The following is a 144,179-nucleotide window of genomic DNA, read 5'->3' as shown; positions in this document are numbered from 1 at the left end:
CAAGTGGTACAGAGGAAAGCCAAGTCCTCATCAATAGTGCACATGGTTAATTACATCATGCTATCTTCTCACATGCCTCACTCTTTGTACTTGCTTTCAAAATTATGAAAAGAGATATCTGACTCTGAATTATCTGACTCTGACTCAAAAAGCGAATGCAGTTCAAAGTTAATATTAGCTGTAACATAAAACTATGTAGACTACCTGGGAAAAAGGAAATTATTTTCTCTAGTGACCTGACTTGCTGTATAATAATATCAGGCAACAATTACCAAGCACTGACTCTACAGATAATGAGCAAACACTTTACATACATTACCTTTTTCAATTATAGTCAGAAGCGTCTCCTGACATTTGCATATATTCTTTCACTTGCTTTGCGTCTTCCTTAACATATTATTTGTTACATTAGCCAATGGCTTGTTTGGATACGATGAATATTATGACTTTTTGTCCATTGAATAATTCCTACTATAGAAGTAGAAAATTTACATTGCTATAAAGGCTAAATTATGGAGGAAAATAAGATAAAAATCTTGCTCCTCAAATATGTTAAATGTGATCCTTAATTCTATAAGTTAAATCTAAACAATACTTGATATAGAATTCAACAATTTATTAAACAATAAAACACCCAGTATGGGAGTGCTTCACATTCACTGAGTTGGATACAAGAATGAACTAGACTCTGTCTTTCTTTTCCAAGAGCATATGCTCCCATGGAGAAGAGAAACAAACATCTGAGTGCCAAAATACATCGTGGTAAGTTCTATATTCTAGATGCCAACTGAGTATTTGATAATGGGGGGAGGCTCTTGTTTCTGAATTTGGTAATGAGGAGAGAGCATTTTCAAAGAGAATTTGAAGTGGACTTTGAAGGTCCCTGACCACTGGCCCTTACATTTTGAGGATCCAGGCTAGGCATGTGGCTCTCTGTAACCATCACTCTGGGAGGCCAAGGAAGGTGGATTGCTTGAGCTCATAAGTTTGAGAACAGCCTGATCAAGAGTGAGACTCCATCTCTAAAAATAGCCAGGCATTGTGGCAGGTGCTGCTAGTCCCAGCTACTTAGGAGGCTGAGGCAAGAGGATCACTTGAGCCCAAGAGTTTGAGGTTGCTGTGAGCTATGACACCACAGCACTCTACCAAGGGTGACAAAGGGAGACTCTCAAAAAAAAAAAAAAGAAAAAAGTTTTGAGGATCCCCATTATGGTCCGCCTTGGGCCTTCCTTACAAAAGCTGATCTGAAAGGAAGGTCACCGACAGAAGCAACAGTCTGAGAAAAGGTGACTGCTTGTAGGGTCTCTTTGGGCAACCTGTTATAGACCCAGCTGCAAGAATGGAGTGGGAGGTAAGACCATAAAGATAGATTCCAACTAATTCATGGAGATACAGGACAATGGGTTGGAAATGAAAATCTTGGAGCTGGAAGTGTAACATGCAAAGAAAGCAGTTAATAAGCGAATAGCATAGTTAATTTGCTTTTATTTCACTAATTGGAGGAAAGACAAACTGAAAGCAGAGAAACAATTTAGAAGGCTATTGCAATTGTCTAGGCAAGAGTTAAGGATTTTCTAAAGCAGGGTAGTGAACTGAGGAGACTGATTTGAGAGATATCGGTGGAGGGAGACACCAGTGGATTGATTAGTCAAATCAAAAGCACAGGAGTTGGGCGGCGCCTGTGGCTCAGCGGGTAGGGCGCCGGTCCCATATGCCGGAGGTGGCGGGTTCAAACCCAGCCCCGGCCAAATAAAAAAAAAAAAAAAAAAAAAAAAAAAAAAAAACAAAAGCACAGGAGTTGAAAGTGAGGAGTTGAATTTAGATCAGAGTTTAAAGTATCTGCAATACATCAGCCTGGGATCCACAGCATTTACTTAGGAATAAGGGTCCAATTAGGGGAAGACAGACGAGGGCAGAAGGTACAGAGCCGGGAGTCATTCTCGCTGAGGTGGGAGGTAGATAGATTGAGCCATCAAGATACAAAGAGATTTCCAGAGATTGTTGGGAGTTAAAATGGAGAGGACTGAACACCGAATCTTCAGACAGCTTATAATTAACAGGCTTCTTTTAAAGGGAGGAGGAAGAATCTTACAAAGAGCTTAAACAGAAGCAGTCCACAAGGCAGGAGGAGAGCCAGAAGAATGAAGCATAGACTCAGCGGAGATGAGAATCCACATGAGGAAGGGGTGGTCAATGTCAAATTCTGCTGAAAAAAGAATTTGAGCAGAAGGTCTAAGAAGTTTTTGACCTTAGGATGTTCATGAGTTGATGGTCAAGTGGAAGAAGAAAAAAAGATAGTTTGTGGATAAATACCACAGAAATACCATATATAGAAATCAGAGTCAAGGGAAAGTCTCTTTAGGGCAAGAAAAAATAGGTTTTCAGGTATCAGGGAGGGACTAGAAGAGAAGAAGGCACAGAAAACGTAAGGGAGGAGGTAATTGATGGAGTAAACTCAAGAAGGACACAGGAAGGGAAAAGAGCAAAAGGATAGAGGGAAACACTGGCTTTAGAAGGTAGTTGGCAAAGTTCTTCTTTGGACACTAGATGGAAGATAAAGTGAATGGGTGATAAAAGTTATTCATATCAGATGACCTCCAGTTCCTCATAAAATAGGTGGCAAAAGAAGGTGGCGGTAGATATAGAAATTTAATGAAAGAGCAGAGGATTGAAACATCTGGTATGATTACTTTAAGAGTGAATCTATGACAGGTGAGAAAAGGAATGCCCGGCGCTATGGAATTCCCAAACTGGATAGAAGATATTTTCAGAGCATCCAGTTAGCCTGGTTATGCTACATTCTCCAGAAATGTTCACCGCCAAAAAGGGGAAAAGAAGATACAGATGGCTGTCTTAACTAGGACTGAAAATTGGCAGAAAAGTAATGACAGAACAGAAGAGAGAGAAGAGAGAGAAGAGTCATAGGGATCCAGGTGAGAGCACAAAGGAAAAAATTGTCCCTTGGTTTTATAGGGTGCCTTATACGGACAGCCCCATGAGGCCAGGAAGCCTGGTGTATGGGGAAAGAACAAAGTGGTCTAAACGTGTGAAGAGTGGGTTAGAAGGAGTGAGGTTATGGGAGAGAGAAATGGCAGTGGTCAGAGGGAACTTCTCAAATTCAACGGTCTCTGATATCAAGAAGTTGTGGGTGGTGGTAAAAACTAAGGTGTGGCTGCCTATACTATGGAGGACTGACACAGAAGGAGGTAGAAGTTAAGAAGCTGATAAGTCAGAGTCAGAAAGCTTATCAACATAAATTCTGAATCCCAAAGAATACTCTGGTTCTACCTGAGATTTTTGTAATATGACAAAAGGCACATTAATATGGTATTAAAACATGAGCAGTTAGAAAAATATTTGGAAGGAGGATACTTAGCCTTGTCCATTCAACCAATACACACTGAGTGTTACAATGTACTAAATGTGAAACCACATTCAATAAACATGATATGACGGATACTTCTTTAGATAGTGGTTCAAGTCATATTAAGATTTTAGTTCCCATTGTCAGAGTACAACTTAGCACCTTGTACTAAAAGTAGAAAGTGCAAACCAGTTATTTGAAGAAGAAGAAGAAGAAAAAGATAGGAAAGCTAAACCCAGTAATTATGAAACATCACCATATATTTAAATAAATGGCTGAACCAAGTAAATAATGGTGATTTCCCAGAAATTATTCGCATTCATTGTGAAACTGCTAATCATTCCTTAATGTTTTGTCTTAAGAGTATAAACTTTCACACCCAGAGATTCCATAAACAGTCAATGACCCCAGAAACACAGCCCATCTCACTGAGTCTCCTTCTGGGTTGTCATAAGACTTGCTTGGTGGTGGGACATCTGGAGCCATCAATGCAGGAACCATGACAAACTGGGCTCACTGGTCCTTTGTGCTCCAGATGGGGACACAGCCACAATTTTCTAAAGTTCTGAAAAAAAATAAGCTGTTTTTTTTTTTTTTAGAGACAAGTACACTGACTCTATTATATACACTCATCGGGAGATTGTGCACAGTTTGGGATGTTGTAATCATCTAACTCAAAGAGGAATTGTTAGCCAGATGTTGAAAAATATATGTAAATAGGCTCTGGGAATACATGTTATCTCTAAATCTTCCCAAAGAATGTTGACTTAGTCCTAGAACATTTATTTATACATTCTTTTCAGACACTCTTTAAAGTAAACTGAGAAGCCCTATTTTGCATTTCTTAGGTTAGTCCAATGTAGACAAAACGTTGATAATTACTGAAGCTGTCTGGTAGATATGAGAGTTTCCTACACTTTTCTCTCTTCTTTTGTATAGGTTTGGAATTTTCCATACTAAAAAGTAAAAACAAACAAAAGAAGGAAAGAGTCTCTTTTTTTTTTTTTTTTTTTTTTGTGTGCAATTTTATTTTTTTTTTTTTTTATTGTTGGGGATTCATTGAGGGTACAATAAGCCAGGTTACACTGATTGCAATTGTTAGGTAAAGTCCCTCTTGCAATCATGCCTTGCCCCCATAAAGTGTGACACACACCAAGGCCCCACCCACCTCCCTCCTTCCCTCTTTCTGTTTCCCCACCCATAACCATAATTGTCATTAATTGTCCTCATATCAAAATTGAGTACATAGGATTCATGCTTCTCCATTCTTGTGATGCTTTACTAAGAATAATATCTTCCACGTCCATCCAGGTTAATACGAAGGATGTAAAGTCTCCATTTTTTTTAATGGCTGAATAGTATTCCATGGTATACATATACCACAGCTTGTTAATCCATTCCTGGGTTGGTGGGCATTTAGGCTGTTTCCACATTTTGGCGACTGTAAATTGAGCTGCAATAAACAGTCTAGTACAAGTGTCCTTATGATAAAAGGATTTCTTTCCTTCTGGGTAGATGCCCAGTAATGGGATTGCAGGATCAAATGGGAGGTCTAGCTTGAGTGCTTTGAGGATTCTCCATACTTCCTTCCAGAAAGGTTGTACTAGTTTGCAGTCCCACCAGCAGTGTAAAAGTGTTCCCTTCTCTCCACATCCACGCCAGCATCTGCAGTTTTGAGATTTTGTGATGTGGGCCATTCTCACTGGGGTTAGATGATATCTCAGGGTTGTTTTTATTTGCATTTCTCTAATATATAGAGATGATGAACATTTTTTCATGTGTTTGTTAGCCATTCGTCTGTCGTCTTTAGAGAAAGTTCTATTCATGTCTCTTGCCCATTGATATAAGGGATTGTTGGCTTTTTTCATGTGGATTAATTTGAGTTCTCTATAGATCCTAGTTATCAAGCTTTTGTCTGATTGAAAATATGCAAATATCCTTTCCCATTGTGTAGGTTGTCTCTTTGCTTTGGTTATTGTCTCCTTAGCTGTACAGAAGCTTTTCAGTTTAATGAAGTCCCATTTGTTTATTTTTGTTGTTGTTGCAATTGCCATGGCAGTCTTCTTCATGAAGTCTTTCCCCAGGCCAATATCTTCCAGTGTTTTTCCTATGCTTTCTTGGAGGGTTTTTATTGTTTCATGCCTTAAGTTTAAGTCCTTTATCCATCTTGAATCAATTTTTGTGAGTGGGGAAAGGTGTGGGTCCAGTTTCAGTCTTTTACATGTAGACATCCAGTTCTCCCAACACCATTTATTGAATAGGGAGTCTTTCCCCCAAGGTATGTTCTTGTTTGGTTTATCAAAGATTAGGTGGTTGTAAGATGTTAGTTTCATTTCTTGGTTTTCCATTCGATTCCAAGTGTCTATGTCTCTGTTTTTGTGCCAGTACCATGCTGTCTTGAGCACTATGGCTTTGTAGTACAGACTAAAATCTGGTATGCTGATGCCCCCAGCTTTATTTTTATTACAGAGAACTGCCTTAGCTATACGGGGTTTTTTCCAGTTCCATACAAAACGCAGAATCATTTTTTCCAAATCTTGAAAGTATGATGTTGGTATTTTGATAGGAATGGCATTGAATAGGTAGATTGCTTTGGGAAGTATGGACATTTTAACAATGTTGATTCTTCCCATCCATGAGCATGGTATGTTCTTCCATTTGTTAATATCCTCTGCTATTTCCTTTCTGAGGATTTCATAGTTTTCTTTATACAGGTCCTTCACCTCCTTCGTTAGGTATATTCCTAGGTATTTGATTTTCTTTGAGACTATGGTGAAGGGAGTTGTGTCCTTAATTAGCTTCTCATCTTGACTGTTATTGGTGTACACAAAGGCTACTGACTTGTGGACATTGATTTTATATCCTGAAACATTACTGTATTTTTTGATGACTTCTAGGAGTCTTGTGGTTGAGTCTTTGGGGTTCTCTAAGTATAAGATCATGTCGTCAGCAAAGAGGGAGAGTTTGACCTCCTCTGCTCCCATTTGGATTCCCTTTATTTCCTTGTCTTGCCTAATTGTATTGGCTAGAACTTCCAGCACTATGTTGAATAGTAAAGGTGACAGAGGACAACCTTGTCTGGTTCCAGTTCTAAGAGGAAAAGCTTTGAGTTTTACTCCATTCAGTAAAATATTGGCTGTGGGTTTGTCATAGATAGCTTCAATCAGTTTTAGAAATGTGCCACCTATGCCTATACTCTTCAGAGTTCTAATTAGAAAAGGATGCTGGATTTTATCAAATGCTTTTTCTGCATCTATTGAGAGGATCATGTGATCTTTATTTTTGCCTCTGTTAATATGGTGGATAACGTTTATAGACTTGCGTATGTTAAACCAGCCTTGCATCCCTGGGATGAAGCCTACTTGATCATGATGAGTGACTTTTTTGATGATAAGCTGTAATCTATTGGCTAGGATTTTGTTGAGAATTTTTGCGTCTATGTTCATGAGTGAGATTGGTCTGAAATTCTCCTTTTTGTTTGGGTCTTTTCCTGGTTTTGGTATCAGGGTGATGTTTGCTTCATAGAATGTGTTGGGGAAGATTCCTTCTTCCTCAATTTTTTGGAATAATTTCTGCAGTACAGGAATAAGCTCTTCCTTGAAGGTTTGATAGAATTCTGGAGTGAAGCCATCTGGACCAGGGCATTTTTTGGTTGGAAGCTTTTTTATTGTTTCTTTGATCTCAGTGCTTGAAATTGGTCTGTTCAGGAGCTCTATTTCTTCCTGGCTGAGTCTAGGGAGAGGGTGTGATTCCAAATATTGATCCATTTCTTTCACATTGTCAAATTTCTGGGCATAGAGTTTCTGGTAGTATTCAGAGATGATCTCTTGTATCTCTGTGGGATCAGTTGTTATTTCCCCTTTATCATTTCTGATTGAGGTTACTAGAGATTTTACTTTTCTATTCCTCATTAGTCTGGCCAATGGTTTATCTATTTTATTTATTTTTTCAAAAAACCAACTCCTTGTTTCATTAATTTTCTGAATGATTCTTTTGTTTTCAATTTCATTGATCTCTGATTTGATTTTGGATATTTCTTTTCTTCTACTGAGTTTAGGCTTAGATTGTTCTTCTTTTTCCAATTCCATAAGATCTCTTGTGAGATTATTGATGTGCTCTCTTTCAGTTTTTCGAATGTAGGCATCTAAAGCGATGAATTTTCCTCTCAAAACTGCTTTTGCAGTATCCCACAGGTTTTGGTAGCTTGTGTCTTCATTGTTGTTATGCTCAAGGAAGTTAATGATTTCCTGTTTTATTTCTTCCTGCACCCATCTGTTATTCAACAGAAGATTGTTTAGTTTCCATGCCTTTGGGTGGGGTCGAGCATTTTTGTTAGAGTTGAGTTCCACCTTTAGTGCCTTATGGTCTGAGAAGATACAAGGTAAAATTTCAATTCTTTTGATTCTGTTGATATTTGTTTTGTGTCCCAGGATATGATCAATTTTGGAGAATGTTCCATGGGGTGATGAGAAGAATGTATATTCTTTATCTTTGGGGTGGAGTGTTCTATATGCGTCTATCAAGCACAGTTGTTCTAGAGTCTCATTTAAGTCTCTTATATCCTTGTTTAATTTCTGTTTAGAGGATCTGTCCAGCTCTGTAAGAGGAGTGTTAAAGTCCCCTGTTATGATGGTATTATCAGATATCATATTGCTCAGACTGAGTAAGGTCTGCTTCAAGAATCTGGGAGCATTTAAATTGGGTGCATAAATATTTAGAATTGAAATGTCTTCTTGTTGTATTTTTCCCTTGACCAATATAAAGTGACCATCTTTGTCTTTTTTGACTTTAGTTGCTTTAAATCCACATGTGTCTGAAAATAAGATTGCAACTCCTCTTTTCTTCTGAATTCCATTTGCCTGAAAAATTGTCTTCCAACCCTTGACTTGGAGCTTTAATTTGTCTTTTGAAGCCAGGTGTGTTTCTTGCAGACAGCAAATGGATGGCTTGTGTTTTTTAATCCAGTCAACCAATCTATGTCTCTTCAGTGGAGAATTCAAGCCATTAACATTTATTGAGATAATTGACAAGTGTGGTAGTATTCTATTCGTCTTATTTTGTGAGAGTCCATTGCTTAGTTTTATCTTTTGCATCAGTGTGGAGGTTAGGTTCTGTCCTTTAATTTCTGAGTTCTTACTTTGCTGCTGATCCATTGTGGTGGTCAGTGTGCAGAACAGGTTGAAGTATTTCCTGTAGAGCTGGTCTTGTTGTGGCGAATTTCCTCAATGTTTGTACATCCTTAAATGATTTGATTTCTCCATCAATTTTGAAGCTTAGCTTAGCAGGGTACAAAATTCTGGGCTGAAAATTGTTCTGTTTAAGTAGATTAAAGGTAGATGACCATTGTCTTCTTGCTTGGAAAGTTTCATTAGAGAAGTCTGCGGTCAATCTGATGGATTTGCCCCTGTAGGTCAACTGGCGCTTACTCCTGGCAGCTTGCAGAATCTTTTCTTTGGTCTTGACTTTGGAGAGGTTCATCACAATGTGTCTTGGAGAAGCTCGGTTAGAGTTGAGGCGACCTGGGGTCCGATATCCCTCTGAAAGCAGTGTGTCAGAATCTTTGGTGATGTTTGGGAAATTTTCTTTTATAATATTCTCTAGTATGGCTTCCATTCCTCTGGGGCATTCTTCTTCCCCTTCTGGAATTCCTATAACTCGTATGTTGGAACGCTTCATAAAGTCCCATAATTCTGACAGTGAACGTTCTGCTTTCTCTCTCTTCTTTTCTGCCTCTTTTACTATCTGAGTTATCTCAAAAACTTTGTCTTCTACCTCTGAAATTCTTTCTTCTGCATGGTCTAACCTGTTGCTGATACTTTCCATTGCATCTTTAAGTTCCCTGATTGACTGTTTCATTTCCTTCAGCTCTGCTATATCCTTTTTATATTCTTCATATCGTTCATCTCTTATTTGATTCTGTTTTTGAATTTCCTTTTGGTTATTTTCCACTTTATTAACAGTTTCCTTCATTGTTTCCATCATTTCCTTCATTGTTTTCAACATGTGTATTCTAAATTCCCTTTCTGTCATTCCTAACATTTCTGTATAGGTGGAATCCTCTGCAGTAGCTACCTCATGGTCCCTTGGCGGGGTAGTTCTGGACTGGTTCTTCATGTTGCCTGGAGTTTTCTGCTGATTCTTCCTCATGGGTGATTTCTTTTATCTGTTTACTTGCCCTAATTTTCCTTTCAATTCCTCTTGCTCTTTAAGTTCTTGTGCCTGTGGACTAAGGGTTACAGGACCAGAAGGGTGAGAAGGTTTAAGAGCAAAAAAGCGATGAAAGAAATGAGGACTGAGTGATAAGAAAAAAAAAAATGAAAAAAAAGAAAAATAGAGAAAGGAGAGTGGTTGGGTGAAAGGAATATTGACAAAAAGAAGAGAGGCACAGAAAGAGGGAGACAGAGCAATATAGGTGTACAGTAGGGTACTTTGATACAACCTTAAAAAAAAAAAACACCTTCTGGGGGGTGCCAAGTGGGGTGGTTCCCTTGAGGTCAGCAGCTCTTTGCTAACCTGATCAGACACAGTACCCCACCTCCACCAAGTAGAGAGGAAAGACAAAAATGCTATAAATCAAACCAAAACAAGCAAACAGAAAACTTTACGGGATAAAATTGGCTGGAAAAACCAAATAATAGTGGTAGAAACACTAACAAAAATGAAGTTCAGATTATTGAAATAGGCAGCAATGGGAAATTATAATTAAACTAGAAAAATTGAGAAAGAAAAAGGATCTGTATGGAAAAGGTTGAACTTAAAAAACAAAACAACAATCTAGAACGTCAAAATAAACAAGAAAAACAACCAAACCAAAAAAAAACCAAACAAAGAAACAAAAAAAAAACACACACGCAACCAAAAACAAAGCAGTATGTATATGGAATTGAATATTGTCTGGGCAACACGTGGTCTTCTGGGGTATGAGATGTTAATCACAGTTCTGATACGACTGGAGGCTGCTAGTTTCTCGAACCCCAGCAGGTAGACACCCTAAATCTCTCTTCAGCCCACTTAAAAGGCACTTTGAACTTGTTCACTTACTGAGCAGAAGCTTTCTCAGGGAAGTGCTTGTTGCTGGAATCACTGCTGAAGTGGCTATCCACTTACCCTGTGTGTCAAAACTGGTCTCCCTCTGCCCCCGAGGGTTAGGGCTGCAAGGCCAGGAAAGAGTCTCTTTATTGTACTAGTAACTGAAAGTGATGAGACCTTTGTCTTGCTTTTCTCCTTCCTGTTGACACACACTGTAACCTGTGCGAATTACACACACTGACACTAAGATATGGATGGTATAATATCATTGTTACTCCCCATATCCTTTCACCTTCATAAAAACTTTTCTGTATGCTATCATGTTATTTGCTCCTATGGAACTTCTATATTCACAGACATCCTCCTAAATAGTTGTCTTCCCAAAATCCATCCTGAGGATGCAACAAGTTTTAATTATTTATGAACCACTTCTTATTGAACAACTAGTATGTGCCTTTATTTTAAAATTATTCTATAAATTCTATGGATAAATATCTTCATAAGGAAAAAAACAGCATCCAACAGAAAGCATTTATTTGCACAATAAACATCTAGTAAGTACTTGTTATCTGCAAAGTAGATACCAAAGCTTGGTTACACAGCATGCTAGAAACTTCTGCAAGGGAAGCAAGAATAGTTGAATATTAGACAGGTGGCTCTTTGAATGAGAGTAGGGGAGCTTTTAAAAATGCAGACCCCCAGGCCTTACCCACAGAGGGGTTTAAGTTTTAAATGTTCCCAGGAAGGGCTGAAAACCACTGGTCTAAGCCACTAAGTCTAAGCAGGCCAGCAGACTCTAGTTTGACTGAAGTAAGCACTGCCTTCAACTTGGAGTATAGTTGGCAGGTGAACACAGCAGGATATTTGTGTGAAGCTGCATCCTGATGCCGGATGGAATGAAAACAGGGTCCACGCCTAGAGAAAAGAATCAGCAGAATTTGGGCAAGTGGCTATACTCAGGCTGTAGGGCTTAAGTTTAAGTATGCTTTTGAGTGGGGCCTGGTGGCTCACACCTATAATTTTAGCCCTCTGGGAGGCTGAGGCAGGTGGATTGCTTGAGCTCAGGAAGTTCAAGACCAGCCTGAGTAAGATTGAGACCCCATCTCTACTAAAAATAGAAAAACTAGCCATGTGTGCATAGTGGGGAGTGCCTGTAGTCCCTGATACTTGAGAGGTTGAAGCAAGAGGATCGTTCAATCTCAAGAGTTTGAAGTTTCTGCGAGCTACGATGATGCCATGGCACTCTATCCAGGGTGACAGAGTGAGACTCTGTCTCTAAAGAAAAAAAGAAAAAATAAGAGTGTGCTTTGGTCCTGGTGTAGTACTAAGCAAGGACCCTGAAAAGATCAATTGTAAATTTTGTCCTTGTTGGGTGGCAGGCACTATGCAAATACATAATCTCATTTGCTGTCCTTGATAGCCCTGTGAGACAGGTTGATTTGTCCAATGTCAGATTGTAAGAGGCCAAGTTCTGATTTCTGCTTAACTCCATTCTAACTGCTAAGCCCCTGCTCTTTCTGTGCCTATAAGAACTGGGGCAAAGGCTTGTCAGGCTCAGCCAGGGTGAGAGCAAGGGTGACCATTTAAGTATATGGGGCTCTGCTCACATGAGGTATCAGGCAGCTGCCCATTTCCACACTCCCCTCACTAGTGGGTAAAATAAACTCCGAGTGACTCCTCACTGACAGAATTTCCATTATTTCCAGTCTTACAACCCAGGCAACACAGGGAACTGGCAAGTTTCTTTGTTGCAGCTGCTTAGATTTTACCTATTTCTTCCACAATCCCTGGAGGAGAGGCCTCCTGTCTTCATGCTTTTCACCTGCCTTGCCATCAAAGAATACATGTCTGATGACAGATGAGAGCACTGTTCTGGGGACATACTGCTTGTGAACAAGGATCAGGTGCTTGGAGGAATGAAGGTGTTATCAGGAGCTAGAGATTGGGAGGCTGGACGATATGCTGAATTCTTTGAAATCACACTTGTAGATAGACTATAGCACATTCAAACTGCTCCTACTGCTATCTGAAGTGATAAGATTTCAGGAGATGGGATGATCAAGAGTTCTGCTGCTTCAGAGCTTCTCTTGAAGTACTTTTCATACATTGTACAAGCCTATTTATACAAAGTCTTCATTTTCACAGGGAACAATAAGTATGTGTATGCTGCTCACAAAGACGGTCACCAGTGGTCATAATACATCAAAGCCTCTTTCTTTTGATAACTAAAGTTATAGACCCAGACACTGCTTTATTAGTATTCCAAATACCAGCACTCCCCACCCTCTGATAAACAGAGTACACAACATGGGTCTCCTGGTACCCACCCTGCCACCATGATAGTTCAGTGACAGTTCAAGACCATGGGATTTTCTTCTCCTTATTAACATCACTTGTGAGTTCAAAACTGTTTTGGCAAATACTTCTGACAAGTAGCTACCAAATATATTGCTATTTTTTTTTTTAGATTTAGAGATGACAGTTTATTTGCTGAGGAAATATAGGAATGACATGTATGAATGAATAATATTGAAAGATAATGTCAAGCTGGATGACAATGTTCTGCATTCTACATAAATAACAGAAGAAAGTAGTTTTTTAAGATAGCATGATAAAATGGACCTGGATTTGTTGCTTATTAACTGTGAAACTTTTGCAAATTACTTGACATCTCTGAGCTTTGATTTTTGCTACAATAAAACAAAAATAGTAGTACTTGCTGTGAGAAGTTTTGTGAGGAGAAGGTATAATATATGTGAAGTGTCTAACAATGTCTGGGACATAGGGGCTCAAAAATTCTTGTCAAATAAGTAGTAGATGCTCAATAAAGGTAGCTTTGGTTATTTATTAAAGTGTTTGTCACACTTTGGAGCCTTTAAACCTGTCTAACTAACCCATACACCTGAGGAAATAATTGAACAATTCTTGGTTTCATTCTTAATTATAAAGGCAAATACATCTGTTACAAAAACATATTACATAAGTGGAAAAAGAAAAAGTAAAAGGCCCCATTCCAAAGCTCAAATCTTAGAGGTAACCATCCTTTACCAGTTTGATATACATCCTTTCAGACCTTTATCAAGGCATATTCAAATATATAATTTATAACATAAGTTTAGAATTCAGATAGTATTCTGCAACTTGAGGTTTTGACTTATCATAAAGATCTTTCCAGGCCTACTATTCTGTTTGTATGGCTGGACCATAATTTATGACACAGATCTCCTATTAATGGACGGGTTATTTACAAATTTTTGCTGTTTCAATTAGCGCTATAATGAACATCCTTATGTAAATATCCTTTGATATAGTATAAGTTACTTTTCTGGAATAGATTTTTAGAAGAGGAATTGCCAAGTCAAATGGTATACATATTAGGCAGACTTTGTTAACTCACAGGAGAATGTGATGGAATGAATTGTGTACCTCAAAATTTATATTTTGGCTAGACATGGTAGCTTGTGCCTATGTCTGAGATGGGAGGATTACTTGATCCCAGGAGCTCAAGATGCTACACTGAGCTGTGATTGTGCGGCACGTCAGCCTGCGTGACAGAAACAGACTGTATTTCTTAAAAAAAAATAAAATAATATAATATATATATATATATATATATATATGCCCTAATCCCCAGAACCTCAGACTGTATTTGGAGATAGTGCCTTTTAAAGGATGGTTAAGTTAAAATGAGACCATTAGAATGGGTCCTAATCCATCTGAATGGTGCCCTAATAAGAAGAAATTTAAACACAAAGAGAACTCAAAGATGTACACCCAAAGAGGAAAGATCACATTAGGACACAAGGAGAAAGTAGCTACCCGCAAACCAAGGAGAGAAGCCTTGGGAGAAACTAAATTTGTCATTACCTTAATCTTGGACTCCCAGCCTCTAGAACTGTGAGAAAATCCATTTCTGTTGTTTAAGTCCCCCAGTCTATGGTGTTTCATTACAGCAGCCGAAGCAGACTAATAGAGAAGTCATTCCCAAAGCCTTGTTGGCCATTCTGCTTTGGGCTGAGGCCCCTGTGACCTGAGTGAGCTGTTCTAGTCACTTGCTCCCTCCACCATGACCCCTCTGTCCCTTCCTTCTTTGTCTTTACCCTCCTTGCTTGTTGCAGTTTATTTAATGACATGTTTATTTTTTTGGGGGGAGGGAGGATTTATTTTTAAGGATCTTTGGGAGTTTGTGAACAATTGGTTTTTGATGTACCTCAAATGCCATTTGACATGGCATTAAGATTATAGGAAGAAGTTAATAAAGTATTTTCCCATTGAATTATGCCAACTTTTCATTATGATTTTTCCCGTATTTCTTTCTTCAATTAATGGGAGCATATAGGTCATCTTTGGTGGGTCATTTTTAGCACCTACCTGTAGTCTTTACTACCTACCTATAATCTTTACAAGGCAATTAAATCACTCCCTATCAACCTAGTGGCTAGCTAGGTAAAGCTAATGCACCCTTTAAAAATGAATTTTACAACAAAAAAAGAGCCAATAATCCCATATGTCACGGGGCAAGAGACATAAATAGAACCTTTTCTAAGGAAGACAGATGAATGGCTAACAAACACATGAAAAATGCTCATAGTCCCTAATCATCAGAGAAATGCAAATCAAAACCACCCTGAGAAATCACCTAACCCCAGTAAGAATAGCCCACATCATAAAGTCTTTTTTTTTTTTTTGAGACAGAGCCTCAAGCTATCACTCTGGGTAGAGTGCTATGGCATCACAGCTCACAGCAACCTCAAACTCCTAGGCTTAAGCGATTCTCTTGCCTCAACCTCCAGAGTAGCTGGGACTACAGAGGCCCGCCACAATGCCCAGCTATTTTTTTGGTTGTAGTTGTCATTGTTTGGCAGGCCTGGGCCCAATTCGAACCGGTCAGCTCTGATGAATGTGGCTGGTGCCTTAGCCGCTTGAGCTACAGGTGCCACCTCATCATAAAGTCTTAAAGCTGCAGATGCTGGTGTGGATATTGAGAGAAGGGAACACTTTTACACTGTTGATGGGACTTCAAACTAATACAACTTTTTTGGAAGGAAGTATGGAGAATCCTCAAAGAACTCAAATCACACCTCCCATTTGATCCTGCAACCCCATTACTAGGCATCTACCTAGAAGAAAAAAAATCCTTTTATTGGTGGTGCCTCTGGTTCAAAGGAGTAGGGTTCCAGCCCCATATACCAGAGGTGGTGGGTTCAAACTCAGCCCCTGCCAAACAAACAAACAAAAACCTGCAAAAAAAAAAATTATTTTATCATAAGATGCACTAGATGGGTTGTCGCAGCTCAATTTACAATTGCCAAAATGTGGAAACAGCCTAAATGCCCATAACCCAGGAATGGACTATCAAGCTGTGATATATGTATACCATGGAATACTGTTCAGCCATTAAAAAAAGATGGAGACTTTACATCTTGTATATTAACCTGGATTGAGTTGAAAACATTCTTCTTAGTAAAGCATCACAAGAATGGAGAAGAAAGAATCCAAAGTACTTAATTCTAATATGAAGGTGGTAGATGATCTAATACAAGGTGGGAGGTAGGGGAATGAGAGACTAGGAAGAGGGGAGGCGGGAAGGGGATGGAGGATCATGGTGTATGGTACACCTCTTGGGGATGGAGACACAACTATAAGAGGGACTTTACCTAACACACGAAATCAGTGTAATCTTATTCTTTGTACCTTCAATGAATCCCAAACACTAAGAAAAAAAAGGCCAGGTGTGGTGGCTCACGCCTATAATCCTAACAATCTGGGAGGCCGAGGTGGGCAGATTGCCTGAGCTCGGGAGTTTGAGACCAGCCTGAGCAAGAGCAAGACCCTGTCTCTAAAAATAGTCCAGTGTTGTGGTGGGCTCCTGTAGTCCCAGCTACTTGGGAGGCTGAGGCAAGAGGATCAACTGAGCCCAAGAATTTGAGGTCGCCATGAGGTGGGATGCCACGGCACTCTACTAAGGGTAACAAAGTGAGACTCTGTCTCAAAAAAAAAAAAAAAGAATCCCCCCTTGAGTTTTAACACATTTCCTCTACCTGACCACCCCTTTCTAAATCCTTGTTTCTTCTTTGAGAAAGAAGTAAAAAGGAAATTTGAAATTACTTGAAGATATATATTCTGCTCTACAGCCAAGCTGAGTAACTTTGACAAATTTGACATTCTTTCAATATCCTACAGAAGTGACTCACCTAGAAGGACACAGCCACATAGCTAGACTGAATGGTCTCAAGGTCTACTATTTCTTTCTTGCTTTAGCAATTATTTTACCTGTAAAGCGAAAGAGTGCGTTGCTGGAGATTATTACATATTGGTGACAAAAGGAAAGGAGGAGGGAAAGCATCTGCCAGGGAACCTTGTCATCTTTTCCTTTTCTCTCTTTTCGGAGTTCACCTCAGTTTCCATAGGTCTGGGGAGGCTTGGGCTTACTTTTCCTTAACAGCTTACTATGTATCTTGGGAAACTAAGAATCATGTTTGCCTCTTGTCTGGAACTGAGAAGGAGGGAGAAGGGCTAGAAGCAGCTGGGCTGAAATGAGAGCAGTAAGGGTGGACTTCTCTTCTTTGCTATACTTTGCTAATGGCAGGGTCAACTTAGTCTTCCATTTGACTGTCAGGGAGATGCTAAAAAACCAAGACGTCTCTGCCATTTAAAATCTAGAGGGAGCTTGTATGGGAAATTTGGGGATTCTTTTTTTTTTTTTTTCTGCAGTTTTTGGCCGGGGCTGGGTTTGAACCCGCCACCTCAGGTATATGGGCCGGCACCTTACTCCTTTGAGCCAGAGGCCCTGCCCAATTTGGGGATTCTTTTCTGAATTTTTTCTTAATGTATTTGTATGTGTGTATAACAGAATTTGGGGGATAAATTAAGGAGCAAATATGAATATAATAATCTCTCCCTATTTGTAATACTCAAGTTCTATTTTTCTTCCCTTTTTTGATGTTGTTCTTTTTACTCTATTTAATAGTTTTCTAAGCCACATATGAACCCTTCCCCTGAATATATGCAATTATTTCCAATAAATACTGAGTGCCTACTATGTGGAGGGCCATTTGCTAGGTTCTGCCTGGGATGTGTAAGGCGTTATGCTAGGTCCTTCATTAGATAGCTAAGATTTAGTCTACCTCAGGGTGTGCAGTCTCATGGCAAAAGTAACTCATGGGCATGTTTGCTTCTACATTTTCAAAAACAGCTGGATTTTACAAGAGAAAACACTTTAATTGTCTAGTGCTCATTGAAAGCATCTAAATGTCACTGACATGTAGCTCAAAGCAAAAATGTATTTTAGAACAATGAACAATTAAATGAACATTTTTATTAAAAACAGGATTGCCAAAGAGTTTGTTCACTTGCCCAGGCCATATGTGAACTATAGAACTACAAGGCAATATCATCTGTAATACAGCTGCTTCATTTAAATTCAAATCCTAACATTTACAGTTTCCATAGTTGGTATTGTAGCCCATATATTTGACCAAAAAAATCATAATTGAGTTCTTGAATTTGGTAGGTAGCAGATTAGAATGACAAGGTCTCTTCCAACTCTAAGATATTAAATTCTATTAAGACATAAAAGTAGCCTTTTAAAATAAGAACTTGAGGGGGAATTATCTACTAGTATTTAATGCTGTATTACTGCCATTTTGGATGATAAATATGACCATTATTTTGGTTTCATAAAATCTGTTTTATGTTTATATTGGTTGGCTGGCAAGATGTTATCATTTACTGCCAAATAAAGGAAAAAAGAATAAACCACCAAAAACCATAAATAAATCATAATCATGATTCCATCCACAGAATGGATCACATCACAAACACTATCATTTGTTCTTTTATTTTTTATCAGATGCTTAAGTACCTCCCTAAAATACTCAATATCAAATGATTAGAGATACGGTATAAGAAAGGGTCTCTGAATTGTTGGGAGCCTTGCAAAGGAGGATAGAAATGACATCCTATCCTAAGGATAGGACTATTACTAAGCACTTGTCCTTCTCCAGTCGGTCTCCATGGTAATCCACTGCAATTGCTTCACTTAAAGCAAGCACGTTAGTCTCACAAAGGCATTTACTTACTCTCCAAATTTCCCGTTTCCTGGATATGAGGTCTCTGAGGTGCACCTTCAGGAAATAGTCACTCATAATAGGTGTGCCAAAAAGCACAATTCAGAGAGGGCAGGTTCCTACTACTTGTGAAAATTATATCCTTTTTCTAATTTTACATGTTTTATCTACAGAACTTAAGTTCAATTCAATTCACTTTCAGCAACCTCTTATATCACAGGAGACATTCAATCATTGCCAATGTCAACATATTAAGTTTAGTTGTTGAAGGCAGCTGGTTTCCCTTAGAACTATGTGTCCCTAATTCCTATTTCAGTTACTTTCTGGTTCAGTGGTAGGAAATGCCAAAGGGAGTTGGCAACAATGGCCTTTTCCACTTATAATAGATTTTCTTTAATGTCCTTTGGATTATTTTTCCAGTATTGTGTTCAGGGGTATTTCTACTGTGTAATCAGATTGGATAGGTCTACAACAAGGCACCGATTGGCAAGAGAACTTCAAAGTAAATGGTTTCCTCTCCCTGGTCTCAGAAGCAAAGGTGCTGCCAGTCAATTGGAGTCCTCAGAGGGAAGTGGGGCTCTCCTCTGCATCAGAACCAAGTTTCCAGGACAGCCCTGGAATTTGAAAATTCCTTGAACCTCTAGGAATAAATTGTGATTAATTCATGCTCCAGGGGCAGTCTGGATTCAAACTTCCTATTTCTACATTTCTTCCTCTTCCACACCTGTCTTAGCTGGCAGGAAAAAGCAAAACCCCTGCTGAGGGGAAAATTTTAAGATTTGCTCTCATGGCTCAGGGCCTGTAGCTCAAGCAGCTAAGGCACCAGCCACATACACCTGAGCTGGTGGGTTCGAATCCAGCCCTGCCCGCCAAACAACAATGATGGCTGCAACCCCCCAAAAATAGCCGGGCATTGTGGTGGGCGCCTGTAGTCCCAGCTACTTGGGAGGCAGAGGCAGGAGAATCGCTTGAGCCTAGGAGTTTGAGGTTGCTGTGAGCTGTGATGCCACAGCACTCTACCCAGAGCGACAGCTTGAGGCTCTGTCTCAAAAAAAAAAAAAAGATTTGCTCTCATTTACTCTAATTTTTTTTCCATTTGTTTAAATTTCTGGGCTTCAAGTTGCATGGTTCTCTCATTTTCTTTTCTTTTATTATTATTACTGCGTCTTTTGGCTTTTCTTCCTCTGTGAAGTTTGGTCTTTAAAAAGAAAAAGGAAGCTATGAGGCTTTTTCTAATTTTTGCTCATTAGTTGTACAGCCTTGCAAGAGTGACACAACTTCTTATGCCTTACAGATTCTTATCTATAAAATGGCATGCCAATATCTATTCCCTTTAATTTGAAGAAGATTCTTTGATCTCACGAGAACTTTCCTCTAATTACTATGCTATGTAATCATAAATTTAACATTAGAATGTATTGCTTTTCTTAAGTATTTAAAAGTTAAATATAAAAATATTTAAATCATACTTACCTTGATCCCCTGTGTTTGTATTTTATGAGACTTAAAAAGATTTTGTGGATGGGAGAATATTTCTCTTGTGTAACACAGTTGTCCTTCAGTATCTGAGAGGGATTGGTTCCAGAACCTCCTTTAAATCATGTAAATCATCAATAATCTATATTATCATTGTTTAGAGAATGATAACAAGAAAAAAGTTGTACAAGTTCAGTACAGATTCCCCCCCCTTTTTTTTGAGACAAGGTTTCACTCTGTCACCAGAGTTACATGCAGTGGCTTACTGTAACCTCAAACTCCTGGGCTTAAGTGATCCTCCTGCTTCAGCCTCCCGAGTACCTAGGACTATAGGTGCACACCACATTTCGCTAATTTTTCTACTTTTTGCATAGGAGGGTGTCTCACTCTTGCTCAGGCTGGTCTTGAACTCCTAGCCTCAAGCAATCCTCTCACCTTGGCTTCTCAAAAGTGGTAGGATTACAGGCATGAGCCACCATGCCTGGCTCCAGATGCAATATTTAAAAAAAATATTTTTCCATCTGTGGTTAGTTGAATCCATGGATATGGAACCACAGACATGAATGGTTGACTGCATCTTGAATTATGAGTTTTCATATTTTAAATCTGACTTGAAAAGAAAAAATATCCCATATTAATTCATACGAAACTAAGTTTAGCTTTAATGAATAAGTCATATATTTTTAATTTTCACAAGAAAAAAGTTTGAGTTAGTTAATGGCTTTTTTTTTTTCATATTGTTTCTCAATCCTCTTCCATTTTCTTTCAAAGGAGAAAACAAATACTCAAGGGCTTTTTGGATATTTGGATATTACCGTTAACAGGAAAATACTGTAGATGGCTTAACCCACTTGACATTAGAAACTCAAGCTCCACCCCCACCAATCTGTTTTGCTGATTTTTGACAATGTAGAAAATAGGACAGATGTGTTCTATGAGAGGTGCATCTCACTTTTCCTGTCATGTTCTTAGCTGACTCTAAGGAAAACCTTCATACAGACCTCACAGCATTTGCAGATCCTTCTTCTCCCACTAAAGGTAAAAGTACCTGAAAATTATAACAGTTATTTTACTCTCTTACCAGATTAAATGAGGAATAGGATTCAGGAGAAGAGAGGAAAAATTTTTCTCTTTACTTAAGATCTCATTGTGTATTGCAAAATTACTCCACTTCTTTAAACCTTGGTTTCCTCAGTTAAAAAACGAGAGCGACACCTATCTCACCAAATTGTTGTATGTCTTAAATTAGATCGATGCCAAATGGCTGGCTATAAAAATTCCCATTTTCAGGTTATTACAAGTAGTCCTGGTACTACTACCAGCTAAAACATTAGTCCATACTTGCCAAAATTACCAGAACAAGAATATTTATATAGCATTCCATAGTTTACAAAGCACATTCACCTAAAGAATACTTTACATATGCATATTCAGACATTAAACATGGTTTTTTTTTATTATTATCTATTCAGATATGCATTCTGGGAATTTTGGGGAAAATATTTATTAAGAAACATTAAGCGGGGCGGCACCCGTAGTTCAGTCAGCAGAGTGCTGGCCACATACACGGAGGGTGGTGGGTTCGAATTTTTATAGCCAGCCATTTGACTGGCCTGGGCCAGCTAGAACAACGTTAACTGAAACAAAAAAAATAGCCAGGTATTGTGGTGGGAGCCTGTAGCCCCAGCTACTTGGGAGGCCGAGGCAAGAGAATCATTTAAGCCCAGGGGTTTGAGGCTGCTGTGAGCTGTGATGCCAAGTCACTCTACCGAGGGTGATAGCTTGAGACTCTGTTCCCCAAAAACCAAAAAAACAAAAAACATGAAGCTGGCCAGGAGCGGTAGCTCACGCCTGTAATCCTAGCACTCTGGGAGGCTGAGATGGGTAGACTGCTTGAGCTCACCAGTTTGAGACCAGCCTGAGCAAAACAGCGAGACCCAGTTTCTACTAAAAATAGAAAAACTGAGGCAAGAGGATTGCTTGAGCCAGAGCTGGAGGTTGCCGTGGGACTCTGTCTCAAAAAAAAAAAAATACAACAAAACACAAAAAAATCAAGCAGCTGTACATCAGTTTATCAAAATGACATTCACTAATTATTTAGCATGTCTACATCGAACACACATAATACAGTATGTGCTAATGCAGCAGATTTTAAGTTTTTCGTTTCAGAATCCATTTCTTTTTTTTGAGACAGAGTCTTGGGTAGAGTGCCATGTTCTCCTCACAGCAACTCAAACTCTTGGGCTCAAGACATCCCCTTGACTCAGGTTCTCGAGTAGCTGGGACTATAGGCACCCACCACAATGTGTGGCTAGTTTTTCTATTTTTAATAGAGATGGGGTCTTACTTTTTTGCTCAGGCTAGCCCAGATTATTGAGAACACCAAAGAGTTTTTGTTTACATAAAATATATTGATATTTACTCTATTAAAAATTAAAACAGAAAGTTTAAAATATTATTTACTAATTCATTTTTAAAATAATCATTAAAATTCATTACAACACAATAAACACATTAACATAAAGAATATATTTTTGTGAAAAATTATTCCATTTTCTAACTCAAATAAGAATAGTTTGAAGAGTACCATTTTAATTACATTTTGCAAAGCCTTAAAAATTTTTAATAAAATAGACTTAAGGAGTACAAGTTGAATTCTGATACACTTAAATGCATATACTATATAGTAGTATAGTCTGGGCTTTACTAGTGTACATTGTACCCCATCAGTAATTTTTCATCCCTTCATCCCTCCCATGTAAACCCTTTTAATGTCTACTTTAATAAAAGACAGATGGATTATTTTATGTGTTTTTGCATTCAGTCTGTTGCAGTTATCACACTTCATGTAGTTTCTAGAAAATGATGCTATGTGCTTGTGAGAGGATGGGAATGAAAAAGGTAAAAAAATAAATCTTAGTATTTTAATTAAAATATTGACCTCTTGGATTCCCATGCATTTGAGAGTTCTCCCCTGACACCATTCCCCATTCCATACCTTAACCACTGTGCTAGTGTCTAAGCACCCAGATATCACTCAAGAAGTAACGCCTGTATGAAGTAATGGACACCATAACCTGTCCTAGGTGCTGGGGCTACACAGGTGAACAAGACAAGAGTTTCTGACCTTAAAGGGTTTAGATTCAAGGGAAGAGAGACAAGTTATTTACAAAACTGTGCTATCAGTACCAGTACAGGAGTAAATACAAGATACATGGGAGCTAGAGGGCCCCTAACCCAGCCTTGGGAGATCAAAGAAAGCTTTTAGAAAAAATGACAGTTAAGCTGAAACTTAAAGGAAAATCCAGGTACGGAATGCCGAGTATAAAAAGGAGAGTAAAGTGTTCCAGACAGGGGGAGCAGAAAGGCTTGCTAGAGTTTAGAGAGAGAAAGATAAAGGCCAGGAATGAGGAAATGTATAATGTAAGTTCCTTGAGGAAAAGTTTTAAGACTTTATTTATTTTTTATTTTTTTGAGACAGAGCCTCAAACTGTCACCCTGGGTAGAGTGCTGTGGTATCACAGCTCACAGCAACCTCCAACTCCTGGGCTCATGCGATTCTCCTGCCTCTGCCTCCCAAGTAGCTGGGACTATAGGCACCCACCACAATGCCCCACTATTTTTTGGTTGCAGCCATCATTGTTCTTTGGCAGCCCAGGCTGGATTCGAACCTGCCAGCTCAGGTGTATGTGGCTGGCGCCTTAGCCGCTTGAGCCACAGGCATTGAGCCAAAAGTGTAAATAGGGGTGTATGGGTGCAGTGGGTCATGCCGGTAATCCTAGCACTCTGGGAGGCTGAGATGGGACAATCACTTGAGGTCAGGAGTTTGAGACCAGACTGAGCAAGAGTGAGATACTCATCTTTACTGAAAAAAAAAGGATAAATTAGCCAGGCATGATGTCATGTGCCCATGAGCCTGTAGTCCTATAGTCTCAGCTACTTGGAGCCTGAGGCAGGAGGATCACTTAAGCCCAGGAGTTTGAGGTTGCTGGTGGCTAGGCTGAAGCCATGCCACGCTAGCCCAGGCGACAGAGCAAAATACATACATAAATTAGGCTGGGCACAGTGGCTCAAGCCTATAATCCTTGCATTCTGGGAGGCTGAGACAGGTGGATTGCTTAAGCTCAGAAGTTTGAGACCAGCCTGCGAAACAGTAAAACCTCACCTCTACTAAACGGAAAAATTAGCCAGGCATTATGGTGGGCATCTATAGTCCCAGTTAGTCCATAAACTGAGGCCTGAGGATGACTTGAACCCAGAGTTTGAGGTTGCTGTGAGCTATGAGGACACCATGGCACTCAATTCAAGGCAACAGAGTAAGATTCTGTCTATAAGCAAACAAACAATCAAATAGACTTTACAGTGACATGGTTAAAGTTTAGAAGGGTCACTTTGGGTATAATGTGAAGATTGAGTTGTAGAATAAGGACGCAGACTGAAAGGCTATTGTGAGGAGTTGAGGCAGGAGATAATAATGGTATAACTAGATTAGTAATAGGAGATGCAGAGAAATGGAGAAATTAGAACGCAGAAGAAAAAACTGATAGGGCTTTCTGCTGGCTGTAAGAGATAAGAGGAAGGAGCTAAGTATCATACCCAAATTTCTGCTTTGTTCAGTCAGGTTGATGATGGTACTATTTAGAGACTGGAAACATAGAAGAAAGTAAAATGAGGTTATTTGAGATTTTTGTTTTGCATTATCTTGGAACAACCAGGACAGATATTTTGAAGACAGGTATGAAATTTGCAGTCAGGAGCGAGAACTGGGCTAGAAACATATTTATTTGTATTATATATATATTTTTATATTAGTAGCATATACGTGGTCACTAAAGCCATGGGAGCGAATGAAACCACAAAAGCAGAGTATAAAAAATGAGATAGGAACTAACTAGTACACCACTCTGAGGTACATGGACATTTAAGGAGGTCATAGAAGGTAAAACAGAGATCTAGAAGGAAAACTAGGAAATTTTGGTTTCACAAATCAAGGGATATGAATGCAAGTCAGTATCAAATGCTGCAGAGAGGTCAAATAAAATAAGAAAAAGAGTTTATTGGATTGAACAAAGAGGTTCTTGGTACCTTGATAAGAGTTTTAGTGTAAGAGTGGTAACTGCAGAATCCAGAGGCTTGTTGAATAAATAGCCCACTGAGTAAAGTTCCTGGGAAGACAAGGGGAGACAGGATCCAGAGAACAAAGAGATGGAATACAGGGAATAGGCAGAGATATGTATCTCAGATAGGAGGACACCTAATCCATTGTGACATTTGAAAGGATGGCTGTGGATGTGAGAAGGCCTATGAGTGTGGAAGCATGAAGTTGTTAACGTTCCTCTCTGACAGTTTCTATTTTTGTCTGAGAGTGAATGAGGGAGGTGGTTTAAAAACAATGGAGAGAATCAGAAATGGCTGTTGTGGAAATCCCGTCCAGAATTTCATATCAGTTTCCTTTTTTAAACTTATTTCTGAATCAGAAAGTTAAGAACTAGGCTATGTTTTATAAATAAATGTAATATTGTAGGCAGTGCAGCAGAGATCATAAAACCAATACGATTCTTTCTTCACACCCCACATATAATTTGCATAATGCACACACATATATATATTATATAACACTATTAATGTTAGTGTTTAATGGCTATTAAACCTTCTTATAAAGAAAGTTCCACAGGATATCATCATCAGTTTGCCTGTAATATTCCATGTAATTTCCAAGGAAAAACAATGAAGCTGTTATAGTGGGGGGTGGAGTATGCAAGAACAAACTTCAGGCAAGGAAGTTACTATTATTTATATTAAGAATTTATCTATTTTCAGAGCACAAAATAACACAATTCACCTCTTTCATAGCCATTAAGAGATCCTCCTCAAAGAAATATGTCAACAGAGATGAGAGGCAAAGATTTTCTTCTTTAGACTATTGTATTAATGATAGCATTTGGTTTAATTTTATATTTTAAAATGATCTACATAAAAGGTAATATTTATTAAATATTAAATAAATTTAAGCCTGGGGTACATGTATTATTTCATTTAGTTATCACAAAACCCCTACTGGATAACTATTATCTCCATTTATACGTGAAGAAACTGGATCACAGAAAGTTAACTTGTCCTTGGTCACATACCTAATAATGATGAACTGAGATTTGAACCCAGGCTATCTGAATACAGAGGCCATACATTTATCCTCCTTTCTATGCTGTCTTTTTCAAAAACAGAAACTTAATGAAATTTCCTAAAGCAAAATGCTCATTTGACATTTCAGAAATTTACACAATGACTGGTTGGGCAGATGAGTTATAACACACTTTTATGAGTAATTCAGTAAAAATGTAGACTTATGAAACAGCGAAAGAAACACAAGACACAAAGTAAGTTGTTTTCTTAAATAAAATTTACCCCCTTAAACACTTACTTGGAAATATTTCAAGTATACATAAAAGTACTACAGTCCAATACACATGTACTCTCCAGTACCCTACACTTATCTTTTGCCATATATTCTGAGATTACTTTTGGAAGAAAATAAAACATTACAGATACAAGTGAACCTTTCCTGTTATATTCTCTTCTCTTCCTTTCTGGAAGTAACCATCATTCTGAATTTGGTATGCATCATTTCCTTATATGATTTTTACAGTTTGATCACACATTTTTATTTTTAAACTTTTACTTATGGTATACCATAGACATCTTTCTGCAATGTGCTTTTCATCTATATTATGTTAATGAACTTTATCCATACTAAGAATGGTAGCTTTATTCATTGATTTTCACTGTTCAGTATTCCGTGTGTTTATTTGCTCAACCATGTAACTTATTCATCCATTTTCCTATTAGTAAACATTTATTTCACTAATATAAGCTATACTGCTCTGAACATTTTTTGCACGTGCTCCTAACTTTGCTGTATACTGTAATTCCTCAATATGCAGTTTTAACAGGAAAAACAACACATGTGCACGAAGTATGCAGCAAAGAGAGCCATCAGTTTCAAGAAACGTACAAAAGACTGGGTTATCCGAGTAAAGGCGTTCACTAGAAAGCATCTGGGGAAGGTTCCAACGACAAAGCGACATTCATCGCTATAGTACACGATCGCAGAATCTTAGCCTTTCTTTACTCTTTAATTGCTTTAACTGTTACCCAAGTTTCAAGTGTCCATCCATTCATTTCGTCAACTAGAGAGCACCAAGCGGATAGAACCGGGCATCAATAAGGTGAGCCTACGTGAACGTGACCGTAGAGATGGCAGTGCTGCCTGCAGCAGCCGACCTCTTGGCTGTGCCAGGCCACCAAAGTGACAGCACGAGGAGCGTCGGGGCAACTGAAGTCTAACGTCACTTTTCATCCCGAAGCCGAGGAAACAGGGATGGACCAGGGCGTAGACACCTGCCTCCAAGTACCTCCACACTTTCACTCACAAAGCCTCCAGGTCAGTAGTTATAAGCCCAGGCGGGAACGCGGCCCCCACCCTGAGGCAGTTTCCCAGTCTAGCTTTTCCAGCAGTGCCCCTTCGCCTTACGCCAATTCCGTAAGGAGGCGCTGAGGCCAACCCGGCGGCTCCCGCAGCTCCAAAACCTGACGGGAAACTGCGCGGGGCGGCACTGACGGCGGCCATCTTTAATTCGGGCATGACCGCACCCTGGCAGCCCACCGACCACTCCCTCGGCGTCCTCAGGTTTTCGCCGACAAATGTAATGCGGTTAACCTTACAAGCAGTGTTGACCGAACATGCAAAAAGGCGCGACTATCCATGACCTCAAGGTGCTAAATCCGGTCAATTTTAATATGGCGCTAAACCTGAGTACCAAAATGTTGCTGACGCCCATGAAGTCATGCTCGACACCGAGCGCAGCAGTCGGGCAGAGGAGGGGGTACTCTCGCGAGATCCAAGGCAGCCTCTGCGGGGCCCGGAAGCCTTGTCTGAGGGGCGGGGGCGGAGGAGGGAGCGGGAGTCCGGCGAGAGCCAGTGGAGGAGTTTGCCTGCTGTCGCGTGCGTAAGCAGGTCAGCGACGCCGGGCGGCTGCGTCGCGGAATCGGCGTAGGCGGCTTTGGAGAATCGGCGGGCTGCGCCGCGCCGGGGCTGGTCGCGGGGGGGAGGGGATGTCGGTCAGTGCGAGATCCGCTGCTGCTGAGGAGAGGAGCGTCAACAGCAGCACCATGGGTGAGTCTCAGCTTTGGGCCGTGGCGACTCGGGGTCGGCGGCTCTTACTGCTGGGAGGCTCCGCAGCCGCCGGATCGAGTCGAGGGAACGCCCTGAGTCGAGGCGGGGAGCAGCGGCGAGGGGCGGTCTGGCGGGGGCGACGGCGGGCCCGGGGCGCGGCGGCGGCGGGCCCGGGGGGAGGGGAGGCGGCGGCGGCGGTGACAGTTTGAATTGAACGTGAGGAGAGCCCAGGCGGAGGCATTTCCTGTGCGGCGCGGGGTGGGCCCGGGGATCGGGAGCCGGGAGCCGCGGCCTCCGCGGCTGGAACTGCTCGAGGGGTCGTCTTAGCTCAGCGTTTGCCTCCCTCCATCCTCTCGCCTTCCCTCAGCCTCCTCCCGGGCCCGCCGGCTCCCGCGGCCCTGTCGCCGGCCGCGGCACCCTTGGCGGAGCTCCCCTCGTGAGGGAGTGGGCCTGGGACGAGGGTGGGATGGGTGTGCGAGCGATCGGGCCGGGGTGCCGTGTGGGCCGGCCCCGGGAGGGGGGCGGCGGGAGGGATGAAGAAGGATGCAGTGGGCTGAGCTGCGGTGCAGGCGGCGGCGGCTGTAGCAGCTCCGGCAACCGCCTGGCCTCCTGGCTTCCCCCTCCGCGTCTCTTGGGGTTGCCTTTCCCCAGGCGCAGCCAGGAAGGCCGGTGGATGGCGGGCGAGCCTTGAAACGGGGAGATCGGGAGCTGGGTTTGGGGCTTAGGCTCAATTTTTAGGAATAGGGAGAAGAGAACGTTTGGGAAGGGCGCCCTCCGGAGGAAGTGGGAAGGGTCCCTGTAAAAGGGAGGGAATGGAGATACGGACTGGAGAAGTTTGAGGAAATTAATTTTTGAAAATATGTCAGTATTTTCAGTTATTCTCCTAAGAAACCCTTTCATTTCCTTTCCTCCCCCACATATTGGAAAAAGAACAGGCCATTTCATTCACATTTTCCACTCCTGAGTTCCATTTCAACCGTGTGTATAGTCAGAAATAAGCAACTGAGATTTTTCTAGCACATTTGCATTTGCTACGTTACTTTTTGAGGTACAGGGTTTCATATCTGGGTTTTTATAGTTGTAGGAAAGAATTTGTGACGTCCAGGTGTTTGATTAGTTACTGAAATAATAACATAGTTCTTACATTCTTGCAAGTTTATTGCTAAATAGTCCAACTTTAAGAATTACTTTTGACTTTGTTACTTTGATGAAATGGAAGAGTATCTTCCAGAGTGGCCTTGAGAATGGAAATGAACAGATAATCTAGATTCACAAGGATTTCACTTGTTTTACATATTTATGTACATGCGGGTGATGAGTATAATCAGTTTTTCCTTCTAAAGTTTAAGCACAAGTTGAGGAGGAGCTTCTTTAGTCTGTAAGTGTATAGGCGGGGATGAACTTTATGGAATTCTGATAGACTGAAGGATGGATATAAACAATTACGGAGTAATGTACTGTTGCCAGCATTCCTTATTCCTCCAAACAGCAAGTGAATGAGCAAAGGGTGAGGGTGTGGGGTCATAGAGTAGAAAACAATCTTTCATCCCACTCAGCTGTTCAGTGGGTGAGACTAAAGGAGATAGAGTTGAGTGAAACTATGAAATAAATGTGGAAGCTGCATAGATGGTTTGCATGGTAGCACTGTGTCATTCTGTGATGGAACAGCATGATGGAGCTAGGTCCTCAAAGCACAGTTGTTAAAAATATCACATGCATTCTTAGGGTTAGAGAATTAAATTCCATAGCTGATAATGGAAATTCATGGTATGTTTATGGTTAAGTTGATTTTAATTCACAGAAAAGGGTATCATATTTTTCTAATTTAGTTTAACAATTTTTAGTTGATGGTTTTAGTTTGCAGATAAGGTAATTTGATGCTGTATCAATGGATTATGTTTTAGAAGTTTGTTACAAAATTGATTGTTTGAATTTATGCATTTTCCCATAGAAATAATTTCAGATAAGTCCATTCCAGAATTTCTGAAGTAGTCTGAGACAAGTTAGGACTCCTGACAGACCTTTGGGCAATTTAGAGGGGTATGCTACTACTACAACAACAAAGCTTAGGAAAAAGGAGAGAAGAAGAAGAGTTAGATTTGTGGCTTCTAAGATTTCAGTTTTGGGGTGTGATCAGATGAGGGTACTAGTCAAAAATAATAGTGGTAGATCAGGTTGGTTTCAGATTTACTATAGTTTGATGATATACATATTCACTAAAAACCGTATTCTGGGAATTGCCTGTAGAGTATTGTTACCTGACTAAATTACTAGCTGAGAACCATGTTTTACATTTTAATATGTTATCTTTGATTTTTGATGAGGAGTTCAACATTTTCATTTTAACAATTTATGCATTTTGCTAATTTTTTTTTTTTTGTGGCCGTGGCCAGGTTTGAACCCTACAGCTCCAGTATATGGGGCCAGCACCCTACTCCTGGAGCCACAGGTGCTGCCCCATTTTACTAAGTTTTGAGACAAAACTTTTTGTATATTTTTCTGTACAAAATTGGGAATGTAAATACATCAAATTTATTGTATATTGTAGAAAAATTATGTTTTTAAGGAATAAAATTTTAAGATAGCTTGATAGGGGTTTAATTTGCCAGATGAAAGCATACTATTAAATGTAGACTGTTGAACTTTGCAGCAATGTTTTGCAGACTGCAGATTGCTTATTAATGGGTCTTAAAATCAATTTTGTGAATTTCTACTAATATTTAAAAAGAAAAAATAAAATTAGCAGGGCATTGCACTTACTATGGATTTTTTTGAGGGGCGTTAAATTGTGTTTTTGAAGTACTATGTATTGGGCCAGGATGTAAATTTTTTTTAAATGAAGGATTATGGTTAAAAGTATAGTAATGGATGGGTTAAATTTATCATCTGTAAGCTTTACCTTAAGGGTTGGAAGTCTTGATGTGAAGAAGACTTTTAGGTTTGTGTGGCTTTTTCTTAATTTTGATTCATTTATTCTATACTCTGTGTAGCTAGTGTGGTTATATCTGGGGCTACTCCTGCTTAAGAGGAGGCATCCATCTTCCCTGAGCAGAAACCAGGGGGAGTCCCAAAAGAAAATAGTAGCATTCAGTGACTCTGCTGTAGGCCTTGAGGAGAGATATGATCTTTTCCTTGTTTTTGTCTTGTCCTTTTGCATCCTCAGAAAGCTAGAGACTGAATTTTGAGTATGGGCTGGGGAATGAGAGGCCAAAGAGGCAGCTTGACTTGCTTTCAGTGTTGAAGGCCATGGGCCAGACACACACAATGTCCTTGTCACTCATAGCTGGTATAGTCCAGTTTTTGAGAGGTAGGAATTACACATAGGGGTTTGAGTTCAAAATCTTAATGTTGATGGAAGCATATAGTATAATAATTAAGAACATGTTTTGTTGTCAAATGTGGATTCAAATCCTGGCCTTGCCAGTCAATAGATGTGTCAGTCAGCATAGGTTAGGTTAGTGCTTCTCAAACTGATGAAGGACTTAAAAAATTTTTTTTAATCCACTGTGGATTGATGTCATTGTAAAATATAATAAAAAAAATGGTCACGTATTGTTTGCTTAATGATGGGGGTACATTCTGAGAAATGTGTTATTAGGCAATTTCATTATTGTATGAAAATCATACAGTATACTTTAAAAAAAAAACAGACGGTAATCTAGTACACACTTAGGCTATATTTATAGCTTTTTGCTCCTAGGCTACAAACTTGTACCTAGTTCAGTATTGTACTGAATACTGTAGGCAGTTGTAACACAGTGGTATTTGTGCTTCTAAACATATTTAAACATAGAAAAGATAACATGCTATGCTATAAACTTACGAATACTAGCACATCACTCAGTGATAAGAATTTTTCAGTTCTATTACAATCTTATGGGATCACTGTCATATAGGTGGTCCATCATTAATTAAAATGTCCTGCAGTGTTTGAATTTATTGTAAATTAAAGAAAATGAAGATGGAGTAAGACAAAGTATAAGCCTAAATTTTTATGAACTGCAATAAACGTAAAATTATTCTGCTATAAAAAATCCACTTTTGTAGTCTCCATTTCTATACTTCTTTGACGTAAACTTGTAAACAATTCACAGACTGGCTCACTGGTCCACAGATCTCATTTCAAATATCATTAGGTTACCTGATGCTACAGTAACAGTCATGCTAATGTTTATATACAGTACTTAGTTCAATGTTTTATAACTTCAAAAGTACTATACTTTGAAGGCTGAGGAGAGTAAATAAGTTTTCCCTATGATGGGAGTGGGGTTAGCCTGAAGCTTTTTAAAACTTTCTGAAGCTTTTTAAGTCTTATGTAGTTACTTGACATTTACATTTTCTTCTATATTTGTTTGCTTTACTTTTGTGAAGATGAGACTTTCTTCTTTCCCTACCAATCTGGAAGTAAAAATCAACTTCCCTGAAGGAATTAATGCTGTTGTTTTTTGTTTAACTCTGAGGCTACAACTGAGTACTTTTGGTAGCTTCATTTGAGGTGAGGCTCCTGTACAGTTTCTCATTTTAGAATTATTTATGGTGGGGGTGGGGATCCTGTGCATTGTAGCATATTAGCTAGCATCCCTGGCTTCAGTGTATTAAAGTGGCAATAGCACATGCCTTCTACAGTTGTGAAAATGAAAAAAAAAAAAAAATGTTTGCAGACATTGCCAAATATCAGCTGAAGGTCAGAATCATCCCTAATTAAGATCCACTGCATTAGATGATGGAGAGCTGGTGAAGGATTGTAGGAGAGAAGAAAGAAGTCTTCTTTAACCTTCTTGCTTCTTAGTTCTTCTTCCTGGAACTCCTATTATTTAATATTCTTAGTATTTCCCAAACTTGGGAATCAGAATCACTTAGGTGGCCCTGTTTTTTTTGTTTTTGGTATAAATTTATCATTAATTATTTTTGCAAAGTGTAATCAGTAATTACTGGACTTAGAACATTATGCTAGGTCAGTATTTTCCAAAGTATAATTGATGACCCTTATGCACAAAGGTTCAACCATGGCCTGGAATTAAAAGTGCGGATTAACTGGTGTTTACTATAGGCCCACTGATTCACAGTGTTCCGGAGAGGAGCCCAGGAATCCGCATCTCCAAATGCTTCCCAAATTATTAAGTAATTTTATTGAGTTATGGCTTTCATACAATTAAATATTTAAGCATTTAGTTTAATGAATTTTGACATATGCATGCCCACATACTTTTTGTAGCCTTTATTTCAATCAAGATACAGACCATTTCCACCATCCCAGAATTTCTTCTTCTCCATTGCAGTTATACTGCTAGTGCTTCAGGTAACCCGTGATCTGATTTCTAATAGCCATAGATGTGTATTTTGTTTTGACAGCTTATTGAGATACAATGCATATATACTTGACTCATTTAAAGTCATTTCTGGGTAGCTTTTTATTTTTATTTCAGATTAATATGAAAGTGCAGATGGTTAGGTGTCTGCATTAGTGTCTGCATTTGTTAGATGAAAGTGCAAGTTGTCATTGATCCCTTCACCCAGGAGGTATGCCTTATACCCTTACTTTGTGCCATTAGGCAAGAGCACACCCATACCCCTTCCTCTCCCTCTCCTTTCTCTCTCCCCCTGACACTTGAATTCATTTGTGTTTTTCTCTCCTGTGGTTGCCTAGTTGTTCCTCTGCTGGTTTCCTATTGGTAATGAATTGAGTACATTGGACACTCTTCCATTCTTGTGATACTTCACTAAGGAGAATGTTCTTCAACTCCATCCAGGTTGATACAAAAGATACAAAGTTTCCATCTTTCTTATAGCTGAATAGTGTTCCATGGTATACATTTACCACAGTTTATTAATCCATTCATGGGTTGATGGGCATTTGGGTTGATTCCACTACTTGGCGACTATTAATTAAACTGCAATAAATATTCTAGTGCAAATGTCCTATGGTAAAATGATTTTTTTCTTCTGAGTTGATAACCTAGCAATCTGGGTAGCTTTTTAAAGGTCCTTCTACAACTTCTTTATTGTGTAATATGTCAAATGTGGAGAAAACTTAAAGTAGTTGAAATAATCACTTTGGTACTTTTAAGCATGTAGATTCTAGTAGTGTTACAGAGTTTGATAAATGATAGTAGGCTTGGCATGGGACCCTCAGAATCTTTAACTCTGTTTTTCGGGAAAATCAAAACTGTTTTTACTGTGCTTTGTAAAATATATTTGAAATACTCCTGCAGTGGCAATTTGACGTTTTTGCAAACTTCGTTTATTGATTTAACAAATATTTGACACAAAAAAGTATCAGACATTGTGATACAGTAGCATTCAAGAAAGCTATGGCTCATGCCCTCAAGTTTGTTATATGTAATATTTGTGTTTTCATTTCTGAAATTGCTTTTCATTTATTTTATTGGGAATTTATTTCTTGGATAGGGAATATAATCACTTGGTTCAAAATTCAAAAGATTAAAAAGAGATATGTAGTGAATTCTTCTTCGTATTCCTCCTCCTACCTCTGAGTCACCCAATTTTCTACTCTTCAGACAATCTGTGTTAACAGTTTCTTGTATGTTCTTCTAAAGGTGTCTTTCGTATATGGAAATTAAAAATACATATCCTTCCTGCCCCTGCCTTTGGTAGCACAAGACATACGTTCTTTCTCACCTTGTTTTTTATTTGTTTTTTTCCCCTATGGATTAGCATTCTTTATACAACTGTGTGAATCCACCAAATGATGTCTACATCCATATGTGCTGCTGTAACAAAATAACTGAGACTGAGTATCAAGATCAGAAGTTTATTACTGTTCTGGGGGTTGGGAAGTCCAGGATCTAGGTGCTGGCTGGTTTGATGTCTGGTAAGGGCCAAGTCTCTGCTTCCAAGATGGTACCTTAAACGTTGCTTTATTTAGAGGGGTCCTCACATGGCAGAAGGGGCAAGGGGGTGAATAGCTCCCTTGAAGCTCTTTTGTAATATATGATCATTAATACCAGTAATATCATCTGATTGGTGGTTAAGTTTCAATAGGAATTTTGGGGGGATACACTCAGACCGTAGCTTGTAGACTGTAATTTAACACGCCCACATTGATAGACATTAATTTACAGTATTTTGCTATTACAGACCATGACATGATGAGTAACCGAGGAAAGTGATCATTTCATATTTGTTAGTATCTCAGTTGTTAAATTGGTGTTAAGTATTGTTAGTATTGATATTAATTAAGTCATTAATTTAGAACTTCAGCACTCAGTTTCATTCATTAAATAAATACATGTCTTGTACCTACTGTATGCTGGGCACTGGAGAAATTGCATTAAATGTTGTAACCGTAGATGTGAGGGCATGGTGATTAAGAGCTTAGGTTCTGGAGTCAGACCTGGATTCAGATCCCAACTCTAAAATAAAGCCTTGGGAAAATCATAGAAATTTTATGTTTCCTTCTCTGGATAGTGGGAATCACAGGATTACTGGAGAATTAAATGAGATAATACATAGGAAATCATTAGCATGTTATCTAGCATATAATAAGCATTCAGACGTTAGTTTAAAAGGAAGTTATCAGACAATTGCATATTAAATTGGCTATTTGCTTTTTCGCCTCCATTGTGACCGAAAGTCAAAGACTGTAGTGCTTTTTTTTCCTAATTATTTTTATTGGAAATCTTCTGAATGTCAGATATACCTGGTGTTGGTGAGCAAGGACCGTTTGTACATGTGATATTGATGGTGCCAAACCAAAACAGTGACTGGATATGATGAGAAAAGATGTTAAGAACAAAAGCCTGATTTTGAAGAGGAAAAGAAAAGCCAGTCAGATTCAATGAAGATGCAAAATCTGCTGCAACAAAATTCTTTTACAAAATATAAATTTATTACGAAAACCTAAAAGGATCATCTGAGAAAGGTAAAGAAAGAGAAAAGGAGGCCATCAGGAGGAGGCTTTTTTACCCAGATCTGGCACATACGTAGTAAATAATTTGTGGTATGACTTAAAGGTACATAGAATATTAAAGTGGTAATACAGGGCAGGATATTTTTTCCAAACTGGAAACTCCACCCACCTTTAAAGGTAAGAAGAGGAGGAGCAAGAATATTTACTCTAGGCTGAGAAATCCTGTTAGTCCCAAGGTTATGACACCACAAAGGTAAGCAGACACATCGTATGCTGTGCTGAGGATTTTTTTTTTTTTTTAATCTTTATTGAAGGATTTTTTAGGAGTGGCAACTGTACCATTCGTCATGATAATTCTTACTGAAGGTTCAGATAGAATTTGGCTAGTGAATCAAGGGAAGTTAATGTAGCAGTCCTAGTATATAAAAGATGGACAAAAGGTAGTGGCAAAAGATATGAAGATGTTGGTAATGAGTAATGAATCCAGAATATCTGATCTTTTTGGCCTGAGTAAATGGGTAAACGAGTAGGTGCTATTTCTTGAAATAGGTAATTTAAACATGAAATTTAGAAGCCTAGGAGATGTCCAAGTGGACATGTCTTGTAGGTTCTCAATACTAGGAGAGACATTTAGGATAGAAAACAAATGTTTTAAGTTTATTGTAAATGTATTCATTTGTGCTTTGAATTTTTATGTTATGTTTAGTGAGTGAATTTGCGAGTAGAGTTGAAGAAAATTGCAGTAAAGTGGGCGGCGCCTGTGGCTCAGTGAGTAGGGCGCCGACCCCATATGCCGAGGGTGGTGGGTTCAAGCCCAGCCCCGGCCAAACTGCAACAAAAAAATAGCCGGGCGTTGTGGCGGGCACCTGTAGTCCCAGCTGCTCGGGAGGCTGAGGCAAGAGAATCGCGTAAGCCCAAGAGCTGGAGGTTGCTGTGAGCCGTGTGACGTCATGGCACTCTACCATGGTATGGTGAGACTCTGTCTCTACAAAAAAAAGAAAATTGCAGTAAAGTGATTTGTGTGGAACTTCCATGTCCTTCAAAGTTAAACAGACTGAGGTCACTGTTTCTTGGATAGTACTGAAATGTTACTTATTTAAAATTTCTACTGGTACATTTCACAGTAGCAGTTGGCAGACTAGGGGTTAAGCTAATGTTTATTTGCACAAATGATACTTTGTATCTTTATATATTTAAATTGTCCATTCAGATTGTAATCAGAATTTTTTTTTTTTTGAGGAAGATTTTTGTAAGTATTGTTCTTCATTTTTAGAGAATACTGTTAAATATTTTGAGTAAGATTATTATTTGTATAAGAGGAGGCAAATTTTTTATTAGTAATTGTATCTTAGTGCTTTCTGTTTATATTGTTATTAAAAAAGATAATTAGGGTATCATATTATTTGTTACAAGTAACATTTTGGGGTGTGAGATGATCTGTACAAGGAAAAATTTTTCAGTAATGTATTTGCAAATATCAACATTTTATATCATTTTTAATAAAAGTTTAATGTATAAAGTTAATACTTTTCTAATTAATTTAAACACATTAACCAAGAGGTGAGAAACATTAAGTTATTTTAATTATTGTAGGTTAATTTGTATTCTTTCTTAATTATATATTTTTATGGTTCTAATTTGGAGTATATTAGTAGTTCTAAATCATGAATGGGTATTGAAAACATTTCCAATGGTTCCCACACTTGGAGGCTCTTTAATTTATCAGGTGAAGCCCCAAACTTTGCATTTTAAGTATTCTATGTAATTCTGATGAACAAGCCAAGATTGAGAACCTCTGGTACGTATTATATTGTGAGGTAATGCATACCAGAGTAAAAGTACTCCATAAGCTCTTAATTTTTACACAAACTAAGATATTGTTCACTTAATACCAATTTTGGTGTATTCGTCTATATGCAAGTTGTTTTAAATATTGTGTGGTATTCCAGTGTCATAATTTGCCTAGCCTGTTTATTATTTTGACACATTTTGTATTTTGGATATTTTAGAATTATAAATATTATTTTTAAAAGTATCTTTAAGCAAACCTTTTCCCTCTTTCCCCGTTATTTCCCTAGGGAGTTGGTTAGTTTAACTTAAATTTCTTTTAATTTACATTTCTTATATTACTAGAGAGAGATTTGTTATGTGTAAACTGATTAGCTTCCCTACTTTCAAAAAAATATAATGAACTTCTTAAAATCACCATCTGGGATATTTGGTTTGTGCTATGACTTATAATATGGGATTATTAGGTAATACTATATGAGGGTTGTTGTTTTTTTTAAACTCTACATAGCTTTTAATGTTTTTTCTGCCCTCATGGCTGTATCTACCTTGTGTTCTCAAAGTTAATTACTGTTACAAGTCTGTGTTTTAGTTACTCAGTTTTTAATTTCTTGGGTTATTTCTTTATTGAGGGTCTGTTATCTTTAAGCATTGAGCTAGACTTCCGTTTCTAGTTCGTGTATATAGTCTATATAATTGTTATGCTAGATGAAAGGGAAATACATTTAAGTAAGAATGGTTCCTATTCTATGGATGTATAAAATTGTGCAAATAAAGAAGACTATTAAAATGTGTAGATCATTGTATGATTTGCAAGACTGTGGATTATCAGAGGACAGTTTGTAGTCTTGTAGCTTTCTTGTTGCTGGGAAGGGCAAACTGAGTGGATAAATTTCTCTAGTATAAGTTGGGGGAAATGAGAATTTGATATGAGTGGAGAAATTAGTGATACTACATACAGCTAGTCAGTCCTGTCTTGGGTTTTGTATTAGAATGTAAAAGTTGGTCTAATACAGAACATTTAGGAATTACTTTAAGGAGATGATTAATTAAATTGTGAGCCAAAAAGATAACTAAAATGACTTAGCTTGCAAGTAGACCTACCAAACGTGCTTAAATTTGTTTAGAGTATGGTGCCATGCTGTTAGATAATTACATAGATGTGGCCCTTTCTTCTTCTTCTCCTCTTCCTCCTCCTCTTCCTCTTTTTGGAAAATTTTGGATAATTTTAGATTCACTAAAAAGTTATAGCCCCTCTTTTGGAAATATTTGCTCAGCATGAAGGAAGACCAGACAGAATAAAGACCACAAGCATGCACATATAGCACAGTATATGAGATAAATGCACTATCAACATTGTATTGTCCAGGATTAAGGAAAATGTCAAGGAAGTAGGGAGTTTTATGTTTGCTGAAAACATCTTTTATTTTAATCTGTGTTAAAAGTTTTTGGGTAGGACTGGGAAATTCCATTGCTTATCAATTGAAAGATGGGTATTCTCAGTTTAGTTGATTGCTAGTGGATTTCATTTAACAAATTATAATTTAGCTAAGGTGAACAAAGGACCTTCTCCCTTACAGTTTCCTTAATGCTTATGGTCTCTTCCCACTTCATTTAAATCTTTGTAAGATTATTATACCTAAATCTTTGTAAGATTATTATGAAATAATTTACCTGTCACAGAACTTTATTTATTTATTTATTTTCTTTGAGACGAAGTCTCAAGCTGTCACCCTGGGTAGAGTGCCAGGGTGTCACAGATCACAGCAACCTCAAACTCTCGGGCTTAAGCGATTCTCTTGCCTCAGCCTCCCAAGTATCTGGGACTACAGGCGCCTGCCACAATGCCCGGCTATTTTTTATTCGTAGTTGTCATTGTTGTTTGGCAGGCCCGGGCTGGATTCCAACCCGCCAGCTCTGGTATATGTGGCTGGTGTCCTGGCCACTTGAGCTACAGGCACCAAGCCTGTCACGGAACTTTAAATGTTGATTATTTATAATATTGGCTTCTATGATTCTTGTTAAAAATACTATATCTTGGGCCCTATCAGCAATATTCTCTACTTATAAGTTGGGACTCAAGTTACCTGTTGTTCTCAAAAGCTCCCTAGGTACTTCTGAATATGGCCAGGTTTGGGAATCACTTATCTTTAAAAGTTTAGAGGCCTTAGCTGTCATTTATTGCACAAACACTATAACAACTATGCAGGCATCCTCAAACTTTTTAAACAGGGGGCCAGTTCCCTGTCCCTCAGACCGTTGGAGGGCTGGACTATAGTTTTCAAAAAAAAAAAAACTATGAGCAAATTCCTATGCACACTGCACATATCTTATTTTGAAGTAAAAAAACAAAGCGGGAACAAATACAATCACACCGCCTCATGTGGCCCGCAGACCGCAGTTTGAGGACCCCTGAACTGTATGTGAAGTACCTAGCCTTTTATAGTAATTATTCTTTAAACACTTTACAAATAACTTCATCAAGACATTATCCCCAATCTAAGGCTCAGAAAGACTGTATAACTTACCAATAAGAGCACAGTTCTAAGTTACAGCAGATACTGTAATTCAAATTTCTGGCCAGCTATATGTACTGCCTTATGATTATCTTACATTAAGTATTTTGTTTGTTTGTTTTTGAGACAGAGTCTCACTTTGTTGCCCTCAGTGGAGTGCCATGGCGACCTAGCTGATAGCAACCTCAAAGTCTTGGGCTCAAGCGATCTCTTGTGCCTGCCACAATGTGTGGCTATTTTTAGAGACACGGGGTCTTGCTCTGGCTCATGCTTGTCTCAAACTCTTGAGTTTAGGCAGTTCACCCGCTTTGGCACTCTCAGAGTGCTAGGATTAGTGGTGTAAGGCACCAGGTCCAGCCTTAAGTTGTTTTTTTTTTTTTTTGAGACAGAGTCTCACTTTGTTGTCCTTGGTAGAGTGCATGTTGTCACAGCTCCCAGCAACCTCAGACTCTTGGGCTTAAACAATTCTCTTGCCTCAGCCTCCCAAGTTGCTGGGTCTACAGGAGCCTGCCACAATGCCTGGCTATTTTTTTTTGTAGTTGTCATTGTTGTTTAGCAGGCCTGGGCCAGTTTTAGCCCGCCAGCCCAGGTGTATGTGGCTGACGCCTTAACCACTGAGCCATGTGCTCCCAGCCTATTTTTTTTTTCTTATTAATAAAAACTTTTATGTAGTCATTTTAGGACCTTCCTGATTTGGCTTTTTCTTCCTACTCAGGTTGGGTAAGTAGTATTCTTACTTTGATTTATGATGTTCTCTTTTTTTTTTTTTTTTTGGCCGGGGCTGGGTTTGAACCCGCCACCTCCTGCATATGGGACCGGCACCCTACTCCTTGAGCCACAGGCACCGCCCTTATGATGTTCTCTTAACTGCCTTAAAGTTCTCTCATTTCTTATGGAAGGTTCAGCTCAAAACTACCTATTCTGGGAAATTTTTCTCACTATTTGAGCCCTTGGTGATTCTTTCTTTACCTTGCACTATATACAAGACTACTCTTTTAGATGATAACAGCATAGAATCATTGTTAACTTTTTGTTTTGTCATTTATTTTTATGCTTAGTATTTAAAAATATTAACAGTGGGATAGAATTACACAATTGTGATGGGTGGTGTGCTTTTTTGAGCCTCCACTAATCTCTAGTTTCACTGTATAGGTACTGATCTTGATAGAGTTGGGGCTTTTTTGGACAGTCTTACTCTCTTACCCCAGGGTAGAGTGCCATGGCGTCAGCCTCGCTCACAGCAACCTCAAACTCCTGGGCTCAAGCAATCCTCCTGCCTCAGCCTTCCAAGTAGCTGGGACTACAGGTGCCTGCCACAATGCCCAGCTAATTTTTCTATTTAGAAGAGAAAGACTCTCATTTTTGCTTAGGCTAGTCTTGAACTCTGAGCTCAAGGGATCCTCCTACCTCAGCCTTCCAGAGTGCTAAGATTATATGCATGAGCTACCACCCCTGCCCTGGTCTATACTTTTTATATATGTATATAAAATGAAATATAATTTAATCTAAGTTTAAGACTTTGGCTATGGGTGTGGTGGTTCATGCCTGTAATCTTAGCACTCAGGGAGGCCAACTTGGGTGGATAGCCTGAGCTCAGGAATTTGAGACCAGCCTGAGCCAGACCGAGACCCCATCTCTAAAAAATAGCCAAGCATTGTGGCAGGCACCTATAGACCCAGCCACCAGGGAGGCTGAGGCAAGAGAGTTGCTTTCAGCCCAAGAGTTTGAGGTTGCTGTGAACTATGACGCCATGGTATTCTGTCTGCCGAGGGTGACAAAATAAGACTTCTCAACAACAACAAAAAAAAGACCTTGGCTACAGATAAAATTAGAATTTAAGTTTTTGAGATATCAAATTATTTTGATTGGTTTAGTAGTTCAGGGCAAGGTTTTCAGATCTTTGTAAATTTACAGATATGCAGAAACATTTATCATAGTTTATGAGAAATTTCAATAGTAATATAATTTGGCTTCTTACACTATTAAAATAAAAATTTTTAAAGAAATTGTTAGTCTCCTAGGATGGCTGTAACAAACAGAGTGCCTCGTATTGGGTGGTTTAAGCAAGATATTTATTTTCTGGAGACTGGAAATGTAAGATTAAGGTGTTGACAGGCTTGGTTTTCATTCTTTGGTGTCTCTTTCTCTTCCAAAATTCCTATAGGATCAGGGCCCAACTCTTACCACCTCATTAACCTTAATTATCTCTGGAAAGGCCCTGTCTCTATATATAATTTTATTGAAGGTTAAGGCTTCTTAGCATATGAATTTTGGGGGAGACATGATCAGAAATAGAATTTCTGTTTTCATGGGGTAGGGAAACTATAGAAAATTTTGAAAGAACAGCTAACAATTAATACTTTATTTATATTAGGAAGTGCCGATGATTATTAGCTAAACATTTTACAAGACATGGGATTTGATATTCTCACAAGAAATAGTTTTGATGTCTTTAGTTTGGGAGATATATTAGGTATTAGAAATAACTTGAATTCTTTTGCAATATTGGGTTCAGAATGCTATAGTAAAATACAGAGTGCATATGCCATCAAGTGAGGGCACAGGATACATAAGTGACTGATTAAAATGAAATAAAGTTAATCCCTTAAAAATTGTGGTATGTTTTTGATATTTTTCTTGGTCTTATATTTTCATGAGATCTCAAGATTGGAAGATGTATTAAGTCATTTAGTCTAATCATGCAAACAGTGCTCTAATTCCTTCTGCAGCATACCTGTGGCTGTCTAACCCTGAACTGTTCAGTATGGTAGTTACGAGCATATATGGCAGGTGAGCACTTCACTGTGGCTAGTCTGAATTGAGATGTGGTATAGAGGTAACATATAGAAGATTTAAACTTAGTATGAAAAAACAATATATCTTCTTAATTTTATATAATATACATGCTAAAATGTATTTTGGATATATTGAGTTAAAGAAAACATCATTACAATCGATTTTACCTGTTTTCTTGTGCTTTTTTAATGTGGTATAGAAGACTAAAAATTACAAGTGTGCCTTGCATTATTGTATTTCTAATGTCCAGAACTAGTCTAGCTGTAGTAGAAACTGACTAGCTTCTGAGGAAGCACGTTTCATCTTTGAATAATTCTCACTGTTATTTTTTCCTCTGAGTTTGTATGGAGGTGAATGGTTATATTCAGATGTTTCCATTTATCTCTGCAAACCAAAAAGGTAAGTCCAGTCTTTTCAATATTCTTTAATAGCTTGAAGACGACTCTCAGGTGTCTCTGAGTCTTCAGTGATTAACTTTTCCATTTCCTTTAATGATGTTTATATGGCAGGAGGTTATATCCCTTGTACCATTGATTTTACTTCTCTTCAAACTTTATTCATTGTGTATGTATCCCTGTTGACATCAAAAACTGAATTATCCTGTGATGTTAAAATTACAGATCAGACTAGGTCTATCTTCTGTCTCATTCTACATGTCTGTTTTCTTACTGACTTAGGGAGCGTACTATTAATTCAGATGGTTCCCTCCATTTTTTCCTCTTCTGCTTCTGTTTTATCTTGCTAATTCAAAACTTTTTTAAAATTAGAGGAACTTATTGATTGAGTAGATGAAATGTGTTTTACCACCCCTCCTCTAATTCCTGAGCCCCATTGGTATAGTTCTGACTTTCACTGAGACTGTGTCTTTCAGATTCCAGGTTTTTTGGGTGGGGGAGTAAAAAAGCACATCCACATATTTCCACATTAAATTTCATTTGGATCCTACGTATGTCATATAAAGTATATTTTTTTACCTTAGAATTTACTGTTTGCAGGTTTGTCAAGTGTACCTTCTGTGTTTTTGTCAAATTATTGTATAGTGTTATCTAGGCATGATGAAGGAGATAAGATCCTTGGATCCTTATAGTGTGTAATTTTGAAGTGATGTATAACTAACCAGCTCTTCATCAGTCTTATTTTACTCATGTTCCTTTATTTCTTTACCTTGCTCATATCCACATCATGATTGAGATCTTGTCAGAATTATCTCCTACAGTTTTTTTCCTTTGCGGTCTAATAAACTTGTCAGAAATGAAAAAGAAAGAATATCTAACTTCTCTTTTAAAAAGTAAAGCCATAGGCTGGGCTTGGTGGCTTATGCCTGTAATCCTAGCACTCTGGGAGGCCGAGGTGTGTAGATTAACTGAAGTCACGAATTCAAGGTCTGAGCCAAGCACAAGACCCTGTCTTTACTAAAAATGAAAAACTAAGGCAAGAGAATTGCTTGAGCCCAACAGTTTGAGGTTGCTGTGAGCTATGATGTTACAGCACTCTACCAAGGGAGATAAAGTGAGACTCTGTCTTTAAAAAAAAATCCATACTGACTTTTGGTGCCTATAACTTCATTTTCTCTCTCTCTTTCTTTCTGTTAAATCATAGCTGTGTATATTAGTGCAATCAAGGGGTACAATGTGCTGGTTTCATATACAATCTGAAATATTCTCATCAAACTGTTCAATGTAGCCTTCATGGCATTTTCTTAGTTATTGTATGTAGACATTTGTATTCTGCCTTTAGTAAGTTTTGCCTGTACTTCATTTTCTTTCTATGTAATTTTTCTTATTTTTGAGACAGAGTCTCAAGCTGTTGTCCTGGGTAGAGTACCATGGCGTCGCAGCTCACAGCAACCTCAAACTCCTGGGCTTAAGTGATTCTCTTGCCTCAGTCTTCCAAGTAGCTGGGACTACAGGCACTCTACACAACACCTGGCTATTTTTTTTGTCACAGTTGTCATTGTTGTTTAGCAGGTGTGGGCCAGGTTCAAACCAGCCAGCCTGGGTGTATGTGGCCGGCACCCTACCCACTGAGCTACGGGCACTGCCGTGATTCTTTTGTTTAATGGAACTGCTTCAGGTTCCTCAATAATAACTTGGGACATAATGGAAAACTGAATTACCTCCAAGCGATTTAGCAAACTATAATCAGTGCTAAATTTGGGGAATGTTTTCTTTCTTTCTTTCTTTCTTTTTTTTTTTTTTGTAGAGACAAAGTCTCACTTTATCGCCCTCAGTAGAGTGCTGTGGCATTGCAGCTCACAGCAACCTCCAATTCCTGGGCTTAGGTGATTCTCTTGCCTTAGCCTCTGAGTAGCTGGGACTACAGGCGCCTGGCCGCAATGCCCAGCTATTTTTTTGTTGCAGTTTGGTCAGGGCTGGGTCCGAACCCAGTATCCTCAGTATATGGTGCCGGTGCCCTACCCACTGAGCCACAGGCACCTGTAGGCGCCCTGGGGAATGTTTTCTTTCAGCTTTTTTTTTTGTAAACCTTTAAAAAAGCTGTCATAATGGTGGCACATGATTTCATTTCTCTTGGGTTAATACTTGGGCTAGGTCATATGATGGGTATATGTTTAACTTTATAAGAAATTGTAAAACTGTTTTCCAACTTAGTAACATTTTATGTTGCCATCAGAAGTGAATAAGAATTCTAGTTGTTCCACATACTCACCAACACTTGGAATGGTCACTCTTAACTGATTTTAGTCATTCTTACAGATTTGTAAAGATAGCTCATTGTAATTTTAATTTGATGATGTGAATCTTTTGTGCTTATTTGCCATCTCTATGTTGTCTTTGTTGGTCTCTGGAACTCTTGTCCATTTTTAAATTAGATTGTCTTACTGAATTGTAAGAATTCTTTATATATTTTTAAATTACTTGTTCTTTGCTGGACTGTGCAAATACCTTCTTATATACTTTTAACCTCTAATTTTAGCATCTGTTATTAATTCTTGCCTGTGCAATTATTACTCCACTGTTTTTGTCTTAATAGTGATTTTCTGTTTACCTCATGCTACATTTTAAAGTTGGAATTCTGTTGTAAAGAAGAGCTCTTTTCCTTTATTCATTAATTCGTTCAATTATTTATTAATATTAGTATGACTACATGAATATTAATTTCTTTGTTGTTTTGTTGCTCAAATTATCCTTTGGGAACTCTTTCAAGTTGGCTCCTATTCCTTTTAACATGCCCCTATCATTTGTTTTTTAGTATTTCTTTACTTTCTGGTTCATCTTCTATTTTTTTTTGCCTAATCCCCAAAATCAACCATTGTCCAAGAATCTAGGTTCCTTTTATTTGAGAATAGTATTTAGAAACCACGATCTGGCTGCTGGAAGTGCTCATCACTCTTGGGTGTCATTGCTTCTAGGTGTATTGAACAGACAGGAAATATATGGATTTATATGCATACACACATCTATATTTATTTCTTTGCATATATGAATTTATACTGGTACACTGATTCTAGTCTATTAATGCAGGGTTCATTTTACTCTTTCTCTTTTCCTTATTTGTAATTCTTTTTTCCATCATTGAGAAACCTAGCTCTCCTCCACAATTTATTTATGTATTTTTTAACTAATAGTAACTAATATTGTTTGTTAATACACCATAAAATGCATTATATTTCATTCAGTATATCATTCTGTCCACGTATATTTTTGTAAAACTTTACTTTTAATGGCTGTGGTATTTTAATATATAGAAATACCATAATAGAACTTTTCTGTTTCACTTGTCTTTGGAATTTCTTCCAATTTTATATTAATAGTGCTTTTTTGAATATTGTTTTATCTACATCTTTTTCTTTTTTTTTTTTTGCAGTTTTTGGCCCGGGCTGGGTTTGAAGCCGCCACCTCTGGCATATGGGGCCGGTGCCCTACTCCTTTGAGCCACAGGCGCCACCCTATCTACATCTTATATAGTCTCAAGATTATACATTTGTGGGCAGGCATGGTGGCTGAGGCTTTTAATCCTAGCACTCCAGGAGGCCAAAGTGGTAGGATCCCTTGAGCTCAGTAGTTCAAGATCAATCTGAGCAAGAGGGAGATCCTGTCTCTACTACAAATAGAAAAATTAGCCAGGCATGGTGCCAGGCACCTGTAGTCTCAGCTACTCAGGAGGCTGACGCAGGAGGATTGCTTGAGCCCGGGAGATTGAAGTGGCTTTGAGCTAGACTGAGGCCATGGTACTCTAGCTCAGGTGAACAGAGCAAGACTTTGTCTCCAAGAAAAAAAAAATTATAAATTTATGGAAGTAGAATTTGTTGAATCTTAAAAAAATGAAAACTTAAGCTTTCATAAGTGGCCAAATTGCTCTTCAGGTAAGTGGCTGAAGTTTCTTTTCTACCATTCACATAGGAGAGTGACTGTTTCCCACACCTTTACCTACCCTGTTTCCCGAAAATAAGACAGTGTCTGGTTTTAAGGTGTGCTCCCAAAGATGCGCTAGGTCTTATTTTCAGGGGACGTCTTATCTTTCCTGTAAGTAGGTCTTATTTTCGAGGAAATAGGGTAGTACTAGGTACTACTGTTCATTTCAATTTACGTATTTAATTTTGGAAAGAGACAGGGTCTTGTTATGTGGGGTCTTGCCCAAACTGGAGTGCTATGGCTATATACATCTTTATAGGTGTGATCATAGCACTCTCCAGCCTTGAACTAACCTCAAGGCTGATCCCCCTGCCTAAGCCTCCTCAGTATGTAAGACTACAGGCATATACTATTCCTCCAACCTCAGTTTGTGTTCTTTAGTAGATCTTTTGGCAATCATGAAAATAGTCTATACTTGTACATTTGGTATGTTAGCCACTAACTACACGGGGTCATGGAGCATTTGAAATATAAATATAGTCCTAAGTGAGATATGCTATAAGTGTTAAAGCACACATCAAATTTCAAAGGTTTGTTACGAATGCAGAATAATAAAAAATGTGAAATGAATCATAATTTTTATATTGATTGCATGTTAACTTGATATGGCTTAAATACAATTTATTAAAGGTTTTATTAAGTAAATTTTATTTTTATACTGTTTGTGGATCTACTAGAATATTTATAATTACAGATGCGATTCAGCTAATATTTCTCTGAGACAGGGCTGATTGGTCTAGACTTTGATCATTCTCCCTTAAAAAGAAACTTGCTGTTTTAAAACATACTGTTTAGCAGCAGTATTTTCATCCCTTTCTTGTATTTATCAGTTACCACACCTTCCTTAAAGATGGCACCTAACACTCAGTTTTCCATTTTACTCTAAACTGCATCTTCTGAGGCATTCTTGGGACCCATCTGTAAAACTTTTAAGTTAGCCTCAGTTCCTTGATTGTGCTTGAGCCATTATTTTAATGGCCCCTATGAGAGTCACTTCCTGCAACTTCTGTTCCACCATTAACATTTATTTATTTATTTATTTATTTTTGTTGCAGTTGTCATTGTTGGTTAGCTGGCCCAGGCCAGGTTCAAACTCCCCAGCCTCAGTGTATGTGGCTGGCACCCTACCTACTGAGATACAGGCACCACCCACCATTAACATTTTTATTTTATTTTATTGTTAAATCATAGCTGTGTACATTAATGCGATCATGGGGCACTATACACTTTATAGACCATTTGAGGTATTTTCATCACATTGGTTAACATAGTCTTCCTGGCATTTTCTTAGTTATTGTGTTAAGACATTTATATTCTACATTTACTAAGTTTCACATGTACCCATGTAAGATGCAACGTAGGTGTTAATCCCACCAATCACCCTCCCTCTGCCCATCCTCCCCCCATTATCATTTTAATTATGCATCTCATTTTAATCACAATTTCACCTTTTTTACTGTCTCATTTCCTTACTTTTACTTTTCATTCTTGATCTTCTCCATTTTCATTCCCTGAATTGCTTCAACTATACTTGTCAACTTGCTTTACCACTTGTACTTTATCTTGTTTTCTTTTCTTTTTTTTTTTTTTTTTTGAGACAAAGAGTCTTACTTTGTCACCCTCCATAGAATGCCATGGCATCGTAATTCACAGCACCTTCAAACTCTTGGGCTTAAGTTATCCTCTTGCCTCAGCCTCCTGAGTAGCTGGGACTATAGGCACCCGCCACAATGCCTGGCTGTTTTTTAGAGATGGGGTCTTGCTCTGGCTCAGGCTGGTTTCAAACTTGTGAGCTCAAGCAAACCATCTGCCTTGGCCTCCAAGAGTGTTAGGATTACAGGAGTGAACCACTGTGCCCAGCCTCTTCTACCCCTTGTACTTTTATGTGCCTTCCTGCAAAGTAAGTTTCAAATGAACAGGTTATAGATAGCTACTGGCAGAAAAGATCACATGGTTTCAGACATACAAAGATCTGTGGTCTTCAGCCTTACCTAGGTGAACAGAATTGCTTGGCTGCCTGCCCTGTTCTTAAGGTTGCCATTTCTCATCTTTTACCTCTTAAAATACTCTAGTCTTCCCCTCCTTTTTTTTTTTTTTGAGACAGAGTCTCACTTTGTCACCCTCGATAGAGTGCCATGGTGTCATAGCTTACAGCAACCTCTGACTCTTGGGCAATTTCTCTTGTCTCAGCTTCCCAAGTAGCTGGGACTACAGGTACCCACCACAACACCCAGCTGTTTTTTTGTTGCACTTGTCATTGAAAGTCCGGGCCAGGTTCGAACCTGCCTGTCTCCGTGTATGTGTCTGGTGCTCTAACCACTGAGGGATGGGCCCCGAGCATTTCCCCTCCTTTTTTGAGATTAGCAGGTGATCTTATCAATGGTGCTTAGGGAATATCCTGTCCTTCAGTCCATAAACATTACCTGTGCCCTTACTTACTTTCCTCACCTAAGTCATTTGTCTACTTGGTCTTTTCTGTCAGCTTTAAACAAGTAACAGCCATCTGCTTTTGTTCTTTTTTTAAATGCTTAAAATCTTTCCTTGACCTTATGTTAGCCTTTAGCCTCTATCTTACTGCTCTTCTCTTCAGAGGCAAACATTCAAAGAGAATTATTTGCCCTTGGGGCCGCACCTGTGGCTCAGTGAGTAGGGTTCCAGCCCTATATGCCGAGGGTGGCAGGTTCAAGCCTAGCTCTGGTCAATCCACAACAAAAAATAGCTGGGTGTGTGGTGGGCACCTGTAGTCCCAGCCACTTGGGAGGCTGAGGCAGGAGAATCACCTAAGTCCAAGAGTTGGAGGTTGCTGTGAGCTGTGATACCACAGCACTCTACCCAGGGTGATAAAAATGAGACTGTCTCTAAAAGAAAAAGAGAGAGAATTATTTACCCTCACTGCCTGCAATTCTTTGCTTATTTACTCCCAATCTGCCGCCTTCTATTTTTCCACTGATACAGCTTTGACTGTGGTTCTTGGTAACAGTAGGTACATTTTTCTTGTCTTTATTTTGACTATTCTGAGCATGTGGTATAGGTTCTCGCTTTGTTGCCTAGCAGGCTGGAGTGCAGTGACATCATCATAGCTCACTACAACCTCACCCTCCTGGGCTAAAGTAATTCTCCTGCCTTAGCCTTCTGTACTAGGAAGAACTATAGGTGTACACCACCGTGCCTAGCTAATTTTTTATTTTTGTACAGATGTGGTCTTGTTTTTGCTCAGGCTGGTCTTGAACTCCTGAGCTGAAGGGATCCTCCTGCCTTGGCCTCCCAGAGTGCTAGGATTATAGGTGTGAGAGAGTGCATGAGCCACATGCAGGCCTCACTTCTTAAAGGAAGCCACCACAATTGACTTGCTTTGAAATGCTTCAGTGAATTACTTTCCTGAGCATTCTTTTTTCTCACCTTTTCCTAGATTTATTTAGGTGGTTTTAGTGGAATGTTAGTGTTCTTAGTCTGAATCCTACTCCATTATTTGGATTCAGACTCAAGGCCTTGGTACCATTTAAATATTGATGATTTAAAATATAATGCCTTTCTAACCTAGATATTTATAAAATTTCTAACCTTCACATATACAGCTGTCTCCTAGGCATATGTCTCTCCTAAGTCCAGTTAGCACCTTACACTCAGATGATTCCTGCTTTTAGCAATTGGTACTACCATTCATTTAGTTTCTGAAATCAAAATTTAGAAATCTGAATCTTTCTGCCTTCTAGAAATTAGTTACAGAGACCTATCATTTCATCTCTTTAATACCAAAACCAGCATCATCCAATAGAAATTTGACGTAAGCTACATATGTAATTTGAGCTTTTCTTTTCTTTCTCTTTCTGTTTTTTTTTTTTTTTTTTGAGACAGTGTTTCACTTAGTTGTCTCAGTAGAGTGCTGTAGCATCATAGCTCACAGCAACCTCAAACTCTTGGGCTCAAGAAATCCTTTGCCTCAGTCTCCCAAGTAGCTAGGACACAGGTGCCCCCCACAATGCCTGTCTTATTTTTTAGAGACGGGGTCTTGCTATCATTCAGGCTAATCTTGAACTCCTGAGCTCAGGCATTCCACCTGCTTCAGCTGCCCAGAGTGCTAGGATAACAGGCGTGAGCCACTGCTCCTAGCCTTAATTTGAGCTTTTCTAATAGCCACGTTTAAAAAGTAAAAATAAACCTGTGAAATTAATTTTAGTATTTTATATAAGCAGTATATCTAAAATATTTCAACATTCAATAATTATAAAATTTTTTAATATATTTTCCATTTTTATTCTCATATTAAATTTTCAAAATCTGGTGAGTAGTTTACACTTACAGTACGTCTTAATTCACAGTGGCTACATTTCAAGTAGTCAGTAATCACACGTAACTAATAGTTACCTTAAAAGACAGTAGAGATCTAACGTACATTTCTCTTCATTATCACTCCTTTTGTCTTTATTCAAGTCCTTATTTTTTCCCAGAGCTACCATTGTAGCTTTTGGGATTCCTGCCATTTTTTTTCTAGTTCATTATCAATGTTCTTTTCAGTAGTAATTTTCTTTTTTTTTTTTTTTTTGTAGAGACAGAGTCTCACTTTACCGCCCTCAGTAGAGTGCTGTGGCATCATACGGCTCACAGCAACCTCCAGTTCTTGTGCTTACGCAATTCTCTTGCCTCAGCCTCCGGAGCAGCTGGGACTACAGGCGTCCGCCACAATGCCCGGCTATTTTTTTTGTTGTTGCAGTTTGGCCAGGGCTGGGTTTGAACCCGCCACCCTCGGTATATGGGGCCGGTTCCCCACTCACTGAGCCACAGGTGCCACCCTTCAGTGGTAATTTTCTAAAATGTGAATGTGACTCTGCATGTGGATTCATGTGAGTGTACTTTCTTTTGCTTCAAATCCTTTATTGTGCCCACTTCATCAGCTTTCAAGATGAAGTGTAATCTAAGTTCTTTATGGTCAAAAAAAAGTCCTTCATCATCTGGCTTTTTGCTTTACTCCCCTAAGCGTAACTCCTAGATTCTGAATATGAGTTGTGTTGAACTTTTTGTGGTAACCTGTAAGGAACCATGCTTTCTCGTTTGGGGCTTTTGCAATGAATAAGTCACCTACTTGAGACTCATTCTCTTGCATCCACCTTCATCTCTCATCATACTAAGGTCTACTAGGTCCTTTAGGATCTGAAGAATGTGACCCCAGTATAGGGCAAACCACCTTTCCTTTTTATTTTCTTACATGTTTCTGTGAGTCCTATATCATAGCATTTATGACTATGTTATTATAAGTACCCTCTACCTTACCTTATCCTCATTAGATTTTTGGCTTCTTGAGTAGGGACCTTGTTTTTATTAGCTTTTATATCCCTAATTGCAGGTATATATACATGCCTGGCATTGTTGTAAGAAACCAGTAACTGAAGGTTGAATGAATGAGAGAGTAAGATTGGTAAGTCTAGGAGTTTAAATCTGAGTCCTGAGTTCACAACAAAGAAAAAATATTATTTAAATTTATTATTATTATTATTATTTTATTGTTATTTGAGACAGATTCTCACTCCCTTGCCCTGGGTAGAGTGCTGCGGCATCATCATATCTCATAGCAACCTCAAACTTTTGGGTTCAAGCAGTCCTCTTGCCTTAGCCTCCTGAATAGCTGGGACTACAGGTGTGTGCCACCATACTTGTCTAGTTTTTCTATTTTTATAGTAGAGATGGGGTCTTACTCTTGCTCAGGCTGCTCCTGAACTCCTGAGCTTAAGCAGTCCACCTGGCTTGGCCTCCCAGAGTGCTAGGATTACAGGCATGAGCCACTGCACCCACCCTATTTGAATTTTAAATTATCTCATTCTTACATGTATCGAAATATTTAAACTCATCAAATAATGAAGAAGCCAGAGTAGGATTGAGAAAATAATACTTGGTTCTATTAGTACTCAGTTACTCATATCAGTAAAAAGAGGGGAGCTGGAGGCTGTTACATTGAATCTAGAATCTAGGTATTTTTAGACCAGTTATATTTGAAATATCTAAAACATTTAAATGATGAATGAAATTTCTTAACTTTTCCCTTAGGTTAAATGAGAGATGGTAGAAATTTTACTAAGCATGTACCAGACAGTTATATCTAAGTGTATGTGATAAGGCTTTTGTTAGGAATATTAAGAAGTAGACAAGTAAATTTCTCCACCGGCATCTTTTCTTTTTATAGTCTGTAGTTTTTCATATTTAGAATTACTTAAACTTTAAAAAAGAGAAACAAAATAGTTGTTTTCATGAGCATATAAAACAATATGCAATATAGATATATTTAAAAATCTAAAGAAAAAAATAAAAATCTAAAGGTAGACAGGTTGAACTTAAAGTTATTTAGGAAAGATCAATGTTAATCTTTGAAATTAAAAGTTATTAATGTAAACTTTGGATCTTTATAGCCTGATTTACTTTTTAACTGTAGCCTCGTTTAATTTTTAATTGCAATTACTAAGGGGAGAAATGGAATTCTGTGCATGTTAAAGTAATTTGAAGTGTGCATTATTCCTAATCATTTTAATCATTTTATATTTTTACTGAACGTCTCATTTGGTGAAGATAAGGGGGAATTGAAGGTCTGTACTTCTAGGATTATGTTTGATTTTTCTCAAATTCTGATTTTTATCAGGCTTTCCTTCTGATGAATTTTGTTTTTATTGTTACCAACATGTATCATTCTTCAAATGTATTTTATATAGAGAAATGCGTTAAATATAACTCGATTCTGAAGTTATTGGATATTGTATTTAAGTTGATTTTTTCGTAAAACAATGGAGCTATTGTATTATAGTTTGATTTTTTTTAATATAAATTTTGACATAGAGATTTAACATCTTAACCAAAAGATTTTGTAAATATGCATATATGCTTTTAGAAACAGTTATTTGCTAAGTGTTTCATCTTATATAACTGGCATTTGAAATCAAAGAATACTTTTAAGATCTAAGGGTATTTTGTTAGCAGTTTCGGTGAATATACTGTTACTTATGGTTCACATACTTATAAATGCCACAGTTATATCATTCACATCTATAAATAATGTTTCTTTATCCAGAGAACATTTTTTTTTTCCACAGGAAAAGAATCAGTGGGTGGTTAAGTTTCTGACCATGGCTGATTTTAGAATTTGGGTAAGGAAAGACATATGAAAAATCTGTATGTCTTTTTTTTTTTTTTTTTTTTTTTGAGACAGAGTCTCACTATGTTGTTCTTGTAGAGTGCAGTGGCGTCACAGCTCACAGCAACCTCAAACTCTTGGGCTTAAGCGATATTCTTGCCACAGCCTTCTAAGTAGCTGGGACTACAGGTGCTTGCCACACGCTTGGCTATTTTTTTGTTGCAGTTGTCATTGTCGTTTAGCTGGCCTGGGCCAGGTTCAAACCCGCCAGCCTGGGTATATGTGGCTGGCACCATAACCTTTGTGTTACGGGTGCCGAGCCAAGTCTATATATCTTAATCAAAAATGTGTGTGTGTACTTTTTTTTTTTTTTTTTGAGACAGTGTCTTGCTTAGCCTCCCAGGCTAGTGCAGTAGTGTCGTCATAACTTACTGCAACCTCAGACTCCTGGCTTCAAGTGATCTTCCTGCTTCGATCTCCCATATAACTGGGACAATAGACTCATGCCACTACATCCAGCTAATTTTTTTTTTTTTTTAGTAGAAATGTGGTCTTGCTCTTACTCAGGCCAGCCTTGAACTCCTGACCTCAAGGGATCCTCCTGCCTTGGCTTCCCAGAGTGCTAGGATTGCAGGTGTGAACCATAATGCCCAGTCAACCAAACTTATATTATTAGTATATTTTCCAAATAGTATTTTGGTTTCAGACTTATATTTTTGTATTGGATTGGACACTTTTAAAAGTATGAATTCTTGGGCAGCGCCTGTGGCTCAAAGTGGTAGGGTGCTGGTCCCATATGCCAGAGGTGGCAGCTTCAAACCCAGCCCCGGCCAAAACCCACAAAAAAAAAAAAAAGTATGAATTCTGGGATAATTTGTTCTTCTACAGTAGCCAAACCAATCTTTTGTCTTTGCACAAAGTTTCTTTCTCAGAAGAAATTTTTGTGAAAGTGTAGTCATTCAGCTGTTTTGAGTATCTACTGTGTATAGGCACTTTGCTAAGAATATAGAGAATATGTCATGGTTCTCTCCCTCTGAGAAATCAGTGATATAGGAGAACTGACAAAATGTTTAAAATAATTTTTATTCTGTTGTAATACTTATGTGTAAAGAATTGTCTACTCTAAATCATTCTTCTTCATCATTGTGTTACTAAGACTGCTCTTTTTAAGTTACTACTATCCAGGCATGGTAGCTCATGTTTGTAATCCCAGCACTTTGGGAGGCTGAGATGAGGGGATCTCTTGAGACCAGAATGGGCGACATCTACAAAATTAAAAATTATAAAAATTAGCTAGGCATAGCAAGATGGGAACATGCCTGTAGTCCTGAGCTACTCGGTAGGATTGTGTGAGCCCAGGAGTTTGAGATTATAGTCAGGTATGATCAGGCCGCTGCACTCTAGCCTGGGCTACAGAGCAAGAGACTCTGTTTCTAAAAAATATGAAAATGAAAACAAATTATCAGTAACATTATTTCCAAATTTTATTGCAATGTCTCTGCTCTTTCTTTTTCTTTTTCTTTCTTTCTTTTTTTTTTTTTTGAGACAGTCTTATTTTCACCTTTGGTAGAGTGCTGTGACATCATAGCTCACAGCAACCTCAAACTCTTGGGCTTAAGCAGTTCTCTTGCCTCAACCTTCTGAGTAGCAGGGACTACAGCCACAATGCCCAGCTATTTTTAGAGACAGGGTCTTGCTCTTGCTTAGGCTAGTCTTGAACCCATAAGCTCAAGCAGTCTACCCACTTCGGCCTCCCAGCGTGCAAAGATTACAGGTGTAAGCCACCACCCAACTGTCTCTGCTATTTTATCCAACTTGTAATATTCAACAGTTCAGTAACTACTCTATCCCTGAGATGGTCGTGGTTTTCCTCCCACCTCTTTGGCTTATCTTTCTCTGCCTAACCTCTCAATGTCAAAGTGCACCAGTGTTTTGTCTGAACCCCCTCCTTTTTGGGAATCTCTCTTTAGGAATCTAATCCCATTTCAATAAGATCTATATGCTGATGATTCCTAAGTCTGTGTTTTGATCACCATCCAACCCCAAAATGTCTGGGTTCACATATTTAACTGCCTACTCGACATGTCTTCTTAACTGTATAACAGGGACCTCAAACTTACTATATTCAGAGCTATTTTTGGTTCTGGCCCTCACCACCCAATCTTTTCCTCCCCTCGTTGCTCCCTATTTCCCTATTTCCGTAAGAGATCTCTCTAGCCATTGAATTGTTTAAGCCAACCATCTAGGAGTTACTTGCCTTTTTCTTTTCTGATCGTCCATCCATCCATCAGCAATATCCTGTCAGCTCTACCTTCAAAATGTATTCTGAATCCTTATGATCTCTCATTGCTTCAATACTGTCTTAGTATAATACACCCTTCTTTTCTTGGACTACTGCAGTATTCACCTTACTAGTTTTCTTATTTCCACTTATCCTTCACTTAGCAGTGAGAGCTATCTTTAAAATGCTAATCAGGTCACTTGCCTTGAAAAACCCTCTAGTGGCTTTCCACCATGCCTAAAATAACATCTAAACTTCCTACATTGGCTGAATCCCACATGATACGGCCCCTGCCTGCCTCCCTGACCTCGATTTCTGTCACTCATCCCCTTGTCTACTACTTTGCTGCATTATAGTTCACACACCGTTTTCCTGGAAATACCAAGTTCCTTCCCATTTTAGGTCATACCACTTTGCCTGGAATGCTTTCTCCCTTTTTTTCTTAATTCAAAAAGAGGACAATGTGTCAAAGAATGTTCTGGTTACTGAGGATAAAGCAATGAAAGAAACACAGGGGCAGACTCTGAGACATTTTTATTATGCTTAGTGGGTTCCTTGAAGCTGCAACCTAACATACCATATTCTCTGAAAATTCAACTTTCCCAGATGGCTTCTTCTTTTTTGATGTATGATTTATATAATTCATTCAGTCTCTGCCTTGATAGAGCTTACCTTCCAGTTGGAGGCAGGCTTAGGGTGGGGTGGAGATTACAATGAACAAGATGATTAAAGTGTATGCTAGGTGGTGGTAAGTGCTAGCATAAAATAAAACAAGCAGCAAAGTGCTGGGGTGAGGAGTCCGGTTGGTAATTGTAAATAAGGTGATCATGGCAGACCTCTGAAGGTGACATTTGAGTAATAAAAATAACGTTTCAGGTAGGGAAAGCAACAAACGCAAAAGCTCTTGAGTGAAAGCATGCCTGGTGTGTTAAGAGGTCCAGTGTGCCTACAAGAGAAGTGAGCAAGAGCTGAGGCCAGAATTATTAGTAGAGCCAGATCTTGCAGAGCCTTGTCACCTAGTGGTTCTTACTGCAACCATCTGAAGAGCTAGGTGGCTCATGCTGTAATCTTAACATTTTGGGAGGCTGAGGTAGGAGGATTGCTTGAGGGTTGGAGTTGATGACCAGTCTGAGCAAGAGTGAGACCTTAGTCTCTCTACAAAAAAATAGAAAATTTAGCTGGGCCTAGTGATATGTGCCTATAGTCCAGCTACTTGGGAGGCTGGCTAAGGCAAGAGATGACCTGAGCCCAGGAGTTTGAGTGCATTGAGCTTTGATGACACTGCTACCCTTTAGCCCCTTTAGCTCCTTTAGCCCTATTTCAAACAAACAAAAATCACCGATAAATGGGTTGCATTCCCAGACATTGATTCACTTGATCTGTGTGCAGCCCCAGGGCATTGGGGTTTTGTAAACCTCAGGTGATTCTAAGATGCAGCTAAGGTTGAGAGTCACTATAGGCCACAATTTGGACTTTGGCTTTAACTTTTGAGGGAAATAGGAAGTTATTGGAGGGTTTTGTCATGGTAAAAACAATTTTGTAATTAATTGGTTTTAAAAATGGATTTTTATTAATTAAACTATAAATCTGTGTTAATGCCTTATCTGCCTCAAATTGTTTGAAATAGGTTGTGATATAACTCAGAATTTTATCAGTTTAAAAATGTACACTTTTCACAGGCAATTTGTCCAAGGATTGTCTATTTTCTACTTTCTAGTTGCCTTTCAGTTTTCACAATTCATATTTACCTCATCTTTTCATCTGTTCTGCCTACCATCTTTAGCTTCCTTCCCTTTATGTATGTACAGGTCTACATTTCTTCTAATTCTGGACTTGGTTTAATTATTGGAATACAGTATTGCATAAAAAGATTTTAGCTAAAATGTTTGCATTTGTTTAATTGGGGCTGTCTTTATCATGACTGACAAAGCAAAATTGAATGAAATTATGTATTTTTTTCCTTAGAATTTAAAACTTGGTTCCTGTATACCTTCCTGAAACTTAATACTTTTATGTCTTTTCCACCATTTCCTGTCAGACTTCAAGTTCAGGATATAATTGGCCTTTTTTGGCCTTTTGTTCTATTTTTCACTAGGAGAGTGTTGAAAATATTTAAAATTCATAGGGCTTTATATCCAATAAAAAGTATTAATTTGACATGTGTAGATAAAAGTCTGCTCTCAGTTTATTTGTAATATAAATTACCTTTGTTGAGTTACATGTAAGTAACTTTCATTTTTCCCTCTATCTTTTGCTGTGTTTCGATGGATTTGCCTCCTGTTTGGACTGACTGTGTCATTACAATTCTTGGAATTCTTCATTTACTGTTCCTCTGTGGATTTGTTCTGTTGGAATCTGGAACATTGGAATGATGGAAATGTGTTCTTCACAAAGTAGCTGTGAGTATACTACAGAAATTATACAAAGATACTTTCTTAATCTTAGTTTACTTAAGTCTAATTTACAGTTAGATGAAATCTGGGCCAAGGAAACCTTAAATTTAATACATATTTTTAGCTGTACTCATAACAGGATTTCAAATATTTGACTTTAAAATACTATATTCTGATCAGTCTCTTAGTTATGTTTGTAATCAAATTTTCAATTTCATTGGCTAACTTAGGGTTTTGACATTTGACTTAAAAATTAGTTTATATGAATGCAAAAAGGGTAAAAGATTATGGGTGAAATATTTAGCTACATATGTGATACTAGTAAAGAGTGTAGACTTCTGTTCTTTGTTAAATCCAAATGTGTTGAATTGATGCTTTGATCTCATGAAATTTTTTTTAAATGAGAATTTAAATGTAGCAAAAACTTTTAAGAAAAACGTATGCCTCTTAGGAATATTTTGCCATTATATTTTGATGATGAGTAAAAACTGCCTCTAACGTAAAAGTAACCAGCAAGACTCTACTCATTTATATGGTTTGACTTATGGACAGTATTTCTCACCAATGGATAAGTTAAAAATCAGAATTATACCAATTCAGAGGTAGAATTTCTATTTTTTTTGAGACAGAGTCTCACTATGTGGCCCTGGGTAGAGTGCTGTAGCGTCACAGCTCACAGCAACCTGAAACTCTTGGGCTTAAGTGATTCTCTTGCCTCAGCCTCCCAAGTAGCTGAGACTACAGGTGCCCATCTGGCTATTTTTTGGTTGTAGTTGTTATTGTTGTTTGGCAGCTCTGGGATGGATTTGAACTTGCCAGCTCCAAAGTATGTGGCCAGTGCCCTAGCCACTGAGCTACAGGCACCAAGCTTAGAAGTAGAATTTCTTGAATTACTTATGAAACTTTTGTTTAGGCCATCAAAGAATCAAAAACCATATAGAAAATAAAATTATAATCTACTTTAAGACCTGGATAAATCTGATTTCCCTGAAGATGGAGGTAGCAAAATCATGTGAAGCTTTGATGTGATATTGTAACTGGACCTTGCACAACAGCTTGAGAAATATTATTTGATGATTAACATTGATCGTGCAAGTCTTTAAGAATATATGAAAAAATGGTTTAATTTAACATTCAGACTTCATTTCATGAATTAGAAGACAAGTATCAAGAATCGTATGCCTGTGGTAGTGAGAGCAAGGGGGATAATTAAAAAGGGTTCTTACCATAATTTTAAGGAGATTTGAATTTGTTAATTGTGAAAATGCTTTGTTACTTTTTGTTTTAGTTGGTTGGTCAGAATCTTTTTGATACTATCCGTTGAAAACTTTGCTCTGAAGCACGTTTCCTTAATTTTTATTTTACTGTCTTGGGTTTTTATGATTAACCATTATGTTGTCAGTCAACTCATGCTCAATTCATTTTATCCATTTAGCAGTTAACTAATACCTTTATCAGTAATACCATAAAAGTAGTTTGATTTGCTATGAATAATAATTTGTATAATTAAAAAGATTGACCAATGAAGGAATTTGAAATATGTGACAGAATAGTATTGTTGACATGTGAGTAACTTGGCCCTGTTTTCTTTTCTCAGCAACAGAAGAACCTTGAAGGCTATGTGGGATTTGCCAATCTCCCAAATCAAGTATACAGAAAATCAGTGAAGAGGGGGTTTGAATTCACACTTATGGTAGTAGGTAAGATGTGATTTATCATTCAGATGGAATTTTGGCCTAAGTTTTAAGCTGTTAATCAACTTTGAATAAATTTAAGAAAATAATAGCCCAAATAACTGCAGGGAATATGTATTATATTTTTTCTTACTATGTGAATACATTTTCAAATTTAAATTGGTGGCATAATGAGATTTATATATCTTCTTTACTCAGATTTTAAGGTAGTGACTAGGTAAAAGTTGAGAAGCGGTGGGCAATAGTGATGGAGTAGAAAAATTCTCTTCAATTGATGACGCTACAAAAGGAAATAGCATCTTGTGGTTCCTTGTTACTCCAGGATAATTTTGTTCTCTGGTTCATATACTACAGTGAAGTATCACATGAGCGTTTAACTTAATGTGCTCTGAATTTTAAAGAGAAAGGTAGGGTGGAGGATCATAATAATGCAGTTGATTACTCTTGGAATTCCATTCATTACATGTAAGCACTGGAATGAGTTGGTATGCGACACTTGTTTTCTGAGTGTCTCATTTGTCATTTGTGTGTTGTCCTATGAATATCATACCCTGCTTACAGTCCAGTTGAAGATAGTGTTAAGGATTATTTTGACTGTAGGTTGACATCATCATTATGTACAAAGAAACTCTCTATACCTTTACCAGTTATAAGATTAGTAATCTTCAATGACAGTCTTATTCTTAAATGAATGTACAATATTTTCACCTCATATAGCTAACTTAGAACCTAAGTCGTCAGTACTGCATGATGCAACTTTATGTTTCTCTTATTTGTTTTAAGAAGGTAAAATGCAAAATAGTGGATTAATTATCTCTGACAAAGAAAATTGAGTTGATATTGGGTAGTATTTAATTTTTGGTAAATATATTCCATCATCTGGTATTTTTATTTTGGTGTTGAATTAGGTAAATTGAATTAGGTATGAAATACACATTCTTTGAGAGGTAGACTATTTTATCTATTGACCAAAATATTTTACTTGTTGGTTGGTTTTTAGCTATTTGGAAGTTAAATGTATTGTAATAGTTCACATAGTTAAAACCTGGTACAGAGTTCACAAATTTGATACATGATAAAGTTGATTTCTTTGCCTGTCTCTGGTTGAACAGAAGTATAGTATATCTAGCTTGCAAGTTGCTGCTGTGGAGCAGAGTTGGGCCTGGATAGAAGAAAATAATGCAGAGCACGCTTTTTCTTCTCTAGGTTGGTAACATCATCATTATATGAAGAATCACTATATCTTTCATTTATATAATATTAGTAATCTTAAATGACAAACTATAGACAAATATAAGGTAATTTTGTCTCAAAAAAAAGTGAAACCAACCTTGTTTTAATATTCTTGACTTAAAAAAACCATTCCTTATGAGCTAAATCTTCATTTTTTGAGATCTAAATTCAGAATAATGCAATTTTTGGTTTAGGACTTATACTTTGATACTGAGACTCTACACCAGTGATTTTATAAATGAAACTCTTTGTACTTTATTGGGAAACTTTTATATAGTATCCTTGCCTCATAAGCAATATAGTAGAGTATTAATTCTATTAATACTTTTTGTGACTTTTTTATATCGAAGAGGCATTATATGTATTTCCATATTTTCTTTCTTAAAGGAGCTTATAATTTATATGACAAGATAAGCTACCCATAAAAAGATAGTGACATTTCCAGGAAATAGATATGAGTCGGTAGAATTATACAAAAATTCACAGCCATTGAAATTTAAGGGTATAGAATAGCTTGTCATGGGAGGTAATTCGTGCCTCGTGTTGAGGAGGAGGTATTAGGGTAGATTTCTGAAGAATAGAATTGGGGCACAGATGACACATAACTTTTTATATGCCAGGCAATGTTTTAAATACTTTATGGCCATTAATAATAAAATTCTTACAATAACCTTATAAAGCAAGTATTGTTATCCCATTTTAGAGATGAAGAAACTGAAGCACAGAGAGTTTTGGTTATGTTGCTAGCAGGTACTGGAACCAAACCCAGTCTGTTTCTTAGTTAGTCTGATATTTTCTTAATGACCGTGCAGAGGCTCATTTGGGGATAGTGAATGTAGTGCACAGTTTAATGGAGTATATCTAATATACTTTGAACTTATATGAGTTGAGCTAGGTGTTCTTTTTATTCCCTAAAAAAAAAATAATAATAATGAGAGAGTGAATGAGAACTGGAGAAATTAGATAGTGCTTTTAAGATTATAAGCACCCCCCAAACCATGTTTTCCTCTAAACTCCACAGGAATCAGTAGGACTTCTATAGCCATATGTGGCATTTTTCCTACGTACACCAAGCAGTAGACACCAGCAGAGTGTCCTCTAATTCAGTTCTGACCCTATCTACTTGGAGATAGTGTCAGATCCCACAGGGTAAGGGCTCTGAACCCAAAGACTCCCTTGCTACCCAACACACATGCCATTTGCAAGTCCAGGCCTCTGAAGCTTCTGACCCTCTGGCTTCAAGTTGGGGCTCCCATGATCCTCTCCCTCATTGGGTTTAGTTAATTTGCTGGAATGGTACATGGAACTCAGGGAAACACTTTTCTTGGTTTATTATAAGGAATATAACAAAGGATGCAGATAAACAGATACATAAGATGAGGGATAGGGCGGCACCCGTGGCTCAAGATGAGGGATAGAGGAAGGGACACAGAGCTTCCACGCCCTCCCTGGACACCCCATTCTCCAGGAATATCCTTACATCCTACTATTTGGAATTTCCCAGAACCCAGTCCCCTTGAGTTTTTAGGGAGGCTTCATTACATAGGCATGAGTGGCAGCCAGGTAGAAATGTGATTGGACAAAAAGCACATGGTCTAAACCCAGCAGGGCCTTTTTTTGTTTAGATTCTTCCTGACCTCTCTATATAGCACTCCTTCCTTCAAGGGATGGGGCAGAACTCTCTTTGGAACGAGGGTCTTTTGACCCTCAGTCACATTAGAGGCTTGCCTTGGACAAGTGAAAGGAGATCTGGAGAAGGTCAGACAGAGTGGGAGAGAGAGATTCCATCTCTTGAGTCCTGCTTCTGAGACCTAAAGTGCTCCAACATCATACAAGGATTGTGGGAATTATAAGCCTGGAACCATGGATGAAAACCAATACGTAGTATATCAAAATGCCACAGATAGTATGAACAATCTTATTTCTGCCATTCCACTGAAATGAGTGGCTGGCTCTAGAAGTGTGAAGAGGGAGAGGTGAATTTGCTGTTTCCCTAGTCATTTTCAGCTTCCACATACTTTGATAATGTGAGCATCTCACTTTGTTGAATGTTTGGTGACGATATAGCACCTAAATTAAATGAGTGACTTTTTAAAAGTTCTTAAAGAGACAGTACTCTTTTAGTGCAGGAAGAAAACAGGTTGTTAGCTTATATGTAATTTGTGCTTTATGTGTGATTTGTGCATATAAAGGATTTTCAAGATTAATTTTCATTGCTTGTTGACTTTAGGTGCTGACCCCAAAGATGTGATTTTACAATTAGAAATAAGGCTGGAAAGCACACCTCCTAGGTGAAGGGTTCAACTACAACTTGGCACACACAATGAAACCTAATCATTTGAGCCCTTACATTAATCTGAAATTAAAAAAAAAAATAAATAAGGGTCTCCTGAAGTTTGGGGACCCTGATTGTCGCCATGATTTTACTGAAATTCTTTAGGTGGATAGAACTCAGAAGATTATAGATTCCTTAATCTACCTGAAATATCTTTTTTTTTTTTTTTTTGAGACAAAGTCTCACTTTGTCGCCCTCAGTAGAGTGCTTGGCATCAGAGCTCACAGCAGTCTCAAACTCTTGGACTTAAGTGATTCTCTTGCCTCAGCCTCCCAAGTAGCTGGGACTACAGGCACCCACCACAATGCCCGGCTATTTTTTGGTTGCAGTTGTTTAGCTGTCCCGGGCCGGGTTCGAACCCGCCACCCTCGGTGTATGTGGCTGGCCCATAACCACTGTTCTAACAGGCACTGAACCAACCTGAAATATCCTTTCAAAATCGGTGGTGTTAAACCTATTTGAGTTCTTTAAAAGTATGTCCAAAATTTGACCGTATCTGTAATCTTGAGCTTTGTAAAATTTTTGTGGTAGAGGTTATTTTATTCTTTAGTTACACGCTGGCATTTGTATTTTTTTCCAGCGGGAAAGAGCTTAGAGCATGTTGATTTAACTATTTTGAGGATTCAGAGTTTATCATGTATTTTTTGTATATGCCTTCTTAGAGGAAGTTTAGGAGGTATTTAGTCAACGATATGACATACCATGACTGTCATAGTTTTCATTTTCATTCACCACCTGTTGGTGTTTGAATTGATACAATAACATCCAGAATTAATTGAAAAGGAAGGTAATATTGGTTCACTTTGTTATCTAGGCTATTGGGCATTTAGTAGTATTTTTAAGATATGTTGGCTACTTCAATTGCTGTGAGTAATGCTTTTAAAATTTATTTCTTGAGCTCCATGTTTTTATTTTACTTTTAATAACAGAAGTAATTTGACCAGTAAAGATTGTGTAGCATTATAAGTACACTAAAAATCACTGAATTGTTATACTTTAAGATGATGGATTTTATCTTTAAAAAAAAGTAATTTAACCAAGAAGAGAAACTCAGAAGGAAAATAAATCACATAATTCCACATATACACTATTTTAATTTTGTGTATTCCAGGTATTTCATCTGCATATTTTAAAAAAATGCTTTTATAAAAAAGTTTAATGTGTTTCATTGTGGCAATTAGGAAATGCAGAAAAGTGAAATGAAAATAAATACTACCACCTGTTACCCAATGATAGCTCAAGTATTAAAAATGTAGTATTCTTGTTTATTTGTTTTGCTTTATTTTTGTTTTGTTCTTGTTTTGGAGACAGAGTCTTGCTCTCTTTCCTGGGCTAGAGTACAGTAGCGTTGTCATAGATCACTGCAAACTCAAATTGCTGGCTCACACCACCATGCCCAACTAATTTTTCTATTTTTCTATAGAGATGAGGTCTCTCTCATGTTCAGGCTGTTCTCAGATTCCTGGTTTCAAGTGACTACGCCTTTGGCCTCCGAAAGTGGTAGCCTTACAGGCATGAGCCAATATGCCCAGCCAAGTATTCTTTTTTTATAGTTATCTATAATGTTCCATGATTGCCTTTTTAAATTCAACAGTAAATTGTGATTATCTTGTGATGTCAAATATTTTTTGATAACCTAGCTATTTGTTGTCTTGTAGATTTTAATGGCTTGTGTAGGTTGCATATACCTTAATTTACCATATTGTCAGGATAGTTACAATTGTTAGCTTATATTAATACCATAATAACATAGTATAGTTATATCTTTTTTTTTTTTCAGTTTTTGGCTGGGGCTGGGCCCGAACCCGCCACCTCTGGCATATGGGGAGTCACAGGCGCCGCCCATAGTTACATCTTTGCATTTTTAATTACCTAGGGTGATAAAACTTAACAAGTTTGAATTGCCGTGTTCTTTTAGTCTTTTGCCAATTTTGATAAAACCAATTGCCCTAACCATTTTAGGTTTTGTACCATTTTGCACATTACATCACCTCTTTCTCTACATGTAGCTAATATTGGATGTTACAATCTTCTTCTGCTAATTTAATGCTGAAAATGTGGTATCTTATTTTCATCTTTGTTTTGTTGTTGGTTAAATTATTTTTTTCACATTTGTTTATTTTTGGTTATTATTTCTTTTGTAAATGGTTTATTCAGTTTATTTTTCAAAACAGCGTATTTTTTTCTTAATGATATTTAGGTACTCTAAGGGCATCATTATTATTGTCAGGTATTGATATTTTTTCCCAGAATGTTTTTTGTGTTATGTTTTGTGTTAGCTTGATTTTTATATCTGTTTGATCTTTTTCTCTTGATGCTTTTATCTTTGATGCCCTCCTGCTTAATTCAAGGTTATTGGGGAGTCCAGTATATTTACCTATGTAGATTAAGTTTAAATTTTAATTTTAAAATATTCAATCTACACAGATTATTTTGATATAAGTTGTGAGGCAGAAATCTGATGTTTATTTTTAAAAACATTGTTAAGTAGTCCTCTGAAAATTATTTATTATAAGCTTTATTTTTAAAACCACATGCTTGGGTGGCTCCTGTGGCTCAGTGAGTAGGGCGCTGGCCCCATATACCGAGGGTGACATGTTCGAACCTGGCCCCAGCCAAACGGCAACAAAATAAATTAAAAAAAAATAAAACCATGTGCTTGGTTTTGTTTTCTTTCTTACCCTTTGGTTTTAGTTCACTGATCTTGCTATATAAATATTACATTATTACAATTATAAATTATAATAATTGTATTGTTTATGTAGGAAAATTATTGGACTTTATGTTAATCTGGAGATTAACATAAAAGCATGCCAAAAAGCATAGGCAAAACAAACAGATTACAGAGTGTGATATTTTCTAGAAAATAAACATGATAGGATCTATATAGAATCCTCAGGGAAGACCTACCTCTCTGAGGAGACTTTTTTTTATAATTTTTGAATTACTTGTAAATTAGGAAATGCTAAAAACTATAAAGAAACATAAAAATGACTTACCAGCAAGAGATAAGAATTAACATTTTGCTATATTTATCCTCCATATTTTACTTGGAGAGCTGTATAATATTTCCAACCATTGCTGTGTGGTTTTTTATTTATTTATTTATTTTTTGAGACAGAGCCTCAAGCTGTTGCCCTGGGTAGAGTGCTGTGGTGCCACAGCTCACAGCAACCTCCAACTCCTAGGCTTAAGCGATTCTCTTGCCTCAGCCTCCCAAATAGCGGAGACTACAGGGCACCTGCCACAATGCCTGGCTATTTTTTGGTTGCAGTTATTGTTGTTTGGCAGTCCTGGGCTAGATTCGAACCCGCCAGCTCTGGTGTATGTGGCTCGTGCCTTAGCTGTATTTTGCCATTGCTTTGTCGTTTGACTGATTTATTGGAGCTCATAGTAACACTATAGTAAAAATTGTATAGGATGGAAAGTGTGGTCAACATTTTAACTCTAATGTTTAATGGCTGTATAGAATTCCAATCTGTGACTGGTGTACCATAATTATTGTAATTTATTTCTCCACTAATGGATGTGAGAGGTTTTTTTTTTTTATCCCAGCCCTTTTTACACATAACATGGCAATGAAGAGATTTAAACTCAGGCTTTAAATCTTGCTATATAATCTCTTTTTATATAGCAAGATCATTGAACTAACCCTGTTGGTACATGTGTGTTGGGGGACAGAGGGCAGATCATTATTATGTATTCGTTTATAGGGTATGAAGTAGGATTACTGTATCAAAGTGTTTGAACATTTTGTAACTCTTGCTTGATACATACTTGCAAATTGTTTCTTAAGTTTGTATACATAAAGAAATAAGGACAATATTTGTTTTTTGCCTGAATTTGAAGAGATTTATGGTATATATGAAGATGAGGCTGTTCATCCCCTGGGTATCTGAGGGAAAAATATAAAGGTACTTGAGGATACTGTAAGGGAATATAGAGAAAGAAAAAGGTGTACAAGCAATTACACTATGCATCATAATGATTCAGTGCTATGAGAAATCTATGAAACAACTGCCTGGGAATTAGAGAATGGAGACTTTATAGCTAAAAAGCATGCCACTTTATTAATTATTTACTAATTCATGACAAAAATGGGACTTTTTAGTAATTAGTATATTCATGTTTCACTCACTTATGTTTTTTGTTTTGTTTTGTTTTTTGATTTGAAGAGATAGGGTCTCACTGTGTTGCCCAGACTAGAGTGCAGTGACCCAGTTATAGCTTGTTGTAACCTTAAACTCTTGGGCTCATATAATCCTCCCACCTTAGCCTCCAAGTAGCTAGGACTACAGGTGTAGTAGCTTGGCTAATTTTTCAAAAAAAATTTTTTGTAGGTCAGGCTCTCACTATGTTGCCCAAGCTGGTCTCAAAATCCTGGGTTCAAGCAGTCCACCCAGCTTGGCCTCCCAAAGCACAGAGATAACAGACCTGAGCCACCACATCCAGTCTTGTTCACTTAATTCTTACATGTGGTTCACTTAATTCTTATATGTGATTGAATTTCAGTATTTTAATCATAGAACGAAAGACTTATTTACTAAATATCCTTTCCTTTTAGAATAGGAGGGTGCCCTTGTAGCTCAAAGGAGTAGGGCACCGGCCCCATATGCTGGAGGTGGTAGGTTCAAACCCAGCCCCAGACAAAAACTGGAAAAAATAAAAAAACCAACAAAAAAACAGGAGCAGTATCTACTTTGTTGCCCTTGGTAGAGTGCTGTGGCATCACTGCTCACAGCAACCTCAAACTCTTGGGCTTAAGCCATTCTTTTGCCTCAGCCTCCCAAGTAGCTGGGACTACAGGCCAGAAGTATAATCTTGATAAGTATTCTTAGTGTCACTTAGTAGGCTTTAAAAAGTCATTTAGTATGATTTTTAAAATCTATATTAGTAAATCCTTGAATTATAATTCTTAATCTCTTTTTTGCGTTTAATACATGTTCTGTCTTAATAGTAATCCTTGAAAATACTATGAGGTGCTCTAATGTTGGAAAACATAATCATCCTCTAATAGACCTTCTGACAGCCCTAAGATAAAATTCATAGTACCTGGGGTAAATTCAAATGAGGAGAGGTGAGAATGCTCATGTTTTTCAGACCTAGGGGAATTGTTTCCTTTGTATTTAATATACTCAAGGTTATTTAGATCGGTGGACTGAAATAAAAATTATGTAACATTTGTTGATTTTAGACTTCAGGAGAGAAATGAGAAGGCCACATATCAACATTAAATTTAAAAAGAACAGGATACTGAATGGAAAGAAAGACAAGGTCATTAAAGGAGCACATATTAATAGAATTTTTTTTATAGATGGAAGTAGAATTCTCACATGGAAATTCATTTGGTATGTAGTTTTCCTCTTGGCAAGGAAAACTTATCTTTACTGATGCTTAATAGGCAATTTCTAAATACTCCCTATTGTAGGGCATATTAATAGTTTTAAATATAAGATAGTAACATTACCTCTTCCTAGCTAAGATACCCGACAGTCCTTCATCAAAGGTGATCAGAATTTCCCGCTTTGTGCTCTTAATCCATCTTTCTGCCCAGACCATTTGTATAGATTGAGTAGTTTTTGGAATGAATCAGGTTTACTCTCTTCCAAAGCAAGAAGTTTTCTATTATGTATAACATATTTTGGTACAAAGGAGGTGGGTTTTTTTGGAAAGATCGTTTTATGCTATCATATTATATTCATTTAACCTTTGAACTATAACCTCACAGTTATTTTAAAGATCAGAAAAATATGACCTTTATCCCATGAAAGACATTTGTTGTGCCAAATTTGCCAACTTTGTTAATTTTACGCAAACTTTATTTTTGAAAAAAAAAAACAAAAAACAGGATATTTGGCTGGGTGCAGTAGCTCACACCTGTAATCCTAGCACTCTAGGAGATAGAAGTGGTGGATTGCTTGAGCTTAGGAGTTTGAGACTAACTTCAGCAAGAGCAAGACCTCGTCTCTACTAAACATAGGAAAAACAAATGCAACCAATGTAACCTGGTTCAAAAAACTAAAAAAATAAAAAAGAAAGAAAGAAAAAGAAACAAAAAATAAGAGGGAAAAAAATTAAATCTATTAGGACTTAATTTATGGCCTAACATAGGGTCTGTCCTGGATAATGTCCCAGAGGCACTGAGAAGAATGTTGTTTGGGAGAGTGGTCTATATATGTCTGTCAGATCTAGTTGTTTTATTGTATTATTTAAGTCCTTTATTTTCTCACTTATCTATCCATTATTGAAAGTGAGATATTGAACTCTCAACAATTACAGAAATGTATTTCTCTGTTCAATTATATAATTTTTTGCTTCGTATATTTTGATGACCTGTCATTAGGCAGGTAAATGCTTATAATTAAAAAAAACAAACAGAAAAACCAGCCAGGTATTGTGGTGGGCACCCATGGTCCCAGGACATTTAAAATAATTTCATGTGGGTCCTTTTCATCTTGTTTACTGGATGAATGAGTTGGTTTTTTCTGTTTGTGTTTTTTTTTCTTAGTATAACAAAGAGAAATTATTTAAGAGCAAAGAGAAAGCTTAGAGCACTTCCAAAGAGAGTTGAAGACAATGGATCAGAATTTTAGCAGGAAAGGGGGACGCCGAATGGGATTACTAACTTTCCTGAAGAGCCTTTTTTTTTGAGACAGAGTTTCGCTCTGTTGCCCTGGGTATAGTATCCTGGGTAGAGTGCTGTGGATAGCTCACAGCAACCTCAAACTCTTGGGCTCAAGCGATCCTCCTTCCTCAGCCTTCCTAGTAGTTGGAACTACAGGTGCCCACCATGATGCCTGGCTAGGTTTTCTACTTGTAGTAGAGATGGGATCTTTCTCTTGCTCAGGCTGGTCTCAAACTTCTGAGCTCAAGTGATGCCCCTTCCTTGGATTCCCAGAGTGCTGGGATTACAGACATGAACTACCTCGCCTGGCCAGGTTTACCAACTTTTTAAACTTTCTGTAATATAATTGAGAACTTTATCATATATTTATATTCTGAGGAGCGATTACATATTTAGAGGCTCAAGAGGGTTGGTTGTTATCTGCCTAAAATATTGAGAATTATAAGGAAAAAGTAGTATATGTAATTAGAAGTATGTGGTATTAATTTCTCGTCATTACTAAGCTGAAATAATGTGTTAATTTTTAATTTTGAAACAATTCTAAATACAAAAGTTGCAAGTATAGTACATATTTTTTGTCTGAAATATTTGAGATGAATGCTTCTTTCTTGCCCCCTAAATAATTCAGTGTATTTTCTGTCCCCAAGGATATTCTATATAACCATAATACACCATCAAAAGTACACTTTATGGGGGCAAGACATGATTGCAAGAGGGACTTTACCTAACAATTGCAATCAGTGTAACCTGGCTTATTGTACCCTCAATGAATCTCCAACAATAAAAAAAAATAAGTAATATATTTGTACATACACATACGTTTACATCTCTACCTATAATGTATTGAAAAATGTCAGTTCACACTGAAATGTCCAATTTCAGTCTATCATCACAAGTGTCATTTTTCCATATTTGTGTTGTCCTTCTAATAAGAAACCATTATCTTTCATGTGTGTGCTTATTTGATCAGTCCCCTTGTATATAACTAGTCTGCTACCTCCCTCAGCCTCTTCCCTTCTCTAATATAATGGCCCTGCTCACTCCTATATGTTGTGAAACCCCAGGCGAGGCCACACTGTTCTTCCCATCTAGATTCCCTCTCATCCTGTTCAGACTCAAATACCTCATGCCAGGCCTTTCCCCAGATCCCACTGGAAGCCTCATTCTGTAGGTTTTGATACCTTGCTCTGGAACATCGTGGCTCTCTTCTAGGCTGGATGATCTATTTTTCTCAGCCCCACATAATGACTTTTGGATTGAGTTTTCAGCAAGAATGTGGAAGAGAAAGAGCTGAAATAATTTTGAAGGGTTTAAAAAGCAATACTTAACTGCATTATAGAATTAACTGATAAATGAATGAAAGAAATAATTGGATATTTTCTGATGCCTAAAAATGTAGAAAAGTTGGTAAAATTATAATTTTGAACTACTGTAGGAAAAAACTGGAGATAAAAGCTCTGGAAATACTAGCTTGGAAATGAAAATTATCTGTGTATACATTCTGTTTTGCAGAATTACCAATATTTATATTTACATGCATTTTGGCAACTTTGTGGAGAACTTTAGGATGGCCTCCAAATATACTAACAATGTAAAAAAATAGAGTAACATTTAGAAGGAAGGAAGTTTAGATTGGGGATCTTCTATTCTTGCTCTGATAGATAATTGTTCATATCAAGAAATCAAATGCAAAGCATGATCTGCTGTTCATTCTTTTTTTTAGTATTATTAAATCATAGCTGTGTACTTTAATGCAATTCATGGGGCATCATACCCTGGTTTTATAGACCGTTTGACACATTTTCATCACACTGGTTAACATAGCCTTCCTGGCATTTTGTATTAAGACATTTATATTCTACATTTACTAAGTTTTACATGTACCCTTGTAAGATGCACTGCAGGTATAATCCCACCAATCACCCTCCCTCCACCCATCCTTCACCCCCCCCTCCTTCCTCTCTCCCTTCCCCATATTCTTAGGTTATAACTGGGTTATACCTTTCATATGAAAGCCATAAATTAGTTTTATACTAGGGATGAGTACATTGGATACTTTTTCTTCCATTCTTGAGATACTTTACTAAGAATATGTTCCAGCTCCATCCATGTAAACATGAAAGAGGTAAAGTCTCCATCTCTCTTTAAGGCTGCATAGTATTCCATTGTGTACATATACCACAATTTATTAATCTGTTCGTGGATTGATGGGCACTTGGGCTTTTCCCATGACTTAGCAATTATGAATTGGGCTGCAGTAAACATTCCGGTACAAATATCTTTGTTATAATGTGATTTTTGGTCTTCTGGGTATATACCTAGTAGAGGAATTATAGGATTGAATGGCAGATCTGTTTTTAGATCTCTTAAGTGTTCTCCAAACATCATTCCAAAAGGAATGTATTAATTTGCATTCCCACCAGCAGTGTAGAAGTGTTCCCTTTTCTCCACATCCACGCCAACATCTCTGGTCTTGGGATTTTGTGATATGGGCTGATCTTACTGGAGTTAGATGATATATCAAAGTAGTTTTTTTTTGTTTGTTTTTTTTTTTCAGTTTTTGGCCAGGGCTGGGTTTGAACCCACCACCTCCAGCATATGGGGCTGGCACCCTACCCCTTTGAGCCACAGGCGCCGTCCCTATATCAAAGTAGTTTTGATTTGTATTTCTCTGATGATTAAGGATGATGAGCATTTTTTCATATGTCTGTAGGCCATGCGCCTGTCTTCTTCAGAGAAGTTTTTCTTCAAGTCCCTTGCCCAGCCTGCGATGGGATCCCTTGTTCTTTTCTTGCTTATACATTTGAGTTCTCTGTGGATTCTGGTTATTAAACCCTTGTCGGAGACATAAACTGCAAATATCTTCTCCCATTCTGAGGGCTGTCTACTTGCTTTACTTACTGTGTTCTTGGCTGTGCAGAAGCTTTTTAGTTTGATCAGGTCCCAGTAGTGTATTTTTGGAGCTGCTTCAATTGCTCGGGGCATCCTCCTCATAAAATACTCGCCCAGACTGATTTCTTCAAGAGTTTTCCCTGCACTCTCTTCTAGTATTTTTATAGTTACATGTCTAAGTTTAAATCTTTAATCCAGTGAGAGTCTGTCTTTGTTAATGGTGAAAGGTGTGGATCCAGTTTCAGTCTTCTACAGGTTGCCAGCCAGTTTACCCAGCACCATTTGTTAAATAGGGAATCTTTTCCCCACTGAATGTTTTTGATTGGCTTGTCAAAGATCAAATAACGGTAAGTAGCTGGATTCATGTCTTGGTTCTCTATTCTGTTCCAGACATCTACTTCTCTGTTTTTGTGCCAGTACCATGCTGTTTTGATCACTATTGATTTATACTATAGTCTGAGGTCCGGTAGGGTGATTCCTCCTGCTTTGTTTTTATTTCTCAGTAATGTCTTGGCTATTCGAGGTTTTTCTTGATTCCATATAAAATGAAGTATTATTTTCTCAAGATCTTTAAAGTATGACAGTGGAGCTTTAATAGAGAGTGCATTAAAATTGTATATTCCTTTGGGTTGTATGGACATTTTAACAATGTTGATTCTTCCCAGCCATGAGCATGATATGTTTTTCCATTTGTTAACATTTTCAGCTATTTCTTTCCTTAGAGTTTCATAGTTCTCTGTATAGAGATCTTTCACGTTTTTTGTTAGATAAACTCCCAAATATTTCATCTTCTTTGGCACTATTGTGAATGAAATAGAGTCCTTAACTGTTTTTTCAGCTTGACTATTGTTGTATATATATATATAGCCTATATATACAGGCTACCGATTTATGAATGTTGATTTTGTAACCTGAGATACTGCTGTATTCCTTGATCACTTCTAAGAGTTTTGTAGTAGGGGTGTTTTCCAGATATACAATCATATCATCTGCGAAGAGCAAAAGTTTGATCTCTTCTGACCCTATATGGATACCGTTGATCACCTTTTCTTCCCTAATTGCGGAGGCTAAAACTTCCATTACAGTGTTAAAGAGAAATGGAGACAATGGACAGCCTTGTCTGGTTCCTGATCTGAGTGGAAATGATTTCAATTTAACTCCATTCAATATGATATTGGCTGTGGGTTTGCTGTAGATGGCCTCTATCAGTTTAAGAAATGTCCCTTCTATACCAATTTTCTTAAGTGTTCTGATCATGAAGGGATGCTGGGTATTATCACAAGCTCTTTCTGCATCAATTGGGAGAATCATATGGTCTTTGTTTTTTAATTTGTTTATGTGCTGAATTATACTTAAAGATTTACATATATTGAACCAGCCTTGAGACCCTGGGATACAACCGAATTGGTCATGATGTATAATTTGTTTGATGTGTTCCTGGATTCTGTTTGTTAGGATCTTGTTGAATATTTTTGCATCTATATTCATTAGTGATATTGGTCTATAATTTTCTTTTCTTGTTGGGTCTTTTCCTGGTTTGGGGATCAGGGTGATGTTTGTTTCATAGAACATGTTGGGTACTTTTACTTCTTTTTTCTACCTTTTGGAACAGGTTGAGTAATACAGGTACTAGTTCCTCTTTAAAGATTTGGTAGAAATCTGATGTGAAGCCATCTGGTCCCGAGCTTTTCTTTTTAGGGAGATTTTGTATGGTTGATGCTATTTCAGAACTTGATATTGGCCTGTTCAACATTTCCACTTGATTCTGGCTAAGTCTTGGAAGGTGATGTGCTTCCAAGTATTGGTCAATTTTGTTCAGATTTTCATATTTCTGAGAATAAAGGTTCTTGTAATATTCATGAAGGATTTTTTGAATTTCTCAGGAGTCTGTTGTTATTTTGTCTTTGTTGTTTCTGATTGATGAGATTAGAGACTTTACTCTTTTTTTCCTGGTTAGGTTAGCCAAAGGTTTATCTATTTTATTGACCTTTTCAAAAAGCCAACATTTTTATTTTTTGATCTGTTGTATAATTTTTTTGTTTTCAATTTCATTTAATTCTGCTCTGATTTTGGTTTTTTTTTTCTACTAGGTTTGGGGTTGGAATGTTCTTCCTTTTCCCATTGCTTGAGGTGTCCCATTAAGTTGTTAACTTCCTCTCTTTCCTTTCTCTTGAGGAAGGCTTGCAGTGCTATAAATTTTCCTCTTGAGACTGTCTTTGCGGTATCCCAGAGGTTCTGATAATTCGTGTCTTCATTGTCATTTTGTTCCAAAAATCTGGCAATTTTCTTTTTAATCTCATCTCTGACCCCGCTATCATTCAGCATAAGGTTATTTAACTTCCATGTTTTTGTATAAGCATGCAGATTCCTGTTGTTACTGAGTTCAACTTTTATTCCATGGTGGTCTCAAAGATGCAAGGAATAATTTCTATTCCTTTAAATTTACTGAGGTTAGACTTGTGACCTAAGATGTGATCGATTTTGGAATATGTTCTGTGGGCTGATGAGAAGTATGTGTATTCAGTTTTGTTGGGATGAAATGTTCTGTCGATGTCTGCTAAATCCAAATGTTGGATGGTTAGGTTTAAATCTAAAATTTCTTTGCTCCGCTTCTTCTCGGAGGATCTATCCAACACTGCCAAAGGAGGGTTGAAATCTCTGACTATTATGGAGCTGGAGGAAATCAAGTTGCTCATGTCTGTTAGAGTTTCTCTTATATTGAGGCGCATTCTGGTTTGGTGCATAAATATTAATAATTGAAATCTCGTTATATTGAGAATTAGTTTTAACAAATATGAAATAACCATTCTTGTCCTTCCTAACTTTTATTGAATTAAAGCCTATTGTATCTGCAAATAGAATTGCAACACCTGCTTTTTTCTGATTACCGTTTGTCTGAAATATGGGCGACCATCCTTTCACCATGAGTCTATATTTATCTTTTAAGGTAAGATGTGATTCTTGTATGCAGCTAATATTTTGCCTGAGTTTTTGTATCCAGTCAGCCAACCTATGCCTCTTTAGAGGACAGTTTAAGCCATTCACATTTATGGAGAATATTGATAAATGTGGTAAAATTTTGGGTATCGAGTTTTTTGAAAGTCCAGTGGACATTTTTAATCCTTTCGCCACTGTGGAAGTTGGAGTTTGATCAAAAGTGTCTGAGTGAGTTTAGTTTTGTGGTAGAGGATTGGGCTGGTCATTATGGAGGATAGGTCTGAGAATATCCTGAAGAGCTGGTTTGGTTATGGCAAATTTCTTCAACACATGAATGTCATTAAAGTATTTAATTTCTCCATCATAAATGAAACTCAGTTTAGCTGGATACATGATCCGGAGTTGAAAGTTATTTTGTTTTAGGAGATTAAAAGTCGATGACCACCCTCTTCCGGCTTGAGAAGTCTCTGCAGACACATCTGCAGTCATTCAAATATTCTTCCCTTTGTAGGTAATGGATTTCTTATGTCTGGAAGTTTTCATAATTTTCTGCTTTATATTAACTTTTGTGAAGTTAATTATGATGCCTGGGGGATGTCTTCTTCGGGTTGAGTCGTGCTGGGGTCTTGAAACTGTCTGCTATCTGAATTTCAGAATCTCTTGGCATATCTGGAAAATTCTCTTTCATAATTTCATGGAGAAGGGCCTCTGTGCCTTGCGAAGCCACTTCATCACTTTCAGGGATTCCAATGAGGCGGATATTAGCCTTCTTCGAATTATCCCAGAGCTCTCTGAGAAAATCATCCATTTTTGACCTCCATTTCTCTTCCTCTTTGAACGTTTGGGAGCTTTGAAAAGCTTTGTCTTCGATGTCAGAAATCCTTTCTTTTGCTTTCTCCAGTCTGTTACTGAGGGATTCTAGTATATTTTTCAGATCTTTGAGGGCTGCAAATTCTTGCTTCAGTGCGTCAAAATCTTTGGTGGTTTTGTCTTTAAATTTGTTGAATTCTTGAGACAACTTTTGAATTTCTCCTCCAATTTGTAATTCTGATTTTTGAATTGCTCCTCGAATTTCTAATTCCAAATTTTCCTCCATTCTATTAATATTGTTTACAATCCAAATTCTGAATTTGATTTCTGACATCTTGGCCAGCTGTTTATGAATAGGATCTTCGGTTACCTCTGCCATATCTTTCCTTGGGGAGGTTGATCCCTTCTGGTTATTCATGTTACCAGAGTTTTTCCACTGATTCTGCCCCATGATTATTTTATACCATTTTACTTTTGCCCTGGAGCTTTGTCAAGGACCCATACAGTGCTACAGCCTGAGAAACTGGGGACTTGTTTGGTGTGGTGCGGCTAAGTGGCTCTGTCTTGCTTTCAGTTGGTCTCTGTCCAATCCTAGTGAAACAGTTACTCTGGGTTGAAGTCTTAGCTGTGGAGAAATACCAGCAATTAAGTCACCCCCCTACCCCCCAGAAACAATTGGAAAAGGAAAATCAAACCTTCCTACAACCAGACACCCAGGATACCACTTGGATAGTCATTGGGCGATTGGCTCAGTTCAAAAGGTCCAAATCAATTGTCTCAGTCAGTACCTGTCTTAGGTGGGACAGTGTTAAAGGTCTCTGGCAACAAGATCACAGAGTTCTGCTGACAACTCAAATATGACTTGCTCCGGTGCTCCGTGAAGTCGGGAGGACCCACCCAGCAGATAGATTAGTCTGGGAAGGTTGATGCCTCCTTCCCCACCTTGCACCTCTGTCACACCCAGTCACTGATAACCCCGCAGGGCTGTGACCCAGTTGCCTCCAGTGAGCAGATACTCCAGGGATTTATACCTGCCTGAATCACAAGGAGATTTATGTCTGCTCAGCCAGGCCACTGTTGTCTGCCCCTATCCGGCAGGGGGAGGTGAGGTCTGACAACCCCCGGAGGCTGGGGCTGTTCACTCAGTTCCAGCTCCGCCCCTGATTGATGTTACTGACAGAATAGAACAACTTTGCGGGAATTTGTTTCTGTCCCTGCTGAATTCCCCTGCAGAAGAGAAGCTGTTTTGAGTTCCCAGAACCTGTGCCTTAGGCCCTGTCTGTGCTACTGTACGGTCTCAGCTGTAGTTTGTATTCGCAGTATGGTTACCTTTCAGTTTCAGCCTCTGCCTGCCCTCTTTTGTTTAAGCTGATGGTCCCCTGGGGGCTGGGTGTGTCTTAGGCTCAGTAAAGCGGTCCTCTGTGTCAGCCCTGTCCTGGGAATCTCCTGGCTCTGTGCTTGCATTTTCTAGTCCCCACGCTCCACCCAGGCCGGTACTGCCTCAGGCAAACCCTTTACTCATGGGACCTGCCTTTCCATCTCAGATCTTTTTCCACGGTGGTTGCCACCTGAGAAGATGCCCAGCCTCCTCTGCTTGCCCAGAGAGATGGGGGGTGTGACTTTCGGATATCCAGGGGTGAGCCCCATTGTTGCCAAAAATGGGTGCTGCTGTGCACCTCGGGGCACCGCTGCTCTGGCATGGTTCCCTCTCAGCCAACCGTCCTCTCCTCATTCCTGTGCTGCAGAATCAGCACTGACCAGCTGCAGTCCAGGCCTTGTCCAAACCCCTTGAGAAATCACCAAAGAATCTGGACTCCTGGGGGACAGGCCTCCAGACCTTAGAGTGAATGGGAGGGGAGTGCTTGGAGCTCAGAATTGCAGGTATAGAATATATACCAGAATTTTACACAGTTTTGTGCCTGGCAGGAGAGCTCCATGGCACCCTAGTAGGGGAGGTATGTCAATTTTTAGAGGGTCTCTCCCGTGGAATATAGTGGGAGGACTTTTGAACTCTGCTCATTTGTTTGTGCGGTACTCCAAGTCATTCTCATGGGGGAGGGGACTCCCGTCTGCTTGGTGATGGATTTTGTCCCTTTTGTTTGTATCGTTGGGGTCACAGCTCGCCTCAGCAGGGTTGATGTGCATTCTTCAACCTTCTCTCTTGGTGCAGCTCTAATCCACCAGGTTACTTGCTAAATTTTTGTCCTTTAACTCTCCTTCTGGATGGGAGCCTCTGGAAAGCTGGCTTCAGTCAGCCATCTTGTTTCTGCCCCACTGTTCATTCTTAAGTTGGTAATGATAGAACACTGTAAATTGTTATAGATGGAAATGATTATAGTAATAACAAAGGATGAGGTCTTCCATAACATTCTTGTCCTGGCCTAGAGCAGTGGTATTCAACCTATGTACTGTGAGAAGAACTTAGGTGTGCTGTGAAAAATAAATTTTTTTTTGAGATAGTCTTACTTCGTCACCCTCAGTCAGGTGCTGTGGTGTCATAGCTCATAGCAACCTCAAACTCTTGTGTTCAAAAGAACCTCTTACCTCAGCCTCCTTAGTTTACTGGGACTATAGGCACCCACCACAGTGCCCAGCTGTTTTTTTTCTTAGAGACAAGGTCTCGCTTTAGCTCAGGCTGGTTTCGAACTTCATGAGCTCAAACAATCCACCCATCTCACCCTCCCAGAGGATTACAGGTGTGAGCTACTGCACCTGGCCTGTTGTGAAAATTTTTTGAAGATTATTAGTTAAATTATTTTCAAAAGAATCAAAGCACAGTAAATATATTCCTTTTTTAACTCTTTTTTTTTTTAAATCACCATAATTTAAATGTGCCATGGAAATTTATCTGTAAACTTGGCAAGTGTGCCATGCAATAAAAAAGGTTGAAAAGGGCTGGTCTCGAAATAGGATTATTTTTTTTTTTTTAGACACAGAGTTTTACAACCTTGGTAGAGTGCTGTGGCATTATAGCTCGTAGTAACCTCCTGGGTTTAGGCGATTCTCTTGTCTCAGCCTCTCAAATAGCTAGGACTACAAGTGCCCACCACAAGGCCCCACTATTTTTTGTTGCAGTTTGGCCCAGGCCGGGTTCACATCCGACACCCTCGGTATATGGGGCCAGTGCCTTACCCACTGAACCACAGGCGCCGCCCTGGGGATTAAATTTTAATTGAGTGGTCAGTAATTAAGTTTATCTAAACTGACAGCAGCAAAGTGCCAGGAATTATGGACTGGCTTAATGATACAAAAATGATAGTGATTACTTCTACTTCAAAGGAATTTTTTTTTTTTGCAGTTTTTTTTTGGCCAGGGCCAGGCTTGAACCCAACACCTCTGGTATTTAGGGCCAGTGCCCTACTCCTTGAGCCACAGGTGCCACCCTACTCCAAAGGAATTTCCTGGGAATTGTACACTACTAATTAAAATTTAATAAATACTCTAGTATAGGGTACATTTAAAATGCCATGTAAGCAGTAGGGGAGTTATTTGGATTTAATATGATTACATCTCATTACTCTGGTGAATTAGAATCCTGAAACTAGTAACTCATTATTGTGCTTACATTTGAAATTTACTATTTATTTTATGTCAACTTTGTAGAAGAGCTCATTGCATTCAAGTTTTTGATTTATATGTTTGTCACACTATTAAAAATCAGCCTTCTGTATTTAAACTAACTTTGAATTCACCGTATAATACTAAGTTGAGCAGCTGTTATATTTGAATGAATATTGTACTTAGCTTAGTTTGAAATTTCAATTTCTGTCACAAATGAGCTGTATGACCTAGGACAGATAACTTTGAATCTTAGTTTTCTTATAACAACAAATATTTATCTATTTTTTTCTAAGCCAGCTACCATGATATGATCAGAAAAATAAATAAAAGCTATGATAGGGTTCCCTAGGAACCAGGCTATATGAGATGGTGGTAGAGTGGAGACAGTTACACACTAGTGCTGTGACTTATGTGACTACTCCTACCTCACAAAGGGCCTGAGATAATTATGTATATGAATGATGTACCTAATCTATAAATTGCATGAATGTTAATTTTAAGCCTATTTTTATTAGTGCATTTTCATGACTTAGTTTTAAGATCCAAAACCAGGAATGAAAAAATGGTGATCCACAACTAGCTTGTTTAATTGCAATTGTTTTTCTGCAATTAAAACTCTTACTTTCTTCTTTTTTTTTTTAAATTTCAGAATATTATAGAGGTATGCGTGTTTTGGTTATAGTTTGTTTTATACATTTCAGGGCACAGATAAGTGTGCCCTTCCCCCAAAATGAGTGCTTTATACCCATTAGGTGCGAATTAACCCAACTCTTCCTCACCCCCTCCCACTTTATTCCTATTGATTTTTATTTCTCTGTGTGCACATAAGTGTTTATCAACTAGTTCCAATTTAGTATTGAGTACATGTACTGTTTGTTTTTCTATTTTTGTCATACTTCCCTTAGAAGAATGGTCTCTAGGTCCATGTAGGTTGTTACAGATGATAATAGATCACCATTTTTTTACGGCCAACTAGTGCTCCATGGTATACAAATGCCACATTGTATTAATCCTCTCATATTGATGGGCATTTGAGTTTTCACATCCTTGCAATTGTGAATTCTGCTGCTATAAACATTCGAGTGCAAGTGTCTTTATTATAAAATGTCATTTTCCTTTGGATAAATACCTACCAGTGGAATTGTTGGATCAAATAGTAGGTCTGCTTTTAGTTCTTTGAGGTATCTCCATGCTACTTTCCATAGTGGTTGTACTGTGTTACAGTCCCATTAACAGTGTAAGAGTGTTCATTTCTCTCTGCATCCATGCCAGCACTTGTTGTTTCGGAACTTTTTAATAAGAGCCATTTCACTAGAATTAGTTCTATCTCATTGTGGTTTTGATTTGTGTTTCCCTGATGATTAGAGATGTTGAGCATTTTTTCATATATGTATTGGCTATTAGAGCATTTTCCTTTGAAAAGTTTCTATTCGTCTTTTGCTCACTTTGTTTTTGCTGATTTGCTCGAGTTCTTTGTAGATTCTGGTTATCAGCCCTTTATCAGATGTACATAGGTCATTATGATGGTTTTGGGATACATGAAAATCTAGAAACATAAAATCCAGGCAGATGGAAACAAATGAAGCCCTTCCAGCAACACTGATAAGCCAAGCCAGTTGAAACACATGGGTGAATCAGAGAAGATACTGTCAACTAGTGTTTCTTAGAAGTAAAATAATGCATCATAACACAGTCTGTCTTAAAACTTCCATAGTGACCCAAGTATAGCATGCAAATATTTCCCCCCATTCTGTGGGTTGTCTATTTATTCTATTGATTGTGTCCTTGGCTGTACAAAAGCTTTTTAATTTAATGAGGTCCCATTTGTTTATTTTTGTTGTTGCTATGGTTAGTTTTGAGGTCTTCTTCATAAATTCTTTCCTGAGGCCAATATCTCTAAAAGTTTTTCCAACATTTTCTTCTAGGATTCTTACAGTTTTATGCCTTAGATTTTAAGTCTTTTATCCATCATGAATTAATTTTTGTGTATAGTGAAAGGTGTGGATCCTGTTTCAGTCTTTTACATGTGGCTATCCAGTTTTTTCAGTACCATTTATTGGACAGGATTATTTTCCCTAGTGTATGTTTTTATCTGCTTTGTCAAAAATCATGAATGCTGGCCATAACTAAAAAGAGGGAAAGTCTTATTTTTTCCAAAATAAGAATGACTAATGGTATTCACAAGAATACTTTATTTTTAAGGGGGAATGTTCATTGAATGATCAATTAGAATTTGGAGAAACATTGAGACAGCTTCTGAACAGCATCCAAACTGCAATTTCAGTTCCTTTCAGTTTAGCTTAGCAAAAGAACTTACAGAAACATGATGTACATCTTATGAAAGGCCCCTAGCCAAAGGGCAATACATTTCACCACAAAATTGTGGTGATACATTTTTTGAATAATTAATCACAAAGAAAATTTTCCAAGTAAGCTGTTAGATTTTTCTTGTAACATGAGGATTAAAAAATGTAGTTATCAAAAAAAATGTAGTTATCCACTTGTACTAGGATATATAAAGAATACTTTTATCTCCGAGTATAGCAAGAAAGACCATAATACACTCTTGGGGGTCTCCCAGCATGAGACATGTAAACAAGTACAAACTGTTTGAGTTGGCAAATGAGGAAATTATTGAGTGGCTGTTTGGAATGTTTGCTACTAGCTACACAGCAGAATTGTTACTTATGCACTTAAATAGTGGTACAATTACTGTAATTAGCTTAAGTAATTTATTTTAATAAATTGCAGAGCCAGGTCACATAGAACCTATTGAGCTTGCATTTTAGGATTAGCATGTACGTCAGTCTTTGTGTTAAAGGATGCTCTAATAGATTTTGAAAAGATTAAATAGTCTAATAGCAAATCCCAGATCACATTATGTATGGGTATTTACTGTAATCTGGACTGTTCTTTATAGTTAAATCTAGATAAATCATTTATTAAAAAGTAAAACCAAAAATAGCACCCTCCCTTGGCAACACATTTTTTATCTCCACAATGGCGGTATCCTCATTTTACAGACAGATGTAAGGAGATGTAAGGGAAGAAAAAGTTCTCTGCTTTTTAATTTCTTATGTTACTTAACTCCTCGATATTTTGCTTCTCCTTTTAATGGAAAACTGCATTTATTAAAGGTCAGTAAAAAGGCTTTCTGGTTTCCCATTAGCTGCTTTTTCTTTAACCTATTTGGCATTGTTGACTGCTTTTTCCCTGAAATTCTTCCTCACTTTTTTGATACTGCCTCCTAGTTTACCTGGTTGTTTGAAGCCTGCTTTATGAAGATCTTTTCTCACTGGCTGTCTTTAAAAATGTATAAGTAATCTTGCATATTACCTTATGTCATCTTTTATTTACTAGGTTTTCTTGATTTTATCTACCTTTCAAATAATTTTGGGAAGCTTCTCCAAAATATGCCTAGAAACATTTTCTTGGGCATTCTGGGCTTTGGGTCAGGGTGGGGTATAATCTTCTTGCTAATATATATTCTAAACCAGGTGTCCTCAAACTGCGGCCCGTGGGCCACATGAAGCGGTGTGAATTGTATTTGTTCCCGTTTTGTTTTTTACTTCAAAATAAGATATGTGCAGTGTGCATAGGAATTTGTTCATAGTTTTTTTTTTTTAAACTATAGTCCAGCCCTCCAATGGTCTGAGGGACAGTGAATTGGCCTCCTGTGTAAAAAGTTTGAGGACGCCTGTTCTAAACTGTAGTTTGGTACTGCCTCATCTCAACTGAAGTTAAATTAGCACTTGCATTTTAATAATAGTTAATGTTTGAGATATTTTTTAAAAATTTAAAGCCCTAAAAATAACAAAAACAAAAATTTTAAGCCCTGTGCTAATTAATAAAATAACTATCTTGATCAAGGTCATATACTTGTATTGTGTGATTAAGTTAGGATTTAAAACTGATTTCAAAACCCAAGAAAAGTGAGGGAATCCACATTGTAGTTACCAGCTTCTCTCAAACACAAGGCTGTCTTCTGGGCTCAACTCCAACACAAGGCCAGATATCCTGAAAGGACTTAGAGATTCTGGTTTTTAAAATCCATTGCTTTCTTTCCTATATAATATTGCTGCAAAATGATAAAAGTAGCCACTTCTGTCTACAAATGGAAAGTTTAAAAGCTTGCTGAAATGATACTTCATCTTTCAAAGCCTAATTCATGCAAGTGTGATTTCTGTTTTCTGAAATTCTTTTGCTCTTGGGTATCTCATTCATGATCTTCATAAGATTGTACTGTGTATTATGGTTGTTTGCATGTCTTCTAACGTAACTTAGCAATTTTTGAAGGCAAGGACTACATCTTATCTTTGCACCCCCCATTCGTTTATTTGAAAAAAATTTAATGATTCTTCTATAAAGTGTTAGGTACTATTTTAGTCCCTGAAAATCTAGAGACTAATAAGACTTGGTTACAGTTGAGGAGATGCTGAGTAAAACAAAGATAATCAAGCATCTTTAATTACAGTACTTCTCAGATTCTTTTACACATATTACAAACCCTTGAGTATCCTAAAAGATTGAAAGCCCAAAGACCTGAATAATCTGACCATTACTAATATAACTAAATACTGTTGTGACTTTCTTTGGAATCTTATGAACAAACATTTCATGAATGTTTCATTCTTAGGCTTGAAATTTAACATTCTTGAATAGAAAAGTACTATTGATAGTACTAGCTTTCATGGACTAGAACTCAAAGAAATACACCAGTTATTTTAACCTGTTTATTATATTATTTTACAGGCTCTAGTTAGTTACTCTCATTTCATAATTTTCAAGAAGTATTTAACATCTTTTTGCAGTTATTGTAACATTTTGTTTTAACAAGGACAGAAAAAATTTTAGTCCAATGATTTCCCTTTAAAACCCAGTAAAATGAGAGTGATAACAACATTGTTGCATATATAAGTAGATTTCGAAGTCAAATTTAAAGTAGATGTTGATTGGGAAAACAGATTATTCAGAATTTAAAATATTAGCTACAAAGAAGTATAAAATGTTACAGATAGATATTCTATTTATCTTTTCTTGAATAGCTTTGTTTTCTTTTTTTTTTTTTTAAATAATGTTAGAGACCAAGCATCCCTGTCTTGCTACAGAATTGAGCTAGACAGAGATTGTGGGAAAAAATTACTTTCAGCGGGCAGAAAGGACAATATAGCACTTTACAGCTCTCTCATGACAATTAACCCAACCTGCTGGAGCTTTGTTTTCTTAAACCTATTCTGAAATTTATCATTCTTAAATGTTTCCTAAATAATGCAGAGGTAACCTTGATATAGGTTGTGTACACAAATTCTGTGTATAAGTAGACTTAGAGTTGATAACACTGATTATAGTTCTCTGCTATATTCCATTAGTGACACTACTCCTTTCCCTTTTATAGGGAATGAGCAAGGATCAGTTACAGTTATAAGTCTCTTTGAGAGTATGAGAAAAACGATGCTATTTTTTTGTCTTATTGGATTGTCTGTTATTTTGGCATGGAAGTAAACATTACTCTACTAAATGTGAATGGAACTTTAATAATTTAATGTTCAAAATCATGCGTAGCCTCACTCACTACTTTTAACATTCCTTTTTATTTATTTTGAGGCTGGTACTCCTTAGTGTCATTATGTTGCCTGTCTTAACCTTTCTACTTTATCCCCCTGTCTTAGATGTTTATCCCCTTCCTGAGGCTACCTGTACTTTACCTTTGACTTTTATTCTTAGTAGTTGTGCTAGAATACATAAATGGTAATCAAGTACTTTTCATTGCAGCCATCCTTTATTCAGGTGTCCACTATGCCGTGGTATGTTTCAAATAAAATCACTTATTCCTCACAACAACTCTGTGGTGTTGTAGCTTTTACTGTTAACCAAATTCCATAGATGAGGGCGCTGAGGCACAAAGTTGTGGTTTGCACAAGGTCACAAAACCATTTTATTGGTGGAACTGGGATAAAAGATTGCAAAGAAATTTTAACCTCTAATCTAATGGACAACTCTAACCTTTACAAAGCTACTTTCTTTCCTACCCTTAGGAGTACTTTTGAAGAAAAGTTTGAGATAATTTGAATTAAGGAGTATTGTACATAAGGAGGTGCAGAGAGGGTTGGGATGCACTTAATTACACCTTTAGGGTACTTGGGAAAAATTTCTGGGGACTAACACTAGTTTTATCACACTATTTCCCTATTTCTCAGTTGCTGTTATTTTATACTCAGTTACTAAATAAAAGGACTGCTCATTCATTACAAAAATAGTTTGTGTTTTTAGATTACTCACATCAGAGTCATACTGATCACAATGATTAGAGTAAGGTGACTTTGCTTATAGGAAATAAGCTGGTTTTATAAGACTTATTTGCATGACATTTTGGTAACACCTATATATAATAATTAAAATCATTAAAACAACAGCAGCCTACTGATGTCTCATTTGTATGAGCATGCTTAATAGGTTTTGACAAATTTAGTACTTCAGAAGAAAATTCCCTGAATCAGTGTTATTCTGGAAGGGACATAGATATAGTATTGTAGATACTCTTTTTTTTTTTTTTTTTTTTTTCTTTTTCAACCTGCTGATGAGGAGGTTCTGATGTGGGTCCAGGGCAGAAGTGAGGTTTGATGCTAGAGATAGATAGAGAGTACTTAATCTGACAAGATGAACAGCTATTGAATTTAAGTTTTCTCTCTTGAACCTTTTCTGAAATTTTGATTGCTTTGTTCTTTACCTTGCCTATTTGAAACTCCTTGTGTTAGTGCAGTAAAAGCAATGGGCCTGCTTTCCCTGTTAAGACTAAATGGATGAGGACAAAGGGTGAGAAATGTGTTCTTTGGCCTACTCAGAATATAAAAAGTATAGCACGATGGTTAAAGATATGAGCTTTGCTATGCAGATTGAGATATAGTCCTCCCATTTGGTAGAGATTTGTCCTTGGCAAGTAACTTCTCAGAGCTTTTGTTTATCTGCAACATTAAATAAAGAATCTTTTATATATAATGATTAAAGTCAATGAATGTGTATAAAGTGATTAGCTCAGTCTTTCTTGGAGTTATTAAATAAAAATGTTAAGTGTTATTGTTGATAAAGATATTGGTAAAATATCACGTTAACCAGCTTAGAAAAGTATAGTACTTAGGAATTTGGGGACAGAGTTCTAATGGGTAAATGAGAGTAGGTATTTAAAAAATCAGTAGGACATGAGCTCTAGAATCTTACTGCCTGATATCAAATACTGACTCTGCCACTTATTAGCTGTGTGACATTGGACAAGTTATTTTACTTCTTTGGGCCTTCATTTTTCACCTTAAAGTGGTAATGACGATAAAACAGGTTGAGTGTGCCTACTTCAAACATTCAAAATCCACAATACCCTCAAATCTGAAACTTCTGAGTGTGACATTATGCTCAAAGGAATTTCTCATTGAAACATTTGGATTTGGGGAGTAAGAATACTGAACAGGTAAATAATTCAGATATTCCAATATATGAAAAAAATCCAATACACTTCTGATCGCAAGCCTTTTGGATAAGAGATACTCAACTTGTAGTACCTACTTCATGAAGTTATAAGGGTTAAATGGGTCAATGCTTGTGAAATACTAACACTGAGAAGAATTTATAACTTACCAGCTGTCAATTGTCACTATTTCTGATGCATAGCATTTCAGTGCTAGAGGATTCAGAGATTCAGAATTCAGAGAATGCCCCTCCAAGGACATTTGTCAGTATCTGGAGACATTTTTTAGTTGTCACAGCTGGAGAGGAGGGGTTGCTGACTGGTTTCTAGGGGTAAAGGCCAAGGATGTGGCCAAGTATGCTTCAGTGAAGAAGACAACTCCCACAATGAAGAATTGTCCAGGCCAAAATGTCAGTACTGCCAAGATTGAGAATCCTTGTATTACCACTGTTCTCATTGCCCAGCATTTTCAATAGCCTGAGCCTGATGCTTTCTTTTCATTTGCTCTTTTTTTTCTCTTATTAGACTCAATACTCAATTTTCTAATTTTATTTTTGTAAAGTGTCTCAGTACTCACAATCATCATGTTTACAGGTAGCTTGTTTTCAGACATTCTTCTTGATTGTCTTTGTAGCATAACATATCATTAACAACTCTTTATAGAATTGAAACTTAAAATTATATAATTTATATTCCTGGTAGAAAAACTAATATGCAAAGAGGAAAAATTAAAATTTTTCAAAACCTTTCCTATTTAGAAATAACCACTATTAGAAACTTGGTATCTTTGCTTTCAGTACTCATTCATACCCCTCCTAAGAAAGGCAAGTTTATAAAAATAAGTATTTTTATTTTTAAGAATCTAAATTCTAAAAATGTTTATTAAAAAGTGAAGTTCCATGTTCCTCCCTCCTTCAGTCCCATTCCATTATTTTTAAGTATTCCATAGGTTTCTAGAGGGGTAAGCATTAAGTTGGTGCAAGTTTTCTAGAATTTTTCTCTAATTTTGTGTATATCAAGCAGGCCCATGTGGATTTTTTAAAATGTAAATGGCACAATGCTACGAAAACTGTTCTGTGAATTTTTTTTCTATCACTTAATATATTGTACATATATCCTGTCAATAAATTCTTAGCAGCTGTGATATTCTATAGCATCTTTATTATGATTTATACACTCTGATATTGCTAATAAAAAAACAATAACTATCAATAACAAAAATCCAAGGTAAGTTCCTTGGATTGTTAGCACATATATAAATGCCTATGTAATGTACATTTTTGAAAGTGAAATCGCTGGGTCAAAAGGCATGTGGGTTTACTTTTTTGATAGGCTGCCAGTTCACAGTTTCACCAAAAGTCACACTGAAGATTGACCTATTTCCTTTAGGCTTATTTTTAAGCATAAATTTTTCTCTGAATACAACTTTAGTTAGATCCCTTAGTTTGTCATATGTTTTGTTTGTATTTGAGTAGTTTTCACCTAAGAGAGACATTGTTTTATATCTAGGCAGACATATGGATTGTGTTATTCTTTTGTTAAGTTTTAATTTCACTGCATTCAGAGATATAATCTGTAGATTCCAGTATTTTTCAGCATTGAATTATTTTCTGTGTAGCAACTTATTCATATATTCTATAGGTTTCAAAAGTATGTTTTCTTCTCTGGGTAGGAATTTTTGCATATATTTGACAATTAAGCATATTATTTAATTAATTAATATTATTTAAGTCATTTCTATTTTTAACCACTTGATTTATTCATATCTGGGAAACCTGTTACTCCATTGCTATGGAGTTTGTTAACTTCCTATTGTTTCTAAGTTTTTGCTTTCTAAGTGTTTTTAAAAATTATGTTGCTATTTTCATTCTTGTCTTTATCATATTAAACTTCATATTTAATTTCATTAAATAATATCACAGAAATAAATACTATTTAACAAATACTATATACAGAGTACTGTGCTTAGGTTTCATATGTATTATCTAGTTTATTTCTCACGTTTCATACTACTGTGCTAATTTGATACATGAGGAAACAGAAAATTCAAGTATCTTGTTCACTATAATCATCATCCAGCAAGCTTAAAATTAAAGGCTATGCCAAGAACTGCTATAATATGCTTCAGTCTAGTTGTCCAAACCAGAATTCTGAAAGTCATCTTAAGATTTTTCTCTTTTATGCTTCCTTTCCTCCTCCATTTCACCCGAGTTCAGCCCTAAATATGCCTTAATTCTTTTTTTTTTTTTTTAGCCTTCCTTATCAATATTCAGACCAGTGGTTTTTACCACTGGCAGCAGATCAGAATTACTTATAGTTCTGAGGCCTTCGCCCTGGAAACTGGTTAGTAGTGCTGTGCCTGGAGCTCAGGTGTTTGTATTTTACCTAAATAAATTACAATTGATTTGAACTTCTCTTTTCTACCTTTGAGTTCTTTCTTTTGTTGCTAAATTTTATTATCTCTGAAGATCCAGCTTTGTTGTCTTCTGTTTCTGGAAAATGTCTGTAATTCCTATCTTATTTAGAAGTCACTTTTCTGTGTTTTCTACCATCCTGAATGTATCTAAAAGTAGAGCTCATAGCATTTGACTTCCTCATTTATCACACCTACTAGTCTGTAAGTGCCATGAAAGTTGGAGTTCTATCTTACTTGGTTGTATCTTTGTTTTGTTTCTTTTTAGAGGATCTGTCAAGTTCTGCCAGAGGAGTCCCCATCTGTTTTGGTATTGTGAGAGATCATATTGCTCAGACCAATCAAGATCTTTTTCAAGAAGCAGATTAAGCAGATTAAGTTGGATGCATAAATATTTAGAATTGAAATGTCCTCTTGTTGTATTATTCCCTTGACCAGAATGAAGTGACTATCTTTGTCTTTCTTAACTTTAATTACTTTAAATCCCCTCATATCTGAAAATAAGATTGTGATCCCTTCTGTCTTCTGATTTCCATTTGCCCGAATTTCCATCCCTTAACCCTGAGTCTTGATTTGTCCTTCAAGGTTGGGTGTGTTTCCTGGAGACAGCACATAGATGGCTTGTGCTTTTTATTTCTCCAATTAGCCAGCTTCTCCCTCTTCAATGGGGAATTCAAGCCATCAACATTTTTTGAGAGACTTCATAAGTATGGTGGCTATCTATTCATCCATTTTGTGAAAGTCCATTGCTTAGTTTTATCCTTTGCTACTACTATTGTGGGAGCTAAGTTTTGACCTTTAGTTTCTGGCGTTTACTTTGCTGGTGGTCCACTGTGATGGTCAGTGTGGAGAATAGGCCTACATATTCCTGTAGAGCTAGTCTTGCGGTGAATTTCCTTCATGATTGCATATCAGCCAAAGATTTGATTTCTCCGTTGATTTTGAAGCTTAAATTTAGCAGCATACAGAATTCTGGGATAAAAATTGTTTTGATTGGGCGGCGCCTGTGGCTCAAGGAGTAGGGCACCGGTCCCATATGCCGGAGGTGGCGGGTTCAAACCCAGCCCTGGCCAAAAAAAAATTGTTTTGTTTAAGAAGGTTAAAGATAGATGACCATTTTCTTCTGGCTTGGAAAGTTTTAGCTGAAAAAAATCTGGTGTCACCATGATGGATCTGTCCCTATTGGTCAATTGGCACTTATTCCATGCTGCTTGCAGAATTTTCTCTTTTGTCTTTTTTTATTTTATTTTATGTATTTTGAGACAGGATCTCACTGTGTCACCCTTGGTAGAGTGCCATGGCATCACAGCTCACAGCAACCTCAAACTTCTGGGCTTAAGTGATTCTCTTGCCTCAGCCTCCCAAATAGGTAGGACTACAGGTGCCTGCCACAACTCCCAGCTATTTCTCTTTTGTCTTGATTTTGGTTGGGTTTGTTACAGTGTGTCTTAGAGGTGCTTTATTTGTGTTGAGATGACCCAGTGTTTGATATCCCTCGAAAATGAGTGTTTTGGAATCTTTAGGGAATCTTGGGAAATTTTCATTTATGGTATCCTTCAGTAGGGTTTCCATCCCTTTGGAATGTTGTTCTTCCTCTTCAGTGGTCCCCATAATTCATGTGTTTGAACACTTCATGAAGTCCCATAATTCTCCGAATGTTCTGCTTTCTCTCTCTCTTCTTTCCTGCCTCTTTAACTACCTGGGTCACCTTAAGGGCTTTATTCTCTATCTCTGAGATTCTTTATTCCCCATGGTCTAATCTGTTGTTGATACTTTCTATTGCATCTTAACATTCCCTGATTGACTCCTATAATTCCTTAAACTCTACCATATCCTTTCTATATTCTTTATATCATCCATTGTTTGGTTCTTTTTTTTTTTTTTAACTTTTAATCAATTCCTTTTGTTGCCTTTGCCATCCATATTTTAAATTTCCTTTCTGTCATTTTTGTCAATTCTTTGTAGGTGGAATCCTCTACAGCAGTTTCCTCATGGCTCCTTCAGGGGTTTGCTCTGTTTTGGTTTTCTTATTGCCAGAATTTTACTGTTGGTTCTTCCTCATTTGTACTTCTTGTTCACTTTCTTCCTCTACTTTTTCCTTCTCATTACCTCCTCTTTAAATTACCTTGTCTCAGAGTTTAGATGTTAGAAGTGCCTTTGTGGTATTAGGTCAAAAAGAAAACAATGGTAAAGAGCAAGAAGAGAAAAGAAAAGAAAAAGAAAAAGGGAGGGGGGAGCTGAGAGGAAAGAATTGAAGAAAAGGAGAAAGGAAGTACAGAAAGAGGGCAACAGGAGAAATGGTGGTGTTGGGCAGGGTGTTATGGCTACACTGACAACTCCAGGGGTGCCGGGCTGGGCACATCCCTCAGCATCAGGAGCTCCTTACCAGCCCAGGCAAAAGCAAGACCCCACCTCTGCCAAATACAGGAGAGAAAAAACAAAAAAAATCAGTATTTCTCAGTGGAGACCTGCCAAGTTAGAAGGACACCATAGATGGTGAGCTCCTGACCTCTTTGAGCCAGACCTCACCACTCAGTGAAAAGAAAAAGAATAAAGAAAATTAAAAATACAATTACATAAGATAGAGGGAAAGAAAGGGATATCCTATCTATACTGTATAAGAAATTTATGTGGGAAAGATCAGAAAAGTATAGAAATCTCTACCAAAAGAGATAAAAGAGAGAGAAATAAAAAAGAAAGAGAATAAAAAGGGCTGAAAAACAGTAAGAAAAATGGAGGAGACCTTGCTATTGGTGAAAGTAAAAATGAAAAAATAAAAGTAGAACCAAGCAAACAAAATAACAACAAAATAAAACACAGCAAGAAAAGAAAGAAAAACCTAGGGAAAAATTGGGAAAGGGCACAAAAATGAAAGATGTGTGTGTGTGAGACATAACTATATATATGTATGTGTGTGTGTGTTTATATATACAACAATATATTGCCTGGATACCAGGTGGTGCTGTGGCGTTAGGAGATTGAAAACACAGACTTGTTTTGCTATGAAAAATTTGGTCTGGAAGCCACAGTCTAGTTGCAGAGGAGATGGTGTCCTGTCTTCTTGACTTAGTTGCTCTCAATCAGGGTCACTTCATCAGCTTTCAGTCTGTGCAGTCCTGAAGCTCTTGCCAGATTCCTTAGGAAGCATGTTACATACACACTGCCCCCTGACAACAAAGTGGCCTTCCTGAGAGGTCACCCCAAGGATGGATGCCTGAGCTCAGCAGGCTCACCAGAGCTGGTTGTGCACTCTAGGACCTTGCGGACTGTTCTCTCACATGACCTTCCCACAATGGTGGTGCCCAGCTAGTAGCTAAGCCAATGGGAGATCTACTTCACTTGGTATTCCATCCTTGATGTTGGATGCTGTTCAAGTCCACTCACTTGTTTAACCCTTTCACGGCAGCTCCAGTGAGTAGTATAGCCCCAAATCAAAAAATTTTAGGACAGCCCTTTCCTGTCCCCAGTCCTCCACCAGCAAGCTGGCCGGTGCCTGCCCATCCCCAAGCACTTGGCTTCTGTGCTGGTTTTCCTCATCTCCAAATCTCTTTGCTATCTCCTGTAGTCCACCAGTGCTTCACTATGCCCACAGAGTGATGTCCCTCAGTAGGTTCCCCCAGCCAGAGATAGCTGGAGTTTGGCTAGCAAGAGGATTTCCTTCTTTTAAAAGGCTAGATTGTTTATATATAACACATTTTCCTTTTGCATTCATTCACTGTTAGACACCTAACTTAATTGCCTATGGTGGGTGTTGTGAATAATGCTGCAATAAATAAGGGAATGCAGATCTCTGCTATACTGATTTCATTGGAATTGCTACATCATATGGTACTCTTATTTTAAATTTTTTATGGAACCTCCATAATGTTTTCTATAATGGCTATACTAATTTATATTCCTGTCAGCAGTGTGCAAGGATCCCCCTTTTTTCCATATCTTCCTAATACTTGTTATCTTTTGCTTTTTTTTTTTTGATAGTTGGATTCAAATGATAACCATTCTAATAGGTATGAGGTGATTATCTCATTGTAGTTTTAATTTGCAGCTCTGTAATGATTATTGATGTTGAGCCCTTTTCATATACTTCTTGGCCATTTATGTCTTTTGAAAAATGTCAATTCAGGTCCACTGTTCTTGTTCTTGAGAATTGTTTTCTTGTTATTGAGTTGAGTTCCTTATATGTTTTGGATACTAACCCCTTATCAGATACATGTTTTGTACTCCCTGTGTTATGTCCTCGTTGATTTTTTTTTTTCCTATTGCTGTGCAGAAGCTTTTTAGTTTGATATAATCCTGTTTGTCTATTTTTGCTTTTGTTGCTTGTGCTTTTCAGAGTGCAGCCCAAAACAGTCATTGCCCAGACCCCTGATATGGAGCTTTCCCCCATGTTGTTTCAGTTCTGTTTTCTTATTTGTCTTGTGTATGATTGTTATGTCCATTATTGAAATTGAAGTGTTGAAGTCTCCAGCAATTTTTATAGAACTGTTTCCTTTAAAATTCTATCAATATTTGCTTCACATAGTTTGAAGTTCTGATGTTTACAACTGTTATATTTTCTTGGTGATTTGATCCTTTTATCAATATTTGTCTCTTGTAACAGTTTTTGACTTGTCTATTTTGTCTGATATTAGTATGGCCACCCCACCTCTTTATTGTTGCATGGCCTATCTTTTTCCAGCCTTTTTCTTTTAGCTCGAGTGTGTCCTTAGATCTAAAGTGAGTCTTTTATAGACACCATATAGTTGTCATGTTTTTTATACATTATGACAATCTATGCCTTTAATTGGAGAAACTTAATTTAAATGTTAATACTAGTAAGGAAGAACTTTTTTTTTTTTTTTTGGAAGAACTAACTTTTGCCATTTTGTTACTTGTTTTCTGTATGTCTCATAGCTGTTTTGTCCCCCATTTCCTTTGTTACTACCTTCTTTTGTGTTTGATTTTTTTCTGTATTGACCCATTTTGATTCCCATCCTTTTTGGGGGGTATAGTGTATAAATATTTTCTTTATAGTTATTATAGGGATTATATATAACATCTTAAATATATTACAGTTTAATTTTTATACTAATTTAACTATAGTTACATTGAACAACTGCTCTGCCCCCCTTTTATGTTATTGCTATCAAAAATTGTATCATTATGCATTATGTACCCATAAACATAGATTTACACTTTTTTAATGCATTAACCTTTGTTTTACACATTTTGGTTACAAACCAAAATGACAATAATCCTGGTTTTTATTGGAGATCTTTATATCTTCATATTACTTTGAGTTTGCTGTCTAGTATCCTTTCATTTCAAGGAAGGATTCCCATTACTAATTTCTTGTACATTATGTGTGGTAGTAATGAATTCCCTCAGTTTTTATTTATCTGGGAATGTCTTTATTTCTATCTCATTTTTAGTGGACAGTTTTGCCAGATACAGAATTCTCATTTGACATTTATTTTCTATTAGGGTTTTAAATGTATTATCCATTACCTTTTGGCCTCTAAGATTCTACTTAAAAATTGGCTTATAGTCTTATTTTAGAATTTCTTCTTTGCAGTGTATCACTTTTCCCTTGCTTCTTTCAAGATTCTCCCTTTGTTTTGGCTTTTGACAGTTTGATTACAGTGTGTGTTGGTGTTGATTAGGAGTTTTTCTTAGTTGTAGTTGGTTGAAATTCTTGGATTTATAGATTCATCATTTTCATCAAATTTGGGAAGTTTCAGTTATTATTTCTTTGCACCCATTTTGTTCTTCTAAAACTCTCTTAATCTCTGTCTTCTTTCTTTTTATGTTGTGCTCATACTTGATAATTTTAATTGTCTTTTCTTCAAGTTTGTTCATTATTTTTTCTGCCTGTTCAGTTCTGCTGTTGAACCTCTCTAGTGAGTTTTTCAATTCAGTTATCATATCGTTCAGCTTCAGAATTTTTGTTCCTTTTTATAATTTCTCTTTGTTGATATTCTTATTTTATTTATCAGGTATTTTTCTGATTCCATTAGTTCTTTTGTCTATTTTTTCCTTTAGCTCTTTGAACATATTCAAGACAGCTGTTTTAAAGTCTTTTGTCTAATAAGTCAAATATCTTTTCTTCTGGAATGTTTTCTTTCTTTGAATGGGCCATGTTTTTCTGTATCCTTGTGTGCCTTGTGATTTTTTTTTTTTTTAATTGTACACTTCAAATAAAGTCATCTCTCTCAGTCTTTGTAGACTGGCTTTGTGCTGCGGCAGTCCTCTGCAGATTAGCTGACCATGTCCTGTGCCTAGTGACCAGCCCAAGGTGAAAGCTTAGGGTCTTAGGACCTTTCTGAGCACATGTGTATGTATAGCCTGGGCCTGTGAGCGGCTTTCTCAGTTCCTTCTGTTTACATGGCTGCTTTGAATGTCTTAATGTCCCAAAGTTTTTTCCCACCTGCTCCTGGATCCTGCTCCTGGTCTATTTATATCTTTGCTCCTGGAATCAACAGAGTTATAGTGCCCCTGGAGTTTTCATAAGTGGTACCCACCCTTCTCCCACATGAGATACCATCCCAGATAGGCAGGAGAGAAACTAGTCTTTCTGGCAAACAAAGAGAGGTTAAAAGTGTTGCAAATAAGATCTCCTCTCTTCCCTCCCATTGGATGGGGGAAATTGAGTTCCTGGTTGCTGCTTCCTTGAGACCCAGATAAAGCATAGAAGAAGTGGAGGCAAAAGCACAGAAAAATGCCACAAAATTTTTGCATGTGGCTTTTTCTTGTTTGGGTATTTGCTTTGTTTCTGTGGACCTTACTAGTTTCTGTGAGAGAATGAGAGCTTGGAGCTTCTTAATTTGCTGTTTTACTGATGCTACTCAAGAATGTTTTCTAAATTATAGAAATAATAGAATCTTACTGAAGGAAATGTAGTGCACACAGAAATGCAAAAAGCTAAGAAAAAAAATCTCACAAACACTTCTACCACACCAGAGTAACCACTATTTTCATTTTGATACATTGCCTTTCATGCTTTTCTTTTTCTGTATATCTTTTTTCCCTTTGTCCACCTTCCTCTTGTTCCTCTTCTTCCTATAACTAATAAAAAGAGAAAAATAAGTATAAAAAATAAACTCTAAATATAATTTTAGTCAGTAAAGTATTAATTTTTATAAGTACTAAACCCTCTGTTTGTTTCTAAAAGAAAATATTGTAGATATTTCTGATAATCTCTAAATGCTTGTTTTTATTTGAGTATTTCTTCCTTTATTCGTGGTATAAGAGTTAAGAAAAAAGCAGGTATGGACAACCTATAAATTACTTTCTAGGAATTTAGATATTTCTGGTATTTTTATGTCTAATAAAAAGTGGCATCTCTTTAGTCAAAGGGGTAGTTACAGACAACCTGGAAAAGATCTTCTCTCTTTTGAGAGCTAATATATAAAGAACTCAGCCAGTATATACAGTAGAACAGCGGAACTATATTAAAGGGCCGCAGCATTAGGAAGGTTGAGAACCACTGCAGTAGAACCTCTGTAGTTGACTACCTGCATACATTGACCACATCCTTAGGTTGACCTAATTTTCATGTATTGCATGTATGTATCAGTACAATAAGCCTAGTTCCTGATGTTGACCACTTCATATGTTAAGCAGTTTGTTATAGGTCCTTGAGTGGAACTTACAGAGATGCTGTTGTATTAATATTGTGACGTTAGTTATTTAGACTAAAGATGCCTATTATTCTAAGTAAATTATTAACAATAAAAAATTGGGTACCATATTAATTAGAATATGGTTTATAATTTATTTTAACTGTGTTACATATGTTGCAGTCATTTATATTTAGGTAAAAATTAACTGTATACTTATACTAGTTACTGTACACTAGACTATGTGTACTAGACTAGACATGAAGAGTCAAAAGAAGAGTATATGATCAAAATAGAAATCATGCCCTAGATTCCTCCTTTCTACTTTCTACCTTAAGCAGAAGTGGTATAAAAAGTAACTATCTCAGAACTTTTGGAGTCTGATTCTTGGAGAAATACCCTTGTACTTACAGTGATGGGTGGTTAAATTACAAAGCGTGTGTATGTGTTTGTGTGTGATTTAGAGTTTTATACTAAGGTGCAGTGTGATTAACTTTTCTTCTTTGTATCAGCAGATTTTTACTTTTTATAATTGCGTGATTTCTTGCTTTGGTTATTCATTATTGTCTATGATAAAGAATAATGCATCTTATTTCACTGAAGCAGCAGTATGTAATCCAACTAGAATTTTTTTCATCAAGACCAACTTGGTCTTTAAGAATACTTTGCTATTAAATAGGTAGATTATCATAGTCGATACATTACTTTTTTTTTTTTTTTGAGACAGTCTTACTCTGTTTCTTGGGCTAGAGTGAGTGTGATGGCATCATTGTGGCTCACTGCAACAGCAAACTCTTGGGCTCAAGCAATCCTTCTGCTTCAGCCTCCTGATTAGTTATGACTGCAGCCACATACCACCACGCCTGGCTGGCTATTGTTTTTTTGTTATTTTTTTTCTTTTTTTTGTGTGGAGACAGAGTGTCATTCTTGCTCAGGCTGGTCTCTAACTCCTGGCCTCAAAAGATCCTTCCATCTCCACCTATATACGTTACTTTGAATGAACACAGTATGATTATAACTGAAAAGAATCATTGGAAAAATGAGTCTCGTTTGACAGACAAAGAACTGAGGAAAAAATACTTAATTCTTTGTAATGTTTTTTATTGTCATTTCCTGGTCCCGCCAAGAAGTACTTGCATAAAAAGCAAGTTTGATTATAGCTGTTTTTGAATATTTAAGGTGGATAAAGTGACTGAGTTTAACAGATATTTCTTCTTGTTTCTTTTAGGTGAATCTGGATTGGGAAAGTCGACGTTAATCAACTCATTATTCCTCACAGATTTGTATTCTCCAGAGTATCCTGGTCCTTCCCATAGAATTAAAAAGACTGTACAGGTATGTAGATTAGTGTTGTTAGTTGAAGATAAGCTGGAATAACAAATACCCTCAAAACACGTGTGACTCTTATTATGGTCTAGAGCAGCGGTTCTCAACCTGTGGATCAGGACCCACAGGAACTATATTAAAGGGCCGCGGCATTAGGAAGTTTGAGAAGCATTGGTCTAGAGGTTGGATGCAATTTGGGGTTTAGTCAATATAAAATGGTAAATGTGACTTAATAAAATTTTTTAAAAACCAAAAGAAGTATGGTTTTTTAAAGCTGATAAAAAAAATTGTCTTGATTAGAACCTTCCAAATTTGTCCTGAGAACCATCCTGGAGATGACACGGTGAGATTAGTAAATCAAACAGGGTTATGCTGTTCAGTATGGTAGCCACTTGCCACATGTGACAAGTTGTCAATTAAAGTTAAATAAAATTTAAAAATGCAGTTGTTACAGTTGCCTCAGACACATTTCAAATGTTTAATAGCCACATGTGGCAAGTGGCTACTGTTTGGGGCAACACATATCTAGAACATTTCCATCATTGCGGAAAGTTGTATTGGACAGTATAGAGAAAGCATGATGCATAGAAAAGCTATTATTTAAATATAGTATTCTGTTTTAGTCAATGAGATAATATTATAATTGAACAGCAATAGCAATTCTGTTAAGACTTCCAGCCTGTGTACAGTCTAATTTAGTGCTTCTCAGTCTTTAATTGCATTCAGATTACCTAGGGATCTTGTTACATTTAGTTCCTATTCTGATAGGTCTGAGGTGGATATTTCTAACAAGTTCCCAGGTGATGCTGATACTGCTGGCTATTGGTTCCCACTTTTTTATATAACAAAGAGCCAGGACCAGTGTTTTTCAACCTTTTTTAATCTCATAGCACACTTGAATTTATAGTTAAACTTCTGTGGCACACTTAACTATGTTAATTTAAAAAAGAATAAAGAAAAGAATGCATTTACTGTAATTTTAATGTCTTTCAAAAATAATTCAATTAATTGATCTTTAAAATTTTTCATGGCACGTCTAAAATCCTCTCACAGCACACTAGTTGAAAACCACTGCTCTAGACTTTAGATATGAACATTTTACTTTAGCAACCAGGAACCACAGCTTTTAAAATATGTGTAGTCCAAAATGAGATGTTCTGCAAGTATAGAATATACCCCAAATTTTGACGACTTAGTATAATGTAAGAAAGAAATGTAGTAGATCTCATTAATAATTTTTTGTGTCAATTAAATATTGCAGTGATAATATTTCATTTCAGTAAAATTTATTAATTATACCTTTTAAAGAAGTGGCTACTAAAAATTACATATGTGCTGCTTGGGAGGCTGAGGCAAGAGAATCACATAAGCCCAAGAGCTGGAGGTTGCTGTGAGCCGGCACTCTACCAAGGGCAGTAAAGTGAAACTCTGTCTCTACAAAAAAAAAAAAAAAAAATTACATATGTGGCTCACATTATATTTGGCAGCATTGCTCTAAAGTACTGGTTGAAAAAAATTATTGGTGGTCTGGTATAGTTATATATAGCACATGAACAGAGAAGAGGAAAGTAAATAGTTCTGGCTGCAGTGGGCTTCATAAAGTAGTGATTATTAGGGCTACATTTAAAAGAGTGGTGGTGATTATCCTAGTGCCAGGCTGGGAGGATAGTCTTTATATTCTGGGCAGAAAGTCACTTATATCAAACTACCGAATGCAGTTTAGTAATTAGACACCCAATGGGTAATTTTGTGAAGTGAATATCTTATTTATCCCTTTTAAAGTCTATATTTTAGGATTTTTTTGGAGGAGGGATAGCCTTTATAGGGCTTGAGTTTTAAAATTACCTATACAAATTTTGCTCAAAAAGATTTGATCCTACTTTCTGCAATCAATACTAAAAATTTTAATGCTAAGCAAGAAAATAAGCCTTTAAGTTTCTTAATTTGAGTATTTAAATGTAAAATCTTTAAACTTGAAATTTTAAGTGAACTCCATAGCGTGGAATTCTAGGTTCAGAAATATTTAGTGTAAAAAATCTATTAGATATTAACTGTCATTTACCCACCAGTATTATTCTTGGTGATTATTCTGGTGAGAAATTTTCTGAGTTCTCTTTTTAGTTGTAGTATTTGGCATAATTCCAGGCCAAAATAAATAGTAAAACTTAATAATTTAGTAGATTATTATCATTTTCCTGGTGCTGTTCTAAGCATTAACTTTTTTAATTCTTGCAGCAACTTTATAAGGTAGGTAATATTATTACCCTCATATTAAAATTAAGAAATCGAGACACACTGGTGATGATGTGCCAGGGATTATATGCTTGGTGAATGGAAGAGATAGTGTTCAAATCCAATCATTCCTGTGTAGTCTGTACTTATCAAATTATATTATCTCTATATTGTAGATACTGTTAGTTTTAGGGATTAACCAGTTCTTAATAAGTAGCTTAGTTTTTCTTTACTGTATGTTCCCTTCTGGGGATCTCGAGTTTTGCCCAATAGATTATCCATTTTTTGGTTAATTTTGCGTTTTTTTTTTTTTTGTTTGTTTGTTTGTTTTTTTTAATTTGGACATAGCGAGATAATTTTCCCAATTAAGCACTTGAAATAAAAATGAAGGCAAAATGATTTGATCAGTGAAACCATCATAGATATATGATATATGAAGGTAGTTAAAAGGGCATAGAAAAGGCCTATGTAGGCCGTATAGTCTTTCTTTTGCTAGCTATTAAGGGTTAATTAAAGAAGTGATTTTTGGTTTTATTTTTTACATCTCAAATGTTACACCCATGTTTACTATTGCTTAGTAGTTTTGGATTTGCAAGCTAGACTCAGGGAGATACTGACTTCCCTTTAGGTACTAGGTGTGAAATTCCAGTAAAGTACTGGGTAGAAGACAGAAGTCAGTGAGCTCTTAAGTTTTATATCTTACCATGTTTTATTTTACTTTGATAAAGATAATAGAACTGTATTTCTAGCTCTCTGCACCCATGTAGCAATTTTGCCAGTGTCTGAACAGATGAAAGCATTGGCACGTGTAATCTCAGGTCTTCAAACACAGAAGTCTAGTTTGACATGTACATCAACAAATATTTATTCAGTGAGAGATTGCTTATGATGTAACTGAGCTTACTCTGTCATGGTCTATATAACTGCTAAAAATAAGATTCATTTCAAATTTTGAGGGTCTTTTTTTTCCTTTTTATTATCTTCTAAATTTCAAACTGAGCATGCTTTTATCAACAAAAAAATGCCTTTTAGGAGAAAAGGGAACAATTTAAGCACAGAGTCTTATGAGTTTTCATATATGTACATATATATCTAGGAAACTACTACCCAGATCAAGACATAGTACATTTCCAGTAGCCTGGAAGGCTTCTTTGTGTTTCTTGTCATTCACTGTCACATACCACCCCCCAAGATTAATTTTGTTTATTCTTGAACTTCATATAGGTATACTCTTTTACATCTGTTTTCCTTCTCTGAATATTATGTCTTATTATATAGTTATGTTGGGTATAGTTGTAATTCTTTTTCATTGCTATATTTAATATTCCATTGTATTAATATACTACACTGTATTCTTCTATTAAGATAAGCATTTGGGTTTTCAGTTTTTTTGTCATCTTAATATTTTCTGTTATTTATTTAATGATTTGCAGAAGTTAATAGTAATCCCTTACATTTTAGGCTAGTATCTGTTAAAGAAAGTGTACTATGCCCTCAATTTATTAGAAGTCTTTTTACATTGGTCTAGTTCTAAAATAGTCTAAACTCATTTTATCTTCCTTTAAGGTAAAATTTCAAAGGTTTCCTCTTCTATTGTGAATATCATCCTGACTCTCTCTATTACTTAAGAACAAAAGAGTAAGGAGGATGAGAGTATCTATAGTAAGATTTTTAAGGCAGGGGCATATACATCACAGTTTAATCTTTTTTCTTTGCCAAAACAAGACGTACAACATCTGAGAACTAGATTGATCCTGACTACAGTCACAGATAAGTCCTCTTTCCTGATTGAATCATAAAGATATTCTTATGCTTCTTGTCATTCACTGTCACACCCCCCTCAACCAGAAAAAAGTTGAAGATCATCTAAACTCTTTTGTCCCTTTGCTCAGTAAAGAACATGTTATATTATGGCCAGTGCTAGAGTCACTCAAGAGGCCTGATGTAGTTAGAAAACAGAATGTAGGGCAGAGCCTGGGGGCTCAAGGAGTAGGGCACCAGACCCATATACCGGAGGTGGCAGGTTCAAACCCTGCCGCAGCCCAAAACAAAAGAAAAAAATAAAGAAAACAGAATGTAATCATCTTCTACTGTTGGCGGGCTCCTTACCAAGCCCAAGCCCAGTAGTCTAGCAGATAATCTGCCCTTGAAAGCTCATAAATGTTTTCAGTGGAGGGGAGTGGTCACCAGTATTATATGTCAGCCCAGACATACTAGACTGGTAAAAACATGCCATCTTGAGTTTCAAAAGACAAATGTCTGCACTTTTCTTGACCTTAACACTTTCTGGAACATTTCCAAGTGTCCAAAAAAAAAAAAGAAAGAAAAGAAAAGAAAAATCCTTTCCTTATGATATGGCCAAATAAGGAGTGAAATTTTAATAGAGACCTCAACCTTGTATTCTTCCTCCTCCCTAAGCATTATCTATTCACAAGAGGTTTGTATCTTAAAGGGGAAATTCCATTCACTTTTACAGTGTTGGAAGGAAGAAAAAGCAGTTTACACTGACCAGAGAGCTGGGCCCCTGTATAACAGTGGTTCTGATTCAAATGAAATTTTCAGTATTAGATAGAAGCTCTCTGGGATTTTCTGTTAACTTGTGATCATGGGTCTATCTATGTGTTTCTAGATAAGAACTGATGATAGTCCTGGAGTTCTTTATAGCAGTGGTTCTGAAAATTGAGTGTCCATCACAGTCCCCTGGAAGACTTACTAAAACACAAATTGCTGAGTCCCTTCTTCTAAGATTTGCTTTATAATAGGTTCGAGGTAGGACCCAAAGAATTTACATTTTTGTTAAGTTTCCAGATTCTGTTACTGCCAGTCTGGATACCACACTTTGAAAACTACTATTCTGTAGTGTTCCTGGCCTGCTGCAAACTAGTTTCATCCTATCTCTGTGGGGGAGAAAATAAGAGAGGAAAATGTTTTTCCTTAGTTCTTTCAGAATGTTTTAAATTGAATGAGATAGCACCATTGTTACTTCTGTTTTTATTCATATCATTAATATTTTTCCCAGTAGATTGATTAAAATGACAGAAAAAAATGGGACATTTGAGCTTCACTTCATGTTCCAATCTCAAATATATCCTCAGATTAACAAAATTTTTAAGAAAAATATTACATACAATGTAAAGTATATATGGTAACATTTTATTTTGTAATTTTATTGCATTTGACAACTTTTAGAATCATGTGATTGAAAAGCTGTATTTATTAATAATGTATTAATTTTCTCTTCTATTATAAGAATTCTTTTGTGAAATGACATTGGTTTTTTAAAAAATGTTCTTAGTTGGCAACTTCATATTGGTCTCCTTTAAAATTTTTTCTTGATCTGTGAAGTTCTATATCAGCATTGTAAATTTAAGTGGGTACAAAAATTCTGAAAGTAAGAAAAGGTGAAAGCAGTGGATTCTATCTCTAGGACAATATGCTGTATAGAGTCCCTGACCTTAATTATGGACCTTAATTCTGAAGCTGTCCTGGTTGGGTGAGGTGGCTTATGCCTATAATTCTAGCACTTTGAGAGGCTAAGATGGGTTGATTGCCTGAGCCAGGAGTTTGAGATTAGCCTGAGCAAAAGTGAGACCTCCATCTCTACTAAAAATAGAAAAACTAGCTGGGTGTTGTGGTGGGCACCTATAGGCTTAGCTACTCAGGAGGCTGAGGCAAGGGATCTCCTGGAGCCCAAGAATTTGAGGTTGCTGTGAGCTATGAAAAGAAACTATCCTGTTTATTGATTCAATTTTGATAGTCTTTTGAACCAGTCATTCACATAACAGGTATTTGAGTGCTTGTCTTACACCAGGTGTTGGGGCTGTAGTGATGATGGACATAGTCAAAGTTCTCAGAGATCTCACAGTCATGTAAAAAATACAGACAAATAATTATGATTTAGTGAGAAAGATGCTCCAGTAAGGTGCTATAGAGGTGACTTTGGCAAGATAGATTTTAGTGAAGTGGTAGGGATGGAGGGCAAGATGGCAGTGGATTGAGATGTGAGTGGTAAGTGAGTCAGTAAAGGTGGGTGGTAGCTATGAAGGGATGAAAGAGAGTATCTAGAGGTGAGTGTTGAGGACTTAGAGAGTTGTTTATTTCCAGAAGAGACTTGAGAATGGTCATATCCTATGAGAATCAGTCCCCAAGAAATGCGAGGTTGAAGGTACAGGGGGAATAGTGTAAACGGTTGTCCAGATGACTCTGAAGTGGAAAGTGGTCAGATCCCCAGCATCGATTGAGAAATTAGACTCAGAAAGAAAGAGGTCTATTCCATACAATGGAAAGGCACAGTGCTGATTCAGACAAATTGGAAAGCACTCATCTGTAGGTGGAGATTTTCAGGTATTTTGCTGAGCATGGTGGCATATGTGGTAGAGTAGGGGGCTTGGAAGAGCCATATTGGAAAGTGAGAGAGGCATGAAACTAAGAAACACATATGGGGAGCATTAGACAGCAGGGAAATTCCTTTTGAAGTTGAAGGTGATGAATTTTATGGTGTGGGAACAGAAAAATTGATAGATGGGTTAATCCAGAATGAAATCTGAGTTGGAAAGAGAAAGAAATAAAGGTTTTGGGAAGAGGATTGCTAGTAGGAAATGAAAGAGGGGGTGGTATTTGAGGTCTCAGTGTAAGACAGTGTTGTGAGGGGTAGTGAGTCATAGGGTAGAGGCAGAATTAGAGTCCTTGCATCAACATTCTTCTCAATATAAGTGGTTCTCAACCTTCCCTTTTGCTGCAACCCTTTACAGTTCCTCATGTTGTGGTGACACCCAAACATAAAATTATTTTCATTGCTACTTCATAATTGTAATTTTGCTACTGTTTTGAATCATAATGTAAATATATGATATGCAGATGTATTTAGGCAACCCGTGTGAAAGGGTTGTTCAACTCCCAAAGGGGTCACAACCCACAGGTTGAGAAGCGCTAATATAGTAGTTTTGGGTTTTAACCTGAAAGAGTTAGTCTTTCGGCACAACTGTTGTACTATTGGTCATTTCTTCTTCCATTTTCTTTTGGAACATGAAGTAAGATGATGTGTCTTTTGAGCCATTAAAATAATCAAAATACATAGTTCCTGTGTTTGAACTAAATGGAATAATAACTCACAGTTTTTAAGTCTCTTCCAGAGTTTTGGCCATAATGCCGTTCATTTACTGAGCAAGTTATAGGTAGAGGTGAGCTCTTGACAGAAAATTTTAACCATCTCTTCAAAATTTTTGTATTTAATAACATTTTATATTTATTTTCATAAATGGCTCCTAAACATTAGGTTAGAAAAGTTCAATGTATTAACAGTCTTCTGGATCTGAGTCTCTGTAATAAACATTAAAAGTTTGACCTTTTTTTTCTCAGACTGAAAAACTAAACAATATTGGAAAAATGAGTTAGTTAGAATCTAGGAAACAAAAAGAGAACTCAACAGATTGGTTATGTATAAAAAATATAATAGGCTTTAGTTTTATTTATTTTTTCAGAGAGAAACAGTTGAAAATGTTGATTCATTCCTTTGGTATTAAATTATGCATTTAATCTTGGAGAACTCTGAGTGATGCCATAAAATACGCTGATATGACCTGCTTAAGGAAAGTGCATGGGAAAGTGGCCATTTGGAATAGATTTGTTAAGAAAAGTTTGAAATTCCTGGACTTTAACTGATTTGTTTTCCATGGATCCCATGAGGATACTTGCAAAACCAGATGATAGAATACAGTTGCATCCTGTGAATGGCACTAGTTTACAGTTAAGTTTTCTGGATCTCTTCCATATGTTGCTAATTTCTTCGTATTTGACCATGTATGGATATACAGAATTTCATAGACCAGAGAAGGAAAGAAGATTTATAAATAGACTTTGTATTTATAAGTTCCAATCTTAATTTTTCTTAGCAAGTCAATAAGTAACTGATTTTTTTTTAAAACAAGGAAACATCTTAAAATTTAAGCTATTATGTTAAAGTGTGAGATTGGTATACAGCCTATTACTGAAGGTATTGTTTGAACTAATTTATTTCAAACCAACATTGTTTTGAAATAAAATTGGGAGATGATTCATGTAGAACTATTTTGGCATCAGTTTCTAGTACAGTACTATGTCATGTAAAACAAGTGTTAGGTAAAGGGATGGTATGATTACTTTGGATACTTCAGTGACAGTTACCATAAATAAATAAATGACCTGTTTTTATGAATTAGTTGGAGGTGAATTTAAGATATAATAAGATGTTAAATTTGACCAGGTAATTTGTGACTAGAAGACCACCAAATAAATAAAGTGTGAACTGCCTAAGCCAGATTAGATGATAGCGTTTAAATTTTTTTTCTTTAGTTTTGATAAACTGACACCAATGAATCTGATTATTTTCTCTGAGTTATTTTTGCCTCTATCATATTATTATGATAACCTGATATTAGATGAGCTATGTTATCTTATTTATGTGATGTGTAACAGTGATCTCCCAAATGATATGTGTCCATTGTTGGTACTCAAGATGATCAGAAAATATCATAACTCTAATTTATCTGTTTACTTTTTTAGTTTACATAGTACATAGTAGATAAAACAACTGTATTTGGGATGCTCAGATTTTTTTCCCTAATACTTTATTCCAAAATGAAAACAGTTTGAAGAATGTTTGTCTAAAAAATGTTGGCTTTCTTATTTGTCTAAGATAAGAAGCCTCTTTATAGATATGCATGTCGAAATATCAAGCAATTTTTCTTAGTTTTAATATGCTTTGTTCTTGATAATAAAATTCAGTTAACAAAAAAACTCTCACTTGCTATAGACCTTTGCTGTTCAGTTTGGTAGTTCCTAGCCATACAAAGTTGGACAATTAAGTTCTCAAACCTATCCTAGAAAAAAATGCTACATACCTCATTGCTAAATATCACTATGGTCACCTTTGAAGTACTTCCTTTATAAGCTCTGCACTGATGCCAGCACCTAGTCCACCTTTCAAATCACTCTTCCAGGACAGCAGTTCTAAACCTGTGGGTCATGACCCACAGGAACTATATTAAAGGTCTGCGGTATTAGGAAGGTTGAGAACCCCTGTTCTAGTATGAGTCTGTGACCTTAATTGTCTGACCTTATGCAACAACAGCTCTGATGACCATTCAAGCAAAAGAGTTACAAAATTGCTTTGAAGGGGGTAGGTACTAGGCACTGGCATTGGTTCATAGCTTCCCAAGGGGAATACTTTGAAGTTGATGATAGTGATATTTACCAGTGAGATTTGTAGCACTTTTTCAAGAATGAGTTCGCAAACTTAATCGCCCAACGTCATATGTGGCTATTTAAATTTAAGTTAATTCAAACAAATTAAACATTCAGCTCCTTATTTGTACTAGTCACATTTTAAGGGCTACCATATTGGACAGTGTGGATGCAGATCAAGTCTGTTGTCTGAGAATGTGTTACTGAAGAGTGTTACTACAAATATTCTTATTCTATAATCTTAGTTTCAACTTCTCAGTCTCTTCATATATATCAGCCAACATTTATAAAAAATTCTAAAGTGAAATAGAACAAATAACGACAATCTCTAAAGGTTTATACCAAACCTTTTTTACCCAGAAATTAATCACTGTTACTTTCCAAATCCTATTAATCAACATAAATATTTGAAGCTGCTTTTTATGTGCCTGTGATCACATTTTCTCTAAAGTCTGATAGTGCTTAATTTATGCCATCTTATGGCATTTAAAACTCAAAGTTTGATTGAGTATAATTTTTGCCTTGTAAATTAGCCTATCAGCATACCTGGCGCCTCTAGCTTTAATAAGTACTTGATATAAATGTGTATTAAATAAAATTCTGTCCTTTTGTGGGAGAATTATTCCCTTTTTCTGTTTGAGTCAGTTTGCTTTATCTCAGGCTCCTGAAAACTGACAGTTTGCATTTAGTAGCAGCATGTGCTCAGGATGAATGATACACGCCTTCTGATGCAGAACGTGGGTTTATAAACTATCTTAAATTGTGTGAGGAACTGTTATTTTTCAGGTCTAATACTCTGTTTCAAACAGAACATTTTAAAAAATTGTAATGAGAACTAAAGATTTTAATTAGAGTTAGTAGGATTTCACCCTATCAGAATACGAATACTTTTTTTTCCCACTTTCTGAACTTTTGCTGATTACATTGTCCAGAATGTAAAGTATCACATTTGAGAAGAGGATTGGACCTTAGACATGAGATAAACACAAGTGTAATTGCAGCCATGTTGAGAAAGAATTAGGGATGGTAATAAGGTCACTTGAGTAATTAGTTTGGACCAGACTTAATAGTTCAGGAAGGCATTTAGTAAAAATGACGGATTAGATGTGCTTGTCTGATTAATCACATTTGAATGCTATGAATTACTGAACCATCTAATTTGTTGATTTGCATTATTAGATTTGCATTTAAGTTATATAAGTATTATATGATGTTAATAGCTGTTACTATTTTATCACTTGCTATATTCTTCTTTATATTAGTATGAGTCATAAACCCAGTATGAGTTTGCCAAGAGATTGGCATACTGTTTACATAATTGCTTTTCTTTCAAGTAACAGAACTTTCAGTCCATAAATCATTGTTCTAAGAAAATTGTGGGGGCTGGGTAGATTTAATTTGCAAACAGTTTCCCACTTGGTTTTGATAAATTCGAGTGTGCCTACCTCATACCCCTATGGGACACCACTGGTGTTTACATATAATATTAACATCTACACCAATAACTCTTACAGGTGGAACAGTCCAAAGTTTTAATCAAAGAAGGTGGTGTTCAGTTGCTGCTCACAATAGTTGATACCCCAGGATTTGGAGATGCCGTGGATAATAGTAATTGGTAAGAAGGGTTTGTCCTCACAGTTTTCCAATGCATTTGAGGTACCAGTGTAGTTAGACTTTTTCTGCTTAACATTTTAAAACTTCTCATCTTAGCAAAGGTCACTGAACTTTAAGTGATATGACTTGGGTTCATATAACCAACCTTGCCACTTATTTGACAATGTTACTTAGCAGCTTCCTTGACCTAATTTTTTTTCTGTAAAGTGAAGATAATACCTATTATAAAATTATTTTTATGACAAATTCTAAAACAACATAGCTAGATATAAGAATTCTCATCACTATAAGAAATTTAAAACTTTTCATTTTGCTATAATTTTATCCATTTGTATAAATTACTTTCTGTCACATCCTAATTTAAATCTGATTTTTAGACTTTCAGTTTTTTATAAGTCCTAAGTAAAGAAAATAACCATGAAATTTTAGTCTGAGGTAATAGTCTTAGTATTTTATAAAAAAATACTTTTCTTAAAGTTCCACATTATTTTTGAGGTAATCTTTCTGTCAACCCTTATAACTCATACTAAATAAATTCCTCATGAGGTTTTTATATTGTTTAATCCAGCAGTCTCAAGCCTTTTTGGCACCAGAGACCAGTTTCACAGAAGAAATTTTTTCCACAGACTATGGTAGGATGGGGTAGGGTGGATGGTTTTAATATGCATCTGCAATGAATTGATTTATTATGGTCTCTGCGCAGTCGGACTTCTCTGCTAATGATAATCTGTATTTGCAGCTGCTCCCCAGGACTAGCATCAGTGCCTTAGCTGTACTTCAGATCATCAGGCATTAGGTTCTCCTAAGGTAGTGGTTCTCAACCTGTGGGTCACAACCCACAGGAACTGTATTAAAAGGCCACATTAGGAAGGGATGAGAAGGCACTGTCTTATGAGTAAGGATGAGAATCATTGTCTTAAGGAGCTTGCAACATAGATCTCTCACATGTGTATTTTACAGTAAGGGTTGCGCTCCTGTAAGAATCGACTGCCTTGATCTGGCAGGAGTGGAGCCAGGCAGAGATATGAGCCATGTGAGCAGATCAGTGCTTGCTTGCCTGCCCCTGCACTTGCTGTACAGCCTTGCCTTGTTCTGTATACCACAGATGCAGGGGTGGGGACCACAGGTCTAAATTTAATCTCTTCATATACCAACCTTGCCACTAAACGTAATCTCTTCGTTTGAAATTTAAAACTCTATGAATGTAATTGTTTTCATATTGTGATATGTCTTAACGGTGAAACATTTATCAGTGCAAATAATATACTAATAATTTAGCTGTGTTTTGACACTAAACAATTTTTCATTTGAGTAGTTTTATAATAATAAATCAAGATTTATTCAATATAATTTATACCTGTTTTTAAATCAAAATATAGAAAAATTGGAGATGTTTTCTATGAGTAGATTGTTTTTGCCTATTTTAAAATATTATTGTCCTTCAACAGTCATCAGTTGTTTATTCATATGTAGGAATACAACTTATTGTTTTATTTATCTGCTTTCTTTAGCTGGCAGCCTGTTATCGACTACATCGATAGTAAATTTGAGGACTACCTAAATGCAGAATCTCGAGTAAACAGACGTCAGATGCCTGATAGCAGGGTGCAGTGTTGTTTATACTTCATAGCTCCTTCTGGACATGGGTCAGTATCTTGATGGTTCCAATACCTTCTTTTGGTTGTTTACTATCACTCCACCTTTGTGTGCATATTTTAGTCTTAAAGTCTATGACTATACCCAATAATAAAGTACCAAAGTCCATGGAGAAATGTCTTAGAAATGACCTTCTCAAGTCCTATAAAAACAATGTTTTACTCTTTAGTTCCTTATTCCTAAGGATTTTACCTGCTTCTGGAACTGAACAATGTTTCCACCATGGTTTGAGGTCTCAGTGTGTCTAAGATATCTTTCATTTTGACCATTTTGCCACTAATCAAACTATTAGATAAAGAGAAGCGGCCATGACAATTAGATTAGACATATTCTAAGAAACTCCAGAGATGTTATTTATAGTAAGTCTGTTGGAGTTTTGTTATCAAAAATGCTTAAGTGTCAGTATTCTCTTGTGTCATTTCTTTCTTCAGTAAATCTTTTGGGCTTCTGTTTTACCTTAGCTGTCACAGTAACATTGTTTAGGTATTACATAGTTAGTACTAACCTTCTGTTTATTAGACTTAGACCTAAGTATAGGTATTCATCTGATCTGATTATTCTGTTTGTTAGCAGTTAGTCTCTACTCTTTCCTGGTTCTCATTCTTTGTACTTCCTCTATTATTTTGAGTAGATATTTGTGTCATTATCAACAGCAGATGTTTCAAATTACTCTTCTTTAGTCTTTTTCTTTGGGTAAATGACTCGGCAAAATTCAGCCACCTGATGATTGAAACCCCACTATCTCGCCACCAAAAGGAACTGGACTATTATGTAGCATCAGACTAAACAGCATCAAGGCATCTATCATCCAGATTACAGTAATGTTAACCAATTTCTTTATAAGTGTACCTTTCTCTTCTATTTTCAGCTTCTCTCTCCATCTTTTTCCTAGATAAGCTGATGCTTGTTATCACTCTTTTTCTCGATAGAACAGGGAGTCTGAATTATATAGTTATTATATTCTTGCTGTCAGATCAGAGTGGTGAAAATACTTCTTGTATTTATTTTTTATTTTTTTATTAAATTTCAGAGTATTAAAGGGATACAAATGTTTTTGTTACATGGCTGGCTTTTGTAATGCTTGAGTCAGGGCTTCCATCACCCCAATAGGAAGAATAGTGTTCATTGTACACATTTGGTAGGTTTTTACCCCCCTATCTGTCCCCCTCCCCTTATTGATTTCCAACTTCTTTTGTGTATTGATTTCCAACTTCTTATATGTCTAATAATTTTCTTCTACAATGTTCTGAAAAATTTACATGTTAAAATTACTAAATTGACTCACTTAAAAGCCTCAAAAAAAAAAAGTAATCACAAAAATAGAACACATTGTATAGCTTTTTAAGAGCACTTGTGTAGTTTCTTCTTGAATTCATATATTTTTTATCATTCTTGTTTAACTTAAGATTTTTTTCCTGGAAGCCAGCAGAATGAAATCTTAATCTGCAGTTAATAGAAAATTTTTAACCAGTTTTATTTTAAATCTTTTGGGCTTTTTCCAAGTTTTAGTAATTCTCATGAAATCACAGTCTTCTTATCCCCTTGGGGGAAATTATATTTCCTAAAATTGCATGGGAAATAAGAGCTTTTTTAAAAGAAAAACTTTTATATGATTCAAATGAAGTGTAGTGGCTTTGGTCCATTTATTGTTTATCACCAAAATAAGAGTTTAAAACTTTTATTTTCTACATATAAAAATGTGCTTTTGAACAGCTTCTCATCTTAACTATTTTTAGAAATAGAGCAATGTTTTGCACACTGGTAAATAATACTGTGGGTTATGTAAAAGAACATTGACACTACATTTTATGTAGAGAGTTCTAAATTCCCTGCTCACTCCAGACTGAAATTCTGTGCAATTTAATAAATGAATCAGGACCTTTTTATCTCATCTGGATAGTCCCTGGATTCCCTTATTACAGGGATTTTGTTTTTAGGACCTGCTTTGTGATCCAAGTATAAATTGGTCCAATGGTGTACTTTCAGTATCTCTTGCTTTCTCCTACTAGTTTCATCACTGGGTGCAGGGCTAATTTATGATTTCAGTCATTATTGCTTTATTTGCTTTGTTCACTGTTTCGTAATTGCTGTTAAAATTGAAAACTGATTTGAAACCTAAATTTTAAAATGGTGTTTTATTCTTTTAGTGTTGATTGCCACTTTGTCATTCTGTTAGTTTTATATAGAAATTTTTTTCCTCATAGAAATACATGCATACACATATAAAATAAATAGTTGTCATTTGCCCTGTAGTTGTTTATTATGCTGAAGAGTGTAGCCTTTAAGGTTAAATACTCTTTTCCCTCTAATTTGAGTTTATCATCTAGAAACTCTATAAAGGACTTAACTGCTGTTTAAAAACAAGATTTAAAAACTGAACTTGATGAAAAGAATTGATATAAAGCTAAATGGACAAAGGAAAAATTGCAACCAGAATATAATCTGATTTGAAGTAAATGTTTTTGGTTTTTGACTTCTTGTAAGCTTCTGAAGGATTTGATCAGGACTCTTACAAGGCTTTACTTTCTAAAGTTTAATTTTTAAACTGATGTAAATACTCTTTGGCTCTTTTGTGTTTAAGAAGTTGACTTTCTGAAAAAAAAAATAAAAAAAAAAAGTTGACTTTCTGAATCTTCTTATTATGGTTATTTTTAAATGTCTTTTTAAAAGTTGCAATATTATAATAAATATTCACACATCATTTTCCTTTTAAATGTGAAACTTTAATTGAAATTTTTACTTTAATATTTTGTGTTAAATGCTCTTTAAGAGTTATTAAAATTTGGGCGGCGCCTATGGCTCAGTTGGTAGGGCGCCGGCCCCATATACCGAGGGTGACGGGTTCAAACCCGGCCCCGGCCAAACTGCAACCAAAAAATAGCCGGGCGTTGTGGCGGGCGCCTGTAGTCCCAGCTACTCGGGAGGCTGAGGCAAGAGAATCGCTTAAGCCCAGGAGTTGGAGGTTGCTGTGAGCTGTGTGAGGCCACGGCACTCTACCAAGGGTCATAAAGTGAGACTCTGTCTCTACAAAAAAAAAAAAGAGTTATTAAAATTTTAGAGTCATTGAACTCTCCTTTTCTGTCACTGGCTTCTGCAGGTTCATATCTTTGTATAAGTCTATGAAACAGCTTAATGAAGCAATAGCAATTTGAGTTTGTCATGAGTATAAACTGGAAAGTGAACTATAAAAATTTAGATATCTGAGATTGAATAGTCTATGGTTTTCATATTTAGTGTTGTGTGTAGATTGATATAAAGAAGTAAAACAAAATTTTCAAAGATGGGATAGGTTCTTCCCATTAGCACTAGTGAGGTAAGGACAGTATTTACATATAATGTAGATAGTGCAGTGTTATTCCATCCGCACACTCTTTTCCATTGTGTTCCCTATTTTCTGAATGCCAATATAAAATTTCAAGAGATTAAAGATAAGGGGAATTCGAATAGGAGCCAGCTATCTTAATTCTCTGTATTTGTTTTCCTGTCTCCTTACCTTTATCTTATTTCCTGCCAGCCTCACTATCAGAGTGAATTATAGTATTCTTTATTAATAAGAAAGAATGCTTTATTAGTCTCTGGGTCCTTATATCTACAATTTTAAATATATATTTATTTCCCTTTGTTTTAAAATGTTAGTCAATTTAATTATAGTCAGTAAAATTTGACCTTCATTCCATTTTTCTCATTTTTTTAACTTTAAAATGGTATTGATGTGCAAAAATATTTTATTATCTTTATTCTTGTGGAATATTAATTTTAGTATATGCTAGATGTGAGGACTTTCTTTGGTTATCATAAGGATAACCTAACTGACATAAGGAAAATCACAGCAACTTTTTTTGTCAACAAATATTTGGGCACCATTTCAAGTGTTGGAAGCCATGCTAAGTGTTAATCAGAGGTTGAAGTATGGTGCTTTCAAGGAATTGTGAGAAGTTTAAAAAAGGCTGGCACATCGTGAGGCCAGCTGGAGAATCTGTTCTTCATAAACTTTGTAAGCCACACTAACTAAGAAATCTGGCCTTTAATAAAGGAATGACTCAATCAAATTTGCATATAGAAAGATCACTCTGGCTCCAATGCAAATGATTTGGAGGGAAACCAGATAGTTTTATGTTATTACCCATTCCAAAAATCTTGATGGCTTGAACTAAAGTAATGTATGTGAAAGGAGGTACATCTATAAATATATTAGAACCTCCATCGTGACTACTTTCATACATTGACCACCTCCTTAAGTTGACCTAATTTTCGTAGGCCAGATATGCACCACATATATGTATCAGTGCAGTAAGCCCAGTATCTTATGTTGATCACCTCTGTGTGTTGACCAGTTTGTTATAGTCCCTTGGGTGGTCAGTTTACAGAGGTTCTACTGTATATTTATTTAGCAGGTCTTGGTGAGGATTTAGAAGAAGACTAGAAGAAAGAAGATTCCTAGGTTGCATGCTTGAGTAATTGGGTAGATCGTAGTCCCATCGATTGAGATAGGAAGTATAGAAGAGGACAGAACATGGGGATTTAGGTGAGCTTTTAAGGAGCTCATGGGTATCCTTATATCCACTGGGTAAGCACAAATCTGGGACTTAAGATCTGGGCTGGGTCTGAAGATTTGGGGATCATTGGCCCATGGAAGGTAATAGAAATCCATTGTAGTGATGGTAATCATACAGAATGTAGAGTAAGAAGAGAAGAGAGCCTAATAAGACTTATGAGGAATTTACCTCTTAAAGGACTAGCTTAGAAAGAGGATCCTGAAAAGTATCCTAAAGAAGAAGAGCTTGTGAAGGAAGGCAAATTAGTAATGGTGATTATTTGTGTACCTGCTGGAGTGTTAGATACTGTGTGCTGAGGATATAGATGAATGATAAAGTGAGGTACTTGGTGACCTTCTTGAAGGTATAGATGCAAAGCAGAGGCAGCAGCCAGAGGTAATGGACAAAAGGGATGCCATAGAAGATTCTCTGTTGAGCATCTTTTCTGAGAAAGATGGTGATAAGAACTGAATATGTAGTTGAAAGAAACCACCATTTATTTTCTTTCTTTCTTTCTTTCTTTCTTTCTTTCTTTCTTTCTTTCTTTCTTTCTTTCTTTCTTTCTTTCTTTCTTTCTTTCTTTTCTTTTCTTTTCTTTTCTTTTCTTTCGTTCCTTTCTTTCTTTCTTTCTTGTGTATTTTGAGTGACAAATACAAAGACAATCCTAGAAAATTCTTTTAGGAGCCTTTCTGGTTTTTCTAGTTTCTCTTTCGCACTAAAACCTTGTGACCAGAGTTTTGAAGGGCAAGAGTCAAAAGCCTTCTTCACCACTCCAATGCTTCTGAAGGTCCCTTTCTACCTGCTACTGGCCCAGTACATCTTCAGAGAGTGTTTCTTTCTGATAAGTAACTAAAGTGGTTCCACTATATTTAATTTAGCATTGAGAATGTGAAGAATTTATTGCACCAAACTGATCAGATTAATTATTGTGTATTTCAGACTTAAACCATTGGATATTGAGTTTATGAAGCGTTTGCATGAAAAAGTGAATATCATTCCACTTATTGCCAAAGCAGACACGCTCACACCAGAGGAATGCCAACAGTTTAAAAAACAGGTGAGCAGGTTAACGTGGGTTTCTCATACCATTCCCATAATTTGCAGTTTTTATTACTTTTAGTACAATGTGTTGCAGTCCATTTTCCCTGCTGCTTAACTGTGTTATTTTTACTGTATTAAAAATAACTTTTGAAAATAATCTTCTGCCTTGGTTTTCTCCTCAAAGCTCTTATCCATTATTATAGTACCTTTATCCTTTGTCCGTTTTTTAAAAAGGCTATTTAAAGTATTTTCTTTATATACCAACCCTTTCACAGGGGTCGCCTAATATCAGATATTTACATTACAATTTATAACAGTAGTATAACATAGCTACAGTTATGAAGTAGCAACGAAAATAATTTTATGGTTGGGGTCACCACAAAATGAGGGAACTGTATTAAAGGGTTCCAGCATTAGGAAGGTTGAGAACCACTGCCCTACTGCTTTTAGAATTATTTTCTTAGAATGAATTTCCAGTAAGAGGATTATTCTTTCAAAGGGTATGATTACTGTTATGGCCCTCTGTCTCCCTCCGCCCACCCCTGTGAATTCTGTCATGGTGCTATCTCAAAACAGTCAAATTCCTTTTATTATGGGTATGTCTGTTTCACTACAACTTTGCTATTATAGTCATTTTTATTTAAAAAAAAAAACAAAACTTTTTTGGAGTGAGGTGGTACCTAATCATTTCTTTAGTTTTTAATTTTATTTTTTTTAAGCAGACATTTATCTTTTATTTCTTTTGCAAACATCTGTTCAAATCTTTGTTTTTTCTCCTCTAACAATATTCCTCTTCAAGTCTTTTTCAGCAGTAGTACATGGTATTGCCTGTATGTGTTTATGTGGACTTTTCTTTTTTTGTTTTGTTGAGAAAGGGCATTCTGTTGCCCAGACAGTGGCTTCATCATAGCTTACTGCAACTTCAAACTCCTGGGCTGAAGCATGCCTACTGCCTCAGCTTCTTGAGAAGCTGGGGCTTACAGGCACATGCCTCTACGCCTGGCTAGTTTTTTTTTCTTTAAATGCCACTGGCTAATAATTTAATTTTTGTAGAAACAGGGTCTTTGTAGAAACCCAAGCTGGTATCTAACTCTTGGCTTCCAGCTGTCCTCTTGCCTCAACTTCCCAAAATGTTATGATTACTATCATGAGCCACCGCTCCCAACCTATATGGGTTATTTTTATTTTCAGTGTTTAGTTCTCTCTTGTTTTTAACAAGTATACTTCCTTTTTTTCTCTTTTGTGCCTTATATTTTGATTTTTGATTTCATTGTACTTTATGTGATATGTAATAGTTTATACTGTTTTTTGAATCCATGATCCTAAGTATCATGCTCTACTACCTGAGCTAATGATGAGAGACCACTCAGCTATTTTTCTAAATTTGTGTTCTGTTATCTCAATAATATTGAGTTAAATAAGGATACATTTTCTTCAGTTTATTATCTTTGGTTTATTATATATTACATTTTATGAAATGTAGGGTCAAGTTTGAGAATCTTTCTCCTATCCCAGTAGTCTATTTTTTGTTTTAGGCCACTGTTATATTTTTTAAAACACAGCAACTTTGTATAATATTTAAAAGTAGATCTCATATTGGCCTGGGGAAAGACTTCATGAAGAAGACTGCCATGGCAATTGCAACAACAACAAAAATAAACAAATGGGACTTCATTAAACTGAAAAGCTTCTGTACAGCTAAGGAGACAATAACCAAAGCAAAGAGACAACCTACACAATGGGAAAGGACATTTGCATATTTTCAATCAGACAAAAGCTTGATAACTAGGATCTATAGAGAACTCAAATTAATCCACATGAAAAAAGCCAACAATCCCATATATCAATGGGCAAGAGACATCAATAGAACTTTCTCTAAAGATGACAGACGAATGGCTAACGAACACATGAAAAAATGTTCATCATCTCTATATATTAGAGAAATGCAAATCAAAACAACCCTGAGATATCATCTAACCCCAGTGAAAATGGCCCACATCACAAAATCTCAAAACTGCAGATGCTGGCGTGGATGTGGAGAGAAGGGAACACTTTTACACTGCTGGTGGGACTGCAAACTAGTACAACCTTTCTGGAAGGAAGTATGGAGAAACCTCAAAGCACTCAAGCTAGACCTCCCATTTGATCCTGCAATCCCATTACTGGGCATCTACCCAGAAGGAAAAAAATCCTTTTATCATAAGGACACTTGTACTAGACTGTTTCTTGCAGCTCAATTTACAATCGCCAACATGTGGAAACAGCCTAAGTGCCCACCAACCCAGGAATGGATTAACAAGCTGTGGTATATGTATACCATGGAATACTATTCAGCCATTAAAAAAAATGGAGACTTTACATCCTTCGTATTAACCTGGATGGAAGTGGAAGACATTATGCTTAGTAAAGCATCACAAGAATGGAGAAGCATGAATCCTGTGTACTCAATTTTGATATGAGGACAATTAATGACAATTAAGGTTATGGTTGGGGGAAAGCAGAAAGAGGGACGGGGGGGTGGGGCCTTGGTGTGTGTCACACTTTATGGGGGCAAGACATGATTGCAAGAGGGACTTTACCTAACAATTGCAATCAATGTAACCTGGCTTATTGTACCCTCAATGAATCCCCAACAATTAAAAAAAAAAAAAAAACTAATAAAAAAATAAGGCGTAAAAAAAAAGAAAAGGGGTGCCTAAATTACCCCTTTCTCTGTTTAAATTTTTAAGTTCGTGAGAAGCGGATTAATGTATCTTTTTGTGACATTTTACAAAATCCTGTGATTTGACTATCTTACTTTTGGCCTGTTAGTAATTTGGAGGGGACTCTAATGAATAATACCATCCACAGCTACACTCGAAACAGAATTAAGTTTTATATTCATATCACTGCTAATTTAAAATCTGTAAACAATCGTAAAAAACCCGAGGTCAAGTTCACCTTTGTAATATTAGTGGAAAAAAAGATTTGTTGGTCCAGCAAAATGCAATAGTGTGAACAAGATTTTCTAAAGAAGTATTTGTTCTTTAAAGTAAGTTATTTAGAAATATATAAAAACTGAGAAAATTATTAAAAATTAGTATTTTTTAATAAAGCAGGAACTTTTAGGAAGTATCTTGTTCATTTCAATAGCAAAAAGGAATACACTTCAATAAAACTATATTATGCAAAAAAAATAAAAAAAGTAGATCTTAAATATTTCTTGTAGTTGTAATTTTCTTGAACTGAAAATCTTGTAATTTTCTTGAACTGTCCTTGTAGTTCACTTTGTAACAAAAGATGTTTTTTCACCTTTTTTACTATAAATTTTAGAATACCTTAAAGCCTATTACAAAAATAAAAATCTATTGAAATTTGCTTTGAAGGTGTGTTAAATTCATACAATTTTTAAAAATGTTTTAGTAGATTGTTTTAACTATTTAAAAAATAATAAATAGGGGTGGTGCCTGTGGCTCAAGGAGTAGGGCGCCGGTCCCATATGCCAGAGGTGGCGGGTTCAAACCCAGCCCCGGCCAAAACCACAAAAAAAAAATAATAATAAATAGTATCTAAAAATCTAATACATAATATATCTAATAAAAATAATAAATAGTATCTAAAATCTAATAAATAATACATTTAAGTACAACTCCTCTTAGAGCTAGCTGGTCTTGTTTGTTTTTTCTCTTCCATCCAAGTACTTATCGCTTCGTCATTTATTCTCATGTTTGTTTCTGTCTAGTTACATACTCTATTCTTTAAGATGTGTGGTCCTGTTTTTTCCAGTGGCAATTTTTACTTCTGTCTAGTATGATAACCATGTAATGCATTTTGTTTTGTTTGCTGCTTCTGGGCCCTGCCATGACAGTCAGCCCAGAATATAAGCATGGAAAGGGAAGCTAGTCATGGGTATATTAGCCAGGAGTTTGTTACGGGTTCAAATAGGGTAGGTAGTTGAAAATTATTTGGATATTTGTATGGTATTTAGAATTTGGAGTGATTTTAGACAAGGTGGTTAAAGAATTTTATTTGAACTCGGTCATTTCTGTTGTGTTTTGCTAAGTTGTCTCCTTTAAGTTGTCTGCATTCTTCTTATATATCACTTTCTGGACTTTGACGTCATTTTTGGAACTCTTTTAGTATGTTGGCTGTATGACTTTAACACTTCTGAAGTAATTGGATTTTTGTATTTATCTATCAACTTTATAATTTTTAAAAAAAGGACAGTACAGTACTTTGATTTTAGATTACAGTTTTATATCATTGAAAAGCAGTAAAGAAACTGAAACTGAGGATCGATAGAAGAACCCAAAAGCAAATACTGAAAATAAGGCTAATATTCTAATTATGTGTAGTACTCTTTTGCTAACTAATTCTTCCATTTTAGATAATGAAAGAAATCCAGGAACATAAAATTAAAATATATGAATTTCCAGAAACAGATGATGAAGAAGAAAATAAGCTTGTTAAAAAGATAAAGGTAGGTTCATCCTTATACATATAGATACTAAAATGACATGGGGCCTTAAAAACATACTGTGATATCCATAGGAAAGACCAAAAATACCAGAGTTAGCTTATAGAATGCATAGGGAGATTATTTAGTGTTGAGTTCAACTTTACAGTTACCTTTGTTATTATATAAGGCATTGTATGGAATAGTGAGGTAAATAACACAATCCTTATCTCAAAATGTTTTCAATTAACTGGCTTCATATTATGTGATTTTTTTTTTTTTTTTCCTCCCTTAAGAAACAAGTGATGGGGCGGCCCCTGTGGCTCAAAGGAGTAGGGCACCGGCCCCATATGCCAGAGGTGGTGGGTTCAAACCTAAACCTGGTCAAACACTGCAAACAAACAAACAAACAAAAAACAAGTGATGAAAAGGGAAAGGATTCATTGTTATGTTTTAATCTTTAAGAGCCAGATAAAAATATATTTCTTCAGCCTTTCATAAAAGCTAACCAAAATGGATATAAAATTGCAACTAGACAGGAGGAATAAGTTGTAGAGTTATTTCCCACTAATTAATAATTGAGTCTGTATTTTTAAATAACTAGAAGAGATTTTGAATATTCCCAACATAAGGAAATGATAAAAGTTTGAGATGAAGGATATGCTAATTACTCTCATTTGATCATTACACATTGTGTATGGATATTAGTATATCACACAGAACCTCATAAATATTTACAATTATTATGTGTCCATTAAAAATAATAAAGTAAGAGCCAACCAAGAACCCACACCAATGTAATTTTCTGTATTCCAGTTTACTGTGGTTTCTTCAATATCCTAGACCTAAAAGCAGTGTACTGAATAATAGCATCATATAGGCAAATTGATTGGAATAATGAAATACTTATACCTGACCAATGAAGAATTTCTGAAGTTTTGTAAAACAGCTACTTATATTTTTCTGGTAACCATAGAATTGTGAAAGATTATCCTCTGAGTTAGTATAAATGAATACAAATCCAGTCACTTGAATCTGAAGTTCTCAGATTAGAGCTTAGCAAATATACTGTTCCCTTGTTTTTTTTTTTTTTGAGACAGAATCTCACTTTATCATGCTCGAAAGAGTGCTGTGGCATCATAACTCTCAGCAACCTCAAACTCTTAGGCACAAGCAATCCTCTTGCCTCAGCCTTCCGAGTACAAGTAGGGACTACAGGCGCCACCACAGTGCTCGGCTATTTTTAAAGACAGGGTCTTGCTCTTGCTCAGGCTGGTCTTGAACTCCTGAGCTTACGCATTCTACCTGCTTTGCCTCTCAGAGTGTTAGGAATATAGGAGTGAGCCACGGCGCACCCGGCCTTATTCCCGTCGTCCAGTACTATTAGGGTTGGTTTGTGATCAAAGAGACTAGTCACAAGCCTCATTGTTTTTCCTCTAAATGCCAGTGTGTTTTTCACTCCTTTTTTTCTAGTATGGGACAGATTTTTGGAATAAGTTTTAGCAAATAATTTGACTCCTTTGTATTCTTAAATTTTCAGAGAAAATATGTTACTTATTGCTTACCTGGGTGGTGATAACCATGTTGTGGCAATTTGCTAATTTTTTGTTGAATGGCCTCTAAAAGCAAATGGAGAAACTATCAAAGTGATTTTTTTTTTTTTTTTGGCTAATCTGTTGAGTAATGTAACTTCTTTATTTTTGAATTTGGGAGAGCTGTAGAATTGTATTTCAATAAGAATACTTTGTTTTACAGGACCGTTTACCTCTTGCAGTGGTAGGTAGTAATACTATCATTGAAGTTAATGGCAAAAGGGTCAGAGGACGGCAGTATCCTTGGGGTGTTGCTGAAGGTAAGGTTTTTTTCAGTGCATGGCTTTCTATAAGATCTCAGAGATGTGATTTTAAAGAATTGTATTTATAGTAAATAGTATAATATGCAAACTGCATTGATATATTCTAGATTTTCAAGGATAGTTCTGATTTCAGTTTCTTTTAGTTTCATTTCCTCATAAGAATATTACTGTTTTTCAGATATTGTGTCCTAATAGTCAGGCATGTATGTGTTAAATCCTAAAGCTGTAATACAGGTTGAGCCATCCCCCAATCAGAAAATGTGAAATTTGAAATGTTCTAAAATCTGGAAATTTTAAGCATAGACATGGTATTTAAAGGAAATGCTAATTAAGGTTTTTAGATTAGGGATGCTCAACCAGTATAATGAAAATTTCTCCAAATCCTTCCCCCCAAATCCAAACACTTCTGGTCCTAAGCATTTCAAATAAGGGACACTTAACCTGCCCTACCTTCCCATTCCCACCCCATAAGTAAATCTGTTTTTATTTTCTTGTTTGAATACATGCTTATAATTCAGGGGTTCTTTACCAAGAGCCCAAAGTTTGCTTGCAAGGGATCTGATGAACCTTCTGAAATTGAATATTTTAGAGACAAGGCTGATCACTTTCATCTGAGTCTCAGGTCAGGAGCTCTCAAGAATGATTGAAAACATAAGTTTTAAAATATTCACAGTCTTTGTTGCTCAGGGCAAAAGTCACCTATTTGTTGACTTCACATCTTTAGAATAAAAAAAAATTCATTATTAAGAAATCCTCTTCAGTTTTGTAAGGGTATATACATACCAATAATATCTTAATTATAACATCAAGTCGCCAAAGTCCTCTTGGCAACAGAAGTGTTTTCTTCAAATTTGTATTCATTATATTGGTTTAATCTGAGATTTAACTATCTTTATTACAGTAAATTGAAACTAAGATTAAGTTATGATTGTTTTTCTATTGCTTGGTGCTTTTTTTGAATAATGCTATGATTTTTAGGTATTTTTTTCATACCAGTGACCTAGTACCTCATTCCTACCTCTCTATCATACCCAGGCAACCTTCAGTTGCTGAGCTGAGGCTTTGGAACTTACACATCCCTTTAAAATATGCACTGGAGAAATTCTTTGCATTGCTCATCCTCTTTTGTCCCCAAGTAGTGTTCCTATTTGTGATACACTTTTTTAACATAAAGAGCCTTAAAGTTCTTGATTCACCTTTTCATTTTAGTTACTTCAAGGAGATTTTTCCTGATGTGATTATGCCCTCACTCATACCACTGAATTTTTAACGTGCATTTTATTATAGACTAGATACATTCTCTACCAATACTTCTTTTAAAATTCCCAAGTTGTTTCCAGAGAGGTTATTTGTTAGGTTTATATATCTGTCTCTGAGATTTAAACTACAGTAAAGTAATGTTATTTTAAATTGAGTACTATCTTAGTGTTAAACATTAATGAAAAATTGATTTAAGCTGTTTTGCATGTTGTCTCTTTTTTTGTTGTTTGTTTTTTTAATTTATTATTGGGGATTCATTGAGGGTACAAGAAACCAGGTTATATGGATTGCATTTGTTAGGTAAAGTCCCTCTTACAATTGTCTCATTGTTTTTAATTCCCTAAATTCCTGCGAAATTTCCTTAGGAAAGACTGGGTTCAGTACAAATAATATATGTGATCTTTTTTTTTTCTTACAGTTGAAAATGGTGAACATTGTGATTTCACAATTCTAAGAAATATGTTGATAAGGTAAGTGTGAACAATGATGAAAATGCCACAAGGTTTTTCTTTCTACATAAAGTTGAACAGATTTATTTTTTGCCTTCTGTAAATGTAGCTAATTTACTTCGGTAATCTCATTCTAGCAGTGAGAGACTTTTGGAAAATCCAGAGAACTGCAAGGAGATTTTAGATAGTAGATGAATCAGAGTAATTCAGAGTAATACGATCAGAGTCACATTTTACAGAGAGAAAGTGCTTTAAGAAGCTTGTTTGTGGATTAACAGAAAGGTTTTCTAGATATAAGGAAGGATTAAAACCAGTACAATAGTATACCTTAGAGTTTGTCTCCTGGAAGGGAGTTTTGGTAACATGGTGAAGATGGAAGATGCAGGAGGTTCAAGATAGAACAAATGATGATAAGAGGGATTATCAAGTGATACAGAGTACTGCCACCCCATGTATACTCAGGAACACTGCATCGGTAAAGGATATTCATAGATTCAGCTTGGGGTGTCTTCAGCATCTCAGATCATTAAAGAATGAACATCATCTCATATGTATTGATTTTATATATGAATAAGAATGCTATGAGCAAAAATATGTTTAACCAAAATACTCCATTCACTGAACAGTTTGACAAATTAGAAATTTACTCTAAATTGAAGTTCCCAAGAATAGAAACAACTTGCTATGTGATCTGAAGTTTCCCTATGTTTTAACTTAGTGAAAATTCAGATACTGCCTTAGTAATATTGCTAAAAGAAAAGCAATTTCTTTTAGGTTTTGTGAGCTTCATAAGTATCTAATCTACCCTCCCTTTTCTAGTAAAATTAAATATGTACTATAAAGATGAATATAATATAGGTATATACTCTTGATGAATATAATATAAATACATACTCTTGTAGAAAGGTCACCATCCTTCAGTAACTGCTTTGGGGAATTTATGGCTTTTAAAATCTCATTTGGAACCTAAATTTGGTGGTGAGTTAGCTCATTTTATTGTGGTTTGCTTTGAGTGTGAGTAAAGGCAAACGAATGCCACTATTCCTTAAGAATTGTCTTTTGTTCATTCTAAAGCTCAAATTTTTGTTTTGGTAAAATTTTCTACTTATATCAAAGCTGTTTTAATAGATGAAACTTTTGCTGTTATTTGTGACAGAACACATATGCAGGATTTGAAAGATGTTACTAATAATGTACACTATGAGAACTACAGAAGCAGAAAACTGGCAGCTGTGACTTATAATGGAGTTGATAACAACAAGAATAAAGGGCAGCTTACCAAGTAAGTATACATTTCCCCCCACAAAATGTATTACTTATGTAATAAATGATCAGATTTCTCCTGGCTACTCAGAAAATTTGGCTAATGTTCTCTTTACACAAAAGCAGAAATTTATATTGTTAAGCTTTATTTTGCTAGTGTTGTACTTTTGAATTTTTTAATAGGGAATTATTACTATTATTATCTTGTTCCTTAAGTGAAAATGCCATGTAGTCTCTTCTTGTCACTTGCCATCACCTCTATAATCCATAATACCACACATCTTTTAGCAAATACATTTTTTTAAAACTTACTGGAAAGAGAACAGAGCTGGTACCAATATTTCTTAACCCGTCTTAAGATGAACGTCCCTTAATCTCCTCAAGGTGATAAATCTAGAGTTTCTACTGTTTCGTTAATGCTTTTTAAAATAAATCATTTTGGCAGAGTTTTCACTAACAAGGGACAGGCCCAAACAAAAGGAATATTTAGATGAATGTAGTTTTGATTATCTTCTCTATCCCTTTTGTGTATTTCTAGGGAGTAAATTAGCTGGATTAGTTTAAATTTCTTTGTTGGTTAGCGTGGCATGACTACAAAATGTGCAGCTTTGCTTTAGTGTATCTCAATCTGTGGTAGTTTCGTGATGGGGTAAGAAAAAGAGATGTGTGAGGAAGCTGGTAGGGTTCTTGGTACCCATGTCTGTGCCCTTCCTTTCCTTTATTTGGCATTGTTGGAGATCATAGCTACATCACATGTTGCTTAAAAATGGGGATACATTCTGAGAAATGTGGTGTTAGGCTGTTTTGTCATTGTGTGAAAGCTGCATGGTATAGCTTACTGTATACCCAAGTTATATATGGTTTAGCCTATTGCTCCTAGACTACAACCCTGTATAGTAGGTTATTATGTCAAATACTGTATGGGTAGTTGTAACGTAATGATAAGTATTGGTATTTCTAACATAGAAAAAGTATAGTAAGAATATGATATAAAAGATAAAAAATGATACATGTGGATAGGACACTTATGAATGGAGCTTGTAGGACTAGAAGTTGCTGTGGGTGAGTGAGTCAGGGAGTGAGTGGTGAGTGAATGTGAAGGTCTAGGGCTTTACTGTACACTACTGTAGACTTTATAAACACTGTATACATAGGGCACAATAAATTTATTTTCTTCCATAGTAATAACCTTAGCTTTTTACCTTAAATTTTTTAACTTTGACTCTTGTTTTAACTTAAAAACACATTGTTCAGCTATACAAAAAAAGCTTTCATCTATTTTTAGAATTTTTAATATTTAATCATTTTCACTTTCTAAATTTTTTTGTAAAAAGCTAAGATAGAAACACACACATTAGCCTATATCTACTTAGGGCCAGGATCATCAAGACATCATTAGGCAAGCTCCATTATAATCTTATGAGACCACCATCATATATGTGGTCTTTAGTTGACCAAAATGTCAGTGTGTGATAGATGTGTTACGAAGTCATTTTAAACAATGTATGTTTATAGCTAGATATGTAGTATTATCTACTATTAAAAGATAATCCTGAAGGATTATGTGTATAAATTATGAGAAAGGTAAATTCTCAAAGTAGCTATGTTCTCTTTATAGTGTCCAATATTCCTTATAATGGAATAGAAAAATGTTTCCTTTTCTATATTTAAAATAAAAGATTATATTTGAGGTAAAGTTCTGTGCATGAGGAAAAAAGCAGGACTTGTAAAAAATCTCTAACAAAATTTATGTTGAATAACTTTAGCACAAAAATGTAAGGGTACAATGTTTTTTTCACATGTGACTATTTTTCATAAAGTCCTAATCCACCATATCTTCATTAGCTTATCTACTTTTTAGTTGTATGAAAAAACATGCATAATGCCATTGGTAATTTTGTATGTTAGAGCCAAATGTACTCCCAGTACATATTTCATTGAATGTATGCACTTAATATTTAATTTTTTTTAAACATTTGGTATGTCCTAGATATAAGGAATTATTTATTCATTCTTATATTTCATTTATAAGGCTTTTAAAGTAATGCTATTGGATACAAAACAAATAAGGTCATTCAGAGAAAACTAGTAAACCCTTAAAGTAACATTAAAATTTCTTTTGCATGTACAAACTTCTATGTGGCATACATGAGTTAAACTATAACTCTGGTGAAAGCATCAAAAGTAGAATTCTCTTGGAAGTGTATCTTTTAAGGGGATGAATCATGGCCGTACTTTGCCTATGCAAACAGAAAAGTTTGCATTGCTAAAACAAATTGCCCCAGAAGCTAGCATATTATTTTGTGTTAATAATAAGTAGGAAAATAAGCATTTTAGAAGATTGTACCAACTGAGGAATGACTGTAATTGGAATAATTATTTGGTATGATTTGACAAATCATGTTTTCACTCTTTCATTGAATAACACATACAGAATCTGAAAGAAGTCACTTGGAAATTTTATCTATTGGTTGTATCTTATGTTGTCTTGAAAATTTTAGCTATTTCAAAAAAATGTTACAGATAATTTAAAAAGTCAGCAACTTACGGTCCTTTAGATGATGTAAGGTACTTTTCTATATAGATAAGTATATATACTGTATATGAATAGCTGAAAAGAGAGACTAATATTTAAATATGTGAAGTAGACAGGGGTGAGCTTCCATTTCTTACTGATGTTCTCTTTGTATTGCTCTCGTGGAACTCTCCCTCCATAGCATGTATCCTTTGATAGTGATTGTGGGGAGATGTTTAGGTTGTAAGAATCCTGGAATGGAAGAGGCAGAATTATTAAACAAAAATTGCCAGTACTCCTTCCACCTCACCCTGCTATGCATCTGAACTCAGAGTATCCCAACATGGCTCCAGTACCACGTTTGTAACATCTCAAGATACTCTTTGCCCTTAATGAAAACATGGGTAATACTGAGTAATATAATAACATAAACTTATAGAGCATCTACACTTTAATTAATCACCAAAGGAGACTTTTCCTTTTGTCACCTGGAGGTATTCACATACTGGGATATTGTACCTCAAGTAAGGAATGAGTAAGAGGGAAGAGTAAGTCTTCTGTAAAGTGAGAGAAGGGCTATCTGTAACTTGGAAATTTACGGCCAGGCAAAGAGTTTGTATGGAAGTTGAGGATCCAGAAATTGATTCTCTTAAACCTATCAATGCTCAAGTAACTCCTGGAAAACTTCATATAAAGTCCCAAATTTAAATACCAAACTAGATCTTTCTGGTACTTTTAAAAATGTGAACATTTTTAATCACTTTCTTTATTACTTTTTATGGTCTCTCAATAGGTCCTCTGTAGGCAGTTTGACAAAGAAACCAGTAAAATTGATGATGATTTCTGATACACCTGTGTTTATTGCTCACAAACAGTACTTATACACGTATGTGTGCATATACATATTGAAGAACCTACTCAAAATTTACAGTTAAATTAACCCTTGTATGACAAAGCAATTTGAGCCCCTGGACTTTAATGTCAATGGAGTGAACAATTCTTTTCATTGTAACTATGCATTGTTTTTTTCTGGCAGCCTAAATAATTATTATCAAAATATTTATTTGCTCCTGATTTTCTTTAAAATGTGTATATCGTTTAAATCACTGCATCTTTAAAATTTAAGACACTGAAATATTTGAGTTAAGCAGAATGAATTTTCAAGAGCATATAAGAGCCCTAGAAATGTTTTGTATACCTAAATAGTTCTAGATAGTGACTGATATTGTTTTTAGCTTATCAGTTCAGTTTCCAAAATAAGTTTGAATTATTACTAATTAAAATTATTTTTGTGGTATCAAGTAGTTGCCTTAGGAGAGATTACACTTGAAATTTTAGTAAAACTAAAAATATTCCAATGAATTCTACATATATGAACTTCATTAACTCATTTCTTTTTCACATTGAAATTTTGTTTAAAGAACATATAAAGTTAATGATTTTCTTCTACTGCTTCATTCTTGAGTACATTTTGGAAATATTTCCTTTCTGTTTTCCTTCTACAGTTGATTTTTTGTATCTTCTTTAGATTTGGTATGCATTAGGGTAAAGAAACATACCATTCACTGTTCCTTTTCTTTTTAGATCTTTTTTTCAAAATAATTACTCACTATAGATTCAAGTTTAGATGTGAAATCTCATGGAAGGAAGTTCTAGATTATTTCTGAAGAATTCACATTTGTACATAAAAATTCAAGTTTGTATTTTGTGTCATTTAAAACAATATCAAAATAATTCAAAAATTATTTTTGACCTTTTTTCCAAAACTAGAACACAGAATTTAATAATGGCTTTTGTATATTGCATCTAATTTTTTTCATTGAGTGTTTTAGAGTTTTATATTACAGTTTTTATTCACAGACATTTAATGATTATCCTTAATGTTCATGACAGGAGCCCTCTGGCACAAATGGAAGAAGAAAGAAGGGAACATGTAGCTAAGATGAAGAAAATGGAAATGGAGATGGAGCAGGTGTTTGAGATGAAGGTCAAAGAAAAAGTTCAGAAACTGAAGGACTCTGAAGCTGAGGTAATTCATTTAATATTCCATTTCTTACAGATATAGTGTTCTTTTTAAAATAATATCTTCAATAAAATTTATAGAATTTTTCAGAATTAAGGTTTTATAAGTCATTCCATAGAAGTGGTATAAGAAAATTAAAAATCAGAGTTTTGGGTGGATGTAAGAATGAAAACTAGTGTTAGGATAATAATAATTGATTAGACATTTGTATATGAATGAGAAAGAAGGAAATAATCTTTACTGAATTAAGGGCACGCCGGGATTTATTGCAGACAGGGGAGAGTGAGGGATTGTGATATTCTTGCAGACAACTTAGGCTTTATTTATAATGTAGCATCCAAGTTATTCCCAGTATTATGACAAGGCATCCAAGCAGACATATCTGCTGTCTTGAAATCCCTCTGTTGGGGCACTTTTTTAGTTTTGAACAATGTTTAGTGATAAAATTTAGTGAGATCCTTGTGTCTTATGTGGCTTCATTAATATGATAATATTTGTATCTAAATATATTAAAGGAAAATGCAGGTCTCTTCTGTTACATCTTTACAGTTGACTTCATTGCTTTTGTAAATTACTACATAAAATACTAAAATTTTTTTTGACTAAAAGACATAGCAAAAATAATTCACTGAGTGTGTAGAATGCATAGCATGAGAAAAGTATTCAGTAATTTTGAGGAAATGTTTTTATGCCACATTATTTCTCTTATGCAACTGGGCTTTTCTCATAATTTGTTATAAAAATCTTCCATTATTGTTACATTTGTCATGTGTTTAATTTAACAGGGATATGGACTAATTCCTACTGGCTTGAGACTGCTGAGCACTGCAGAACTAACATTCTTGCAGCCTGTCACTAAATACCAATAAAATGCCCTCCTAATCACTGTGCAAACCAAAATATGTGTGCCCATGAACATACCCACACTCAGCCACAGTTGAGAATCACTATCTTAAATGTTGCTGTTATCATATAAGTAATTAAAATTATGAAGATGACATTTGAAAATTTCTCTATTTATCAACCTCTTACTAAATCTATACATTTGAGTCTCTCTACCTCTTCACTAGTTCACAAATAATCTGGAATGTCTATAACTGAAAGGGAGAATTAAGAGTCGATTGATTATATTATCTCCACACTTAGATTCCATTGAAAATCTCAAAATAATTTAACTTATGATATAGCTATATTTTAGGATCTATTCCTAAGAGTGTTATAAACTCTTAATTATTATAAACAGTAATTGTTTGTAAACAATTGTGAAACTATAGCCAAAGAACCTTTCAGGAATTTACATAATACTGCGAATGATGAAGGCAGTTTTAAGAAACTACTCTTCATGGGATGGAATTTTTCTTAACACTGAAAAGACCTGTAAGAGATCTAGGCCGAGATCCTGCTAATAATACCCAAGTAGTCTGTCAGGGCCATATCTAATTAACTATACCTAATTCTAGCTTCCTCTTTTCTCATTGAACCACATCCCAGGATGTGTTTACCAATATCCCTGTGGTTATAAGTTTGGAAAGCATCATGATATATGTGTGTGTAATGTCAATATGATATATATAAAATAAATAAAGGTACAGCAATCCATTTAGCCTGTTTAATACAGTTTATCCTTAAATCCAGTGTGCTGGAAATATTTGGGTGGGGGGCACAGCTGCTAATATCCAGCATCACAGTATGTCCACTGTCAGGTACAGTACCAGGCATTTCTCCTGTGTCATGTCATTTATTCCACACTACACCCCTACAAGGTAGATATTATTGCCCATCCTTCCCTTGAGAGGAAGAGGAAGGATAAAATAGCATTTGAACCCAGTTAACTCCTTTTGTTTTAAATTGTTTGGGATTCATTGAGGGTACAAAGAGTTAGGTTACACTGATTGCATTTGTTAGGTAAACTCCCTCTTAGAATTGTGTTCTGACCCCAAGAGGTGTGCCATACATTGTGACTGCTCAACCCCCTTCCTGTGCCCCTCTCCCGACTCCCTCATTCCTCTGCCCCCACACCTTGTATTAGATCATTTACTGCTTTCATATTAGAATTGAGTACATTGTATTCTTGCTTCTCCATTCTTGTGATGCTTCACTAAGAAGAATATGTTCCACCCCAATCCAGGTTAATACAAAAGATGTAAAGTCTCCATCTTTTTAATGGCTGAATAGTATTCCATGTTATACATATACCACAGCTTGCTAATTCATTTTGGGTTGGTGGGCATTTAGGTTGTTTCTACAATTTGACAATTGTAAATTGAGCTGCAATAAACAGTCTAGTGCAAATGTCCTTATGATAAAATGATTTTTTTTCTTGTGCATGGATGCCTAGTAATGGGACTGCAGGATCAAATGGGAGGTCTAATTTGAGTTCTTTGATGATTCACCATACGTCCTTCCAAAAAGATTAGTTTGCACCCCCACCAGCAGCGTACAAGTGTTCCCTGCTCTACATATCCATGCCAGCATCTGCAGCTTTGAGATTTTGTGATGTGGGCCATTCTCACTGGGGTTGAACCCAGTTAATTCTTAAGTTTCCTGTTAATGCCTACATAGGTTGACAGTTCTGTTTTTCACAATTTTAAAACATTAAAAGAACTGAAAACTGCAAAACCTGACATAAACTAATAATTTTTATCCCACTTATTATGAATATTTGTATATTTTGCTGCAAAAAAGTTATGTTTTTTATTATAGTTGTTGCTCCAAATAGCTCAGAACAGGTTGTCCAGAAAGTTTGTGTGCAATTTAAAATAGTTTTACATTATAAATTGCACATCAACTTTATGGACACCCTGTATAATAACATATACTTGTTTCTAAGCAGTATTGTCTTTTAATACCTTACAAATTCTGAATTGAACTTTAAAACTCATTTTAAAGTGAGAGAAGTTTTCTGCATGCAGTTAATATAAAACATGATAACATATAACATGAATGGTATCACTGTGAGCCTACCATCCAGCTTAAAAAAAACTCATGAAGTCCTTGAGCACCTCTCCCCTGTAATATCCCTCTTTCTCTTTCCCAGAGGTAACTACTATTCTGAATCATAGTTTGTTGTTGTTGTTGTTGTTTGTTTGTTTGTTTTAATTTTATAACTCCACGCATTTTCTTATGTTCCTACTTCTCCATGGTCTTCAAAGTCTGGCCTTGATCAGTCATCCCACTTTGGCCTCCCAGAGTGCTGGAATTATAAGGGTGAACCACCAGGCCCAGCTTCCAGAATTCTTTACAGCCTTACTTTTCTCAGTGTAGGAAGGCTTACCTAGATTAGAATCACTTGTGCTTGTTGAAAATTCAGATTTCTAGACTTAACACCCAGAGATTCTAATTCAGTACATCTGGGTGAGGTCCAGAATTCTATATTTTTAACAAGTAGTTTGGATAAGGTATATGAAGATCAACATCTGAGAAATACTGCTTTACAAGAATCAGGGGACTTTACTCGTAACAATCTGCTTGAACTTAGGTTCAAGTCCTGGTTCTGCCGATTTCTTGTTAGTGATCTTAAACTTTCCACCTGTTTCCTCATCTATAGAATAGGAACAGTGATGTCTTCCCTCCAACATACCCATGATTAATGAAAAATAAGATAACAAGGTAGTAATGTCAATTATAAAGTGCTACATGCCTGTAAATTTGTTGCATTTTTTTTTTCCTGTTGCCCACGAGTAATTCTCTGGGGTCAGTGGCCTTTTGGGTGACAGGTACTTAAAGTGGGAGGAACCTTTGACAGTGGTTTCCATGTGGGTACCCTGGATTTATGGCAGGGTCAGTCATTGCTTATATACTTAACATTAGAAAGTCTGAATGAAATATACTTCTGCTTTTGGTTTCTTAAGTAATTTTATGTTCTATATCATACTGTGATTTAGCTTCAGCGGCGCCATGAGCAAATGAAAAAGAATTTGGAAGCACAGCACAAAGAATTAGAGGAAAAACGTCGTCAGTTTGAGGATGAGAAAGCAAACTGGGAAGCTCAGCAACGTATTTTAGAACAACAGAACTCTTCAAGGTAATTAATATCAGATTCCTAAGAAATGATTGTATGAATGTTGTAAAGAATTATATTCCTACTGATTCTAAAAACATTAGAATAATATTTAAAAAGCTATCATCCATTATCATGCCTCTCAAGCACAATTATTTTCATGGATAAATGTTTGTATATAGAAGGATATAGTCACTATTATGGTATTTTTTAAGTACAAACATTTTTATGTGCCTTGATTGTCATAATTTAGCAGCTTCATAACACTTTTCCTCAGTTAACTCATCATAATTAGATTTCTTACCTCCTCCACCCAGTTGTTGGACATAGAATTTTCAGTTTTTGGCACACATGGAAAACACTGCTACAGAGATCTTTTATACATTTCGGGGTATGTTTTAATTGTCTTGAATTATTTCTTTAGAATAAAATCCTAAAGACAAAAAGTTGGATATCTAATTTCTAATATAGCTTATTTCCCTCTCTATCAATTTATATAGAATTCAATAATATTTGAAACCTTGGTTTTTTCTTTTCTTCATTAGTCCCATTTAAAACTGAAAAGAGGGCGGCACCTGTGGCTCAGTGGGTGGGGCGCCGGCCCCATATACCGAGGGTGGTGGGTTCAAACCCGGCACCAGCCAAACTGCAACAAAAAAAGTAGCTGAGCGTTATGGCAGGCTCCTGTAGTCCCAGCTACTTGGGAGGCTGAGGCAAGAGAATCGCCTAAGCCCAGGAGTTGGAGATTGCTGTGAGCTGTGACACCACATTACTCTACCAAGGGCAATAAAGTGAGACTCTATCTCTAAAAATAAATAAATAAATAAATAAAAATAAAACTGAAAAGATGCATCCTTATAACGATTCTGTAATTTATGCTCACTGCTAAACATTTTTAAGATTAGACATGTATTGTGTAACACTATACTTTCACTAACTTTTTCTTTAAAGAAGAAGAAAATATATTTGTTAAAACAAACACACTTTGGAATGTAAATAACAGTAAGAGAAAGGGGCACCCTGTTTCTTCTTGCTTGATTTTTTTGAATTTATGCTATTTCACTTGGGAAGAATTGTTCTCATGTATTAAAATGGCTTTTTTGGGGGGCGGCACCTGTGGCTCAGTGGCTAAGGCGCCGGCCCCATATACTGAGAGTGGCGGATTTGAACCCGGCCCCATCCAGCTAAAACAGCAATGAGAATTGCAACAAAAAAATAGCCGGGCATTATGGCCTATAGTCCTAGCATTCGGGAGGCTGAGGCAAGAGAATTGCTTAAGCCCAAGAGTTGGAGGTTGCTGTGAGCTGTGATGCCACATGGGCAACAAAGTGAGACTCTGTCTAAAAAAAAAAAAAAAAATGGCTTTTGCCTTATTTTTTCCTGCTTATCCTGCAATTTTATCAAATATTTGATTGAAAATGCTTTTATAGATAAGTACTGTCTTATTTACTTCTAAATCTTAAAGTTTTTTTTAAAAGAAAAAGTAGTATTTGAAACTCTTAGTTGGGTTAGCTCTTGCTTACTCATATGTTGTCTTGTCATGTTTATAACATGGTCACTCATTCTTAATTATTTTCCTTTAATTGTTTAGAACCTTGGAAAAGAACAAGAAGAAAGGGAAGATCTTTTAAATTCTCTATTCACCACCAGTTAACGTATTAGTTGCCAATATGCCAGCTTGGACATCAGTGTTTGTTGGATCCGTTTGACCAATTTGCACCAGTTTTATCCATAATGATGGATTTAACAGCATGACAAAAATTATTTTTTTGTTGTTGTTCTTGATGGAGATTAAGATGCCTTGAATTGTCTAGGGTGTTGTGTACTTAGAAAGTAACACCTCTAAGTACCTTTCCTACATATTCTTTTCCTTTTTTTATTAAACAGATATCTTCAATTTAATGCAAGAGAACATTTTACTGTTGTACAATCATGTTCTGGTGGTTTGATTGTTTACAGGATATTCCAAAATAAAAGGACTCTGGAAGGTTTTCGTTGAGGATAAATTGCCATAATATGATGCAAACTATGCTTCTCTATGATAATTATAATACAAAGGTTCCATTCAGTGCAGCATATACAATAATGTAATTTAGTCTAACACAGTTGACCCTATTTTTGACACTTCCATTGTTTAAAAATACACATGGAAAAAAAACCCTATATGCTTACAGTGCACCTAGAGCTTTTTTATAACAACCATTTTTTGTTTGTTTGTTTGTTGTTTGTTTTTGGATACTTTAAATATATATTATTCTCATTTAGTGCCCTCTTTAGCCAGAATCTCATTACTGCTTCATTTTTTTGTAATAACATTTAATTTAGATATTTTCCATATATTGGCCCTGCTAAAATAGAATATAGCATCTTTCATATGGTAGGAACCAACAAGGAAACTTTCCTTTAACTCCCTTTTTACACTTTATGGTAAGTAGCAGGGGGAAAAATGCATTTATAGATCATTTCTAGGCAAAATTGTGAAGCTAACGACCAACCTGTTTCTACCTATATGCCGTCTCTTTATTTTACTAGAAATGGGAATCATGGCCTCTTGAAGAGAAAAAAAGTCACCATTCTGCATTTAGCTGTATTCATATATTGCATTTCTGTATTTTTTGTTTGTATTGTAAAAAATTCACATAATAAACAATGTTGTGATGTAAAAGAGTGTGAGATCTTAAATATTCTACAGTTGATACACAAGAGTAGCATATGTTTGGGAAGAAGATTTCCAATTTGCATTTTGCCTCCTGCAACCCCTTTTAGAATGCATATGTACTGATTTTCTAATTTAAGACATACTTTGTCTTTTTGTTCATTTCTGTATTTCTCATCTGGGTTAGGTATACCATCAAGTCCCTGGAAACAGAAATTTTTTTTTAACTGGAAAGAGGGTAGTGTAATTTCTTTTTAGTAAGATCAAATAATAAAGATTTTAACATAATGTTTTATGATAATTTTAGGTATAATTAATACAACCCAGTTTATTACTTTGAAATGTTTTACCATGTCTGTTTACTCTTTAGAATTAATGACTCAGGAAGAAAATGATAATTAGCCAGTATTTTTGTTTACTTCAAAGATAAAAGGATTTTTTTATTTGTAGAAATGTAAGGGGTACAGTGTAATTTTGTTATAAGAAGGATTTAAATAAATGAGTATGCTTTAAACATGCTTATTGCTTTTCAAAGATATTTAGATATAAACTTTAAGACATATATTAGGGAAATTTTTCATATTATAGTATCTTTACATAAAAATCCACCCTAGAGTGCTATTTTTAAAGAAGATTTTAATGGGCCATTAAAAACATGATTTAGGAATATTGCCATTTATCTTTATATCATGGGCATCACTATTTAAAAATCTTGGGAAAGTTTTATCCATCCTTTTTGGAGAAGGTAATGTGGTGCACGTGGGACATTATTACCATGGGTCTCTCCTATATGTTTACTAAGGTAGAAGTGTGAGTTTGTTCCTCTACACCTACAAAAAAATGTGGTTGTTATCTAAAGACCAGAATTAGAGATTAAGGAGTAGTTATACATAGATAGCAGGGGGTTGGAGGGTAGTTTGGGTTTTTTTTTTATTTTTTGTTTTTTGAATTATGTTTGAGAGATTGGGTTAACACCTCTACCCAAAAATGTTTGGTTAGGGCAGCGCCCGTGGCTCAAAGGAGTAGGGCACCGGCCCCAAATGCTGGAGGTGGTAGGTTCAAGCCTGGCCCCAGCCAAAACCTGCAAAAAAAAAAAAAAAAAAAAGTTTGGTTATAGGAAGTTAAGAACACTAAATGTGAAGAATACTAAATGAAAAAGGTTATATAGACTGCCTGCCTTACTGGTGGAGTACTGCTGTTTCTGGAAAATAGGTATTTTTTAAAAGTCTGTGTATTATGATAAATTTATAAGACACCTTTATTATTTTATCATCCTGATGAAAATTTTCCCAAGTCTTTATCCATGTCATGCCCAGGGTCTTACCTGAATCTGATATAGGGCATATGCAACTTTAGTAGGGCTTTTTTTGACTGTTGGTTTTAGGCTTTTTAAGTATACGGAGGGCTATTTGTGCTACATGGATTTCTGAGACCTGCTGTTTACATAATACATGTAAACTTCTGGAAGGAGCAAGGGAAGGCCAATCTCTAAAAAGTAAAACAGCAGTGCCTCTTGTCCAGTGTTAGAGGCATTATATAATTGAAGCATCTCACTAACCACTATCTTTCTGCTAATTAAGTGGGACTGGCCAAGTAAACACTGATCTCAGCGAACTGCTTGGGCACCTCATGTGTAGGGTTTTACTGCCACCTAGTGGAATAGGAGCTGTTTACCCGGTTCACAAGTAAATTGTGAAGTTGATAATGAATTGGACGGAGAGCTTATTTCTGTGTGGCTCAGGTTGTAGTTTTGAAAGCTGAGGAGATACAGACTCATGCCTTTCAGTTCATTAGTTGAGTGTTACCTGCACATTCTTCTTGAAGAAACTTTGATCTAGGAGTGGAAGTTAGGATATAGTAGATGAGAAAAAAGAAAGAGGAAAGATGGCATAGTAGCCAGGAATGTAGTAGGAACAAAATGTTGACTCAGTTATTTAGATCACTGCCCCCAACCTGATCCTGTATCTTTATAAAAATATTTTTGGGGCGGCACCTGTGGCTCAAAGGAGTAGGGTGCTGACTCCATATGCCAGAGGTGGCGGGTTCAAACCCAGCCCTGGCCCAAAAAAAAAAATATATATATATATATATTTTTTTAAATAAAAAATTTAAAATATTAAATTTAAATTTAAAATTTTAAATATTAAAATATATATATATTTTTTTTGAGCATGTGTCCTTAATTATATGTATCAATCAATAAAAAGCAGTACCAATAAATAAATGTATTGTTGTGTTAATGTGAACATTATGAAACAAAATTTGGAAGAGTGAAATAAGATTTCTTCCCAAGCCCCAGTGAATTATTAGGACTCTATACTTTGGAGGCCACTGGTCTATGTGGATAGTTAATATTTCGATTATTATCACATCACCAAGGAAGGTAACTAGTAAAGGCTGCTGTGGCATCCTACTTCATTTAAAAGGAAACTTTGCCACTTCAGTAAATTGAAATATTTTTTAATAAAAAGCTTGGAAATATAATTAAGTCCTTGTATTTCATTCAGGATTTTCTTCCCTGTCTTTTGTGATAGTAACAACTGCCCCATCTATACTGTTCCAGGTGTAAGCCAAGTATTTTATGTATGTTATCTTCATTTAATCCTCAATAGATAACAGTATCATCCTTTTACAGATGTGGAGACAGGCTTAGAGACGTTTAGTAACTTTTCCAGTAGACAGGTGGTGACTGGCAGAGCTGGAGTTGGCACAGGTCTAGGTGACACCAAAGCCTGTGTGCTTCAATGTTATACCTCCTGGTCTGCTACACTAGCACATGTCTCAAAGGTTGCGTTGTTAGCACAGAGCTGATGCTCCCCAGTTTAAGGGGTCAGATATTCACAAAATACTTGATATGCTAATTTTTTAGGTTTAAATTTCAGCTGTGTGTGAATGGTGCATGTTACGTACTTTTCCTTTCTGAATGTTTCTTCCACTACAAAATAGGGTCCCATGCCTCCTATGCAGAGGTCCTCAAACTGCGGCCCACGGGCCACATGAGACAGAGTAATTGTATTTGTTCCCATTTTGTTTTTTTACTTCAAAATAAGATATGTGCAGAGTGCATAGGAATTTGTTCGTAGTTTTTTGTTTTTTTTTAACTATAGTCCGGCCCTCCAACTGTCTGAGGGACAGTGAACTGGCCCCCTGTTTAAAAAGTTTGAGGACCCCTGGTAGAGTGAGGATTATATTGTGACAGTACTTGCGAAGGTGTTGGGATTTTAAGAGATTATCCTTGGATACTGATGGAAATAATAATATGCTGGTCTGACATGGCCCCAGCATATTATTATTTTCATGGTTCCATGATTCTCTACACCTGCTTCTTTAGGCACAGAGATAGCCATTTGGAGTTAATTCCATGGAAACAAGGTAACGTTGGTCAAGAGGAAAGGAAGAAGTAATTAAGAGTTAGAAAATGTCATTTTTTCCAAGTAATGCTAAAATGGTTTATCTCTTTCTAATGAACACATGGCTGCTTTTCAAGTACACTTGGTTCCCATAATTTGGGTTTAATCCATAGAATGTTCAAAGTTTCATGTCAGCTATTTTCAGTAGAAAATGGGGGCTGACAATTTCCTGTGTTCTTTAGAAGCTTTTCAAGCTTCCTGGGAAGAATGAAGACTATTCTTGGCCTGAATATTTGCCCTGTGGGGTGCTGGACCCAAGCTAAACAGCCTTGTATTAGCAAAGGCGGGTCAAGTGAAAGGGGACCTTGTTCTGTGGCAGCTCTCAAAGAGCAGTCTAAAACCCTATTGGCCACACAGAACTCCTGGATCAGATGCAGCATTTGTAACCTAATGCCGCTCAGGCTTTCTGAAATCCTTTCCGGTGGGGAGTAGTTGACACCTCTGAGGGCAGAGGCAGAGGTCTGTGAAGATATGGCTTGGATGGTGGGCTCGTGGAGGATGTGGGTTGGTCAGACACTGCCAACAAACTTGCTTTTTCTTGCAAGGTGGCCCTTCGAGGGCAAGGTGGCCCTCCACTCAGCGTGCTATATACGAAATGTTTTACAAGGAGCAGCATTTTACCATGGATATTATAAGTTAATAGCAGAGCCCAGAATCCCTGTGAGTGAGGGGCTGGCTCTCACCCAAGCAGGGAGGTACTGAACTAACTTGGTCTGCCAAAAGCTTACAACTTTTTTCCTCTTATTTGATTTAATTGTCTTTGAATTTCACTGATGTCTTTCATATTTAAATACATGCTCCACTCCAATGCAAGTATGGAAAAGTTCTCTGTGTCTTGGATAAGGCAGTAATTTAAGCAACTTGCCAAATGGTAGATAAAACAGTGGGTACACTGGCCTGGACCCTAGTGTTAATGTGAACTCCCCCCACCTCCCTGCTTTTCAGAGGGGAAAGCTCACATTACCTCTGGTTTTTAGAAGTCAGGGTATATTTTGTCTGTTTATGAGTAGGGGGAGCAGTCATTTTTCCCCCCTGGGGGTAAATCTCATAATGTGTATACAAATCTGTCTTAGCCATGTAACCTTTAAAAAAATGCAAACTAGGGCAGGTGCCTGTAGCTCAAGGAGTAGGGCACCGGCCCCGTATACCGGAGGTGGTGGGTTCAAAACCTGGCCCCGGCCAAAAAAAAAAAAAAACTGCAAAAAAAAAAAATAATAAAAATAAAAAATGCAAACTAATGTAATATTTTGGAACACAGTTCTTTCACTTGGACATCAAAATGAAATATCCTCCTTAAACCTTTAGGTTGCTGGGTAGAGGTGCCAGGAACCCAAATTGGCATCTCCTCTGCCAAATCTTCACCTTATTGGTGAGTGCCTGATTATACACCCATCCCTCATAGTCTGGTGCTTAAGAAATGAAGTGGAGGCCACTGATGAACATTCACCTTCTGTGGTCTCTCCTGTCAGGTAGAGTTGGCCTGATGGTACTATACTGTAAGAACTGATGAACTCACCTTATAAGCGTGTACTGTAAGAACTGATGAACTCACCTTATAAGCGTGAACGTTTTAACAGTGTTCAAACTGAGAAAAGTACCAACAGAGAAAGAACTCACTTGGAAATCTGAGGGAAGGGAACAAAATCAGGAAAGTGCAAGCAGCAGGTGTTTGTGGACTACATCCCCTGTGCCTACACAGAGAGTTCCCATACATTCTCAACCAAAGCTCACCAGAGTTCTATGACATGCCCATTTTAACCCTTTGGTAAAAAAGCAGGAGACTAAAATTTCCTGTATGATTGATTATATAACATTTGTATTAGTTATCTGTTGTTGCACAAATGCCCCAGTCGTAGCAACAATAGCATTTAAACCATAATAAACTGTGACAT

The 144,179-nt window shown here is 36.5% G+C and overlaps 1 protein-coding gene and 1 long non-coding RNA gene across 5 annotated transcripts; both read left to right on the top strand.

Annotated features, from left to right (window-relative positions):
• The first annotated feature begins 26,191 nt into the window (after positions 1–26,191).
• SEPTIN7 (septin 7) lies at positions 26,192–138,886 on the top strand. 3 transcript variants are annotated; one of them, XM_053553394.1, is made up of 13 exons: positions 60,840–60,942; positions 84,581–84,644; positions 100,025–100,131; positions 111,090–111,190; positions 112,701–112,835; positions 118,320–118,437; positions 122,788–122,880; positions 124,612–124,708; positions 126,390–126,441; positions 127,577–127,702; positions 132,092–132,227; positions 136,106–136,245; positions 137,813–138,886. In XM_053553394.1, exons 2-13 carry the CDS (start codon positions 84,608–84,610, stop codon positions 137,850–137,852), a joined length of 1,182 nt encoding a protein of 393 aa, XP_053409369.1. In that variant the 5' UTR covers positions 60,840–60,942; positions 84,581–84,607; the 3' UTR covers positions 137,853–138,886. The 3 variants fall into 3 exon arrangements, with proteins under 3 accessions (XP_053409368.1, XP_053409369.1, XP_053409370.1); XM_053553393.1 differs by lacking the exons at positions 60,840–60,942; positions 84,581–84,644 and adding an exon at positions 26,192–28,111; XM_053553395.1 differs by lacking the exon at positions 84,581–84,644 and having other exon boundaries at positions 60,846–60,942.
• Positions 34,513–55,196, top strand: LOC128559996 (uncharacterized). Of its 2 annotated transcripts, XR_008372859.1 has the most exons (4): positions 34,513–34,943; positions 35,766–35,993; positions 43,015–43,075; positions 54,528–55,196. It is a non-coding gene; the product is annotated as an uncharacterized LOC128559996 (long non-coding RNA). The 2 variants fall into 2 exon arrangements; XR_008372860.1 differs by lacking the exon at positions 54,528–55,196 and having other exon boundaries at positions 43,015–43,415.
• Positions 138,887–144,179: the final 5,293 nt, after the last annotated feature.

This window comes from Nycticebus coucang, chromosome 11 (assembly GCF_027406575.1).
Source record: "Nycticebus coucang isolate mNycCou1 chromosome 11, mNycCou1.pri, whole genome shotgun sequence".
NCBI lineage: Eukaryota > Metazoa > Chordata > Mammalia > Primates > Lorisidae > Nycticebus > Nycticebus coucang.
The sequence above is the reverse complement of the archived record's forward strand: the minus strand, read 5'-3'. Positions and strand labels throughout refer to the sequence as shown.

Excerpts from the sequence above, each read along its gene's own strand:
- SEPTIN7 (XM_053553393.1), top strand. The coding sequence starts at position 28,051 with ATGTCGGTCAGTGCGAGATCCGCTGCTGCTGAGGAGAGGAGCGTCAAC. Across the intron at positions 118,438-122,787 it reads GCCAACAGTTTAAAAAACAG|ATAATGAAAGAAATCCAGGA; the intron begins GTGAGCAGGTTA and ends CTTCCATTTTAG. Across the intron at positions 132,228-136,105 it reads TGAAGGACTCTGAAGCTGAG|CTTCAGCGGCGCCATGAGCA; the intron begins GTAATTCATTTA and ends ACTGTGATTTAG.